At 54.1% G+C, this 137,060-nt stretch overlaps 3 long non-coding RNA genes across 10 annotated transcripts in view; 1 reads left to right on the forward strand and 2 right to left on the reverse strand.

The window, feature by feature from the left end:
* Window positions 1-57,756: 57,756 nt before the first annotated feature.
* Window positions 57,757-109,890, reverse strand: LOC127470998 (uncharacterized). Of its 6 annotated transcripts, none has more exons than XR_007904516.1 (3): window positions 109,782-109,890; window positions 102,947-103,126; window positions 57,757-57,783 (listed from the first exon to the last, which is right to left on the reverse strand). It is a non-coding gene; the product is annotated as an uncharacterized LOC127470998 (long non-coding RNA). The 6 variants fall into 6 exon arrangements; XR_007904517.1 differs by lacking the exon at window positions 57,757-57,783 and adding an exon at window positions 60,096-60,122; XR_007904518.1 differs by lacking the exon at window positions 57,757-57,783 and adding an exon at window positions 69,992-70,018.
* A 20,678-nt stretch (window positions 109,891-130,568) lies between these two features.
* Window positions 130,569-137,060, forward strand: part of LOC127470883 (uncharacterized) — a 15,635-nt gene continuing 9,143 nt past the window's right edge. The window contains exons 1-5 of the long non-coding RNA XR_007904441.1: window positions 130,569-132,596; window positions 133,298-133,379; window positions 134,944-135,075; window positions 135,618-135,729; window positions 136,430-136,511. This is a non-coding gene — a long non-coding RNA (uncharacterized LOC127470883). The remainder of the gene's footprint in view (window positions 132,597-133,297; window positions 133,380-134,943; window positions 135,076-135,617; window positions 135,730-136,429; window positions 136,512-137,060) is intronic.
* LOC127470884 (uncharacterized) overlaps window positions 132,854-137,060 on the reverse strand; it is a 6,678-nt gene continuing 2,471 nt past the window's right edge. Inside the window, exons 2-3 of one of the 3 annotated variants that reach the window (XR_007904443.1) lie at window positions 136,434-136,608; window positions 132,854-132,970 (exon numbers count right to left, since the gene is read on the reverse strand). This is a non-coding gene — a long non-coding RNA (uncharacterized LOC127470884). Of the gene's footprint in view, window positions 132,971-133,301; window positions 133,477-135,806; window positions 136,103-136,433; window positions 136,609-137,060 lie in introns of those variants that run through there. The other 2 variants (XR_007904444.1, XR_007904442.1) reach the window with 2 other exon arrangements.

Raw genomic sequence — 137,060 nt, forward strand, 5'->3', positions numbered from 1 at the left:
AGCCAAGCAAGCCTGCAACCTTTGGCTCCTGGGTGGATTTGGTGGGCCAGCCTGGGTACTCCATGGCAGCAAGAGCTTTCTGTCCTGGCCCCTTTGCTCTGGGAGGAATCTTCAAACATACAGAATTTGGGCCCTGGGATTGGCAGATAGAGCTGTATAAAGCCAGGTAACCTTCTTCCCAGCCAAGGTACCCTGCAACCTTTTGCTCTTGGGTCGATTTGGTGGGCCAGCCTGGGTACTCCATGGCAGCAAGAGCTTTCTGTCCTGGCCCCTTTGCTCTGGAAGGAATCTTCAAACGTACGCCATTGGGCCGTGGGACTGGCAGCTGGAGCTCTATAAAGCCAAGAGCCCTTCTCCCCAACCAAGCAAGCCTGCAACCTTTGGCTCTCTGGTGCATTTGGTGGGCCAGCCTGGGTACTCCATGGCAGCAAGAGCTTTCTCTCGTGGCCCCTTTGCTCTGGGAGGAATCTTCAAACGTACGGAATTTGGGCAGCCAAATTGGCAGCTAGAACTCTATAAAGCCAAGAGCCCTTCTCCCCAGCCAAGCAAGCCTGCAACCTTTGGTTCTCTGGTGCATTTGTTGGGCCAGCCTGGATACTCCATGGCAGCAAGAGCTTTCTGTCCTGACCCCTTTGCTCTGGGAGGAATCTTCAAACGTACGGAATTTGGGCAGTGGTATTGGCAGCTGGAGCTGTATAAAGCCAGGTGCCCTACTTCCCAGCCAAGGTAGCCTGAAAACTTGGGTTCTCTGGTGCATTTGTTGGGCCAGCCTGGATACTCCATGGCAGCAAGAGCTTTCTGTCCTGACCCCTTTGCTCTGGGCGGAATTTTCAAACGTACGCCATTTCGGCAGCAAGACTGGCAGTTAGAGCTGTATAAAGCCAGGTGCCCTTCTTCCCAGCCAAGGTAGCCTGCAACCTTTTGCTCTTGGGTCGATTTGGTGGGCCAGCCTGGGTACTCCATGGCAGCAAGAGCTTTCTGTCCTGGCCCCTTTGCTCTGGGAGGAATCTTCAAACGTACGGAATTTGGGCAGCAAGATTGGCAGCTGGAGCTGTATAAAGCCAAGAGTCCTTCTCCCCAGCCAAGCAAGCCTGCAACCTTTGGCTCTTGGGTGCATTTGGTGGGCCAGCCTGGGTACTCCATGGCAGCAAGAGCTTTCTGTCGTGACCCCTTTGCTCTGGAAGGAATCTTCAAACGTACACCATTGGGCAGTGGGACTGGCAGCTGGAGCTCTATATAGCCAAGAGCCCTTCTCCCCAGCCAAGCAAGCCTGCAACCTTTGGCTCTTGGGTGCATTTGGTGGGCCAGCCTGGGTACTCCATGGCAGCAAGAGCTTTCTGTCCGGACCTCTTTGCTCTGGGAGGAATCTTCAAACGTACGCCATTTGGGCAGTGGGATTGGCAGCTGGAGCTGTATAAAGCCAGGTGCCCTTCTTCCCAGCCAAGCAAGCCTGCAACCTTGGGTTGTCTGGTGCATTTTGTGGGCCAGCCTGGGTACTCCATGGCAGCAAGAGCTTTCTGTCCAGACCCCTTTGCTCTGGGCGGAATCATCAAACGTACGCCATTTGGGCAGTGGGACTGGCAGCTGGAGCTGTATAAAGCCAAGAGTCCTTCTCCCCAGCCAAGCAAGCCTGCAACCTTTGTTTCTTGGGTGGATTTGGTGGGCCAGCCTGGGTACTCCATGGCAGCAAGAGCTTTCTGTCCTGGCCCCTTTGCTCTGGGAGGAATCTTCAAACGTACGCCATTTGGGCAGCAAGATTGGCAGCTGGAGCTGTATAAAGCCAAGAGCCCTTCTCCCCAGCCAAGCAAGCCTGCAACCTTTGGCTCTCTGGTGCATTTGTTGGGCCAGCCTGGATACTCCATGGCAGCAAGAGCTTTCTGTCCTGACCTCTTTGCTCTGGGAGGAATCTTCAAACGTACGCCATTTGGGCAGTTGGATTGGCAGCTGGAGCTGTATTAAGCAGGGTGCCCTTCTTCCCAGCCAAGGTAGCCTGCAACCTTGGGTTCTCTGGTGCATTTTGTGGACCAGCCTGGGTACTCCATGGCAGCAAGAGCTTTCTGTCCAGACCCCTTTGCTCTGGAAGGAATCTTCAAACGTACGCCATTTGGGCAGTGGGACTGGCAGCTGGAGCTGTATAAAGCCAAGAGTCCTTCTCCCCAGCCAAGCAAGCCTGCAACCTTTGGCTCTTGGTTTGATTTGGTGGGCCAGCCTGGGTACTCCATGGCAGCAAGAGCTTTCTGTCCTGGCCCCTTTGCTCTGGAAGGAATCTTCAAACGTACACCATTGGGCAGTGGGACTGGCAGCTGGAGGTCTATAAAGCCAACAGCCCTTCTCCCCAGCCAAGCAAGCCTGCAACCTTTGACTCTCGGGTGGATTTGGTGGGCCAGCCTGGGTACTCCATGGCAGCAAGAGCTTTCTGTCCTGGCCCCTTTGCTCTGGAAAGAATCTTCAAACGTACCCCATTTGGTCAGCAAGTTTGGCAGCTGGAGCTGTATAAAGCCAGGTGCCCTTCTCCCCAGCCAAGCAAGGCTGCAACCTTTAGCTCTCTATGGTGCATTTGGTGGGCCAGCCTGGGTACTCCATGGCAGCAAGAGCTTTCTGTCCAGACCTCTTTGCTCTGGGAGGAATCTTCAAACGTACAGAATTTGGGCAGCAAGATTGGCAGCTGGAGCTGTATAAAGCCAAGAGCCCTTCTCCCCAGCCAAGCAAGCCTGCAACCTTTGGCTCTCTGGTGCATTTGTTGAGCCAGCCTGGATACTCCATGGCAGCAAGAGCTTTCTGTCCTGACCTCTTTGCTCTGGAAGCAATCTTCAAACGTACGCCATTTGGGCAGTGGGATTTGCAGCTGGAGCTGTATAAAGCCAGGTGCCCTTCTTCCCACCCAAGGTAGCCTGCAACCTTTTGCTCTTTGGTGCATTTTGTGGGCCAGCCTGGGTACTCCATGGCAGTAAGAGCTTTCTGTCCAGACCCCTTTGCTCTGGGCGGAATCTTCAAACGTACGGAATTTGGGCAGTGGGATTGGCAGCTGGGGCTCTCTAAAGCCAAGAGCCCTTCTCCCCAGCCAAGCAAGCCTGCAACCTTTGGTTCTTCGGTGGATTTGGTGGGCCAGCCTGGGTACTCCATGGCAGCAAGAGCTTTCTGTCCTGGCCCCTTTGCTCTGGGAGGAATCTTCAAACATACGCCATTTGGGCAGCAAGATTGGCAGCTGGAGCTCTATAAAGCCAAGAGCCCTTCTCCCCAGCCAAGCAAGCCTGCAACCTTTAGCTCTCTGGTGCATTTGGTGGGCCAGCCTGGGTACTCCATGGCGGGAAGACCTTTCTGTCCTGGCCCCTTTGCTCTGGGAGGAATCTTCAAACGTACGGAATTTGGGCAGTGGGATTGGCAGCTGGAGCTTTATAAAGCCAGGTGCCCTTCTTCCCAGCCAAGGTAGCCTGCAACCTTTTGCTCTTGGGTGGATTTGGTGGGCCAGCCTGGGTACTCCATGGCAGCAAGAGCTTTCTGTCCTGACGTCTTTGCCTTGGGAGGAATCTTCAAACGTACGGAATTTGGGCAGGAAGATTGGCAGCTGGAACTGTATAAAGACAAGAGCCCTTTTCCACAGCCAATCAAGCCTGCAACCTTTGGTTCTCTAATGCATTTGGTGGGCCAGCCTGGATACTCCATGGCAGCAAGAGCTTTCTGTCCTGACCCCTTTGCTTAGGGAGGAATGTTCAAATGTACGACATTTGGAACGTGGCAATGTCAGCTGGAGCTGTATAAAGCCAGGTGCCCTTCTTCCCAGCCAAGGTAGCCTGCAACCTTTTGCTTTTGGGTCGATTTGGTGGGCCAGCCTGGGTACTCCATGGCAGCAAGAGCTTTCTGTCCTGGCCCCTTTGCTCTGGAAGGAATCCTAAAACGTACGCCATTTGGGCAGCAAGATTGGCAGCTGGAGCTGTATAAAGCCAAGAGCCCTTCTCCCCAGCCAAGCAAGCCTGCAACCGTTGGCTCTTGGGTGCATTTGGTGGGCCAGCCTGGGTACTCCATGGCAGCAAGAGCTTTCTGTCCTGGCCCCTTTGCTCTGGGAGGAATCTTCAAACGTACGCCATTTGGGCAATGGGATTGGCAGCTGGAGCTCTATAAAGCCAAGAACCCTTCTCCGCAGCCAAGTAAGCCTGCAGCCTTTGGCTCTCTGGTGCATTTGGTGGACCAGCCTGGGTACTCCATGGCAGCAAGAGCTTTCTGTCCTGACCTCTTTACTGTGGGAGGAATCTTCAAACGTACGGAATTTGGGCAGGGGGATGGGCAGCTGGAGCTCTATAAAGCCAAGAGCCATTCTCCCCAGCCAAGCAAGCCTGCAACCTTTGGCTCCTGGGTGGATTTGGTGGGCCAGCCTGGGTACTCCATGGCAGCACGAGCTTTCTGTCCTGGCCCCTTTGCTCTGGGAGGAATCTTCAAACATACAGAATTTGGGCCGTGGGATTGGCAGATGGAGCTGTATAAAGCCAGGTTACCTTCTTCCCAGCCAAGGTAGCCTGCAACCTTTTGCTCTTGGGTCGATTTGGTGGGCCAGCCTGGGTACTCCATGGCAGCAAGAGCTTTCTGTCCTGGCCCCTTTGCTCTGGAAGGAATCTTCAAACGTACGCCATTGGGCCGTGGGACTGGCAGCTGGAGCTCTATAAAGCCAAGAGCCCTTCTCCCCAACCAAGCAAGCCTGCAACCTTTGGCTCTCTGGTGCATTTGGTGGGCCAGCCTGGGTACTCCATGGCAGCAAGAGCTTTCTCTCGTGGCCCCTTTGTTCTGGGAGGAATCTTCAAACGTACGGAATTTGGGCAGCCAAATTGGCAGCTAGAACTCTATAAAGCCAAGAGCCCTTCTCCCCAGCCAAGCAAGCCTGCAACCTTTGGTTCTCTGGTGCATTTGTTGGGCCAGCCTGGATACTCCATGGCAGCAAGAGCTTTCTGTCCTGACCCCTTTGCTCTGGGCGGAATTTTCAAACGTACGCCATTTCGGCAGCAAGACTGGCAGTTAGAGCTGTATAAAGCCAGGTGCCCTTCTTCCCAGCCAAGGTAGCCTGCAACCTTTTGCTCTTGGGTCGATTTGGTGGGCCAGCCTGGGTACTCCATGGCAGCAAGAGCTTTCTGTCCTGGCCCCTTTGCTCTGGGAGGAATCTTCAAACGTACGGAATTTGGGCAGCAAGATTGGCAGGTGGAACTGTATAAAGCCAAGAGCCCTTCTCCCCAGCCAAGCATGCCTGCAACCTTTAGCTCTCTGGTGCATTTGGTGGGCCAGCCTGGGTACTCCATGGCAGCAAGAGGTTTCTGTCCTGGCCCCTTTGCTTAGGGAGGAATCTTCAAACGTACGACATTTGGGACGTGGGAATGGCAGCTGGAGCTGTATAAAGCCAGGTGCCCTTCTCCCCAACCAAGCAAGCCTACAACCTTTGGCTCTCTGTTGCATTTGGTGGACCAGCCTGGGTACTCCATGGCAGCAAGAGCTTTCTGTCCTGGCCCCTTTGCTCTGGGAGGAATCTTCAAACGTACGCCATTTGGGCAGCAAGATTGGCAGCTGGAGCTGTATAAAGCCAAGAGCCCTTCTTCCCAGCCAAGCAAGCCTGCAACCTCTGGCTCTCTGGTGCATTTGGTGGGTCAGCCTGGGTACTCCATGGCAGCAAGAGCTTTCTGTCCTGACCTCTTTGCTCTGGGAGGAATCTTCAAACGTACAGAATTTGGGCAGCAAGATTGGCAGCTGGAGCTGTATAAAGCCAAGAGCCCTTCTCCCCAGCCAAGCAAGCCTGCAACCTTTGGCTCTCTGGTGCATTTGTTGGGCCAGCCTGGATACTCCATGGCAGCAAGAGCTTTCTGTCCTGACCTCTTTGCTCTGGAAGGAATCTTCAAACGTACGGAATTTGGGCAGTTGGATTGGCAGCTGGAGCTGTATAAAGCAGGGTGCCCTTCTTCCCAGCCAAGGTAGCCTGAAAACTTGGGTTCTCTGGTGCATTTTGTGGACCAGCCTGGGTACTCCATGGCAGCAAGAGCTTTCTGTCCTGGCCCCTTTGCTCTGGGAGGAATCTTCAAACGTACGCCATTTGGGCAGCAAGATTGGCAGCTGGAGCTGTATAAAGCCAAGAGCCCTTCTCCGCAGGCAAGCAAGCCTGCAACCTTTAGCTCTCTGGTGAATTTGGTGGGCCAGCCTGGGTACTCCATGGCAGCAAGAGGTTTCTGTCCTGACCTCTTTGCTCTGGGAGGAATCTTCAAACGTACGGAATTTGGGCAGTGGGATTGGCAGCTGGAGCTGCATAAACCAGGTGCCTTTCTCCCCAGCCAAGCAAGCCTGCAACCTTTGGTTCTCTGGTGCATTTGGTGGGCCAGCCTGGGTACTCCATGGCAGCAAGGGGTTTCTGTCCTGACCTCTTTGCTCTGGGAGGAGTCTTCAAACGTACAGAATTTGGGCAACAAGATTGGCAGCTGGAGTTGTATAAAGCCAAGAGCCATTTTTCCAGCCTAGGAAGCCTGCAAACTTTGGCTCTATGGTGCATTTGGTGGGCCAGCCTAAGTACTCCATGACAGCAAGGGGTTTCTGTCCTGGCCCCCTTACTCTGGGAGGAATCTTCAAACGTACGACATTTGGGCAGTGGGACTGGCAGCTGGAGCTGTATAAAGCAAAGAGCCCTTCTCCACAGCCAACCAAGCCTACAAACTTTGGCTCTTGGTTTGATTTGGTGGGCCAGCCTGGGTACTCCATGGCAGCAAGAGCTTTCTGTCCTGGCCCCTTTGCTCTGGGAGGAATCTTCAAACGTACGGAATTCGGGAAGTGGGACTGGCAACTGGAGCTGTATAAAGCCAACAGTCATTCTCCCCAGCCAAGCAAGCCTGCAACCTTTGGCTCTTGGGTGGATTTGGTGAGCCAGCCAGGGTACTCCATGGCAGCAAGAGCTTTCTGTCCTGACCTCTTTGCCCTGGGAGGAATCTTCAAATGTACGGAATTTGGGCAGCAAGATTGGCAGCTGGAGCTCTATAAAGCCAAGAGCCCTTCTCCCCAGCCAAGCAAGCCTGCAACCTTTGGCTCTTGGGTGTATTTGGTGGGCCAGCCTGGGTACTCCATGGCAGCAAGAGCTTTCTGTCCTGGCCCCTTTGCTCTGGGAGAAATCTTCAAACGTACGGAATTCGGGCAGTGGGATTGGCAGCTGGAGCTGTATAAAGCCAAGAGCCCTTCTCCCAGGCAAGCAAGCCTGCAACCTTTGGTTCTCTGGTGCATTTAGTGGGCCAGCCTAAGTACTCCATGGCAGCAAGAGCTTTCTGTCCTGACCTCTTTGCCCTGGGAGGAATCTTCAATCGTACGCCATTTGGGCAGCAAGATTGGTAGCTGGAGCTGTATAAAGCCAGGTGCCCTTCTTCCCAGGCAAGCAATCCTGCAACCTTGGATTCTCTGGTGCATTTTTTGGGCCAGCCTGGGTACTCCATGGCAGCAAGAGCTTTCTGTCCTGGCCCCTTTGCTCTGGGAGAAATCTTAAAACGTACGGAATTTGGGCAGCAAGATTGGCAACTGGAGCTGTATAAAGCCAAGAGCCCTTCTCCCCAGCCAAGCAAGCCTGCAAACTTTTGTTCTCTGGTGCATTTGGTGGGCCAGCCTGGGTACTCCATGGCAGCAAGAGCTTTCTGTCCTGGCCCCTTTGCTCTGGGAGGAATCTTCAAACGTACAGAATTTGGGCAGCAAGATTGGCAGCTGGAGCTGTATAAAGCCAAGAGCCCTTCTCCCCAGCCAAGCAAGCCTGCAAACTTTTGTTCTCTGGTGCATTTGGTGGGCCAGCCTGGGTACTCCATGGCAGCAAGAGCTTTCTGTCCTGGCCCCTTTGCTCTGGGAGGAATCTTCAAACGTACGGACTTTGGGCAGTGGGATTGGCAGCTGGAGCTCTATAAAGCCAAGAGCCCTTCTCCCCAGCCAAGCAAGCCTGCAACCTTTGGTTTTTCGGTGGATTTTATGGGCCAGCCTGGGTACTCCATGGCAGCAAGAGCTTTCTGTCCTGGCCCCTTTGCTCTGGGAGGAATCTTCAAACGTACGCCATTGGGGCAGCAAGATTGGCAGCTGGAGCTGTATAAAGCCAAGAGCCCTTCTCCCCAGCCAAGCAAGCCTGAAACCTTTGGTTCTCTGGTGCATTTGGTGGGCCAGCCTGGGTACTCCATGGCAGCAAGAGCTTTCTGTCCTGGCCCAATTGCTCTGGGAGAAATCTTCAAACGTACAGAATTAGGGCAGCAAGATGGGCAGCTGGAGCTGTATAAAGCAAAGGTCCCTTCTCCCCAGCGAAGCAAGCCTGCAACCCTTGGTTCTTGGGTGGATTTGTTGGGCCAGCCTGGATACTCCATGGCAGCAAGAGCTTTCTGTCCTGACCTCTTTGCTCTGGGAGTAATCTTCAAACGTACGGAATTTGGGCAGTGGGATTGGCAGCTGGAGCTGTATAAAGCCAGGTGCCCTTCTTCCCAGCCAAGGTAGCCTGCAACCTTTTGCTCTTGGGTCGATTTGGTGAGCCAGCCAGGGTACTCCATGGCAGCAAGAGCTTTCTGTCCTGGCCCCTTTGCTCTGGGAACAATCTTCAAACGTACGGAATTCGGGCAGTGGGATTGGCAGCTGGAGCTGTATAAAGCCAAGAGCCCTTCTCCCCAGCCAAGCAAGCCTGCAACCTTTGGTTCTCTGGTGCATTTAGTGGGCCAGCCTAAGTACTCCATGGCAGTAAGAGCTTTCTGTCCTCACCTCTTTGCTCTGGGAGGAGTCTTCAAACGTACGCAATTTTGGCAGTGGGATTGGCAGCTGGAGCTGTATAAAGCTAGGTGCCCTTCTTCCCAGCCATGCAAGCCTGCAGCCTTGGGTTCTCTGGTGCATTTTGTTGGCCAGCCTGGGTACTCCATGGCAGCAAGAGCTTTCTGTCCTGGCCCCTTTGCTCTGGGAGCAATCTTCAAACGTACGGTATTTGAGCAGTGGGATTGGCAGCTGGAACTGTATAAAACCAAGAGCCCTTCTTCCCAGCCAAGGTAGCCTGCAACCTTTTGCTCTTGGGTCGATTTGGTGGGCCAGCCTGGGTACTCCATGGCAGCAAGAGCTTTCTGTCCTGACCCCTTTGCTCTGGAAGGAATCTTCAAACGTACAGAATTTGGGCAGTGGGATTGGCAGCTGGAGCTGTATAAAGCCAGGAGCCCTTCTCCCCAGCCAAGCAAGCCTGCAACCTTTGGCTCTTGGGTCGATTTGGTGGGCCAGCCTGGGTACTCCATGGCAGCAAGAGCTTTCTGTCCTGGCCCCTTTGCTCTGGGAAGAATCTTCAAACGTACGCCATTTGGCAGCAAGATTGGCAGCTGGAGCTGTATAAAGCCAAGAGCCTTTCTCCCCAGCCAAGCAAGCCTGCAACCTTTGGTTTTTCGGTGGATTTTATGGGCCAGCCTGGGTACTCCATGGCAGCAAGAGCTTTCTGTCCTGGCCCCTTTGCTCTGGGAGGAATCTTCAAACGTACAGAATTTGGGCAGCAAGACTGGCAGGTGGAGCTGTATAAAGTCAAGAGCCCTTCTCCCCAGCCAAGCAAACCTGCAACCTTTGGTTCTTGGGTGGATTTGGTGGGCCAGCCTCGGTATTCCATGGCAGCAAGAGCTTTCTCTCCTGACCTCTTTGCTCTGGGAGGAATCTTCAAAAATACGAAATTTGGATAGTGGGATTGGCAGCTGGAGCTCTCTAAAGTCAGGAGCCCTTCTCCCCAGCCAAGCAAGCCTGCAACCCTTGGTTCTTGGGTGGATTTGGTGGGCCAGCCTGGATACTCCATGGCAGCAAGAGCTTTCTGTCCTGACCTCTTTGCTCTGGGAGGAATCTTCAAATGTACGCCATTTTGGCAGTGGGATTGGCAGCTGGGGCTCTCTAAAGCCAAGAGCCCTTCTCCCCAGCCAAGCAAGCCTGCAACCTTTGGTTCTTGGGTGGATTTGGTGGGCCAGCCTCGGTATTCCATGGCAGCAAGAGCTTTCTCTCCTGACCTCTTTGCTCTGGGAGGAATCTTCAAACATACGAAATTTGGATAGTGGGATTGGCAGCTGGAGCTCTCTAAAGCCAAGAGCCCTTCTCCCCAGCCAAGCAAGCCTGCAACCTTTGGTTCTCTGGTGCATTTGGTGAGCCAGCCTGGGTACTCCATGGCAGCAAGAGCTTTCTGTCCTGGCCCAATTGCTCTGGGAGAAATCTTCAAACGTACAGAATTAGGGCAGCAAGATTGGCAGCTGGAGCTGTATAAAGCAAAGGTCCCTTCTCCCCAGCCAAGCAAGCCTGCAACCTTTGGTTCTCTGGTGCATTTGGTGGACCAGCCTAAGTACACCATGGCAGCAAGAGCTTTCTGTCCTGACCTCTTTGCCCTGGAAGGAATCTTCAAACGTACGCCATTTGGGCCGTGGGATTGGCAGCTGGAGCTCTCTAAAGTCAAGAGCCCTTCTCCCCAGCCAAGCAAGCCTGCAACCCTTGGTTCTTGGGTGGATTTTGTGGGCCAACCTGGATACTCCATGGCAGCAAGAGCTTTCTGTCCTGACCTCTTTGCTCTGGGAGGAATCTTCAAATGTACGCCATTTTGGCAGTGGGATTGGCAGCTGGGGCTCTCTAAAGCCAAGAGCCCTTCTCCCCAGCCAAGCAAACCTGCAACCTTTGGCTCTTGGGTGGATTTGGTGGGCCAGCGTGGGTACTCCATGGCAGCAAGAGCTTTCTGTCCTGGCCCCTTTGCTCTGGGAGGAATCTTCAAACGTACGCCATTTGGGCAGCAAGATTGGCAGCTGGAGCTGTATAAAGCCAAGAGCCCTTCTCCCCAGCCAAGCAAGCCTGCAACCTTTGGCTCTCTGGTGCATTGGGTGGGCCAGCCTGGGTACTCCATGGCAGCAAGAGCTTTCTGTCGTGGCCCCTTTGCTCTGGGAGGAATCTTCAAACGTACGGAATTTGGGCAGTGGGATTGGCAGCTAGAGCTGTATAAAGCCAGGTGCCCTTCTTCCCAGCCAAGGTAGCCTGCAACCTTTTGCTCTTGGGTGGATTTGGTGGGCCAGCATGGGTACTCCATGGCAGCAAGAGCTTTCTGTCCTGGCCCCTTTGCTCTGGGAGTAATCTTCAAACGTACGGAATTCGGGCAGTGGGACTGGCAGCTGGAGCTGTATAAAGCAAAGGTCCCTTCTCCCCAGCCAAGCAAGCCTGCAACCTTTGGTTCTTCGGTGGATTTTGTGGGCCAGCCTGGATACTCCATGGCAGCAAGAGCTTTCTGTCCTGGCCCCTTTGCTGTGGGAGGAATCTTCAAACGTACGCCATTTGGGCAGCAAGATTGGCAGCTGGAGCTGTATAAAGCCAAGAGCCCTTCTCCCCAGCCAAGCAAGCCTGCAAACTTTAGCTCTCTGGTGCATTTGGTGGGCCAGCCTGGGTACTCCATGGCAGCAAGAGCTTTCTGTCCTGGCCCCTTTGCTCTGGGAGTAATCTTCAAACGTACGGAATTCGGGCAGTGGGATTGGCAGCTGGAGCTGTATAAAGCCAAGAGCCCTTCTCCCCAGCCAAGCAAGCCTGCAACCTTTGGTTCTCTGGTGCATTTAGTGGGCCAGCCTAAGTACTCCATGGCAGCAAGAGCTTTCTGTCCTGACCTCTTTGCCCTGGGAGGAATCTTCAAACGTACGCCATTTGGGCAGCAAGATTGGCAGCTGGAGCTGTATAAAGCCAGGTGCCCTTCTTCCCAGGCAAGCAATCCTGCAACCTGGGATTCTCTGGTGCATTTTTTGGGCCAGCCTGGGTACTCCATGGCAGCAAGAGCTTTCTGTCCTGGCCCCTTTGCTCTGGGAGGAATCTTCAAACGTACGGAATTTGGGCAGTGGGATTGGCAGGTGGAGCTGTATAAAGCATACGTCCCTTCTCACCAGCGAAGCAAGCCTGCAACCTTGGGCTCTTGGGTGCATTTAGTGGGCCAGCCTGGGTACTCCATGGCAGCAAGAGCTTTCTGTCCTGGCCCCTTTGCTCTGGGAGGAATCTTAAAACGTACGGAATTCGGGCAGTGGGATTGGCAGCTGGAGCTCTCTAAAGCCAAGAGCCCTTCTCCCCAGCCAAGCAAGCCTGCAACCTTTGGTTCTCTGGTGCATTTGGTGGGCCAGCCTGGGTACTCCATGGCAGCAAGAGCTTTCTGTCCTGGCCCAATTGCTCTGGGAGAAATCTTCAAACGTACAGAATTAGGGCAGCAAGATTGGCAGCTGGAGCTGTATAAAGCAAAGGTCCCTTCTCCCCAGCCAAGCAAGCCTGCAACCTTTGGTTCTCTGGTGCATTTGGTGGACCAGCCTAAGTACACCATGGCAGCAAGAGCTTTCTGTCCTGACCTCTTTGCCCTGGAAGGAATCTTCAAACGTACGCCATTTGGGCAGCAAGATTGGCAGCTGGAGCTCTATAAAGCCAGGAGCCCTTCTCCCCAGCCAAGCAAGCCTGCAACCCTTGGTTCTTGGGTGGATTTGGTGGGCCAGCCTGGATACTCCATGGCAGCAAGAGCTTTCTGTCCTGACCTCTTTGCTCTGGGAGGAATCTTCAAATGTACGCCATTTTGGCAGTGGGATTGGCAGCTGGGGCTCTCTAAAGCCAAGAGCCCTTCTCCCCAGCCAAGCAAACCTGCAACCTTTGGCTCTTGGGTGCATTTGGTGGGCCAGCCTGGGTACTCCATGGCAGCAAGAGCTTTCTGTCCTGGCCCCTTTGCTCTGGGAGGAATCTTCAAACGTACGCCATTTGGGCAGCAAGATTGGCAGCTGGGGCTCTCTAAAGCCAAGAGCCCTTCTTCCCAGCCAAGGTAGCCTGCAACCTTTTGCTCTTGGGTGGATTTGGTGGGCCAGCATGGGTACTCCATGGCAGCAAGAGCTTTCTGTCCTGGCCCCTTTGCTCTGGGAGTAATCTTCAAACGTACGGAATTCGGGCAGTGGGACTGGCAGCTGGAGCTGTATAAAGCAAAGGTCCCTTCTCCCCAGCGAAGCAAGCCTGCAACCTTTGGTTCTTCGGTGGATTTTGTGGGCCAGCCTGGGTACTACATGGCAGCAAGAGCTTTCTGTCCAGACCTCTTTGCTCTGGGAGGAATCTTCAAACGTACAGAATTAGGGCAGCAAGATTGGCAGCTGGAGCTGTATAAAGCCAAGAGCCCTTCTCCCCAGCCAAGCAAGCCTGCGAACTTTAGCTCTCTGGTGCATTTGGTGGGCCAACCTGGGTACTCCATGGCAGCAAGAGCTTTCTGTCCTGGCCCCTTTGCTCTGGGAGGAATCTTCAAACGTACGCCATTTGGGCAGCAAGATTGGCAGCTAGGGCTCTCTAAAGCCAAGAGCCCTTCTCCCCAGCCAAGCAAGCCTACAACCTTTGGCTCTTGGGTGGATTTGGTGGGCCAGCCTGGGTACTCCATGGCAGCAAGAGCTTTCTGTCCTGGCCCCTTTGCTGTGGGAGGAATCTTCAAATGTACGCCATTTGGGCAGCAAGATTGGCAGCTGGAGCTGTATAAAGCCAAGAGCCCTTCTCCCCAGCCAAGCAAGCCTGCAACCTTTGGTTCTCTGGTGCATTTGGTGGACCAGCCTGGGTACTCCATGGCAGCAAGAGCTTTCTGTCCTGGCCCCTTTGCTCTGGGACGAATCTTCAAACGTACGGAATTTGGGCAGTGGGATTGGCAGCTGGAGCTGTATAAAGCCAGGTAACCTTCTTCCCACCCAAGGTAGCCTGCAACCTTTTGCTCTTGGGTCGATTTGGATGGCCAGCCTGGGTACTCCATGGCAGCAAGAGCTTTCTGTCCTGGCCCCTTTGCTCTGGGAGGAATCTTCAAACGTACGCCATTTGGGTAGCAAGATTGGCAGCTGGAGCTGTATAAAGCCAAGAGCCCTTCTCCCCAGCCAGGCAAGCCTGCAACCTTTGGTTCTCTGGTGCATTTGGTGGGCCAGCCTAAGTACTGCATGGCAGCAAGAGCTTTCTGTCTAGACCCCTTTGCTCTGGGAGCAGTCTTCAAACGTAAGCCATTTGGGCAGTGGGATTGGCAGCTAGGGCTCTCTAAAGCCAAGAGCCCTTCTCCCCAGCCAAGCAAGCCTGCAACCTTTGGCTCTCTGGTGCATTTGGTGAGCCAGCCTGGGTACTCCATGTCAGCAAGGGCTTTCTGTCCTGACCCCTTTGCTCTGGAAGGAATCTTCAAACGTACGCCATTGGGCAGTGGGACTGGCAGCTGGAGCTCTCTAAAGCCAAGAGCCCTTCTCCCCATCCAAGCAATCCTGCAACCTTTGTTTCTTGGGTGGATTTGGTGGGCCAGCCTGGGTACTCCATGGCAGCAAGAGCTTTCTGTCCTGGCCCCTTTGCTCTGGGAGGAATCTTCAAACGTACGGAATTTGGGCAGTGGGATTTGCAGATGGAGCTGTATAAAGCCAGGTAACCTTCTTCCCACCCAAGGTAGCCTGCAACCTTTTGCTCTTGGGTCGATTTGGTGGGCCAGCCTGGGTACTCCATGGCAGCAAGAGCTTTCTGTCCTGGCCCCTTTGCTCTGGGAGGAATCTTCAAACGTACGCCATTGGGCAGTGGGACTGGCAGCTGGAGCTCTCTAAAGCCAAGAGCCCTTCTCCCCATCCAAGCAAGCCTGCAACCTTTGTTTCTTGGGTGGATTTGGTGGGCCAGCCTGGGTACTCCATGGCAGCAAGAGCTTTCTGTCCTGGCCCCTTTGCTCTGGGAGGAATCTTCAAACGTACGGAATTTGGGCAGTGGGATTTGCAGATGGAGCTGTATAAAGCCAGGTAACCTTCTTCCCACCCAAGGTAGCCTGCAACCTTTTGCTCTTGGGTCGATTTGGTGGGCCAGCCTGGGTACTCCATGGCAGCAAGAGCTTTCTGACCTGGCCCCTTTGCTCTGGGAGGAATCTTCAAACGTACGCAATTTGGGCAGCAAGATTGGCAGCTAGAGCTGTATAAAGCCAAGAGCCCTTCTCCCCAGCCAAGCAAGGTTGCAACCTTTGCTTCTTCGGTGGATTTTGTGGGCCAGCCTGGGTACTCCATGGCAGCAAGAGCTTTCTGTCCTGGCCCCTTTGCTGTGGGAGGAATCTTCAAATGTACAGAATTTGGGCTGCAAGACTGGCAGCTGGAGCTGTATAAAGCCAAGAGCCCTTCTCCCCAGCCAAGCAAACATGCAACCTTTGGTTCTTGGGTGAATTTGGTGGGCCAGCCTCGGTATTCCATGGCAGCAAGAGCTTTCTCTCCTGACCACTTTGCTCTGGGAGGAATCTTCAAACATACGAAATTTGGATAGTGGGATTGGCAGCTGGAGCTCTCTAAAGCCAAGAGCCCTTCTCCCCAGCCAAGCAAGCCTGCAACCTTTGGTTCTCTGGTGCATTTGGTGGGCCAGCCTGGGTACTCCATGGCAGCAAGAGCTTTCTGTCCTGGCCCAATTGCTCTGGGAGAAATCTTCAAACGTACAGAATTAGGGCAGCAAGATTGGCAGCTGGAGCTGTATAAAGCAAAGGTCCCTTCTCCCCAGCCAAGCAAGCCTGCAACCTTTGGTTCTCTGGTGCATTTGGTGGACCAGCCTAAGTACACCATGGCAGCAAGAGCTTTCTGTCCTGACCTCTTTGCCCTGGAAGGAATCTTCAAACGTACGCCATTTGGGCCGTGGGATTGGCAGCTGGAGCTCTCTAAAGTCAGGAGCCCTTCTCCCCAGCCAAGCAAGCCTGCAACCCTTGGTTCTTGGGTGGATTTGGTGGGCCAGCCTGGATACTCCATGGCAGCAAGAGCTTTCTGTCCTGACCTCTTTGCTCTGGGAGGAATCTTCAAATGTACGCCATTTTGGCAGTGGGATTGGCATCTGGGGCTCTCTAAAGCCAAGAGCCCTTCTCCCCAGCCAAGCAAACCTGCAACCTTTGGCTCTTGGGTGGATTTGGTGGGCCAGCCTGGGTACTCCATGGCAGCAAGAGCTTTCTGTCGTGGCCCCTTTGCTCTGGGAGGAATCTTCAAACGTACGGAATTTGGGCAGTGGGTTTGGCAGCTGGAGCTGTATAAAGCCAGGTTCCCTTCTTCCCAGCCAAGGTAGCCTGCAACCTTTTGCTCTTGGGTGGATTTGGTGGGCCAGCATGGGTACTCCATGGCAGCAAGAGCTTTCTGTCCTGGCCCCTTTGCTCTGGGAGTAATCTTCAAACGTACGGAATTCGGGCAGTGGGACTGGCAGCTGGAGCTGTATAAAGCAAAGGTCCCTTCTCCCCAGCGAAGCAAGCCTGCAACCTTTGGTTCTTCGGTGGATTTTGTGGGCCAGCCTGGGTACTCCATGGCAGCAAGAGCTTTCTGTCCTGACCCCTTTGCTGTGGGAGGAATCTTCAAACGTACAGAATTAGGGTAGCAAGATTGGCAGCTGGAGCTGTATAAAGCCAAGAGCCCTTCTCCCCAGCCAAGCAAGCCTACAAACTTTAGCTCTCTGGTGCATTTGGTGGGCCAGCCTGGGTACTCCATGGCAGCAAGAGCTTTCTGTCCTGGCCCCTTTGCTCTGGGAGGAATCTTCAAACGTACGCCATTTGGGCAGCAAGATTGGCAGCTGGGGCTCTCTAAAGCCAAGAGCCCTTCTCCCCAGCCAAGCAAGCCTACAACCTTTGGCTCTTGGGTGGATTTGGTGGGCCAGCCTGGGTACTCCATGGCAGCAAGAGCTTTCTGTCCTGGCCCCTTTGCTCTGGGAGGAATCTTCAAATGTACGCCATTTGGGCAGCAAGATTGGCAGCTGGAGCTGTATAAAGCCAAGAGCCCTTCTCCCCAGCCAAGCAAGCCTGCAACCTTTGGTTCTCTGGTGCATTTGGTGGGCCAGCCTGGGTACTCCATGGCAGCAAGAGCTTTCTGTCCTGGCCCCTTTGCTCTGGGAGGAATCTTCAAACGTACGGAATTTGGGCAGTGGGATTGGCAGCTGGAGCTGTATAAAGCCAGGTAACCTTCTTCCCACCCAAGGTAGCCTGCAACCTTATGCTCTTGGGTCGATTTGGATGGCCAGCCTGGGTACTCCATGGCAGCAAGAGCTTTCTGTCCTGGCCCCTTTGCTCTGGGAGGAATCTTCAAACGTACGCCATTGGGCAGTGGGACTGGCAGCTGGAGCTCTCTAAAGCCAAGAGCCCTTCTCCCCAGCCAACCAAGCCTGCAACCTTTGGCTCTTGGTTTGATTTGGTGGGCCAGCCTGGGTACTCCATGGCAGCAAGAGCTTTCTGTCCTGGCCCCTTTGCTCTGGGAGGAATCTTCAAACGTACGGAATTTGGGCAGAGGGATTTGCAGATGGAGCTCTATAAAGCCAGGTGCCCTACTTCCCAGCCAAGGTAGCCTGAAACCTTGGGTTCTCTGGTGCATTTGTTGGGCCAGCCTGGATACTCCATGGCAGCAAGAGCTTTCTGTCCTGACCCCTTTGCTCTGGGCGGAATTTTCAAACGTACGCCATTTCGGCAGCAAGACTGGCAGTTAGAGCTGTATAAAGCCAGGTGCCCTTCTCCCCAGCCAAGGTAGCCTGCAAACTTTTGCTCTTGGGTCGATTTGGTGGGCCAGCCTGGGTACTCCATGGCAGCAAGAGCTTTCTGTCCTGGCCCCTTTGCTCTGGAAGGAATCTTCAAACGTACGGAATTTGGGCAGCAAGATTGGCAGCTGGAGCTGTATAAAGCCAAGAGTCCTTCTCCCCAGCCAAGCAAGCCTGCAACCTTTGGCTCTTGGGTGCATTTGGTGGGCCAGCCTGGGTACTCCATGGCAGCAAGAGCTTTCTGTCCTGGCCCCTTTGCTCTGGAAGGAATCTTCAAAAGTACACCATTGGGCAGTGGGACTGGCAGCTGGAGCTCTATATAGCCAAGAGCCCTTCTCCCCAGCCAAGCAAGCCTGCAACCTTTGGCTCTTGGGTGCATTTGGTGGGCCAGCCTGGGTACTCCATGGCAGCAAGAGCTTTCTGTCCGGATCTCTTTGCTCTGGGAGGAATCTTCAAACGTCCGCCATTTGGGCAGTGGGATTGGCAGCTGGAGCTGTATAAAGCCAGGTGCCCTTCTTCCCATCCAAGCAAGCCTGCAACCTTGGGTTGTCTGGTGCATTTTGTGGGCCAGCCTGGGTACTCCATGGCAGCAAGAGCTTTCTGTCCAGACCCCTTTGCTCTGGGCGGAATCATCAAACGTACGCCATTTGGGCAGTGGGACTGGCAGCTGGAGCTGTATAAAGCCAAGAGTCCTTCTCCCCAGCCAAGCAAGCCTGCAACCTTTGTTTCTTGGGTGGATTTGGTGGGCCAGCCTGGGTACTCCATGGCAGCAAGAGCTTTCTGTCCTGGCCCCTTTGCTCTGGGAGGAATCTTCAAACGTACGCCATTTGGGCAGCAAGATTGGCAGCTGGAGCTGTATAAAGCCAAGAGCCCTTCTCCCAGGCCAAGCAAGCCTGCAACCTTTGGCTCTCTGGTGCATTTGTTGGGCCAGCCTGGATACTCCATGGCAGCAAGAGCTTTCTGTCCTGACCTCTTTGCTCTGGGAGGAATCTTCAAACGTACGCCATTTGGGCAGTTGGATTGGCAGCTGGAGCTGTATTAAGCAGGGTGCCCTTCTTCCCAGCCAAGGTAGCCTGCAACCTTGGGTTCTCTGGTGCATTTTGTGGACCAGCCTGGGTACTCCATGGCAGCAAGAGCTTTCTGTCCTGGCCCCTTTGCTCTGGAAGGAATCTTCAAACGTACGCCATTTGGGCAGTGGGACTGGCAGCTGGAGCTGTATAAAGCCAAGAGTCCTTCTCCCCAGCCAAGCAAGCCTGCAACCTTTGGCTCTTGGTTTGATTTGGTGGGCCAGCCTGGGTACTCCATGGCAGCAAGAGCTTTCTGTCCTGGCCCCTTTGCTCTGGGAGGAATCTTCAAACGTACGGAATTTGGGCAGCCAAATTGGCAGCTAGAACTCTATAAAGCCAAGAGCCCTTCTCCCCAGCCAAGCAAGCCTGCAACCTTTGGCTCTCTGGTGCATTTGTTGGGCCAGCCTGGATACTCCATGGCAGCAAGAGCTTTCTGTCCTGACCTCTTTGCTCTGGAAGGAATCTTCAAACGTACAGAATTTGGGCAGTTGGATTGGCAGCTGGAGCTGTATAAAGCAGGGTGCCCTTCTTCCCAGCCAAGGTAGCCTGCAACCTTGGGTTCTCTGGTGCATTTTGTGGACCAGCCTGGGTACTCCATGGCAGCAAGAGCTTTCTGTCCAGACCCCTTTGCTCTGGAAGGAATCTTCAAACGTACGCCATTTGGGCAGTGGGACTGGCAGCTGGAGCTGTATAAAGCCAAGAGTCCTTCTCCCCAGCCAAGCAAGCCTGCAACCTTTGGCTCTTGGTTTGATTTGGTGGGCCAGCCTGGGTACTCCATGGCAGCAAGAGCTTTCTGTCCTGGCCCCTTTGCTCTGGAAGGAATCTTCAAACGTACACCATTGGGCAGTGGGACTGGCAGCTGGAGGTCTATAAAGCCAACAGCCCTTCTCCCCAGCCAAGCAAGCCTGCAACCTTTGACTCTCGGGTGGATTTGGTGGGCCAGCCTGGGTACTCCATGGCAGCAAGAGCTTTCTGTCCTGGCCCCTTTGCTCTGGAAAGAATCTTCAAACGTACCCCATTTGGTCAGCAAGTTTGGCAGCTGGAGCTGTATAAAGCCAGGTGCCCTTCTCCCCAGCCAAGCAAGGCTGCAACCTTTAGCTCTCTATGGTGCATTTGGTGGGCCAGCCTGGGTACTCCATGGCAGCAAGAGCTTTCTGTCCAGACCTCTTTGCTCTGGGAGGAATCTTCAAACGTACAGAATTTGGGCAGCAAGATTGGCAGCTGGAGCTGTATAAAGCCAAGAGCCCTTCTCCCCAGCCAAGCAAGCCTGCAACCTTTGGCTCTCTGGTGCATTTGTTGAGCCAGCCTGGATACTCCATGGCAGCAAGAGCTTTCTGTCCTGACCTCTTTGCTCTGGAAGCAATCTTCAAACGTACGCCATTTGGGCAGTGGGATTTGCAGCTGGAGCTGTATAAAGCCAGGTGCCCTTCTTCCCACCCAAGGTAGCCTGCAACCTTTTGCTCTTTGGTGCATTTTGTGGGCCAGCCTGGGTACTCCATGGCAGTAAGAGCTTTCTGTCCAGACCCCTTTGCTCTGGGAGGAATCTTCAAACGTACGCCATTTGGGCAGTGGGATTGGCAGCTGGAGCTGTATAAAGCCAAGAGCCCTTCTCCCCAGCCAAGCAAGCCTGCAACCTTTGGTTCTTCGGTGGATTTGATGGGCCAGCCTGGGTACTCCATGGCAGCAAGAGCTTTCTGTCCTGGCCCCTTTGCTCTGGGAGGAATCTTCAAACATACGCCATTTGGGCAGCAAGATTGGCAGCTGGAGCTCTATAAAGCCAAGAGCCCTTCTCCCCAGCCAAGCAAGCCTGCAACCTTTAGCTCTCTGGTGCATTTGGTGGGCCAGCCTGGGTACTCCATGGCGGGAAGACCTTTCTGTCCTGGCCCCTTTGCTCTGGGAGGAATCTTCAAACGTACGGAATTTGGGCAGTGGGATTGGCAGCTGGAGCTTTATAAAGCCAGGTGCCCTTCTTCCCAGCCAAGGTAGCCTGCAACCTTTTGCTCTTGGGTGGATTTGGTGGGCCAGCCTGGGTACTCCATGGCAGCAAGAGCTTTCTGTCCTGACGTCTTTGCCTTGGGAGGAATCTTCAAACGTACGGAATTTGGGCAGGAAGATTGGCAGCTGGAACTGTATAAAGACAAGAGCCCTTTTCCACAGCCAATCAAGCCTGCAACCTTTGGTTCTCTAATGCATTTGGTGGGCCAGCCTGGATACTCCGTGGCAGCAAGAGCTTTCTGTCCTGACCCCTTTGCTTAGGGAGGAATGTTCAAATGTACGACATTTGGAACGTGGCAATGGCAGCTGGAGCTGTATAAAGCCAGGTGCCCTTCTTCCCAGCCAAGGTAGCCTGCAACCTTTTGCTTTTGGGTCGATTTGGTGGGCCAGCCTGGGTACTCCATGGCAGCAAGAGCTTTCTGTCCTGACCCCTTTGCTCTGGGAGGAATCCTCAAACGTACGCCATTTGGGCAGCAAGATTGGCAGCTGGAGCTGTATAAAGCCAAGAGCCCTTCTCCCCAGCCAAGCAAGCCTGCAACCTTTGGCTCTTGGGTGCATTTGGTGGGCCAGCCTGGGTACTCCATGGCAGCAAGAGCTTTCTGTCCTGGCCCCTTTGCTCTGGGAGGAATCTTCAAACGTACGCCATTTGGGCAATGGGATTGGCAGCTGGAGCTCTATAAAGCCAAGAACCCTTCTCCGCAGCCAAGTAAGCCTGCAGCCTTTGGCTCTCTGGTGCATTTGGTGGACCAGCCTGGGTACTCCATGGCAGCAAGAGCTTTCTGTCCTGACCTCTTTACTGTGGGAGGAATCTTCAAACGTACGGAATTTGGGCAGGGGGATGGGCAGCTGGAGCTCTATAAAGCCAAGAGCCCTTCTCCCCAGCCAAGCAAGCCTGCAACCTTTGGCTCCTGGGTGGATTTGGTGGGCCAGCCTGGGTACTCCATGGCAGCAAGAGCTTTCTGTCCTGGCCCCTTTGCTCTGGGAGGAATCTTCAAACATACAGAATTTGGGCCGTGGGATTGGCAGATAGAGCTGTATAAAGCCAGGTAACCTTCTTCCCAGCCAAGGTAGCCTGCAACCTTTTGCTCTTGGGTCGATTTGGTGGGCCAGCCTGGGTACTCCATGGCAGCAAGAGCTTTCTGTCCTGGCCCCTTTGCTCTGGGAGGAATCTTCAAACGTACGGAATTTGGGCAGCAAGATTGGCAGGTGGAACTGTATAAAGCCAAGAGCCCTTCTCCCCAGCCAAGCATGCCTGCAACCTTTAGCTCTCTGGTGCATTTGGTGGGCCAGCCTGGGTACTCCATGGCAGCAAGAGGTTTCTGTCCTGGCCCCTTTGCTTAGGGAGGAATCTTCAAACGTACGACATTTGGGACGTGGGAATGGCAGCTGGAGCTGTATAAAGCCAGGTGCCCTTCTCCCCAACCAAGCAAGCCTACAACCTTTGGCTCTCTGTTGCATTTGGTGGACCAGCCTGGGTACTCCATGGCAGCAAGAGCTTTCTGTCCTGGCCCCTTTGCTCTGGGAGGAATCTTCAAACGTACGCCATTTGGGCAGCAAGATTGGCAGCTGGAGGTGTATAAAGCCAAGAGCCCTTCTTCCCAGCCAAGCAAGCCTGCAACCTCTGGCTCTCTGGTGCATTTGGTGGGCCAGCCTGGGTACTCCATGGCAGCAAGAGCTTTCTGTCCTGACCTCTTTGCTCTGGGAGGAATCTTCAAACGTACAGAATTTGGGCAGCAAGATTGGCAGCTGGAGCTGTATAAAGCCAAGAGCCCTTCTCCCCAGCCAAGCAAGCCTGCAACCTTTGGCTCTCTGGTGCATTTGTTGGGCCAGCCTGGATACTCCATGGCAGCAAGAGCTTTCTGTCCTGACCTCTTTGCTCTGGAAGGAATCTTCAAACGTACGGAATTTGGGCAGTTGGATTGGCAGCTGGAGCTGTATAAAGCAGGGTGCCCTTCTTCCCAGCCAAGGTAGCCTGCAAACTTGGGTTCTCTGGTGCATTTTGTGGACCAGCCTGGGTACTCCATGGCAGCAAGAGCTTTCTGTCCTGGCCCCTTTGCTCTGGGAGGAATCTTCAAACGTACGCCATTTGGGCAGCAAGATTGGCAGCTGGAGCTGTATAAAGCCAAGAGCCCTTCTCCCCAGCCAAGCAAGCCTGCAACCTTTAGCTCTCTGGTGCATTTGGTGGGCCAGCCTGGGTACTCCATGGCAGCAAGAGCTTTCTGTCCTGACCTCTTTGCTCTGGGAGGAATCTTCAAACGTACGCCATTTGGGCAGTGGGATTGGCAGCTGGAGCTCTATAAAGCCAAGAGCCGTTCTCCCCAGCCAAGCACGCGTGCAACCTTTGGCTCTCTGGTGCATTTGGTGGGCCAGCCTGGGTACTCCATGGCAGCAAGAGGTTTCTGTCCTGGCCCCTTTGCTCTGGGAGGAATCTTCAAACGTACGCCATTTTGGCAGTGGGATTGGCAGCTGGAGCTGTATAAAGCCACGTACCCTTCTTCCCAGCCAAGGTAACGTGCAACCTTTTGCTCTTGGGTGGATTTGGGGGGCCAGCCTGGATACTCCATGGCAGCAAGAGCTTTCTGTCCAGACCTCTTCGCTCTGAGACGAATCTTCAAGCGTACGGAATTTGGGCAGCAAGATTGGCAGCTGGAGCTGTATAAAGCAGGGTGCCCTTCTTCCCAGCCAAAGTAGCCTGCAACCTTGGGTTCTCTGGTGCATTTTGTGGACCAGCCTGGGTACTCCATGGCAGCAAGAGCTTTCTGTCCAGACCCCTTTGCTCTGGAAGGAATCTTCAAACGTACGCCATTTGGGCAGTGGGACTGGCAGCTGGAGCTGTATAAAGCCAAGAGTCCTTCTCCCCAGCCAAGCAAGCCTGCGACCTTGGGTTCTCTGGTGCGTTTTGTGGGCCAGCCTGGGTACTCCATGGCAGCAAGAGCTTTCTGTCCTGGCCCCTTTGCTCTGGAAGGAATCTTCAAACGTACGCCATTGGGCAGTGGGACTGGCAGCTGGAGCTCTATAAAGCCAAGAGCCCTTCTCCCCAACCAAGCAAGCCTGCAACCTTTGGCTCTATGGTGCATTTGGTGGGCCAGCCTGGATACTCCATGGCAGCAAGAGCTTTCTGTCGTGGCCCCTTTGCTCTGGGAGGAATCTTCAAACGTACGCCATTTGGGCAGCCAAATTGGCAGCTAGAACTCTATAAAGCCAAGAGCCCTTCTCCCCAGCCAAGCAAGCCTGCAACCTTTGGTTCTCTGGTGCATTTGTTGGGCCAGCCTGGATACTCCATGGCAGCAAGAGCTTTCTGTCCTGACCTCTTTGCTCTGGAAGTAATCTTCAAACGTACGGAATTTGGGCAGTGGGATTGGCAGCTGGAGCTGTATAAACCCAGGTGCCCTTCTTACCAGCCAAGGTAGCCTGCAACCTTGGGTTCTCAGGTGCATTTTGTGGACCAGCCTGGGTACTCCATGGCAGCAAGAGCTTTCTGTCCAGACCCCTTTCCTCTGGGAGGAATCTTCAAACGTACGCCATTTGGGCAGTGGGACTGGCAGCTGGAGCTGTATAAAGCCAAGAGTCCTTCTCCCCAGCCAAGCAAGCCTGCAACCTTTGGCTCTTGGGTGCATTTGGTGGGCCAGCCTGGGTACTCCATGGCAGCAAGAGCTTTCTGTCCTGACCCCTTTGCTCTGGGAGGAATCTTCAAACGTACGGAATTTGGGCAGCAAGAATGGCAGCTGGAGCTGTATAAAGCCAAGAGCCCTTCTCCCCAGCCAAGAAAGCCTGCAACCTTTGGTTCTCTGGTGTATTTGGTGGGGCAGCCTAAGTACTCCATGGCAGTAAGAGCTTTCTGTCCTGACCTCTTTGCCCTGGGAGGAATCTTCAAACGTACGGAATTTGGGCAGTGGGATTGGCAGCTGGAGCTCTATAAAGCCAAGAGCCCTTCTCCCCAGCCAAGCAAGCCTGCAACCTTTGGCTCTTGGGTGCATTTGGTGGGCCAGCCTGGGTACTCCATGGCAGCAAGAGCTTTCTGTCCTGACCTCTTTGCTCTGGAAGGAATCTTCAAACGTACGCCATTTTGGCAGTGCGATTGGCAGCTGGAGCTCTATAAAGCCAGGTGCCCTTCTTCCCAGCCAAGCAAGCCTGCAACCTTGGGTTCTCTGGTGCATTTTGTGGGCCAGCCCGGGTACTCCATGGCAGCAAGAGCTTTCTGTCCGGACCTCTTTGCTCTGGGAGGAATCTTCAAACGTACGCCATTTGGGCAGTGGGATTGGCAGCTGGAGCTGTATAAAGCCAGGTGCCCTTCTTCCCAGCCAAGCAAGCCTGCAACCTTGGGTTGTCTGGTGCATTTTGTTGGCCAGCCTGGGTACTCCATGGCAGCAAGAGCTTTCTGTCCAGACCCCTTTGCTCTGGGCGGAATCATCAAACGTACGCCATTTGGGCAGTGGGACTGGCAGCTGGAGCTGTATAAAGCCAAGAGTCCTTCTCCCCAGCCAAGCAAGCCTGCAACCTTTGTTTCTTGGGTGGATTTGGTGGGCCAGCCTGGGTACTCCATGGCAGCAAGAGCTTTCTGTCCTGGCCCCTTTGCTCTGGGAGGAATCTTCAAACGTACGCCATTTGGGCAGTTGGATTGGCAGCTGGAGCTGTATAAAGCCAGGTGCCCTTCTTCCCAGCCAAGGTAGCCTGCAACCTTGGGTTCTCTGGTGCATTTTGTGGACCAGCCTGGGTACTCCATGGCAGCAAGAGCTTTCTGTCCTGGCCCCTTTGCTCTGGGAGGAATCTTCAAACGTACGGAATTTGGGCAGCCAAATTGGCAGCTAGAACTCTATAAAGCCAAGAGCCCTTCTCCCCAGCCAAGCAAGCCTGCAACCTTTGGCTCTCTGGTGCATTTGTTGGGCCAGCCTGGATACTCCATGGCAGCAAGAGCTTTCTGTCCTGACCTCTTTGCTCTGGAAGGAATCTTCAAACGTACGCCATTTGGGCAGTTGGATTGGCAGCTGGAGCTGTATAAAGCAGGGTGCCCTTCTTCCCAGCCAAGGTAGCCTGCAACCTTGGGTTCTCTGGTGCATTTTGTGGACCAGCCTGGGTACTCCATGGCAGCAAGAGCTTTCTGTCCAGACCCCTTTGCTCTGGAAGGAATCTTCAAACGTACGCCATTTGGGCAGTGGGACTGGCAGCTGGAGCTGTATAAAGCCAAGAGTCCTTCTCCCCAGCCAAGCAAGCCTGCAACCTTTGGCTCTTGGTTTGATTTGGTGGGCCAGCCTGGGTACTCCATGGCAGCAAGAGCTTTCTGTCCTGGCCCATTTGCTCTGGAAGGAATCTTCAAACGTACACCATTGGGCAGTGGGACTGGCAGCTGGAGGTCTATAAAGCCAACAGCCCTTCTCCCCAGCCAAGCAAGCCTGCAACCTTTGACTCTCGGGTGGATTTGGTGGGCCAGCCTGGGTACTCCATGGCAGCAAGAGCTTTCTGTCCTGGCCCCTTTGCTCTGGAAAGAATCTTCAAACGTACCCCATTTGGTCAGCAAGTTTGGCAGCTGGAGCTGTATAAAGCCAGGTGCCCTTCTCCCCAGCCAAGCAAGGCTGCAACCTTTAGCTCTCTATGGTGCATTTGGTGGGCCAGCCTGGGTACTCCATGGCAGCAAGAGCTTTCTGTCCAGACCTCTTTGCTCTGGGAGGAATCTTCAAACGTACAGAATTTGGGCAGCAAGAGTGGCAGCTGGAGCTGTATAAAGCCAAGAGCCCTTCTCCCCAGCCAAGCAAGCCTGCAACCTTTGGCTCTCTGGTGCATTTGTTGAGCCAGCCTGGATACTCCATGGCAGCAAGAGCTTTCTGTCCTGACCTCTTTGCTCTGGAAGCAATCTTCAAACGTACGCCATTTGGGCAGTGGGATTTGCAGCTGGAGCTGTATAAAGCCAGGTGCCCTTCTTCCCACCCAAGGTAGCCTGCAACCTTTTGCTCTTTGGTGCATTTTGTGGGCCAGCCTGGGTACTCCATGGCAGCAAGAGCTTTCTGTCCTGGCCCCTTTGCTCTGGAAGGAATCTTCAAACGTACGCCATTGGGCAGTGGGACTGGCAGCTGGAGCTCTATAAAGCCAAGAGCCCTTCTCCCCAACCAAGCAAGCCTGCAACCTTTGGCTCTATGGTGCATTTGGTGGGCCAGCCTGGATACTCCATGGCAGCAAGAGCTTTCTGTCCTGGCCCCTTTGCTCTGGGAGGAATCTTCAAACGTACGCCATTTGGGCAGCCAAATTGGCAGCTAGAACTCTATAAAGCCAAGAGCCCTTCTCCCCAGCCAAGCAAGCCTGCAACCTTTGGTTCTCTGGTGCATTTGTTGGGCCAGCCTGGATACTCCATGGCAGCAAGAGCTTTCTGTCCTGACCTCTTTGCTCTGGAAGTAATCTTCAAACGTACGGAATTTGAGCAGTGGGATTGGCAGCTGGAGCTGTATAAACCCAGGTGCCCTTCTTACCAGCCAAGGTAGCCTGCAACCTTGGGTTCTCAGGTGCATTTTGTGGACCAGCCTGGGTACTCCATGGCAGCAAGAGCTTTCTGTCCAGACCCCTTTCCTCTGGGAGGAATCTTCAAACGTACGCCATTTGGGCAGTGGGACTGGCAGCTGGAGCTGTATAAAGCCAAGAGTCCTTCTCCCCAGCCAAGCAAGCCTGCAACCTTTGGCTCTTGGGTGCATTTGGTGGGCCAGCCTGGGTACTCCATGGCGGGAAGACCTTTCTGTCCTGGCCCCTTTGCTCTGGGAGGAATCTTCAAACGTACGGAATTTGGGCAGTGGGATTGGCAGCTGGAGCTTTATAAAGCCAGGTGCCCTTCTTCCCAGCCAAGGTAGCCTGCAACCTTTTGCTCTTGGGTGGATTTGGTGGGCCAGCCTGGGTACTCCATGGCAGCAAGAGCTTTCTGTCCTGACGTCTTTGCCTTGGGAGGAATCTTCAAACGTACGGAATTTGGGCAGGAAGATTGGCAGCTGGAACTGTATAAAGACAAGAGCCCTTTTCCACAGCCAATCAAGCCTGCAACCTTTGGTTCTCTAATGCATTTGGTGGGCCAGCCTGGATACTCCATGGCAGCAAGAGCTTTCTGTCCTGACCCCTTTGCTTAGGGAGGAATGTTCAAATGTACGACATTTGGAACGTGGCAATGGCAGCTGGAGCTGTATAAAGCCAGGTGCCCTTCTTCCCAGCCAAGGTAGCCTGCAACCTTTTGCTTTTGGGTCGATTTGGTGGGCCAGCCTGGGTACTCCATGGCAGCAAGAGCTTTCTGTCCTGACCCCTTTGCTCTGGAAGGAATCCTCAAACGTACGCCATTTGGGCAGCAAGATTGGCAGCTGGAGCTGTATAAAGCCAAGAGCCCTTCTCCCCAGCCAAGCAAGCCTGCAACCTTTGGCTCTTGGGTGCATTTGGTGGGCCAGCCTGGGTACTCCATGGCAGCAAGAGCTTTCTGTCCTGGCCCCTTTGCTCTGGGAGGAATCTTCAAACGTACGGAATTTGGGCAGCCAAATTGGCAGCTAGAACTCTATAAAGCCAAGAGCCCTTCTCCCCAGCCAAGCAAGCCTGCAACCTTTGGTTCTCTGGTGCATTTGTTGGGCCAGCCTGGATACTCCATGGCAGCAAGAGCTTTCTGTCCTGACCTCTTTGCTCTGGAAGGAATCTTCAAACGTACGGAATTTGGGCAGTTGGATTGGCAGCTGGAGCTGTATAAAGCAGGGTGCCCTTCTTCCCAGCCAAGGTAGCCTGCAACCTTGGGTTCTCTGGTGCATTTTGTGGACCAGCCTGGGTACTCCATGGCAGCAAGAGCTTTCTGTCCTGGCCCCTTTGCTCTGGAAGGAATCTTCAAACGTACGCCATTTGGGCAGTGGGACTGGCAGCTGGAGCTGTATAAAGCCAAGAGTCCTTCTCCCCAGCCAAGCAAGCCTGCAACCTTTGGCTCTTGGTTTGATTTGGTGGGCCAGCCTGGGTACTCCATGGCAGCAAGAGCTTTCTGTCCTGGCCCCTTTGCTCTGGGAGGAATCTTCAAACGTACGGAATTTGGGCAGCCAAATTGGCAGCTAGAACTCTATAAAGCCAAGAGCCCTTCTCCCCAGCCAAGCAAGCCTGCAACCTTTGGCTCTCTGGTGCATTTGTTGGGCCAGCCTGGATACTCCATGGCAGCAAGAGCTTTCTGTCCTGACCTCTTTGCTCTGGAAGGAATCTTCAAACGTACGGAATTTGGGCAGTTGGATTGGCAGCTGGAGCTGTATAAAGCAGGGTGCCCTTCTTCCCAGCCAAGGTAGCCTGCAACCTTGGGTTCTCTGGTGCATTTTGTGGACCAGCCTGGGTACTCCATGGCAGCAAGAGCTTTCTGTCCTGACCCCTTTGCTCTGGAAGGAATCTTCAAACGTACGCCATTTGGGCAGTGGGACTGGCAGCTGGAGCTGTATAAAGCCAAGAGTCCTTCTCCCCAGCCAAGCAAGCCTGCAACCTTTGGCTCTTGGTTTGATTTGGTGGGCCAGCCTGGGTACTCCATGGCAGCAAGAGGTTTCTGTCCTGGCCCCTTTGCTCTGGAAGGAATCTTCAAACGTACACCATTGGGCAGTGGGACTGGCAGCTGGAGGTCTATAAAGCCAACAGCCCTTCTCCCCAGCCAAGCAAGCCTGCAACCTTTGACTCTCGGGTGCATTTGGTGGGCCAGCCTGGGTACTCCATGGCAGCAAGAGCTTTCTGTCCTGGCCCCTTTGCTCTGGAAGGAATCTTCAAACGTACCCCATTTGGTCAGCAAGTTTGGCAGCTGGAGCTGTATAAAGCCAAGAGCCCTTCTCCCCAACCAAGCAAGCCTGCAACCTTTGGCTCTCTGGTGCATTTGTTGAGCCAGCCTGGATACTCCATGGCAGCAAGAGCTTTCTGTCCTGACCTCTTTGCTCTGGAAGCAATCTTCAAACGTACGCCATTTGGGCAGTGGGATTTGCAGCTGGAGCTGTATAAAGCCAGGTGCCCTTCTTCCCACCCAAGGTAGCCTGAAACCTTTTGCTCTTTGGTGCATTTTGTGGCCCAGCCTGGGTACTCCATGGCAGTAAGAGCTTTCTGTCCAGACCCCTTTGCTCTGGGCGGAATCTTCAAACGTACGGAATTTGGGCAGTGGGATTGGCAGCTGGGGCTCTCTAAAGCCAAGAGCCCTTCTCCCCAGCCAAGCAAGCCTGCAACCTTTGGTTCTTCGGTGGATTTGGTGGGCCAGCCTGGGTACTCCATGGCAGCAAGAGCTTTCTGTCCTGGCCCCTTTGCTCTGGGAGGAATCTTCAAACATACGCCATTTGGGCAGCAAGATTGGCAGCCGGAGCTCTATAAAGCCAAGAGCCCTTCTCCCCAGCCAAGCAAGCCTGCAACCTTTAGCTCTCTGGTGCATTTGGTGGGCCAGCCTGGGTACTCCATGGCAGCAAGAGCTTTCTGTCCTGGCCCCTTTGCTCTGGGAGGAATCTTCAAACGTACGGAATTTGGGCAGTGGGATTGGCAGCTGGAGCTTTATAAAGCCAGGTGCCCTTCTTCCCAGCCAAGGTAGCCTGCAACCTTTTGCTCTTGGGTGGATTTGGTGGGCCAGCCTGGGTACTCCATGGCAGCAAGAGCTTTCTGTCCTGACGTCTTTGCCTTGGGAGGAATCTTCAAACGTACGGAATTTGGGCAGGAAGATTGGCAGCTGGAACTGTATAAAGACAAGAGCCCTTTTCCACAGCCAATCAAGCCTGCAACCTTTGGTTCTCTAATGCATTTGGTGGGCCAGCCTGGATACTCCATGGCAGCAAGAGCTTTCTGTCCTGACCCCTTTGCTTAGGGAGGAATGTTCAAATGTACGACATTTGGAACGTGGCAATGGCAGCTGGAGCTGTATAAAGCCAGGTGCCCTTCTTCCCAGCCAAGGTAGCCTGCAACCTTTTGCTTTTGGGTCGATTTGGTGGGCCAGCCTGGGTACTCCATGGCAGCAAGAGCTTTCTGTCCTGGCCCCTTTGCTCTGGAAGGAATCCTCAAACGTACGCCATTTGGGCAGCAAGATTGGCAGCTGGAGCTGTATAAAGCCAAGAGCCCTTCTCCCCAGCCAAGCAAGCCTGCAACCTTTGGCTCTTGGGTGCATTTGGTGGGCCAGCCTGGGTACTCCATGGCAGCAAGAGCTTTCTGTCCTGGCCCCTTTGCTCTGGGAGGAATCTTCAAACGTACGGAATTTGGGCAGCCAAATTGGCAGCTAGAACTCTATAAAGCCAAGAGCCCTTCTCCCCAGCCAAGCAAGCCTGCAACCTTTGGCTCTCTGGTGCATTTGTTGGGCCAGCCTGGATACTCCATGGCAGCAAGAGCTTTCTGTCCTGACCTCTTTGCTCTGGAAGTAATCTTCAAACGTACGGAATTTGGGCAGTTGGATTGGCAGCTGGAGCTGTATAAAGCACGGTGCCCTTCTTCCCAGCCAAGGTAGCCTGCAACCTTGGGTTCTCTGGTGCATTTTGTGGACCAGCCTGGGTACTCCATGGCAGCAAGAGCTTTCTGTCCAGACCCCTTTGCTCTGGAAGGAATCTTCAAACGTACGCCATTTGGGCAGTGGGACTGGCAGCTGGAGCTGTATAAAGCCAAGAGTCCTTCTCCCCAGCCAAGCAAGCCTGCAACCTTTGGCTCTTGGTTTGATTTGGTGGGCCAGCCTGGGTACTCCATGGCAGCAAGAGCTTTCTGTCCTGGCCCCTTTGCTCTGGAAGGAATCTTCAAACGTACACCATTGGGCAGTGGGACTGGCAGCTGGAGGTCTATAAAGCCAACAGCCCTTCTCCCCAGCCAAGCAAGCCTGCAACCTTTGACTCTCGGGTGGATTTGGTGGGCCAGCCTGGGTACTCCATGGCAGCAAGAGCTTTCTGTCCTGGCCCCTTTGCTCTGGAAAGAATCTTCAAACGTACGCCATTTGGTCAGCAAGTTTGGCAGCTGGAGCTGTATAAAGCCAGGTGCCCTTCTCCCCAACCAAGCAAGGCTGCAACCTTTAGCTCTCTATGGTGCATTTGGTGGGCCAGCCTGGGTACTCCATGGCAGCAAGAGCTTTCTGTCCAGACCTCTTTGCTCTGGGAGGAATCTTCAAACGTACAGAATTTGGGCAGCAAGAGTGGCAGCTGGAGCTGTATAAAGCCAAGAGCCCTTCTCCCCAGCCAAGCAAGCCTGCAACCTTTGGCTCTCTGGTGCATTTGTTGAGCCAGCCTGGATACTCCATGGCAGCAAGAGCTTTCTGTCCTGACCTCTTTGCTCTGGAAGCAATCTTCAAACGTACGCCATTTGGGTAGTGGGATTTGCAGCTGGAGCTGTATAAAGCCAGGTGCCCTTCTTCCCACCCAAGGTAGCCTGCAACCTTTTGCTCTTTGGTGCATTTTGTGGGCCAGCCTGGGTACTCCATGGCAGCAAGAGCTTTCTGTCCTGGCCCCTTTGCTCTGGGAGGAATCTTCAAACGTACGCCATTTGGGCAGCCAAATTGGCAGCTAGAACTCTATAAAGCCAAGAGTCCTTCTCCGCAGCCAAGCAAGCCTGCAACCTTTGGTTCTCTGGTGCATTTGTTGGGCCAGCCTGGATACTCCATGGCAGCAAGAGCTTTCTGTCCTGACCTCTTTGCTCTGGAAGTAATCTTCAAACGTACGGAATTTGGGCAGTGGGATTGGCAGCTGGAGCTGTATAAAGCCAGGTGCCCTTCTTACCAGCCAAGGTAGCCTGAACCTTGGGTTCTCAGGTGCATTTTGTGGACCAGCCTGGGTACTCCATGGCAGCAAGAGCTTTCTGTCCAGACCCCTTTGCTCTGGGAGGAATCTTCAAACGTACGCCATTTGGGCAGTGGGACTGGCAGCTGGAGCTGTATAAAGCCAAGAGTCCTTCTCCCCAGCCAAGCAAGCCTGCAACCTTTGGCTCTTGGGTGCATTTGGTGGGCCAGCCTAGGTACTCCATGGCAGCAAGAGCTTTCTGTCCTGGCCCCTTTGCTCTGGGAGGAATCTTCAAACGTACGCCATTTGGGCAGCAAGATTGGCAGCTGGAGCTGTATAAAGCCAAGAGCCCTTCTCCCCAGCCAAGCAAGCCTGCAACCTTTGGCTCTCTGGTGCATTTGTTGGGCCAGCCTGGATACTCCATGGCAGCAAGAGCTTTCTGTCCTGACCTCTTTGCTCTGGGAGGAATCTTCAAACGTACGCCATTTGGGCAGTTGGATTGGCAGCTGGAGCTGTATAAAGCCAGGTGCCCTTCTTCCCAGCCAAGGTAGCCTGCAACCTTGGGTTCTCTGGTGCATTTTGTGGACCAGCCTGGGTACTCCATGGCAGCAAGAGCTTTCTGTCCTGGCCCCTTTGCTCTGGAAGGAATCTTCAAACGTACGCCATTTGGGCAGTGGGACTGGCAGCTGGAGCTGTATAAAGCCAAGAGTCCTTCTCCCCAGCCAAGCAAGCCTGCAACCTTTGGCTCTTGGTTTGATTTGGTGGGCCAGCCTGGGTACTCCATGGCAGCAAGAGCTTTCTGTCCTGGCCCCTTTGCTCTGGGAGGAATCTTCAAACGTACGGAATTTGGGCAGCCAAATTGGCAGCTAGAACTCTATAAAGCCAAGAGCCCTTCTCCCCAGCCAAGCAAGCCTGCAACCTTTGGCTCTCTGGTGCATTTGTTGGGCCAGCCTGGATACTCCATGGCAGCAAGAGCTTTCTGTCCTGACCTCTTTGCTCTGGAAGGAATCTTCAAACGTACGGAATTTGGGCTGTTGGATTGGCAGCTGGAGCTGTATAAAGCAGGGTGCCCTTCTTCCCTGCCAAGGTAGCCTGCAACCTTGGGTTCTCTGGTGCATTTTGTGGACCAGCCTGGGTACTCCATGGCAGCAAGAGCTTTCTGTCCAGACCCCTTTGCTCTGGGCGGAATCTTCAAACGTACGCCATTTGGGCAGTGGGACTGGCAGCTGGAGCTGTATAAAGCCAAGAGTCCTTCTCCCCAGCCAAGCAAGCCTGCAACCTTTGGCTCTTGGTTTGATTTGGTGGGCCAGCCTGGGTACTCCATGGCAGCAAGAGCTTTCTGTCCTGGCCCCTTTGCTCTGGGAGGAATCTTCAAACGTACGGAATTTGGGCAGCCAAATTGGCAGCTAGAACTCTATAAAGCCAAGAGCCCTTCTCCCCAGCCAAGCAAGCCTGCAACCTTTGGCTCTCTGGTGCATTTGTTGGGCCAGCCTGGATACTCCATGGCAGCAAGAGCTTTCTGTCCTGACCTCTTTGCTCTGGAAGGAATCTTCAAACGTACGGAATTTGGGCAGTTGGATTGGCAGCTGGAGCTGTATAAAGCAGGGTGCCCTTCTTCCCTGCCAAGGTAGCCTGCAACCTTGGGTTCTCTGGTGCATTTTGTGGACCAGCCTGGGTACTCCATGGCAGCAAGAGCTTTCTGTCCAGACCCCTTTGCTCTGGAAGGAATCTTCAAACGTACGCCATTTGGGCAGTGGGACTGGCAGCTGGAGCTGTATAAAGCCAAGAGTCCTTCTCCCCAGCCAAGCAAGCCTGCAACCTTTGGCTCTTGGTTTGATTTGGTGGGCCAGCCTGGGTACTCCATGGCAGCAAGAGCTTTCTGTCCTGGCCCCTTTGCTCTGGAAGGAATCTTCAAACGTACACCATTGGGCAGTGGGACTGGCAGCTGGAGGTCTATAAAGCCAACAGCCCTTCTCCCCAGCCAAGCAAGCCTGCAACGTTTGACTCTCGGGTGGATTTGGTGGGCCAGCCTGGGTACTCCATGGCAGCAAGAGCTTTCTGTCCTGGCCCCTTTGCTCTGGAAAGAATCTTCAAACGTACCCCATTTGGTCAGCAAGTTTGGCAGCTGGAGCTGTATAAAGCCAGGTGCCCTTCTCCCCAGCCAAGCAAGGCTGCAACCTTTAGCTCTCTATGGTGCATTTGGTGGGCCAGCGTGGTTACTCCATGGCAGCAAGAGCTTTCTGTCCAGACCTCTTTGCTCTGGGAGGAATCTTCATACGTACAGAATTTGGGCAGCAAGAGTGGCAGCTGGAGCTGTATAAAGCCAAGAGCCCTTCTCCCCAGCCAAGCAGACCTGCAACCTTTGGCTCTCTGGTGCATTTGTTGAGCCAGCCTGGATACTCCATGGCAGCAAGAGCTTTCTGTCCTGACCTCTTTGCTCTGGAAGCAATCTTCAAACGTATGCCATTTGGGCAGTGGGATTTGCAGCTGGAGCTGTATAAAGCCAGGTGCCCTTCTTCCCACCCAAGGTAGCCTGCAACCTTTTGCTCTTTGGTGCATTTTGTGGGCCAGCCTGGGTACTCCATGGCAGCAAGAGCTTTCTGTCCTGGCCCCTTTGCTCTGGAAGGAATCTTCAAACGTACGCCATTGGGCAGTGGGACTGGCAGCTGGAGCTCTATAAAGCCAAGAGCCCTTCTCCCCAACCAAGCAAGCCTGCAACCTTTGGCTCTATGGTGCATTTGTTGGGCCAGCCTGGATACTCCATGGCAGCAAGAGCTTTCTGTCCTGGCCCCTTTGCTCTGGGAGGAATCTTCAAACGTACGCCATTTGGGCAGCCAAATTGGCAGCTAGAACTCTATAAAGCCAAGAGCCCTTCTCCCCAGCCAAGCAAGCCTGCAACCTTTGGTTCTCTGGTGCATTTGTTGGGCCAGCCTGGATACTCCATGGCAGCAAGAGCTTTCTGTCCTGACCTCTTTGCTCTGGAAGTAATCTTCAAACGTACGGAATTTGGGCAGTGGGATTGGCAGCTGGAGCTGTATAAAGCCAGGTGCCCTTCTTACCAGCCAAGGTAGCCTGCAACCTTGGGTTCTCAGGTGCATTTTGTGGACCAGCCTGGGTACTCCATGGCAGCAAGAGCTTTCTGTCCAGACCCCTTTCCTCTGGGAGGAATCTTCAAACGTACGCCATTTGGGCAGTGGGACTGGCAGCTGGAGCTGTATAAAGCCAAGAGTCCTTCTCCCCAGCCAAGCAAGCCTGCAACCTTTGACTCTTGGTTTGATTTGGTGGGCCAGCCTGGGTACTCCATGACAGCAAGAGCTTTCTGTCGTGGCCCCTTTGCTCTGGGAGGAATCTTCAAACGTACGGAATTTGGGCAGCAAGATTGGCAGCTGGAGCTGTATAAAGCCAAGAGCCCTTCTCCCCAGCCAAGAAAGCCTGCAAACTTTGGTTCTCTGGTGTATTTAATGGGGCAGCCTAAGTACTCCATGGCAGTAAGAGCTTTCTGTCCTGGCCTCTTTGCCCTGGGAGGAATCTTCAAACGTACGGAATTTGGGCAGTGGGATTGGCAGCTGGAGCTGTGTAAAGCCAGGTGCCCTTCTTCCCAGCCAAGCTAGCCTGCAACCTTGGGTTCTCTGGTGCATTTTGTGGACCAGCCTGGGTACTCCATGGCAGCAAGAGCTTTCTGTCCAGACCCCTTTGCTCTGGAAGGAATCTTCAAACGTACGCCATTTGGGCAGTGGGACTGGCAGCTGGAGCTCTATAAAGCCAGGTGCCCTTCTTCCCAGCCAAGCAAGCCTGCAACCTTGGGTTCTCTGGTGCATTTTGTGGGCCAGCCCGGGTACTCCATGGCAGCAAGAGCTTTCTGTCCGGACCTCTTTGCTCTGGGAGGAATCTTCAAACGTACGCCATTTGGGCAGTGGGATTGGCAGCTGGAGCTGTATAAAGCCAGGTGCCCTTCTTCCCAGCCAAGCAAGCCTGCAACCTTGGGTTGTCTGGTGCATTTGGTGGGCCAGCCTGGATACTCCATGGCAGCAAGAGCTTTCTGTCCTGGCCCCTTTGCTCTGGGCGGAATCATCAAACGTACGCCATTTGGGCAGTGGGACTGGCAGCTGGAGCTGTATAAAGCCAAGAGTCCTTCTCCCCAGCCAAGCAAGCCTGCAACCTTTGTTTCTTGGGTGGATTTGGTGGGCCAGCCTGGGTACTCCATGGCAGCAAGAGCTTTCTGTCCTGGCCCCTTTGCTCTGGGAGGAATATTCAAACGTACGCCATTTGGGCAGCAAGATTGGCAGCTGGAGCTGTATAAAGCCAAGAGCCCTTCTCCCCAGCCAAGCAAGCCTGCAACCTTTGGCTCTCTGGTGCATTTGTTGGGCCAGCCTGGATACTCCATGGCAGCAAGAGCTTTCTGTCCTGACCTCTTTGCTCTGGGAGGAATCTTCAAACGTACGCCATTTGGGCAGTTCGATTGGCAGCTGGAGCTGTATAAAGCCAGGTGCCCTTCTTCCCAGCCAAGGTAGCCTGCAACCTTGGGTTCTCTGGTGCATTTTGTGGACCAGCCTGGGTACTCCATGGCAGCAAGAGCTTTCTGTCCTGGCCCCTTTGCTCTGGAAGGAATCTTCAAACGTACGCCATTTGGGCAGTGGGACTGGCAGCTGGAGCTGTATAAAGCCAAGAGTCCTTCTCCCCAGCCAAGCAAGCCTGCAACCTTTGGCTCTTGGTTTGATTTGGTGGGCCAGCCTGGGTACTCCATGGCAGCAAGAGCTTTCTGTCCTGGCCCCTTTGCTCTGGGAGGAATCTTCAAACGTACGGAATTTGGGCAGCCAAATTGGCAGCTAGAACTCTATAAAGCCAAGAGCCCTTCTCCCCAGCCAAGCAAGCCTGCAACCTTTGGCTCTCTGGTGCATTTGTTGGGCCAGCCTGGATACTCCATGGCAGCAAGAGCTTTCTGTCCTGACCTCTTTGCTCTGGAAGGAATCTTCAAACGTACGGAATTTGGGCAGTTGGATTGGCAGCTGGAGCTGTATAAAGCAGGGTGCCCTTCTTCCCAGCCAAAGTAGCCTGCAACCTTGGGTTCTCTGGTGCATTTTGTGGACCAGCCTGGGTACTCCATGGCAGCAAGAGCTTTCTGTCCAGACCCCTTTGCTCTGGAAGGAATCTTCAAACGTACGCCATTTGGTCAGCAAGTTTTGCAGCTGGAGCTGTATAAAGCCAGGTGCCCTTCTCCCCAGCCAAGCAAGGCTGCAACCTTTAGCTCTCTATGGTGCATTTGGTGGGCCAGCCTGGGTACTTCATGGCAGCAAGAGCTTTCTGTCCTGACCTCTTTGCTCTGGAAGCAATCTTCAAACGTACGCCATTTGGGCAGTGGGATTTGTAGCTGGAGCTGTATAAAGCCAGGTGCCCTTCTTCCCACCCAAGGTAGCCTGCAACCTTTTGCTCTTTGGTGCATTTTGTGGGCCAGCCTGGATACTCCATGGCAGTAAGAGCTTTCTGTCCAGACCCCTTTGCTCTGGGCGGAATCTTCAAACGTACGGAATTTGGGCAGTGGGATTGGCAGCTGGGGCTCTCTAAAGCCAAGAGCCCTTCTCCCCAGCCAAGCAAGCCTGCAACCTTTGGTTCTTCGGTGGATTTGGTGGGCCAGCCTGGGTACTCCATGGCAGCAAGAGCTTTCTGTCCTGGCCCCTTTGCTCTGGGAGGAATCTTCAAACATACGCCATTTGGGCAGCAAGATTGGCAGCTGGAGCTCTATAAAGCCAAGAGCCCTTCTCCCCAGCCAAGCAAGCCTGCAACCTTTAGCTCTCTGGTGCATTTGGTGGGCCAGCCTGGGTACTCCATGGCGGGAAGACCTTTCTGTCCTGGCCCCTTTGCTCTGGGAGGAATCTTCAAACGTACGGAATTTGGGCAGTGGGATTGGCAGCTGGAGCTTTATAAAGCCAGGTGCCCTTCTTCCCAGCCAAGGTAGCCTGCAACCTTTTGCTCTTGGGTGGATTTGATGGGCCAGCCTGGGTACTCCATGGCAGCAAGAGCTTTCTGTCCTGACGTCTTTGCCTTGGGAGGAATCTTCAAACGTACGGAATTTGGGCAGGAAGATTGGCAGCTGGAACTGTATAAAGACAAGAGCCCTTTTCCACAGCCAATCAAGCCTGCAACCTTTGGTTCTCTAATGCATTTGGTGGGCCAGCCTGGATACTCCATGGCAGCAAGAGCTTTCTGTCCTGACCCCTTTGCTTAGGGAGGAATGTTCAAATGTACGACATTTGGAACGTGGCAATGGCAGCTGGAGCTGTGTAAAGCCAGGTGCCCTTTTTCCCAGCCAAGGTAGCCTGCAACCTTTTGCTTTTGGGTCGATTTGGTGGGCCAGCCTGGGTACTCCATGGCAGCAAGAGCTTTCTGTCCTGGCCCCTTTGCTCTGGAAGGAATCTTCAAACGTACGCCATTTGGGCAGCAAGATTGGCAGCTGGAGCTGTATAAAGCCAAGAGCCCTTCTCCCCAGCCAAGCAAGCCTGCAACCTTTGGCTCTTGGGTGCATTTGGTGGGCCAGCCTGGGTACTCCATGGCAGCAAGAGGTTTCTGTCCTGGCCCCTTTGCTCTGGGAGGAATCTTCAAACGTACGCCATTTGGGCAATGGGATTGGCAGCTGGAGCTCTATAAAGCCAAGAACCCTTCTCCGCAGCCAAGTAAGCCTGCAACCTTTGGCTCTCTGGTGCATTTGGTGGACCAGCCTGGGTACTCCATGGCAGCAAGAGCTTTCTGTCCTGACCTCTTTACTGTGGGAGGAATCTTCAAACGTACGGAATTTGGGCAGGGGGATGGGCAGCTGGAGCTCTATAAAGCCAAGAGCCATTCTCCCCAGCCAAGCAAGCCTGCAACCTTTGGCTCCTGGGTGGATTTGGTGGGCCAGCCTGGGTACTCCATGGCAGCAAGAGCTTTCTGTCCTGGCCCATTTGCTCTGGGAGGAATCTTCAAACATACAGAATTTGGGCCGTGGGATTGGCAGATGGAGCTGTATAAAGCCAGGTAACCTTCTTCCCAGCCAAGGTAGCCTGCAACCTTTTGCTCTTGGGTCGATTTGTTGGGCCAGCCTGGATACTCCATGGCAGCAAGAGCTTTCTGTCCTGACCTCTTTGCTCTGGAAGGAATCTTCAAGCGTACGGAATTTGGGCAGCAAGATTGGCAGCTGGAGCTGTATAAAGCAGGGTGCCCTTCTTCCCAGCCAAAGTAGCCTGCAACCTTGGGTTCTCTGGTGCATTTTGTGGACCAGCCTGGGTACTCCATGGCAGCAAGAGCTTTCTGTCCAGACCCCTTTGCTCTGGAAGGAATCTTCAAACGTACGCCATTTGGGCAGTGGGACTGGCAGCTGGAGCTGTATAAAGCCAAGAGTCCTTCTCCCCAGCCAAGCAAGCCTGCAACCTTTGGCTCTTGGTTTGATTTGGTGGGCCAGCCTGGGTACTCCATGGCAGCAAGAGCTTTCTGTCCTGGCCCCTTTGCTCTGGAAGGAATCTTCAAACGTACACCATTGGGCAGTGGGACTGGCAGCTGGAGGTCTATAAAGCCAACAGCCCTTCTTCCCAGCCAAGCAAGCCTGCAACCTTTGACTCTCGGGTGGATTTGGTGGGCCAGCCTGGGTACTCCATGGCAGCAAGAGCTTTCTGTCCTGGCCCCTTTGCTCTGGAAAGAATCTTCAAACGTACCCCATTTGGTCAGCAAGTTTGGCAGCTGGAGCTGTATAAAGCCAGGTGCCCTTCTCCCCAGCAAAGCAAGGCTGCAACCTTTAGCTCTCTATGGTGCATTTGGTGGGCCAGCCTGGGTACTCCATGGCAGCAAGAGCTTTCTGTCCTGACCTCTTTGCTCTGGGAGGAATCTTCAAACGTACGCCATTTGGGCAGCAAGATTGGCAGCTGGAGCTGTATAAAGCCAAGAGCCCTTCTCCCCAGCCAAGCAAGCCTGCAACCTTTGGCTCTCTGGTGCATTTGTTGAGCCAGCCTGGATACTCCATGGCAGCAAGAGCTTTCTGTCCTGACCTCTTTGCTCTGGAAGCAATCTTCAAACGTACGCCATTTGGGCAGTGGGATTGGTAGCTGGAGCTGTATAAAGCCAGGTGCCCTTCTTCCCACCCAAGGTAGCCTGCAACCTTTTGCTCTTTGGTGCATTTTGTGGGCCAGCCTGGGTACTCCATGGCAGTAAGAGCTTTCTGTCCAGACCCCTTTGCTCTGGGCGGAATCTTCAAACGTACGGAATTTGGGCAGTGGGATTGGCAGCTGGGGCTCTCTAAAGCCAAGAGCCCTTCTCCCCAGCCAAGCAAGCCTGCAACCTTTGGTTCTTCGGTGGATTTGGTGGGCCAGCCTGGGTACTCCATGGCAGCAAGAGCTTTCTGTCCTGGCCCCTTTGCTCTGGGAGGAATCTTCAAACGTACGCCATTTGGGCAGCAAGATTGGCAGCTGGAGCTCTATAAAGCCAAGAGCCCTTCTCCCCAGCCAAGCAAGCCTGCAACCTTTAGCGCTCTGGTGCATTTGGTGGGCCAGCCTGGGTACTCCATGGCGGGAAGACCTTTCTGTCCTGGCCCCTTTGCTCTGGGAGGAATCTTCAAACGTACGGAATTTGGGCAGTGGGATTGGCAGCTGGAGCTTTATAAAGCCAGGTGCCCTTCTTCCCAGCCAAGGTAGCCTGCAACCTTTTGCTCTTGGGTGGATTTGGTGGGCCAGCCTGGGTACTCCATGGCAGCAAGAGCTTTCTGTCCTGACGTCTTTGCCTTGGGAGGAATCTTCAAACGTACGGAATTTGGGCAGGAAGATTGGCAGCTGGAACTGTATAAAGACAAGAGCCCTTTTCCACAGCCAATCAAGCCTGCAACCTTTGGTTCTCTAATGCATTTGGTGGGCCAGCCTGGATACTCCATGGCAGCAAGAGCTTTCTGTCCTGACCCCTTTGCTTAGGGAGGAATGTTCAAATGTACGACATTTGGAACGTGGCAATGGCAGCTGGAGCTGTATAAAGCCAGGTGCCCTTTTTCCCAGCCAAGGTAGCCTGCAACCTTTTGCTTTTGGGTCGATTTGGTGGGCCAGCCTGGGTACTCCATGGCAGCAAGAGCTTTCTGTCCTGGCCCCTTTGCTCTGGAAGGAATCTTCAAACGTACGCCATTTGGGCAGCAAGATTGGCAGCTAGAACTCTATAAAGCCAAGAGCCCTTCTCCCCAGCCAAGCAAGCCTGCAACCTTTGGCTCTTGGGTGCATTTGGTGGGCCAGCCTGGGTACTCCATGGCAGCAAGAGCTTTCTGTCCTGGCCCCTTTGCTCTGGGAGGAATCTTCAAACGTACGCCTTTTGGGCAATGGGATTGGCAGCTGGAGCTCTATAAAGCCAAGAACCCTTCTCCGCAGCCAAGTAAGCCTGCAACCTTTGGCTCTCTGGTGCATTTGGTGGACCAGCCTGGGTACTCCATGGCAGCAAGAGCTTTCTGTCCTGACCTCTTTACTGTGGGAGGAATCTTCAAACGTACGGAATTTGGGCAGGGGGATGGGCAGCTGGAGCTCTATAAAGCCAAGAGCCATTCTCCCCAGCCAAGCAAGCCTGCAACCTTTGGCTCCTGGGTGGATTTGGTGGGCCAGCCTGGGTACTCCATGGCAGCAAGAGCTTTCTGTCCTGGCCCCTTTGCTCTGGGAGGAATCTTCAAACATACAGAATTTGGGCCGTGGGATTGGCAGATGGAGCTGTATAAAGCCAGGTAACCTTCTTCCCAGCCAAGGTAGCCTGCAACCTTTTGCTCTTGGGTCGATTTGGTGGGCCAGCCTGGGTACTCCATGGCAGCAAGAGCTTTCTGTCCTGGCCCCTTTGCTCTGGAAGGAATCTTCAAACGTACGCCATTGGGCCGTGGGACTGGCAGCGGGAGCTCTATAAAGCCAAGAGCCCTTCTCCCCAACCAAGCAAGCCTGCAACCTTTGGCTCTCTGGTGCATTTGGTGGGCCAGCCTGGATACTCCATGGCAGCAAGAGGTTTCTGTCCTGGCCCCTTTGCTCTGGGAGGAATCTTCAAACGTACGGAATTTGGGCAGCCAAATTGGCAGCTAGAACTCTATAAAGCCAAGAGCCCTTCTCCCCAGCCAAGCAGGCCTGCAACCTTTGGTTCTCTGGTGCATTTGTTGGGCCAGCCTGGATACTCCATGGCAGCAAGAGCTTTCTGTCCTGACCCCTTTGCTCTGGGAGGAATCTTCAAACGTACGGAATTTGGGCAGTGGTATTGGCAGCTGGAGCTGTATAAAGCCAGGTGCCCTACTTCCCAGCCAAGGTAGCCTGAAACCTTGGGTTCTCTGGTGCATTTGTTGGGCCAGCCTGGATACTCCATGGCAGCAAGAGCTTTCTGTCCTGACCCCTTTGCTCTGGGCGGAATTTTCAAACGTACGCCATTTGGGCAGCAAGACTGGCAGTTAGAGTTGTATAAAGCCAGGTGCCCTTCTTCCCAGCCAAGGTAGCCTGCAACCTTTTGCTCTTGGGTCGATTTGGTGGGCCAGCCTGGGTACTCCATGGCAGCAAGAGCTTTCTGTCCTGGCCCCTTTGCTTAGGGAGGAATCTTCAAACGTACGACATTTGGGACGTGGGAATGGCAGCTGGAGCTGTATAAAGCCAGGTGCCCTTCTCCCCAACCAAGCAAGCCTACAACCTTTGGCTCTCTGTTGCATTTGGTGGACCAGCCTGGGTACTCCATGGCAGCAAGAGCTTTCTGTCCTGGCCCCTTTGCTCTGGGAGGAATCTTCAAACGTACGCCATTTAGGCAGCAAGATTGGCAGCTGGAGCTGTATAAAGCCAAGAGCCCTTCTTCCCAGCCAAGCAAGCCTGCAACCTCTGGCTCTCTGGTGCATTTGGTGGGCCAGCCTGGGTACTCCATGGCAGCAAGAGCTTTCTGTCCTGACCTCTTTGCTCTGGAAGGAATCTTCAAACGTACGGAATTTGGGCAGTTGGATTGGCAGCTGGAGCTGTATAAAGCAGGGTGCCCTTCTTCCCAGCCAAGGTAGCCTGCAAACTTGGGTTCTCTGGTGCATTTTGTGGACCAGACTGGGTACTCCATGGCAGCAAGAGCTTTCTGTCCTGGCCCCTTTGCTCTGGGAGGAATCTTCAAACGTACGCCATTTGGGCAGCAAGATTGGCAGCTGGAGCTGTATAAAGCCAAGAGCCCTTCTCCCCAGCCAAGAAAGCCTGCAACCTTTGGCTCTTGGGTGCATTTGGTGGGCCAGCCTGGGTACTCCATTGCAGCAAGAGCTTTCTGTCCTGACCTCTTTGCTCTGGAAGGAATCTTCAAACGTACGCCATTTTGGCAGTGGGATTGGCAGCTGGAGCTCTATAAAGCCAGGTGCCCTTCTTCCCAGCCAAGCAAGCCTGCAACCTTGGGTTCTCTGGTGCATTTTGTGGGCCGGCCCGGGTACTACATGGCAGCAAGAGCTTTCTGTCCAGACCCCTTTGCTCTGGGCGGAATCATCAAACGTACGCCATTTGGGCAGTGGGACTGGCAGCTGGATCTGTATAAAGCCAAGAGTCCTTCTCCCCAGCCAAGCAAGCCTGCAACCTTTGGCTCTTGGGTGCATTTGGTGGGCCAGCCTGGGTACTCCATGGCAGCAAGAGCTTTCTGTCCTGACCTCTTTGCTCTGGGAGCAATCTTCAAACGTACAGAATTTGGGCAGCAAGATTGGCAGCTGGAGCTGTATAAAGCCAAGAGCCCTTCTCCCCAGCCAAGCAAGCCTGCAACCTTTGGCTCTCTGGTGCATTTGTTGGGCCAGCCTGGATACTCCATGGCAGCAAGAGCTTTCTGTCCTGACCTCTTTGCTCTGGAAGGAATCTTCAAACGTACGGAATTTGGGCAGTTGGATTGGCAGCTGGAGCTGTATAAAGCAGGGTGCCCTTCTTCCCAGCCAAGGTAGCCTGCAACCTTGGGTTCTCTGGTGCATTTTGTGGACCAGCCTGGGTACTCCATGCCAGCAAGAGCTTTCTGTCCAGACCCCTTTGCTCTGGAAGGAATCTTCAAACGTACGCCATTTGGGCAGTGGGACTGGCAGCTGGAGCTGTATAAAGCCAAGAGTCCTTCTCCCCAGCCAAGGAAGCCTGCAACCTTTGGCTCTTGGTTTGATTTGGTGGGCCAGCCTGGGTACTCCATGGCAGCAAGAGCTTTCTGTCCTGGCCCCTTTGCTCTGGGAGGAATTTTCAAACGTACGGAATTTGGGCAGCCAAATTGGCAGCTAGAACTCTATAAAGCCAAGAGCCCTTCTCCCCAGCCCAGCAAGCCTGCAACCTTTGGTTCTCTGGTGCATTTGTTGGGCCAGCCTGGATACTCCATGGCAGCAAGAGCTTTCTGTCCTGACCTCTTTACTCTGGGACGAATCTTCAAACGTACGCCATTGGGCAGTGGGATTGGCAGCTGGAGCTCTATAAAGCCAAGAGCCCTTCTTCCCAGCCAAGCAAGCCTGCAACCTTTGGCTCTCTGGCGCATTTGGTGGGCCAGCCTGGATACTCCATGGCAGCAAGAGCTTTCTGTCCTGGCCCCTTTGCTCTGGGAGGAATCTTCAAACGAAAGGAATTCGGGCAGTGGGACTGGCAGCTGGAGCTGTATAAAGCAAAGGTCCCTTCTCCCCAGCGAAGCAAGCCTGCAACCCTTGGTTCTTGGGTGGATTTGGTGGGCCAGCCTGGATACTCCATGGCAGCAAGAGCTTTCTGTCCTGACCTCTTTACTCTGGGACGAATCTTCAAACGTACGCCATTGGGCAGTGGGATTGGCAGCTGGAGCTCTATAAAGCCAAGAGCCCTTCTCCCCAGCCAAGCAAGCCTGCAACCTTTGGTTCTTGGGTGGATTTGGTGGGCCAGCCTGGGTACTCCATGGCAGCAAGAGCTTTCTGTCCTGGCCCCTTTGCTCTGGGAGGAATCTTCAAACGTACGGAATTTGGACAGTGGGATTGGCAGCTGGAGATTTATAAGGCCAGGTGCCCTTCATCCCAGCCAAGGTAGCCTGCAACCTTTTGCTCTTGGGTCAATTTGGTGGGCCAGCCTGGGTACTCCATGGCAGCAAGAGCTTTCTGTCTTGGCCCCTTTGCCCTGGGAGGAATCTTCAAACGTACGGAATTCGGGCTGTGGGACTGGCAGCTGGAGCTGTATAAAGCAAAGGTCCCTTCTCCCCAGCGAAGCAAGCCTGCTACCTTTGGTTCTTAGGTGGATTTGGTGGGCCAGCCTGGGTACTCGATGGCAGCAAGAGCTTTCTGTCCTGACCTCTTTGCTCTGGGAGGAATCTTCAAACGTACGACATTTGGGACGTGGGAATGGCAGGTGGAGCTGTATAAAGCCAGGTGCCCTTCTCCCCAGCCAAGCATTCCTGCAACCTTTAGCTCTCTGGTGCATTTGGTGGGCCAGCCTGGGTACTCCATGGCAGCAAGAGCTTTCTGTCCTGGCCCCTTTGCTCTGGGAGGAATCTTCAAACGTACGGAATTTGGGCAGCAAGATTGGCAGCTGGAGCTGTATAAAGCCAAGAGCCCTTCTCCCCAGCCAAGCAAGCCTGCAACCTTTGGCTCTCTGGTGCATTTGTTGAGCCAGCCTGGATACTCCATGGCAGCAAGAGCTTTCTGTCCTGACCTCTTTGCTCTGGAAGCAATCTTCAAACGTACGCCATTTGGGCAGTGGGATTTGCAGCTGGAGCTGTATAAAGCCAGGTGCCCTTCTTCCCACCCAAGGTAGCCTGCAACCTTTTGCTCTTTGGTGCATTTTGTGGGCCAGCCTGGGTACTCCATGGCAGTAAGAGCTTTCTGTCCAGACCCCTTTGCTCTGGGCGGAATCTTCAAACGTACGGAATTTGGGCAGTGGGATTGGCAGCTGGGGCTCTCTAAAGCCAAGAGCCCTTCTCCCCAGCCAAGCAAGCCTGCAACCTTTGGTTCTTCGGTGGATTTGGTGGGCCAGCCTGGGTACTCCATGGCAGCAAGAGCTTTCTGTCCTGGCCCCTTTGCTCTGGGAGGAATCTTCAAACGTACGGAATTTGGGCAGTGGGATTGGCAGCTGGAGCTTTATAAAGCCAGGTGCCCTTCTCCCCAGCCAAGGTAGCCTGCAACCTTTTGCTCTTGGGTGGATTTGGTGGGCCAGCCTGGGTACTCCATGGCAGCAAGAGCTTTCTGTCCTGACGTCTTTGCCTTGGGAGGAATCTTCAAACGTACGGAATTTGGGCAGGAAGATTGGCAGCTGGAACTGTATAAAGACAAGAGCCCTTTTCCACAGCCAATCAAGCCTGCAACCTTTGGTTCTCTAATGCATTTGGTGGGCCAGCCTGGATACTCCATGGCAGCAAGAGCTTTCTGTCCTGACCCCTTTGCTTAGGGAGGAATGTTCAAATGTACGACATTTGGAACGTGGCAATGGCAGCTGGAGCTGTATAAAGCCAGGTGCCCTTTTTCCCAGCCAAGGTAGCCTGCAACCTTTTGCTTTTGGGTCGATTTGGTGGGCCAGCCTGGGTACTCCATGGCAGCAAGAGCTTTCTGTCCTGGCCCCTTTGCTCTGGAAGGAATCTTCAAACGTACGCCATTTGGGCAGCAAGATTGGCAGCTGGAGCTGTATAAAGCCAAGAGCCCTTCTCCCCAGCCAAGCAAGCCTGCAACCTTTGGCTCTTGGGTGCATTTGGTGGGCCAGCCTGGGTACTCCATGGCAGCAAGAGGTTTCTGTCCTGGCCCCTTTGCTCTGGGAGGAATCTTCAAACGTACGCCATTTGGGCAATGGGATTGGCAGCTGGAGCTCTATAAAGCCAAGAACCCTTCTCCGCAGCCAAGTAAGCCTGCAACCTTTGGCTCTCTGGTGCATTTGGTGGACCAGCCTGGGTACTCCATGGCAGCAAGAGCTTTCTGTCCTGACCTCTTTACTGTGGGAGGAATCTTCAAACGTACGGAATTTGGGCAGGGGGATGGGCAGCTGGAGCTCTATAAAGCCAAGAGCCATTCTCCCCAGCCAAGCAAGCCTGCAACCTTTGGCTCCTGGGTGGATTTGGTGGGCCAGCCTGGGTACTCCATGGCAGCAAGAGCTTTCTGTCCTGGCCCCTTTGCTCTGGGAGGAATCTTCAAACATACAGAATTTGGGCCGTGGGATTGGCAGATGGAGCTGTATAAAGCCAGGTAACCTTCTTCCCAGCCAAGGTAGCCTGCAACCTTTTGCTCTTGGGTCGATTTGGTGGGCCAGCCTGGGTACTCCATGGCAGCAAGAGCTTTCTGTCCTGGCCCCTTTGCTCTGGAAGGAATCTTCAAACGTACGCCATTGGGCCGTGGGACTGGCAGCTGGAGCTCTATAAAGCCAAGAGCCCTTCTCCCCAACCAAGCAAGCCTGCAACCTTTGGCTCTCTGGTGCATTTGGTGGGCCAGCCTGGATACTCCATGGCAGCAAGAGGTTTCTGTCCTGGCCCCTTTGCTCTGGGAGGAATCTTCAAACGTACGGAATTTGGGCAGCCAAATTGGCAGCTAGAACTCTATAAAGCCAAGAGCCCTTCTCCCCAGCCAAGCAAGCCTGCAACCTTTGGTTCTCTGGTGCATTTGGTGGGCCAGCCTGGATACTCCATGGCAGCAAGAGCTTTCTGTCCTGACCCCTTTGCTCTGGGAGGAATCTTCAAACGTACGGAATTTGGGCAGTGGTATTGGCAGCTGGAGCTGTATAAAGCCAGGTGCCCTACTTCCCAGCCAAGGTAGCCTGAAACCTTGGGTTCTCTGGTGCATTTGTTGGGCCAGCCTGGATACTCCATGGCAGCAAGAGCTTTCTGTCCTGACCCCTTTGCTCTGGGCGGAATTTTTAAACGTACGCCATTTGGGCAGCAAGACTGGCAGTTAGAGCTGTATAAAGCCAGGTGCCCTTCTTCCCAGCCAAGGTAGCCTGCAACCTTTTGCTCTTGGGTCGATTTGGTGGGCCAGCCTGGGTACTCCATGGCAGCAAGAGCTTTCTGTCCTGGCCCCTTTGCTCTGGGAGGAATCTTCAAACGTACGACATTTGGGACGTGGGAATGGCAGCTGGAGCTGTATAAAGCCAGGTGCCCTTCTCCCCAGCCAAGCAAGCCTACAACCTTTGGCTCTCTGGTGCATTTGGTGGGCCAGCCTGGGTACTCCATGCCAGCAAGAGCTTTCTGTCCTGACCTCTTTGCTCTGGGAGGAATCTTCAAACGTACGCCATTTGGGCAGCAAGATTGGCAGCTGGAGCTGTATAAAGCCAAGAGCCCTTCTTCCCAGCCAAGCAAGCCTGCAACCTCTGGCTCTCTGGTGCATTTGCTGGGCCAGCCTGGGTACTCCATGGCAGCAAGAGCTTTCTGTCCTGACCTCTTTGCTCTGGGAGGAATCTTCAAACGTACGCCATTTGGGCAGTGGGATTGGCAGCTGGAGCTGTATAAAACCAGGTGCCCTTCTCCCCAGCCAAGGTAGCCTGCAACCTTTTGCTCTCAGGTCGATTTGGTGGGCAAGCCTGGGTACTCCATGGCAGCAAGAGCTTTCTGTCCTGGCCCCTTTGCTCTGGGAGGAATCTTCAAACGTACGGAATTTGGGCAGCAAGATTGGCAGCTGGAACTCTATAAGGCCAAGAGCCCTTCTCCCCAGCCAAGCAAGCCTGCAACCTTGGGTTCTCTGGTGCATTTGGTGGGCCAGCCTGGGTACTCCATGGCAGCAAGAGCTTTCTGTCCTGACCTCTTTGCTCTGGAAGTAATCTTCAAACGTACGGAATTTGGGCAGTGGGATTGGCAGCTGGAGCTGTATAAAGCCAGGTGCCCTTCTTCCCAGCCAAGCAAGCCTGCAACCTTGGGTTCTCAGGTGCATTTTGTGGACCAGCCTGGGTACTCCATGGCAGCAAGAGCTTTCTGTCCAGACCCCTTTCCTCTGGGAGGAATCTTCAAACGTACGCCATTTGGGCAGTGGGACTGGCAGCTGGAGCTGTATAAAGCCAAGAGTCCTTCTCCCCAGCCAAGCAAGCCTGCAACCTTTGGTTCTTGGGTGCATTTGGTGGGCCAGCCTGGGTACTCCATGGCAGCAAGAGGTTTCTGTCCTGGCCCCTTTGCTCTGAGACGAATCTTCAAACGTACGGAATTTGGGCAGCAAGATTGGCAGCTGGAGCTGTATAAAGCCAAGAGCCCTTCTCCCCAGCCAAGCAAGCCTGCAACCTTTGGTTCTCTGGTGTATTTGGTGGGGCAGCCTAAGTATTCCATGGCAGCAAGAGCTTTCTGTCCTGACCTCTTTGCCCTGGGAGGAATCTTCAAACGTACGGAATTTGGGCAGTGAGATTGGCAGCTGGAGCTCTATAAAGCCAAGAGCCTTTCTCCCCAGCCAAGCAAGCCTGCAACCTTTGGGTCTTGGGTGCATTTGGTGGGCCAGCCTGGGTACTCGATGGCAGCAAGAGCTTTCTGTCCTGACCTCTTTGCTCTGGAAGGAATCTTCAAACGTACGCCATTTGGGCAGTGGGACTGGCAGCTGGAGCTGTATAAAGCCAGGTGCCCTTCTTCCCAGCCAAGCAAGCCTGCAACCTTGGCTTCTCTGGTGCGTTTTGTGGGCCAGCCTGGGTACTCCATGGCAGCAAGAGCTTTCTGTCCTGGCCCCTTTGCTCTGGAAGGAATCTTCAAACGTACGCCATTGGGCAGTGGGACTGGCTGCTGGAGCTCTATAAAGCCAAGAGCCCTTCTCCCCAACCAAGCAAGCCTGCAACCTTTGGCTCTCTGGTGCATTTGGCGGGCCAGCCTGGATACTCCATGGCAGCAAGAGCTTTCTGTCCTGGCCCCTTTGCTCTTGGAGGAATCTTCAAACGTACGGAATTTGGGCAGCCAAATTGGCAGCTAGAACTCTATAAAGCCAAGAGCCCTTCTCCCCAGCCAAGCAAGCCTGCAACCTTTGGCTCTTGGGTGCATTTGTTGGGCCAGCCTGGGTACTCCATGGCAGCAAGAGCTTTCTGTCCTGACCTCTTTGCTCTGGAAGGAATCTTCAAACGTACGCCATTTTGGCAGTGGGATTGGCAACTGGAGCTCTATAAAGCCAGGTGCCCTTCTTCCCAGCCAAGCAAGCCTGCAACCTTGGGTTCTCTGGTGCATTTTGTGGGCCAGCCCGGGTACTCCATGGCAGCAAGAGCTTTCTGTCCAGACACCTTTGCTCTGGGCGGAATCATCAAACGTACGCCATTTGGGCAGTGGGACTGGCAGCTGGAGCTGTATAAAGCCAAGAGCCCTTCTCCCCAGCCAAGCAAGCCTGCAACCTTTGGTTCTCTGGTGTATTTGGTGGGGCAGCCTAAGTACTCCATGGCAGCAAGAGCTTTCTGTCCTGGCCCCTTTGCTCTGGGAGGAATCTTCAAACGTACGGAATTTGGGCAGCCAAATTGGCAGCTAGAACTCTATAAAGCCAAGAGCCCTTCTCCCCAGCCAAGCAAGCCTGCAACCTTTGGCTCTTGGGTGCATTTGTTGGGCCAGCCTGGATACTCCATGGCAGCAAGAGCTTTCTGTCCTGACCTCTTTGCTCTGGAAGGAATCTTCAAACGTACGGAATTTGGGCAGTTGGATTGGCAGCTGGAGCTGTATAAAGCAGGGTGCCCTTCTTCCCAGCCAAGGTAGCCTGCAACCTTGGGTTCTCTGGTGCATTTTGTGGACCAGCCTGGGTACTCCATGGCAGCAAGAGCTTTCTGTCCTGGCCCCTTTGCTCTGGAAGGAATCTTCAAACGTACGCCATTTGGGCAGCAAGATTGGCAGCTGGAGCTGTATAAAGCCAAGAGCCCTTCTCCCCAGCCATGCAAGCCTGCAACCTTTGGCTCTCTGGTGCATTTTGTGCGCAAGCCTGGGTACTCCATGGCAGCAAGAGCTTTCTGTCCAGACCCCTTTGCTCTGGAAGGAATCTTCAAACGTACACCATTTGGGCAGTGGGACTGGCAGCTGGAGCTGTATAAAGCCAAGAGTCCTTCTCCCCAGCCAAGCAAGCCTGCAACCTTTGGCTCTTGGTTTGATTTGGTGGGCCAGCCTGGGTACTCCATGGCAGCAAGAGCTTTCTGTCCTGGCCCCTTTGCTCTGGGAGGAATCTTCAAACGTACGGAATTTGGGCAGCCAAATTGGCAGCTAGAACTCTATAAAGCCAAGAGCCCTTCTCCCCAGCCAAGCAAGCCTGCAACCTTTGGTTCTCTGGTGCATTTGTTGGGCCAGCCTGGATACTCCATGGCAGCAAGAGCTTTCTGCCCTGACCTCTTTACTCTGGGAGGAATCTTCAAACGTACGCCATTGGGCAGTGGGACTGGCAGCTGGAGCTCTATAAAGCCAAGAGCCCTTCTTCCCAGCCAAGCAAGCCTGCAACCTTTTGCTCTTGGGTGCATTTGGTGGGCCAGCCTGGGTACTCCATGGCAGCAAGAGCTTTCTGTCGTGGCCCCTTTACTCTGGGAGGAATCTTCAAACGTAAGGAATTCAGGCAGTGGGACTGGCAGCTGGAGCTGTATAAAGCAAAGGTCCCTTCTCCCCAGCGAAGCAAGCCTGCAACCCTTGGTTCTTGGGTGGATTTGGTGGGCCAGCCTGGATACTCCATGGCAGCAAGAGGTTTCTGTCCTGGCCCCTTTGCTCTGGGAGGAATCTTCAAACGTACGGAATTTGGGCAGCCAAATTGGCAGCTAGAACTCTATAAAGCCAAGAGCCCTTCTCCCCAGCCAAGCAAGCCTGCAACCTTTGGTTCTCTGGTGCATTTGGTGGGCCAGCCTGGATACTCCATGGCAGCAAGAGCTTTCTGTCCTGACCCCTTTGCTCTGGGAGGAATCTTCAAACGTACGGAATTTGGGCAGTGGTATTGGCAGCTGGAGCTGTATAAAGCCAGGTGCCCTACTTCCCAGCCAAGGTAGCCTGAAACCTTGGGTTCTCTGGTGCATTTGTTGGGCCAGCCTGGATACTCCATGGCAGCAAGAGCTTTCTGTCCTGACCCCTTTGCTCTGGGCGGAATTTTTAAACGTACGCCATTTGGGCAGCAAGACTGGCAGTTAGAGCTGTATAAAGCCAGGTGCCCTTCTTCCCAGCCAAGGTAGCCTGCAACCTTTTGCTCTTGGGTCGATTTGGTGGGCCAGCCTGGGTACTCCATGGCAGCAAGAGCTTTCTGTCCTGGCCCCTTTGCTCTGGGAGGAATCTTCAAACGTACGACATTTGGGACGTGGGAATGGCAGCTGGAGCTGTATAAAGCCAGGTGCCCTTCTCCCCAGCCAAGCAAGCCTACAACCTTTGGCTCTCTGGTGCATTTGGTGGGCCAGCCTGGGTACTCCATGCCAGCAAGAGCTTTCTGTCCTGACCTCTTTGCTCTGGGAGGAATCTTCAAACGTACGCCATTTGGGCAGCAAGATTGGCAGCTGGAGCTGTATAAAGCCAAGAGCCCTTCTTCCCAGCCAAGCAAGCCTGCAACCTCTGGCTCTCTGGTGCATTTGCTGGGCCAGCCTGGGTACTCCATGGCAGCAAGAGCTTTCTGTCCTGACCTCTTTGCTCTGGGAGGAATCTTCAAACGTACGCCATTTGGGCAGTGGGATTGGCAGCTGGAGCTGTATAAAACCAGGTGCCCTTCTCCCCAGCCAAGGTAGCCTGCAACCTTTTGCTCTCAGGTCGATTTGGTGGGCAAGCCTGGGTACTCCATGGCAGCAAGAGCTTTCTGTCCTGGCCCCTTTGCTCTGGGAGGAATCTTCAAACGTACGGAATTTGGGCAGCAAGATTGGCAGCTGGAACTCTATAAGGCCAAGAGCCCTTCTCCCCAGCCAAGCAAGCCTGCAACCTTGGGTTCTCTGGTGCATTTGGTGGGCCAGCCTGGGTACTCCATGGCAGCAAGAGCTTTCTGTCCTGACCTCTTTGCTCTGGAAGTAATCTTCAAACGTACGGAATTTGGGCAGTGGGATTGGCAGCTGGAGCTGTATAAAGCCAGGTGCCCTTCTTCCCAGCCAAGCAAGCCTGCAACCTTGGGTTCTCAGGTGCATTTTGTGGACCAGCCTGGGTACTCCATGGCAGCAAGAGCTTTCTGTCCAGACCCCTTTCCTCTGGGAGGAATCTTCAAACGTACGCCATTTGGGCAGTGGGACTGGCAGCTGGAGCTGTATAAAGCCAAGAGTCCTTCTCCCCAGCCAAGCAAGCCTGCAACCTTTGGTTCTTGGGTGCATTTGGTGGGCCAGCCTGGGTACTCCATGGCAGCAAGAGCTTTCTGTCCTGGCCCCTTTGCTCTGAGACGAATCTTCAAACGTACGGAATTTGGGCAGCAAGATTGGCAGCTGGAGCTGTATAAAGCCAAGAGCCCTTCTCCCCAGCCAAGCAAGCCTGCAACCTTTGGTTCTCTGGTGTATTTGGTGGGGCAGCCTAAGTATTCCATGGCAGCAAGAGCTTTCTGTCCTGACCTCTTTGCCCTGGGAGGAATCTTCAAACGTACGGAATTTGGGCAGTGAGATTGGCAGCTGGAGCTCTATAAAGCCAAGAGCCTTTCTCCCCAGCCAAGCAAGCCTGCAACCTTTGGCTCTTGGGTGCATTTGGTGGGCCAGCCTGGGTACTCGATGGCAGCAAGAGCTTTCTGTCCTGACCTCTTTGCTCTGGAAGGAATCTTCAAACGTACGCCATTTGGGCAGTGGGACTGGCAGCTGGAGCTGTATAAAGCCAGGTGCCCTTCTTCCCAGCCAAGCAAGCCTGCAACCTTGGCTTCTCTGGTGCGTTTTGTGGGCCAGCCTGGGTACTCCATGGCAGCAAGAGCTTTCTGTCCTGGCCCCTTTGCTCTGGAAGGAATCTTCAAACGTACGCCATTGGGCAGTGGGACTGGCTGCTGGAGCTCTATAAAGCCAAGAGCCCTTCTCCCCAACCAAGCAAGCCTGCAACCTTTGGCTCTCTGGTGCATTTGGCGGGCCAGCCTGGATACTCCATGGCAGCAAGAGCTTTCTGTCCTGGCCCCTTTGCTCTGGGAGGAATCTTCAAACGTACGGAATTTGGGCAGCCAAATTGGCAGCTAGAACTCTATAAAGCCAAGAGCCCTTCTCCCCAGCCAAGCAAGCCTGCAACCTTTGGCTCTTGGGTGCATTTGGTGGGCCAGCCTGGGTACTCCATGGCAGCAAGAGCTTTCTGTCCTGACCTCTTTGCTCTGGAAGGAATCTTCAAACGTACGCCATTTTGGCAGTGGGATTGGCAACTGGAGCTCTATAAAGCCAGGTGCCCTTCTTCCCAGCCAAGCAAGCCTGCAACCTTGGGTTCTCTGGTGCATTTTGTGGGCCAGCCCGGGTACTCCATGGCAGCAAGAGCTTTCTGTCCAGACACCTTTGCTCTGGGCGGAATCATCAAACGTACGCCATTTGGGCAGTGGGACTGGCAGCTGGAGCTGTATAAAGCCAAGAGCCCTTCTCCCCAGCGAAGCAAGCCTGCAACCTTTGGTTCTCTGGTGTATTTGGTGGGGCAGCCTAAGTACTCCATGGCAGCAAGAGCTTTCTGTCCTGGCCCCTTTGCTCTGGGAGGAATCTTCAAACGTACGGAATTTGGGCAGCCAAATTGGCAGCTAGAACTCTATAAAGCCAAGAGCCCTTCTCCCCAGCCAAGCAAGCCTGCAACCTTTGGCTCTTGGGTGCATTTGTTGGGCCAGCCTGGATACTCCATGGCAGCAAGAGCTTTCTGTCCTGACCTCTTTGCTCTGGAAGGAATCTTCAAACGTACGGAATTTGGGCAGTTGGATTGGCAGCTGGAGCTGTATAAAGCAGGGTGCCCTTCTTCCCAGCCAAGGTAGCCTGCAACCTTGGGTTCTCTGGTGCATTTTGTGGACCAGCCTGGGTACTCCATGGCAGCAAGAGCTTTCTGTCCTGGCCCCTTTGCTCTGGAAGGAATCTTCAAACGTACGCCATTTGGGCAGTGGGATTGGCAGCTGGAGCTGTATAAAGCCAAGAGCCCTTCTCCCCAGCCATGCAAGCCTGCAACCTTTGGCTCTCTGGTGCATTTTGTGCGCAAGCCTGGGTACTCCATGGCAGCAAGAGCTTTCTGTCCAGACCCCTTTGCTCTGGAAGGAATCTTCAAACGTACACCATTTGGGCAGTGGGACTGGCAGCTGGAGCTGTATAAAGCCAAGAGTCCTTCTCCCCAGCCAAGCAAGCCTGCAACCTTTGGCTCTTGGTTTGATTTGGTGGGCCAGCCTGGGTACTCCATGGCAGCAAGAGCTTTCTGTCCTGGCCCCTTTGCTCTGGGAGGAATCTTCAAACGTACGGAATTTGGGCAGCCAAATTGGCAGCTAGAACTCTATAAAGCCAAGAGCCCTTCTCCCCAGCCAAGCAAGCCTGCAACCTTTGGTTCTCTGGTGCATTTGTTGGGCCAGCCTGGATACTCCATGGCAGCAAGAGCTTTCTGCCCTGACCTCTTTACTCTGGGAGGAATCTTCAAACGTACGCCATTGGGCAGTGGGACTGGCAGCTGGAGCTCTATAAAGCCAAGAGCCCTTCTTCCCAGCCAAGCAAGCCTGCAACCTTTTGCTCTTGGGTGCATTTGGTGGGCCAGCCTGGGTACTCCATGGCAGCAAGAGCTTTCTGTCGTGGCCCCTTTACTCTGGGAGGAATCTTCAAACGTAAGGAATTCAGGCAGTGGGACTGGCAGCTGGAGCTGTATAAAGCAAAGGTCCCTTCTCCCCAGCGAAGCAAGCCTGCAACCCTTGGTTCTTGGGTGGATTTGGTGGGCCAGCCTGGATACTCCATGGCAGCAAGAGCTTTCTGTCCTGACCTCTTTACTGTGGAAGGAATCTTCAAACGTACGCCATTTGGGCAGTGGGATTGGCAGCTGGGGCTCTCTAAAGCCAAGAGCCCTTCTCCCCAGCCAAGCAAGCCTGCAACCTTTGGTTCTTGGGTGGATTTGGTGGGCCAGCCTGGGTACTCCATGGCAGCAAGAGCTTTCTGTCCTGGCCCCTTTGCTCTGGAAGGAATCTTCAAACGTACGCCATTTGGGCAGTGGGATTGGCAGCTGGAGCTTTATAAGGCCAGGTGCCCTTCTTCCCAGCCAAGGTAGCCTGCAACCTTTTGCTCTTGGGTCGATTTGGTGGGCCAGCCTGGGTACTCCATGGCAGCAAGAGCTTTCTGTCCTGGCCCCTTTGCTCTGGGAGGAATCTTCAAACGTACGGAATTTGGGCAGCAAGATTGGCAGGTGGAACTGTATAAAGCCAAGAGCCCTTCTCCCCAGCCAAGCATGCCTGCAACCTTTAGCTCTCTGGTGCATTTGGTGGACCAGCCTGGGTACTCCATGGCAGCAAGAGCTTTCTGTCCTGGCCCTATTGCTTAGGGAGGAATCTTCAAACGTACGACATTTGGGACGTGGGAATGGCAGTTGGAGCTGTATAAAGCCAGGTGCCCTTCTCCCCAGCCAAGCAAGCCTACAACCTTTGGTTCTCTGGTGCATTTGGTGGGCCAGCCTGGGTACTCCATGGCAGCAAGAGCTTTCTGTCCTGGCCCCTTTGCTCTGGGAGGAATCTTCAAACGTACGCCATTTGGGCAGCAAGATTGGCAGCTGGAGCTGTATAAAGCCAAGAGCCCTTCTTCCCAGCCAAGCAAGCCTGCAACCTCTGGCTCTCTGGTGCATTTGGTGGGCCAGCCTGGGTACTCCATGGCAGCAAGAGCTTTCTGTCCTGACCTCTTTGCTCTGGGAGGAATCTTCAAACATACGCCATTTGGGCAGTGGGATTGGCAGCTGGAGCTGTATAAAGCCAGGTGCCCTTCTCCCCAGCCAAGGTAGCCTGCAACCTTTTGCTCTCGGGTCGATTTGGTGGGCAAGCCTGGGTACTCCATGGCAGCAAGAGCTTTCTGTCCTGGCCCCTTTGCTCTGGGAGTAATCTTCAAACGTACGGAATTTGGGCAGCAAGATTGGCAGCTGGAGCTCTATAAGGCCAAGAACCCTTCTCCCCAGCCAAGCAAGCCTGCAACCTTGGGCTCTCTGGTGCATTTGGTGGGCCAGCCTGGGTACTCCATGGCAGCAAGAGCTTTCTGTCCTGGCCCCTTTGCTCTGGGAGGAATCTTCAAACGTACGGAATTCGGGCAGTGGGATTGGCAGCTGGAGCTGTATAAAGCCAAGAGCCCTTCTCCCCAGCCAAGCAAGCCTGCAACCTTTGGTTCTCTGGTGTATTTGGTGGGGCAGCCTAAGTACTCCATGGCAGCAAGAGCTTTCTGTCCTGACCTCTTTGCTCTGGAAGGAATCTTCAAACGTACGGAATTTGGGCAGCAAGATTGGCTGCTAGAACTCTATAAAGCCAAGAGCCCTTCTCCCCAGCCAAGCAAGCCTGCAACCTTTGGTTCTCTGGTGCATTTGTTGGGCCAGCCTGGATACTCCATGGCAGCAAGAGCTTTCTGTCCTGACCTCTTTGCTCTGGAAGTAATCTTCAAACGTACGGAATTTGGGCAGTGGGATTGGCAGCTGGAGCTGTATAAAGCCAGGTGCCCTTCTTCCCAGCCAAGGTAGCCTGCAACCTTGGGTTCTCAGGTGCATTTTGTGGACCAGCCTGGGTACTCCATGGCAGCAAGAGCTTTCTGTCCAGACCCCTTTCCTCTGGGAGTAATCTTCAAACGTACGCCATTTGGGCAGTGGGACTGGCAGCTGGAGCTGTATAAAACCAAGAGTCCTTCTCCCCAGCCAAGCAAGCCTGCAACCTTTGGCTCTCTGGTGCATTTGGTGGGCCAGCCTGGGTACTCCATGGCAGCAAGAGCTTTCTGTCCTGGTCCCTTTGCTCTGAGACGAATCTTCAAACGTACGGAATTTGGGCAGCAAGATTGGCAGCTGGAGCTGTATAAACCCAAGAGCCCTTCTCCCCAGCCAAGCAAGCCTGCAACCTTTGGTTCTCTGGTGTATTTGGTGGGACAGCCTAAGTACTCCATGGCAGCAAGAGCTTTCTGCCCTGACCTCTTTACTCTGGGAGGAATCTTCAAACGTACGCCATTGGGCAGTGGGACTGGCAGCTGGAGCTCTATAAAGCCAAGAGCCCTTCTTCCCAGCCAAGCAAGCCTGCAACCTTTGGCTCTTGGGTGGATTTGGTGGGCCAGCCTGGGTACTCCATGGCAGCAAGAGCTTTCTGTCGTGGCCCCTTTGCTCTGGGAGGAATCTTCAAACGTAAGGAATTTGGGCAGTGGGACTGGCAGCTGGAGCTGTATAAAGCAAAGGTCCCTTCTCCCCAGCGAAGCAAGCCTGCAACCCTTGGTTCTTGGGTGGATTTGGTGGGCCAGCCTGGATACTCCATGGCAGCAAGAGCTTTCTGTCCTGACCTCTTTGCTCTGGAAGGAATCTTCAAACGTACGCCATTTGGGCAGCAAGATTGGCAGCTGGAGCTGTATAAAGCCAAGAGCCCTTCTCCCCAACCAAGCAAGCCTGCAACCTTGGGTTCTCTGGTGCATTTGGTGGGCCAGCCTGGGTACTCCATGGCAGCAAGAGCTTTCTGTCCTGGCCCCTTTGCTCTGGGAGGAATCTTCAAACGTACGGAATTTGGGCAGCCAAATTGGCAGCTAGAACTCTATAAAGCCAAGAGCCCTTCTCCCCAGCCAAGCAAGCCTGCAACCTTTGGTTCTCTGGTGCATTTGTTGGGCCAGCCTGGATACTCCATGGCAGCAAGAGCTTTCTGTCCTGACCTCTTTGCTCTGGAAGTAATCTTCAAACGTACGCCATTTTGGCAGTGGGATTGGCAGCTGGAGCTGTATAAAGCCAGGTGCCCTTCTCCCCAGCCAAGAAAGCCTGCAACATTGGGTTCTCTGGTGCATTTGGTGAGCCAGCCTGGGTACTCCATGGCAGCAAGAGCTTTCTGTCCTGGCCCCTTTGCTCTGGGAGGAATCTTCAAACGTACGGAATTTGGGCAGCAAGATTGGCAGGTGGAACTGTATAAAGCCAAGAGCCCTTCTCCCCAGCCAAGCATGCCTGCAACCTTTAGCTCTCTGGTGCATTTGGTGGGCCAGCCTGGGTACTCCATGGCAGCAAGAGCTTTCTGTCCTGGCCCCTTTGCTTAGGGAGGAATCTTCAAACGTACGACATTTGGGACGTGGGAATGGCAGCTGGAGCTGTATAAAGCCAGGTGCCCTTCTCCCCAGCCAAGCAAGCCTACAACCTTTGGTTCTCTGGTGCATTTGGTGGGCCAGCCTGGGTACTCCATGGCAGCAAGAGGTTTCTGTCCTGGCCCCTTTGCTCTGGGAGGAATCTTCAAACGTACGGAATTCGGGCAGTGGGATTGGCAGCTGGAGCTGTATAAAGCCAAGAGCCCTTCTCCCCAGCCAAGCAAGCCTGCAACCTTTGGTTCTCTGGTGTATTTGGTGGGGCAGCCTAAGTACTCCATGGCAGCAAGAGCTTTCTGTCCTGACCTCTTTGCTCTGGAAGGAATCTTCAAACGTACGCCATTTGGGCAGTGGGATTGGCAGCTGGAGCTGTATAAAGCCAAGAGCCCTTCTCCCCAACCAAGCAAGCCTGCAACCTTGGGTTCTCTGGTGCATTTGGTGGGCCAGCCTGGATACTCCATGGCAGCAAGAGCTTTCTGTCGTGGCCCCTTTGCTCTGGGAGGAATCTTCAAACGTACGGAATTTGGGCAGCCAAATTGGCAGCTAGAACTCTATAAAGCCAAGAGCCCTTCTCCCCAGCCAAACAAGCCTGCAACCTTTGGTTCTCTGGTGCATTTGTTGGGCCAGCCTGGATACTCCATGGCAGCAAGAGCTTTCTGTCCTGACCTCTTTGCTCAGGAAGTAATCTTCAAACGTACGGAATTTGGGCAGTGGGATTGGCAGCTGGAGCTGTATAAAGCCAGGTGCCCTTCTCCCCAGCCAAGGTAGCCTGCAACCTTGGGTTCTCAGGTGCATTTTGTGGACCAGCCTGGGTACTCCATGGCAGCAAGAGCTTTCTGTCCAGACCCCTTTCCTCTGGGAGGAATCTTCAAACGTACGCCATTTGGGCAGTGGGACTGGCAGCTGGAGCTGTATAAAGCCAAGAGTCCTTCTCCCCAGCCAAGCAAGCCTGCAACCTTTGGCTCTCTGGTGCATTTGGTGGGCCAGCCTGGGTACTCCATGGCAGCAAGAGCTTTCTGTCCTGGCCCCTTTGCTCTGAGACGAATCTTCAAAGGTACGGAATTTGGGCAGTGGGATTGGCAGCTGGAGCTGTATAAAGCCAAGAGCCCTTCTCCCCAGCCAAGCAAGCCTGCAACCTTTGGTTCTCTGGTGTATTTGGTGGGGCAGCCTAAGTACTCCATGGCAGCAAGAGCTTTCTGCCCTGACCTCTTTACTCTGGGAGGAATCTTCAAACGTACGCCATTGGGCAGTTGGACTGGCAGCTGGAGCTCTATAAAGCCAAGAGCCCTTCTTCCCAGCCAAGCAAGCCTGCAACCTTGGGCTCTTGGGTGGATTTGGTGGGCCAGCCTGGGTACTCCATGGCAGCAAGAGCTTTCTGTCGTGGCCCCTTTGCTCTGGGAGGAATCTTCAAACGTAAGGAATTCGGGCAGTGGGACTGGCAGCTGGTGCTGTATAAAGCAAAGGTCCCTTCTCCCCAGCGAAGCAAGCCTGCAACCCTTGGTTCTTGGGTGGATTTGGTGGGCCAGCCTGGATACTCCATGGCAGAAAGAGCTTTCTGTCCTGACCTCTTTACTCTGGGAGGAATCTTCAAACGTACGCCATTTTGGCAGTGGGATTGGCAGCCGGGGCTCTCTAAAGCCAAGAGCCCTTCTCCCCAGCCAAGCAAGCCTGCAACCTTTGTTTCTTGGGTGGATTTGGTGGGCCAGCCTGGGTATTCCATGGCAGCAAGAGGTTTCTGTCCTGGCCCCTTTGCTCTGGGAGGAATCTTAAAACATACGCCATTTAGGCAGCAAGATTGGCAGCTGGAGCTCTAAAAAAGCAAGAACCCTTCTCCCCAGCCAAGCAAGCCTGCAACCTTTAGCTCTCTGGTGCATTTGGTGGGCCAGCCTGGGTACTCCATGGCAGCAAGATCTTTCTGTCCTGGCCCCTTTGCTCTGGGCGGAATCATCAAACGTACACCATTTGGGCAGTGGGACTGGCAGCTGGAGCTGTATAAAGCCAAGAGTCCTTCTCCCCAGCCAAGCAAGCCTGCAACCTTTGGCTCTTGGGTGCATTTGGTGGGCCAGCCTGGGTACTCCATGGCAGCAAGAGCTTTCTGTCCTGGCCCCTTTGCTCTGGGAGGAATCTTCAAACGTACGCCATTTGGGCAGCAAGATTGGCAGCTGGAGCTGTATAAAGCCAAGAGCCCTTCTCCCCAGCCAAGCACGCGTGCAACCTTTAGCTCTCTGGTGCATTTGGTGGGCCAGCCTGGGTACTCCATGGCAGCAAGAGCTTTCTGTCCTGACCTCTTTGCTCTGGAAGGAATCTTCAAACGTACGGAATTTGGGCAGTTGGATTGGCAGCTGGAGCTGTATAAAGCAGGGTGCCCTTCTTCCCAGCCAAGGTAGCCTGCAACCTTGGGTTCTCTGGTGCATTTTGTGGACCAGCCTGGGTACTCCATGGCAGCAAGAGCTTTCTGTCCTGGCCCCTTTGCTCTGGAAGGAATCTTCAAACGTACGCCATTTGGGCAGCAAGATTGGCAGCTGGAGCTGTATAAAGCCAAGAGCCCTTCTCCCCAGCCAAGCAAGCCTGCAACCTTTGGCTCTCTGGTGCATTTTGTGGGCAAGCCTGGGTACTCCATGGCAGCAAGAGCTTTCTGTCCAGACCCCTTTGCTCTGGAAGGAATCTTCAAACGTACGCCATTTGGGCAGTGGGACTGGCAGCTGGAGCTGTATAAAGCCAAGAGTCCTTCTCCCCAGCCAAGCAAGCCTGCAACCTTTGGCTCTTGGTTTGATTTGGTGGGCCAGCCTGGGTACTCCATGGCAGCAAGAGCTTTCTGTCCTGGCCCCTTTGCTCTGGGAGGAATCTTTAAACGTACGGAATTTGGGCAGCCAAATTGGCAGCTAGAACTCTATAAAGCCAAGAGCCCTTCTCCCCAGCCAAGCAAGCCTGCAACCTTTGGTTCTCTGGTGCATTTGTTGGGCCAGCCTGGATACTCCATGACAGCAAGAGCTTTCTGCCCTGACCTCTTTACTCTGGGAGGAATCTTCAAACGTACGCCATTGGGCAATGGGACTGGCAGCTGGAACTCTATAAAGCCAAGAGCCCTTCTTCCCAGCCAAGCAAGCCTGCAACCTTTGGCTCTTGGGTGGATTTGGTGGGCCAGCCTGGGTACTACATGGCAGCAAGAGCTTTCTGTCGTGGCCCCTTTGCTCTGGGAGGAATCTTCAAACGTAAGGAATTCGGGCAGTGGGACTGGCAGCTGGAGCTGTATAAAGCAAAGGTCCCTTCTCCCCAGCCAAGCAAGCCTGCAACCTTTGGTTCTTGGGTGGATTTGGTGGGCCAGCCTGGGTACTCCATGGCAGCAAGAGCTTTCTGTCCTGGCCCCTTTGCTCTGGGAGGAATCTTCAAACATACGCCATTTGGGCAGCAAGATTGGCAGCTAGAACTCTATAAAGCCAAGAGCCCTTCTCCCCAGCCAAGCAAGCCTGCAACCTTTAGCTCTCTGGTGCATTTGGTGGGCCAGCCTGGGTACTCCATGGCAGCAAGAGCTTTCTGTCCTGGCCCCTTTGCTCTGGGAGCAATCTTCAAACGTACGGAATTTGGGCAGTGGGATTGGCAGCTGGAGCTTTATAAGGCCAGGTGCCCTTCTTCCCAGCCAAGGTAGCCTGCAACCTTTTGCTCTTGGGTCGATTTGGTGGGCCAGCCTGGGTACTCCATGGCAGCAAGAGCTTTCTGTCGTGGCCCCTTTGCTCTGGGAGGAATCTTCAAACGTACGGAATTCGGGCTGTGGGACTGGCAGCTGGAGCTGTATAAAGCAAAGGTCCCTTCTCCCCAGCGAAGCAAGCCTGCTACCTTTGGTTCTTGGGTGGATTTGGTGGGCCAGCCTGGGTACTCGATGGCAGCAAGAGCTTTCTGTCCTGACCTCTTTGCTCTGGAAGGAATCTTCAAACGTACGCCATTTGGGCAGTGGGATTGGCAGCTGGAGCTGTATAAAGCCAGGTGCCCTTCTTCCCAGCCAAGGTAGCCTGCAACCTTTTGCTCTTTGGTGCATTTTGTGGGCCAGCCTGGGTACTCCATGGCAGTAAGAGCTTTCTGTCCAGACCCCTTTGCTCTGGGAGGAATCTTCAAACGTACGGAATTTGGGCAGTGGGATTGGCAGCTGGGGCTCTCTAAAGCCAAGAGCCCTTCTCCCCAGCCAAGCAAACCTGCAACCTTTGGTTCTTCGGTGCATTTGGTGGGCCAGCCTGGGTACTCCATGGCAGCAAGAGGTTTCTGTCCTGGCCCCTTTGCTCTGGGAGGAATCTTCAAACGTACGCCATTTGGGCAGTGGGATTGGCAGCTGGAGCTGTATAAAGCCAGGTGCCCTTCTCCCCAGCCAAGGTAGCCTGCAACCTTTGGTTCTTGGGTATGTTTGGTCGGCCAGCCTGGGTACTCCATGGCAGCAAGAGCTTTCTGTCCTGGCCCCTTTGCTCTGGGAGGAATCTTCAAACATACGCCATTTGGGCAGCAAGATTGGCAGCTGGAGCTGTATAAAGCCAAGAGCCCTTCTCCGCAGCCAAGCAAGCCTGCAACCTTTGGTTCTCTGGTGCATTTGGTGGGCCAGCCTGGGTACTCCATGGCAGCAAGAGCTTTCTATCCTGACCTCTTTGCTCTGGGAGGAATCTTCAAACGTACGACATTTGGGACGTGGGAATGGCAGCTGGAGCTGTATAAAGCCAGGTGCCCTTCTCCCCAGCCAAGCAAGCCTACAACCTTTGGTTCTCTGGTGCATTTGGTGGGCCAGCCTGGGTACTCCATGGCAGCAAGAGCTTTCTGTCCTGGCCCCTTTGCTCTGGGAGGAATCTTCAAACGTACGCCATTTGGGCAGTGGGATTGGCAGCTGGAGCTGTATAAAGCCATGAGCCCTTCTTCCCAGCCAAGCAAGCCTGCAACCTCTGGCTCTCTGGTGCATTTGGTGGGCCAGCCTGGGTACTCCATGGCAGCAAGAGCTTTCTGTCCTGACCTCTTTGCTCTGGGAGGAATCTTCAAACGTACGCCATTTGGGCAGTGGGATTGGCAGCTGGAGCTGTATAAAGCCAGGTGCCCTTCTCCCCAGCCGAGGTAGCCTGCAACCTTTTGCTCTCGGGTCGATTTGCTGGGCAAGCCTGGGTACTCCATGGCAGCAAGAGCTTTCTGTCCTGACCTCTTTGCTCTGGGAGGAATCTTCAAACGTACGGAATTTGGGCAGCAAGATTGGCAGCTGGAGCTCTATAAGGCCAAGAGCCCTTCTCCCCAGCCAAGCAAGCCTGCAACCTTGGACTCTCTGGTGCATTTGGTGGGCCAGCCTGGGTACTCCATGGCAGCAAGAGCTTTCTGTCCTGACCCCTTTGCTCTGGGAGGAATCTTCAAACGTACGGAATTCGGGCAGTGGGATTGGCAGCTGGAGCTGTATAAAGCCAAGAGCCCTTCTCCCCAGCCAAGCAAGCCTGCAACCTTTGGTTCTCTGGTGTATTTGGTGGGGCAGCCTAAGTACTCCATGGCAGCAAGAGCTTTCTGTCCTGACCTCTTTGCTCTGGAAGGAATCTTCAAACGTACGCCATTTGGGCAGTGGGATTGGCAGCTGGAGCTGTATAAAGCCAAGAGCCCTTCTCCCCAACCAAGCAAGCCTGCAACCTTGGGTTCTCTGGTGCATTTGGTGGGCCAGCCTGGATACTCCATGGCAGCAAGAGCTTTCTGTCGTGGCCCCTTTGCTCTGGGAGGAATCTTCAAACGTACGGAATTTGGGCAGTGGGATTGGCAGCTGGAGCTTTATAAAGCCAGGTGCCCTTCTTCCCAGCCAAGGTAGCCTGCAACCTTTTGCTCTTGGGTCGATTTTGAGGGCCAGCCTGAGTACTCCATGGCAGCAAGAGGTTTCTGTCCTGGCCCCTTTGCTCTGGGAGGAATCTTCAAACGTACGGAATTTGGGCAGCCAAATTGGCAGCTAGAACTCTATAAAGCCAAGAGCCCTTCTCCCCAGCCAAGCAAGCCTGCAACCTTTGGTTCTGTGGTGCATTTGTTGGGCCAGCTTCGATACTCCATGGCAGCAAGAGCTTTCTGTCCTGACCTCTTTGCTCTGGAAGTAATCTTCAAACGTACGGAATTTGGGCAGTGGGATTGGCAGCTGGAGCTGTATAAAGCCAGGTGCCCTTCTTCCCAGCCAAGCAAGCCTGCAACCTTGGGTTCTCAGGTGCATTTTGTGGACCAGCCTGGGTACTCCATGGCAGCAAGAGCTTTCTGTCCAGACCTCTTTGCTCTGGGAGGAATCTTCAAACGTACGCCATTTGGGCAGTGGGACTGGCAGCTGGAGCTGTATAAAGCCAAGAGTCCTTCTCCCCAGCCAAGCAAGCCTGCAACCTTTGGTTCTTGGGTGCATTTGGTGGGCCAGCCTGGGTACTCCATGGCAGCAAGAGGTTTCTGTCCTGGCCCCTTTGCTCTGAGACGAATCTTCAAACGAACGGAATTTGGGCAGCAAGATTGGCAGCTGGAGCTGTATAAAGCCAAGAGCCCTTCTCCCCAGCCAAGCAAGCCTGCAACCTTTGGTTCTCTGGTGTATTTGGTGGGGCAGCCTAAGTATTCCATGGCAGCAAGAGCTTTCTGTCCTGACCTCTTTGCCCTGGGAGGAATCTTCAAACGTACGGAATTTGGGCAGTTGGATTGGCAGCTGGAGCTCTATAAAGCCAAGAGCCTTTCTCCCCAGCCAAGCAAGCCTGCAACCTTTGGCTCTTGGGTGCATTTGGTGGGCCAGCCTGGGTACTCGATGGCAGCAAGAGCTTTCTGTCCTGACCTCTTTGCTCTGGAAGGAATCTTCAAACGTACGCCATTTGGGCAGTGGGACTGGCAGCTGGAGCTGTATAAAGCCAGGTGCCCTTCTTCCCAGCCAAGCAAGCCTGCAACCTTGGCTTCTCTGGTGCGTTTTGTGGGCCAGCCTGGGTACTCCATGGCAGCAAGAGCTTTCTGTCCTGGCCCCTTTGCTCTGGAAGGAATCTTCAAACGTACGCCATTGGGCAGTGGGACTGGCTGCTGGAGCTCTATAAAGCCAAGAGCCCTTCTCCCCAACCAAGCAAGCCTGCAACCTTTGGCTCTCTGGTGCATTTGGCGGGCCAGCCTGGATACTCCATGGCAGCAAGAGCTTTCTGTCCTGGCCCCTTTGCTCTTGGAGGAATCTTCAAACGTACGGAATTTGGGCAGCCAAATTGGCAGCTAGAACTCTATAAAGCCAAGAGCCCTTCTCCCCAGCCAAGCAAGCCTGCAACCTTTGGCTCTTGGGTGCATTTGTTGGGCCAGCCTGGGTACTCCATGGCAGCAAGAGCTTTCTGTCCTGACCTCTTTGCTCTGGAAGCAATCTTCAAACGTACGGAATTTGGGCAGTGGGATTGGCAACTGGAGCTCTATAAAGCCAGGTGCCCTTCTTCCCAGCCAAGCAAGCCTGCAACCTTGGGTTCTCTGGTGCATTTTGTGGGCCAGCCCGGGTACTCCATGGCAGCAAGAGCTTTCTGTCCAGACACCTTTGCTCTGGGCGGAATCATCAAACGTACGCCATTTGGGCAGTGGGACTGGCAGCTGGAGCTGTATAAAGCCAAGAGCCCTTCTCCCCAGCCAAGCAAGCCTGCAACCTTTGGTTCTCTGGTGTATTTGGTGGGGCAGCCTAAGTACTCCATGGCAGCAAGAGCTTTCTGTCCTGGCCCCTTTGCTCTGGGAGGAATCTTCAAACGTACGGAATTTGGGCAGCCAAATTGGCAGCTAGAACTCTATAAAGCCAAGAGCCCTTCTCCCCAGCCAAGCAAGCCTGCAACCTTTGGCTCTTGGGTGCATTTGTTGGGCCAGCCTGGATACTCCATGGCAGCAAGAGCTTTCTGTCCTGGCCCCTTTGCTCTGGAAGGAATCTTCAAACGTACGCCATTTGGGCAGTGGGATTGGCAGCTGGAGCTGTATAAAGCCAAGAGCCCTTCTCCCCAGCCATGCAAGCCTGCAACCTTTGGCTCTCTGGTGCATTTTGTGCGCAAGCCTGGGTACTCCATGGCAGCAAGAGCTTTCTGTCCAGACCCCTTTGCTCTGGAAGGAATCTTCAAACGTACACCATTTGGGCAGTGGGACTGGCAGCTGGAGCTGTATAAAGCCAAGAGTCCTTCTCCCCAGCCAAGCAAGCCTGCAACCTTTGGCTCTTGGTTTGATTTGGTGGGCCAGCCTGGGTACTCCATGGCAGCAAGAGCTTTCTGTCCTGGCCCCTTTGCTCTGGGAGGAATCTTCAAACGTACGGAATTTGGGCAGCCAAATTGGCAGCTAGAACTCTATAAAGCCAAGAGCCCTTCTCCCCAGCCAAGCAAGCCTGCAACCTTTGGTTCTCTGGTGCATTTGTTGGGCCAGCCTGGATACTCCATGGCAGCAAGAGCTTTCTGCCCTGACCTCTTTACTCTGGGAGGAATCTTCAAACGTACGCCATTGGGCAGTGGGACTGGCAGCTGGAGCTCTATAAAGCCAAGAGCCCTTCTTCCCAGCCAAGCAAGCCTGCAACCTTTTGCTCTTGGGTGCATTTGGTGGGCCAGCCTGGGTACTCCATGGCAGCAAGAGCTTTCTGTCGTGGCCCCTTTACTCTGGGAGGAATCTTCAAACGTAAGGAATTCAGGCAGTGGGACTGGCAGCTGGAGCTGTATAAAGCAAAGGTCCCTTCTCCCCAGCGAAGCAAGCCTGCAACCCTTGGTTCTTGGGTGGATTTGGTGGGCCAGCCTGGATACTCCATGGCAGCAAGAGCTTTCTGTCCTGACCTCTTTACTGTGGAAGGAATCTTCAAACGTACGCCATTTGGGCAGTGGGATTGGCAGCTGGGGCTCTCTAAAGCCAAGAGCCCTTCTCCCCAGCCAAGCAAGCCTGCAACCTTTGGTTCTTGGGTGGATTTGGTGGGCCAGCCTGGGTACTCCATGGCAGCAAGAGCTTTCTGTCCTGGCCCCTTTGCTCTGGAAGGAATCTTCAAACGTACGGAATTTGGGCAGTGGGATTGGCAGCTGGAGCTTTATAAGGCCAGGTGCCCTTCTTCCCAGCCAAGGTAGCCTGCAACCTTTTGCTCTTGGGTCGATTTGGTGGGCCAGCCTGGGTACTCCATGGCAGCAAGAGCTTTCTGTCCTGGCCCCTTTGCTCTGGGAGGAATCTTCAAACGTACGGAATTTGGGCAGCAAGATTGGCAGGTGGAACTGTATAAAGCCAAGAGCCCTTCTCCCCAGCCAAGCATGCCTGCAACCTTTAGCTCTCTGGTGCATTTGGTGGACCAGCCTGGGTACTCCATGGCAGCAAGAGCTTTCTGTCCTGGCCCTATTGCTTAGGGAGGAATCTTCAAACGTACGACATTTGGGACGTGGGAATGGCAGTTGGAGCTGTATAAAGCCAGGTGCCCTTCTCCCCAGCCAAGCAAGCCTACAACCTTTGGTTCTCTGGTGCATTTGGTGGGCCAGCCTGGGTACTCCATGGCAGCAAGAGCTTTCTGTCCTGGCCCCTTTGCTCTGGGAGGAATCTTCAAACGTACGCCATTTGGGCAGCAAGATTGGCAGCTGGAGCTGTATAAAGCCAAGAGCCCTTCTTCCCAGCCAAGCAAGCCTGCAACCTCTGGCTCTCTGGTGCATTTGGTGGGCCAGCCTGGGTACTCCATGGCAGCAAGAGCTTTCTGTCCTGACCTCTTTGCTCTGGGAGGAATCTTCAAACATACGCCATTTGGGCAGTGGGATTGGCAGCTGGAGCTGTATAAAGCCAGGTGCCCTTCTCCCCAGCCAAGGTAGCCTGCAACCTTTTGCTCTCGGGTCGATTTGGTGGGCAAGCCTGGGTACTCCATGGCAGCAAGAGCTTTCTGTCCTGGCCCCTTTGCTCTGGGAGTAATCTTCAAACGTACGGAATTTGGGCAGCAAGATTGGCAGCTGGAGCTGTATAAGGCCAAGAACCCTTCTCCCCAGCCAAGCAAGCCTGCAACCTTGGGCTCTCTGGTGCATTTGGTGGGCCAGCCTGGGTACTCCATGGCAGCAAGAGCTTTCTGTCCTGGCCCCTTTGCTCTGGGAGGAATCTTCAAACGTACGGAATTCGGGCAGTGGGATTGGCAGCTGGAGCTGTATAAAGCCAAGAGCCCTTCTCCCCAGCCAAGCAAGCCTGCAACCTTTGGTTCTCTGGTGCATTTGGTGGGGCAGCCTAAGTACTCCATGGCAGCAAGAGCTTTCTGTCCTGACCTCTTTGCTCTGGAAGGAATCTTCAAACGTACGCCATTTGGGCAGTGGGATTGGCAGCTGGAACTGTATAAAGCCAAGAGCCCTTCTCCCCAACCAAGCAAGCCTGCAACCTTGGGTTCTCTGGTGCATTTGGTGGGCCAGCCTGGATACTCCATGGCAGCAAGAGCTTTCTGTCCTGGCCCCTTTGCTCTGGGAGGAATCTTCAAACGTACGGAATTTGGGCAGCAAGATTGGCAGCTAGAACTCTATAAAGCCAAGAGCCCTTCTCCCCAGCCAAGCAAGCCTGCAACCTTTGGTTCTCTGGTGCATTTGTTGGGCCAGCCTGGATACTCCATGGCAGCAAGAGCTTTCTGTCCTGACCTCTTTGCTCTGGAAGTAATCTTCAAACGTACGGAATTTGGGCAGTGGGATTGGCAGCTGGAGCTGTATAAAGCCAGGTGCCCTTCTTCCCAGCCAAGGTAGCCTGCAACCTTGGGTTCTCAGGTGCATTTTGTGGACCAGCCTGGGTACTCCATGGCAGCAAGAGCTTTCTGTCCAGACCCCTTTCCTCTGGGAGTAATCTTCAAACGTACGCCATTTGGGCAGTGGGACTGGCAGCTGGAGCTGTATAAAACCAAGAGTCCTTCTCCCCAGCCAAGCAAGCCTGCAACCTTTGGCTCTCTGGTGCATTTGGTGGGCCAGCCTGGGTACTCCATGGCAGCAAGAGCTTTCTGTCCTGGTCCCTTTGCTCTGAGACGAATCTTCAAACGTACGGAATTTGGGCAGCAAGATTGGCAGCTGGAGCTGTATAAACCCAAGAGCCCTTCTCCCCAGCCAAGCAAGCCTGCAACCTTTGGTTCTCTGGTGTATTTGGTGGGACAGCCTAAGTACTCCATGGCAGCAAGAGCTTTCTGCCCTGACCTCTTTACTCTGGGAGGAATCTTCAAACGTACGCCATTGGGCAGTGGGACTGGCAGCTGGAGCTCTATAAAGCCAAGAGCCCTTCTTCCCAGCCAAGCAAGCCTGCAACCTTTGGCTCTTGGGTGGATTTGGTGGGCCAGCCTGGGTACTCCATGGCAGCAAGAGCTTTCTGTCGTGGCCCCTTTGCTCTGGGAGGAATCTTCAAACGTAAGGAATTTGGGCAGTGGGACTGGCAGCTGGAGCTGTATAAAGCAAAGGTCCCTTCTCCCCAGCGAAGCAAGCCTGCAACCCTTGGTTCTTGGGTGGATTTGGTGGGCCAGCCTGGATACTCCATGGCAGCAAGAGCTTTCTGTCCTGACCTCTTTGCTCTGGAAGGAATCTTCAAACGTACGCCATTTGGGCAGTGGGATTGGCAGCTGGAGCTGTATAAAGCCAAGAGCCCTTCTCCCCAACCAAGCAAGCCTGCAACCTTGGGTTCTCTGGTGCATTTGGTGGGCCAGCCTGGGTACTCCATGGCAGCAAGAGCTTTCTGTCCTGGCCCCTTTGCTCTGGGAGGAATCTTCAAACGTACGGAATTTGGGCAGCCAAATTGGCAGCTAGAACTCTATAAAGCCAAGAGCCCTTCTCCCCAGCCAAGCAAGCCTGCAACCTTTGGTTCTCTGGTGCATTTGTTGGGCCAGCCTGGATACTCCATGGCAGCAAGAGCTTTCTGACCTGACCTCTTTGCTCTGGAAGTAATCTTCAAACGTACGCCATTTTGGCAGTGGGATTGGCAGCTGGAGCTGTATAAAGCCAGGTGCCCTTCTCCCCAGCCAAGAAAGCCTGCAACATTGGGTTCTCTGGTGCATTTGGTGAGCCAGCCTGGGTACTCCATGGCAGCAAGAGCTTTCTGTCCTGGCCCCTTTGCTCTGGGAGGAATCTTCAAACGTACGGAATTTGGGCAGCAAGATTGGCAGGTGGAACTGTATAAAGCCAAGAGCCCTTCTCCCCAGCCAAGCATGCCTGCAACCTTTAGCTCTCTGGTGCATTTGGTGGGCCAGCCTGGGTACTCCATGGCAGCAAGAGCTTTCTGTCCTGGCCCCTTTGCTTAGGGAGGAATCTTCAAACGTACGACATTTGGGACGTGGGAATGGCAGCTGGAGCTGTATAAAGCCAGGTGCCCTTCTCCCCAGCCAAGCAAGCCTACAACCTTTGGTTCTCTGGTGCATTTGGTGGGCCAGCCTGGGTACTCCATGGCAGCAAGAGGTTTCTGTCCTGGCCCCTTTGCTCTGGGAGGAATCTTCAAACGTACGCCATTTGGGCAGAAAGATTGGCAGCTGGAGCTGTATAAAGCCATGAGCCCTTCTTCCCAGCCAAGCAAGCCTGCAACCTCTGGCTCTCTGGTGCATTTGGTGGGCCAGCCTGGGTACTCCATGGCAGCAAGAGCTTTCTGTCCTGACCTCTTTGCTCTGGGAGGAATCTTCAAACGTACGCCATTTGGGCAGTGGGATTGGCAGCTGGAGCTGTATAAAGCCAGGTGCCCTTCTCCCCAGCCGAGGTAGCCTGCAACCTTTTGCTCTCGGGTCGATTTGCTGGGCAAGCCTGGGTACTCCATGGCAGCAAGAGCTTTCTGTCCTGACCTCTTTGCTCTGGGAGGAATCTTCAAACGTACGGAATTTGGGCAGCAAGATTGGCAGGTGGAACTCTATAAAGCCAAGAGCCCTTCTCCCCAGCCAAGCATGCCTGCAACCTTTAGCTCTCTGGTGCATTTGGTGGGCCAGCCTGGGTACTCCATGGCAGCAAGAGCTTTCTGTCCTGGCCCCTTTGCTTAGGGAGGAATCTTCAAACGTACGACATTTGGGACGTGGGAATGGCAGCTGGAGCTGTATAAAGCCAGGTGCCCTTCTCCCCAGCCAAGCAAGCCTACAACCTTTGGTTCTCTGGTGCATTTGGTGGGCCAGCCTGGGTACTCCATGGCAGCAAGAGGTTTCTGTCCTGGCCCCTTTGCTCTGGGAGGAATCTTCAAACGTACGGAATTCGGGCAGTGGGATTGGCAGCTGGAGCTGTATAAAGCCAAGAGCCCTTCTCCCCAGCCAAGCAAGCCTGCAACCTTTGGTTCTCTGGTGTATTTGGTGGGGCAGCCTAAGTACTCCATGGCAGCAAGAGCTTTCTGTCCTGACCTCTTTGCTCTGGAAGGAATCTTCAAACGTACGCCATTTGGGCAGTGGGATTGGCAGCTGGAGCTGTATAAAGCCAAGAGCCCTTCTCCCCAACCAAGCAAGCCTGCAACCTTGGGTTCTCTGGTGCATTTGGTGGGCCAGCCTGGATACTCCATGGCAGCAAGAGCTTTCTGTCGTGGCCCCTTTGCTCTGGGAGGAATCTTCAAACGTACGGAATTTGGGCAGCCAAATTGGCAGCTAGAACTCTATAAAGCCAAGAGCCCTTCTCCCCAGCCAAACAAGCCTGCAACCTTTGGTTCTCTGGTGCATTTGTTGGGCCAGCCTGGATACTCCATGGCAGCAAGAGCTTTCTGTCCTGACCTCTTTGCTCAGGAAGTAATCTTCAAACGTACGGAATTTGGGCAGTGGGATTGGCAGCTGGAGCTGTATAAAGCCAGGTGCCCTTCTCCCCAGCCAAGGTAGCCTGCAACCTTGGGTTCTCAGGTGCATTTTGTGGACCAGCCTGGGTACTCCATGGCAGCAAGAGCTTTCTGTCCAGACCCCTTTCCTCTGGGAGGAATCTTCAAACGTACGCCATTTGGGCAGTGGGACTGGCAGCTGGAGCTGTATAAAGCCAAGAGTCCTTCTCCCCAGCCAAGCAAGCCTGCAACCTTTGGCTCTCTGGTGCATTTGGTGGGCCAGCCTGGGTACTCCATGGCAGCAAGAGCTTTCTGTCCTGGCCCCTTTGCTCTGAGACGAATCTTCAAAGGTACGGAATTTGGGCAGCAAGATTGGCAGCTGGAGCTGTATAAAGCCAAGAGCCCTTCTCCCCAGCCAAGCAAGCCTGCAACCTTTGGTTCTCTGGTGTATTTGGTGGGCAGCCTAAGTACTCCATGGCAGCAAGAGCTTTCTGCCCTGACCTCTTTACTCTGGGAGGAATCTTCAAACGTACGCCATTGGGCAGTTGGACTGGCAGCTGGAGCTCTATAAAGCCAAGAGCCCTTCTTCCCAGCCAAGCAAGCCTGCAACCTTGGGCTCTTGGGTGGATTTGGTGGGCCAGCCTGGGTACTCCATGGCAGCAAGAGCTTTCTGTCGTGGCCCCTTTGCTCTGGGAGGAATCTTCAAACGTAAGGAATTCGGGCAGTGGGACTGGCAGCTGGAGCTGTATAAAGCAAAGGTCCCTTCTCCCCAGCGAAGCAAGCCTGCAACCCTTGGTTCTTGGGTGGATTTGGTGGGCCAGCCTGGATACTCCATGGCAGAAAGAGCTTTCTGTCCTGACCTCTTTACTCTGGGAGGAATCTTCAAACGTACGCCATTTTGGCAGTGGGATTGGCAGCCGGGGCTCTCTAAAGCCAAGAGCCCTTCTCCCCAGCCAAGCAAGCCTGCAACCTTTGTTTCTTGGGTGGATTTGGTGGGCCAGCCTGGGTATTCCATGGCAGCAAGAGGTTTCTGTCCTGGCCCCTTTGCTCTGGGAGGAATCTTAAAACATACGCCATTTAGGCAGCAAGATTGGCAGCTGGAGCTCTAAAAAAGCAAGAACCCTTCTCCCCAGCCAAGCAAGCCTGCAACCTTTAGCTCTCTGGTGCATTTGGTGGGCCAGCCTGGGTACTCCATGGCAGCAAGATCTTTCTGTCCTGGCCCCTTTGCTCTGGGCGGAATCATCAAACGTACACCATTTGGGCAGTGGGATTGGCAGCTGGAGCTTTATAAGGCCAGGTGCCCTTCTTCCCAGCCAAGGTAGCCTGCAACCTTTTGCTCTTGGGTCGATTTGGTGGGCCAGCCTGGGTACTCCATGGCAGCAAGAGCTTTCTGTCGTGGCCCCTTTGCTCTGGGAGGAATCTTCAAACGTACGGAATTCGGGCTGTGGGATTGGCAGCTGGAGCTGTATAAAGCAAAGGTCCCTTCTCCCCAGCGAAGCAAGCCTGCTACCTTTGGTTCTTGGGTGGATTTGGTGGGCCAGCCTGGGTACTCGATGGCAGCAAGAGCTTTCTGTCCTGACCTCTTTGCTCTGGAAGGAATCTTCAAACGTACGCCATTTGGGCAGTGGGATTGGCAGCTGGAGCTGTATAAAGCCAGGTGCCCTTCTTCCCAGCCAAGGTAGCCTGCAACCTTTTGCTCTTTGGTGCATTTTGTGGGCCAGCCTGGGTACTCCATGGCAGTAAGAGCTTTCTGTCCAGACCCCTTTGCTCTGGGAGGAATCTTCAAACGTACGGAATTTGGGCAGTGGGATTGGCAGCTGGGGCTCTCTAAAGCCAAGAGCCCTTCTCCCCAGCCAAGCAAACCTGCAACCTTTGGTTCTTCGGTGCATTTGGTGGGCCAGCCTGGGTACTCCATGGCAGCAAGAGGTTTCTGTCCTGGCCCCTTTGCTCTGGGAGGAATCTTCAAACGTACGCCATTTGGGCAGTGGGATTGGCAGCTGGAGCTGTATAAAGCCAGGTGCCCTTCTCCCCAGCCAAGGTAGCCTGCAACCTTTGGTTCTTGGGTAGATTTGGTCGGCCAGCCTGGGTACTCCATGGCAGCAAGAGCTTTCTGTCCTGGCCCCTTTGCTCTGGGAGGAATCTTCAAACGTACGCCATTTGGGCAGCAAGATTGGCAGCTGGAGCTGTATAAAGCCAAGAGCCCTTCTCCGCAGCCAAGCAAGCCTGCAACCTTTGGTTCTCTGGTGCATTTGGTGGGCCAGCCTGGGTACTCCATGGCAGCAAGAGCTTTCTGTCCTGACCTCTTTGCTCTGGGAGGAATCTTCAAACGTACGACATTTGGGACGTGGGAATGGCAGCTGGAGCTGTATAAAGCCAGGTGCCCTTCTCCCCAGCCAAGCAAGCCTACAACCTTTGGTTCTCTGGTGCATTTGGTGGGCCAGCCTGGGTACTCCATGGCAGCAAGAGCTTTCTGTCCTGGCCCCTTTGCTCTGGGAGGAATCTTCAAACGTACGCCATTTGGGCAGTGGGATTGGCAGCTGGAGCTGTATAAAGCCATGAGCCCTTCTTCCCAGCCAAGCAAGCCTGCAACCTCTGGCTCTCTGGTGCATTTGGTGGGCCAGCCTGGGTACTCCATGGCAGCAAGAGCTTTCTGTCCTGACCTCTTTGCTCTGGGAGGAATCTTCAAACGTACGGAATTTGGGCAGCAAGATTGGCAGCTGGAGCTCTATAAGGCCAAGAGCCCTTCTCCCCAGCCAAGCAAGCCTGCAACCTTGGACTCTCTGGTGCATTTGGTGGGCCAGCCTGGGTACTCCATGGCAGCAAGAGCTTTCTGTCCTGACCTCTTTGCTCTGGAAGGAATCTTCAAACGTACGCCATTTGGGCAGTGGGATTGGCAGCTGGAGCTGTATAAAGCCAAGAGCCCTTCTCCCCAACCAAGCAAGCCTGCAACCTTGGGTTCTCTGGTGCATTTGGTGGGCCAGCCTGGATACTCCATGGCAGCAAGAGCTTTCTGTCGTGGCCCCTTTGCTCTGGGAGGAATCTTCAAACGTACGGAATTTGGGCAGTGGGATTGGCAGCTGGAGCTTTATAAAGCCAGGTGCCCTTCTTCCCAGCCAAGGTAGCCTGCAACCTTTTGCTCTTGGGTCGATTTTGAGGGCCAGCCTGAGTACTCCATGGCAGCAAGAGGTTTCTGTCCTGGCCCCTTTGCTCTGGGAGGAATCTTCAAACGTACGGAATTTGGGCAGCCAAATTGGCAGCTAGAACTCTATAAAGCCAAGAGCCCTTCTCCCCAGCCAAGCAAGCCTGCAACCTTTGGTTCTGTGGTGCATTTGTTGGGCCAGCTTCGATACTCCATGGCAGCAAGAGCTTTCTGTCCTGACCTCTTTGCTCTGGAAGTAATCTTCAAACGTACGGAATTTGGGCAGTGGGATTGGCAGCTGGAGCTGTATAAAGCCAGGTGCCCTTCTTCCCAGCCAAGCAAGCCTGCAACCTTGGGTTCTCAGGTGCATTTGGTGGGCCAGCCTGGGTACTCCATGGCAGCAAGAGCTTTCTGTCCAGACCCCTTTCCTCTGGGAGGAATCTTCAAACGTACGCCATTTGGGCAGTGGGACTGGCAGCTGGAGCTGTATAAAGCCAAGAGTCCTTCTCCCCAGCCAAGCAAGCCTGCAACCTTTGGTTCTTGGGTGCATTTGGTGGGCCAGCCTGGGTACTCCATGGCAGCAAGAGGTTTCTGTCCTGGCCCCTTTGCTCTGAGACGAATCTTCAAACGTACGGAATTTGGGCAGCAAGATTGGCAGCTGGAGCTGTATAAAGCCAAGAGCCCTTCTCCCCAGCCAAGCAAGCCTGCAACCTTTGGTTCTCTGGTGTATTTGGTGGGGCAGCCTAAGTATTCCATGGCAGCAAGAGCTTTCTGTCCTGACCTCTTTGCCCTGGGAGGAATCTTCAAACGTACGGAATTTGGGCAGTGAGATTGGCAGCTGGAGCTCTATAAAGCCAAGAGCCTTTCTCCCCAGCCAAGCAAGCCTGCAACCTTTGGCTCTTGGGTGCATTTGGTGGGCCAGCCTGGGTACTCGATGGCAGCAAGAGCTTTCTGTCCTGACCTCTTTGCTCTGGAAGGAATCTTCAAACGTACGCCATTTGGGCAGTGGGACTGGCAGCTGGAGCTGTATAAAGCCAGGTGCCCTTCTTCCCAGCCAAGCAAGCCTGCAACCTTGGCTTCTCTGGTGCGTTTTGTGGGCCAGCCTGGGTACTCCATGGCAGCAAGAGCTTTCTGTCCTGGCCCCTTTGCTCTGGAAGGAATCTTCAAACGTACGCCATTGGGCAGTGGGACTGGCTGCTGGAGCTCTATAAAGCCAAGAGCCCTTCTCCCCAACCAAGCAAGCCTGCAACCTTTGGCTCTCTGGTGCATTTGGCGGGCCAGCCTGGATACTCCATGGCAGCAAGAGCTTTCTGTCCTGGCCCCTTTGCTCTTGGAGGAATCTTCAAACGTACGGAATTTGGGCAGCCAAATTGGCAGCTAGAACTCTATAAAGCCAAGAGCCCTTCTCCCCAGCCAAGCAAGCCTGCAACCTTTGGCTCTTGGGTGCATTTGTTGGGCCAGCCTGGGTACTCCATGGCAGCAAGAGCTTTCTGTCCTGACCTCTTTGCTCTGGAAGCAATCTTCAAACGTACGGAATTTGGGCAGTGGGATTGGCAACTGGAGCTCTATAAAGCCAGGTGCCCTTCTTCCCAGCCAAGCAAGCCTGCAACCTTGGGTTCTCTGGTGCATTTTGTGGGCCAGCCCGGGTACTCCATGGCAGCAAGAGCTTTCTGTCCAGACACCTTTGCTCTGGGCGGAATCATCAAACGTACGCCATTTGGGCAGTGGGACTGGCAGCTGGAGCTGTATAAAGCCAAGAGCCCTTCTCCCCAGCCAAGCAAGCCTGCAACCTTTGGTTCTCTGGTGTATTTGGTGGGGCAGCCTAAGTACTCCATGGCAGCAAGAGCTTTCTGTCCTGGCCCCTTTGCTCTGGGAGGAATCTTCAAACGTACGGAATTTGGGCAGCCAAATTGGCAGCTAGAACTCTATAAAGCCAAGAGCCCTTCTCCCCAGCCAAGGAAGCCTGCAACCTTTGGCTCTTGGGTGCATTTGTTGGGCCAGCCTGGATACTCCATGGCAGCAAGAGCTTTCTGTCCTGACCTCTTTGCTCTGGAAGGAATCTTCAAACGTACGGAATTTGGGCAGTTGGATTGGCAGCTGGAGCTGTATAAAGCAGGGTGCCCTTCTTCCCAGCCAAGGTAGCCTACAACCTTGGGTTCTCTGGTGCATTTTGTGGACCAGCCTGGGTACTCCATGGCAGCAAGAGCTTTCTGTCCTGGCCCCTTTGCTCTGGAAGGAATCTTCAAACGTACGCCATTTGGGCAGTGGGATTGGCAGCTGGAGCTGTATAAAGCCAAGAGCCCTTCTCCCCAGCCATGCAAGCCTGCAACCTTTGGCTCTCTGGTGCATTTTGTGCGCAAGCCTGGGTACTCCATGGCAGCAAGAGCTTTCTGTCCAGACCCCTTTGCTCTGGAAGGAATCTTCAAACGTACACCATTTGGGCAGTGGGACTGGCAGCTGGAGCTGTATAAAGCCAAGAGTCCTTCTCCCCAGCCAAGCAAGCCTGCAACCTTTGGCTCTTGGTTTGATTTGGTGGGCCAGCCTGGGTACTCCATGGCAGCAAGAGCTTTCTGTCCTGGCCCCTTTGCTCTGGGAGGAATCTTCAAACGTACGCCATTTGGGCAGCCAAATTGGCAGCTAGAACTCTATAAAGCCAAGAGCCCTTCTCCCCAGCCAAGCAAGCCTGCAACCTTTGGTTCTCTGGTGCATTTGTTGGGCCAGCCTGGATACTCCATGGCAGCAAGAGCTTTCTGCCCTGACCTCTTTACTCTGGGAGGAATCTTCAAACGTACGCCATTGGGCAGTGGGACTGGCAGCTGGAGCTCTATAAAGCCAAGAGCCCTTCTTCCCAGCCAAGCAAGCCTGCAACCTTTTGCTCTTGGGTGCATTTGGTGGGCCAGCCTGGGTACTCCATGGCAGCAAGAGCTTTCTGTCGTGGCCCCTTTACTCTGGGAGGAATCTTCAAACGTAAGGAATTCAGGCAGTGGGACTGGCAGCTGGAGCTGTATAAAGCAAAGGTCCCTTCTCCCCAGCGAAGCAAGCCTGCAACCCTTGGTTCTTGGGTGGATTTGGTGGGCCAGCCTGGATACTCCATGGCAGCAAGAGCTTTCTGTCCTGACCTCTTTACTGTGGAAGGAATCTTCAAACGTACGCCATTTGGGCAGTGGGATTGGCAGCTGGGGCTCTCTAAAGCCAAGAGCCCTTCTCCCCAGCCAAGCAAGCCTGCAACCTTTGGTTCTTGGGTGGATTTGGTGGGCCAGCCTGGGTACTCCATGGCAGCAAGAGCTTTCTGTCCTGGCCCCTTTGCTCTGGAAGGAATCTTCAAACGTACGGAATTTGGGCAGTGGGATTGGCAGCTGGAGCTTTATAAGGCCAGGTGCCCTTCTTCCCAGCCAAGGTAGCCTGCAACCTTTTGCTCTTGGGTCGATTTGGTGGGCCAGCCTGGGTACTCCATGGCAGCAAGAGCTTTCTGTCCTGGCCCCTTTGCTCTGGGAGGAATCTTCAAACGTACGGAATTTGGGCAGCAAGATTGGCAGGTGGAACTGTATAAAGCCAAGAGCCCTTCTCCCCAGCCAAGCATGCCTGCAACCTTTAGCTCTCTGGTGCATTTGGTGGACCAGCCTGGGTACTCCATGGCAGCAAGAGCTTTCTGTCCTGGCCCTATTGCTTAGGGAGGAATCTTCAAACGTACGACATTTGGGACGTGGGAATGGCAGTTGGAGCTGTATAAAGCCAGGTGCCCTTCTCCCCAGCCAAGAAAGCCTACAACCTTTGGTTCTCTGGTGCATTTGGTGGGCCAGCCTGGGTACTCCATGGCAGCAAGAGCTTTCTGTCCTGGCCCCTTTGCTCTGGGAGGAATCTTCAAACGTACGCCATTTGGGCAGCAAGATTGGCAGCTGGAGCTGTATAAAGCCAAGAGCCCTTCTTCCCAGCCAAGCAAGCCTGCAACCTCTGGCTCTCTGGTGCATTTGGTGGGCCAGCCTGGGTACTCCATGGCAGCAAGAGCTTTCTGTCCTGACCTCTTTGCTCTGGGAGGAATCTTCAAACATACGCCATTTGGGCAGTGGGATTGGCAGCTGGAGCTGTATAAAGCCAGGTGCCCTTCTCCCCAGCCAAGCAAGCCTGCAACCTTTTGCTCTCGGGTCGATTTGGTGGGCAAGCCTGGGTACTCCATGGCAGCAAGAGCTTTCTGTCCTGGCCCCTTTGCTCTGGGAAGAATCTTCAAACGTACGGAATTTGGGCAGCAAGATTGGCAGCTGGAGCTGTATAAGGCCAAGAACCCTTCTCCCCAGCCAAGCAAGCCTGCAACCTTGGGCTCTCTGGTGCATTTGGTGGGCCAGCCTGGGTACTCCATGGCAGCAAGAGCTTTCTGTCCTGGCCCCTTTGCTCTGGGAGGAATCTTCAAACGTACGGAATTCGGGCAGTGGGATTGGCAGCTGGAGCTGTATAAAGCCAAGAGCCCTTCTCCCCAGCCAAGCAAGCCTGCAACCTTTGGTTCTCTGGTGTATTTGGTGGGGCAGCCTAAGTACTCCATGGCAGCAAGAGCTTTCTGTCCTGACCTCTTTGCTCTGGAAGGAATCTTCAAACGTACGCCATTTGGGCAGTGGGATTGGCAGCTGGAGCTGTATAAAGCCAAGAGCCCTTCTCCCCAACCAAGCAAGCCTGCAACCTTGGGTTCTCTGGTGCATTTGGTGGGCCAGCCTGGATACTCCATGGCAGCAAGAGCTTTCTGTCCTGGCCCCTTTGCTCTGGGAGGAATCTTCAAACGTACGGAATTTGGGCAGCAAGATTGGCAGCTAGAACTCTATAAAGCCAAGAGCCCTTCTCCCCAGCCAAGCAAGCCTGCAACCTTTGGTTCTCTGGTGCATTTGTTGGGCCAGCCTGGATACTCCATGGCAGCAAGAGCTTTCTGTCCTGACCTCTTTGCTCTGGAAGTAATCTTCAAACGTACGGAATTTGGGCAGTGGGATTGGCAGCTGGAGCTGTATAAAGCCAGGTGCCCTTCTTCCCAGCCAAGGTAGCCTGCAACCTTGGGTTCTCAGGTGCATTTTGTGGACCAGCCTGGGTACTCCATGGCAGCAAGAGCTTTCTGTCCAGACCCCTTTCCTCTGGGAGTAATCTTCAAACGTACGCCATTTGGGCAGTGGGACTGGCAGCTGGAGCTGTATAAAACCAAGAGTCCTTCTCCCCAGCCAAGCAAGCCTGCAACCTTTGGCTCTCTGGTGCATTTGGTGGGCCAGCCTGGGTACTCCATGGCAGCAAGAGCTTTCTGTCCTGGTCCCTTTGCTCTGAGACGAATCTTCAAACGTACGGAATTTGGGCAGCAAGATTGGCAGCTGGAGCTGTATAAACCCAAGAGCCCTTCTCCCCAGCCAAGCAAGCCTGCAACCTTTGGTTCTCTGGTGTATTTGGTGGGACAGCCTAAGTACTCCATGGCAGCAAGAGCTTTCTGCCCTGACCTCTTTACTCTGGGAGGAATCTTCAAACGTACGCCATTGGGCAGTGGGACTGGCAGCTGGAGCTCTATAAAGCCAAGAGCCCTTCTTCCCAGCCAAGCAAGCCTGCAACCTTTGGCTCTTGGGTGGATTTGGTGGGCCAGCCTGGGTACTCCATGGCAGCAAGAGCTTTCTGTCGTGGCCCCTTTGCTCTGGGAGGAATCTTCAAACGTAAGGAATTTGGGCAGTGGGACTGGCAGCTGGAGCTGTATAAAGCAAAGGTCCCTTCTCCCCAGCGAAGCAAGCCTGCAACCCTTGGTTCTTGGGTGGATTTGGTGGGCCAGCCTGGATACTCCATGGCAGCAAGAGCTTTCTGTCCTGACCTCTTTGCTCTGGAAGGAATCTTCAAACGTACGCCATTTGGGCAGTGGGATTGGCAGCTGGAGCTGTATAAAGCCAAGAGCCCTTCTCCCCAACCAAGCAAGCCTGCAACCTTGGGTTCTCTGGTGCATTTGGTGGGCCAGCCTGGGTACTCCATGGCAGCAAGAGCTTTCTGTCCTGGCCCCTTTGCTTAGGGAGGAATCTTCAAACGTACGACATTTGGGACGTGGGAATGGCAGCTGGAGCTGTATAAAGCCAGGTGCCCTTCTCCCCAGCCAAGCAAGCCTACAACCTTTGGTTCTCTGGTGCATTTGGTGGGCCAGCCTGGGTACTCCATGGCAGCAAGAGGTTTCTGTCCTGGCCCCTTTGCTCTGGGAGGAATCTTCAAACGTACGCCATTTGGGCAGAAAGATTGGCAGCTGGAGCTGTATAAAGCCATGAGCCCTTCTTCCCAGCCAAGCAAGCCTGCAACCTCTGGCTCTCTGGTGCATTTGGTGGGCCAGCCTGGGTACTCCATGGCAGCAAGAGCTTTCTGTCCTGACCTCTTTGCTCTGGGAGGAATCTTCAAACGTACGCCATTTGGGCAGTGGGATTGGCAGCTGGAGCTGTATAAAGCCAGGTGCCCTTCTCCCCAGCCGAGGTAGCCTGCAACCTTTTGCTCTCGGGTCGATTTGCTGGGCAAGCCTGGGTACTCCATGGCAGCAAGAGCTTTCTGTCCTGACCTCTTTGCTCTGGGAGGAATCTTCAAACGTACGGAATTTGGGCAGCAAGATTGGCAGCTGGAGCTCTATAAGGCCAAGAGCCCTTCTCCCCAGCCAAGCAAGCCTGCAACCTTGGGCTCTCTGGTGCATTTGGTGGGCAAGCCTGGGTACTCCATGGCAGCAAGAGCTTTCTGTCCTGGCCCCTTTGCTCTGGGAGGAATCTTCAAACGTACGGAATTCGGGCAGTGGGATTGGCAGCTGGAGCTGTATAAAGCCAAGAGCCCTTCTCCCCAGCCAAGCAAGCCTGCAACCTTTGGTTCTCTGGTGTATTTGGTGGGGCAGCCTAAGTACTCCATGGCAGCAAGAGCTTTCTGTCCTGACCTCTTTGCTCTGGAAGGAATCTTCAAACGTACGCCATTTGGGCAGTGGGATTGGCAGCTGGAGCTGTATAAAGCCAAGAGCCCTTCTCCCCAACCAAGCAAGCCTGCAACTTTGGGTTCTCTGGTGCATTTGGTGGGCCAGCCTGGATACTCCATGGCAGCAAGAGCTTTCTGTCGTGGCCCCTTTGCTCTGGGAGGAATCTTCAAACGTACGCCATTTGGGCAGCCAAATTGGCAGCTAGAACTCTATAAAGCCAAGAGCCCTTCTCCCCAGCCAAGCAAGCCTGCAACCTTTGGTTCTCTGGTGCATTTGTTGGGCCAGCCTGGATACTCCATGGCAGCAAGAGCTTTCTGTCCTGACCTCTTTGCTCAGGAAGTAATCTTCAAACGTACGGAATTTGGGCAGTGGGATTGGCAGCTGGAGCTGTATAAAGCCAGGTGCCCTTCTCCCCAGCCAAGGTAGCCTGCAACCTTGGGTTCTCAGGTGCATTTTGTGGACCAGCCTGGGTACTCCATGGCAGCAAGAGCTTTCTGTCCAGACCCCTTTCCTCTGGGAGGAATCTTCAAACGTACGCCATTTGGGCAGTGGGACTGGCAGCTGGAGCTGTATAAAGCCAAGAGTCCTTCTCCCCAGCCAAGCAAGCCTGCAACCTTTGGCTCTCTGGTGCATTTGGTGGGCCAGCCTGGGTACTCCATGGCAGCAAGAGCTTTCTGTCCTGGCCCCTTTGCTCTGAGACGAATCTTCAAAGGTACGGAATTTGGGCAGCAAGATTGGCAGCTGGAGCTGTATAAAGCCAAGAGCCCTTCTCCCCAGCCAAGCAAGCCTGCAACCTTTGGTTCTCTGGTGTATTTGGTGGGGCAGCCTAAGTACTCCATGGCAGCAAGAGCTTTCTGCCCTGACCTCTTTACTCTGGGAGGAATCTTCAAACGTACGCCATTGGGCAGTTGGACTGGCAGCTGGAGCTCTATAAAGCCAAGAGCCCTTCTTCCCAGCCAAGTAAGCCTGCAACCTTGGGCTCTTGGGTGGATTTGGTGGGCCAGCCTGGGTACTCCATGGCAGCAAGAGCTTTCTGTCGTGGCCCCTTTGCTCTGGGAGGAATCTTCAAACGTAAGGAATTCGGGCAGTGGGACTGGCAGCTGGAGCTGTATAAAGCAAAGGTCCCTTCTCCCCAGCGAAGCAAGCCTGCAACCCTTGGTTCTTGGGTGGATTTGGTGGGCCAGCCTGGATACTCCATGGCAGAAAGAGCTTTCTGTCCTGACCTCTTTACTCTGGGAGGAATCTTCAAACGTACGCCATTTTGGCAGTGGGATTGGCAGCTGGGGCTCTCTAAAGCCAAGAGCCCTTCTCCCCAGCCAAGCAAGCCTGCAACCTTTGTTTCTTGGGTGGATTTGGTGGGCCAGCCTGGGTATTCCATGGCAGCAAGAGGTTTCTGTCCTGGCCCCTTTGCTCTGGGAGGAATCTTAAAACATACGCCATTTAGGCAGCAAGATTGGCAGCTGGAGCTCTAAAAAAGCAAGAACCCTTCTCCCCAGCCAAGCAAGCCTGCAACCTTTAGCTCTCTGGTGCATTTGGTGGGCCAGCCTGGGTACTCCATGGCAGCAAGATCTTTCTGTCCTGGCCCCTTTGCTCTGGGCGGAATCATCAAACGTACGCCATTTGGGCAGTGGGACTGGCAGCTGGAGCTGTATAAAGCCAAGAGTCCTTCTCCCCAGCCAAGCAAGCCTGCAACCTTTGGCTCTTGGGTGCATTTGGTGGGCCAGCCTGGGTACTCCATGGCAGCAAGAGCTTTCTGTCCTGGCCCCTTTGCTCTGGGAGGAATCTTCAAACGTACGGAATTTGGGCAGCAAGATTGGCAGCTGGAGCTGTATAAAGCCAAGAGCCCTTCTCCCCAGCCAAGCACGCGTGCAACCTTTAGCTCTCTGGTGCATTTGGTGGGCCAGCCTGGGTACTCCATGGCAGCAAGAGCTTTCTGTCCTGACCTCTTTGCTCTGGAAGGAATCTTCAAACGTACGGAATTTGGGCAGTTGGATTGGCAGCTGGAGCTGTATAAAGCAGGGTGCCCTTCTTCCCAGCCAAGGTAGCCTGCAACCTTGGGTTCTCTGGTGCATATTGTGGACCAGCCTGGGTACTCCATGGCAGCAAGAGCTTTCTGTCCTGGCCCCTTTGCTCTGGAAGGAATCTTCAAACGTACGCCATTTGGGCAGCAAGATTGGCAGCTGGAGCTGTATAAAGCCAAGAGCCCTTCTCCCCAGCCAAGCAAGCCTGCAACCTTTGGCTCTCTGGTGCATTTTGTGGGCAAGCCTGGGTACTCCATGGCAGCAAGAGCTTTCTGTCCAGACCCCTTTGCTCTGGGCGGAATCTTCAAACGTACGCCATTTGGGCAGTGGGACTGGCAGCTGGAGCTGTATAAAGCCAAGAGTCCTTCTCCCCAGCCAAGCAAGCCTGCAACCTTTGGCTCTTGGTTTGATTTGGTGGGCCAGCCTGGGTACTCCATGGCAGCAAGAGCTTTCTGTCCTGGCCCCTTTGCTCTGGGAGGAATCTTTAAACGTACGGAATTTGGGCAGCCAAATTGGCAGCTAGAACTCTATAAAGCCAAGAGCCCTTCTCCCCAGCCAAGCAAGCCTGCAACCTTTGGTTCTCTGGTGCATTTGTTGGGCCAGCCTGGATACTCCATGACAGCAAGAGCTTTCTGCCCTGACCTCTTTACTCTGGGAGGAATCTTCAAACGTACGCCATTGGGCAATGGGACTGGCAGCTGGAACTCTATAAAGCCAAGAGCCCTTCTTCCCAGCCAAGCAAGCCTGCAACCTTTGGCTCTTGGGTGGATTTGGTGGGCCAGCCTGGGTACTACATGGCAGCAAGAGCTTTCTGTCGTGGCCCCTTTGCTCTGGGAGGAATCTTCAAACGTAAGGAATTCGGGCAGTGGGACTGGCAGCTGGAGCTGTATAAAGCAAAGGTCCCTTCTCCCCAGCCAAGCAAGCCTGCAACCTTTGGTTCTTGGGTGGATTTGGTGGGCCAGCCTGGGTACTCCATGGCAGCAAGAGGTTTCTGTCCTGGCCCCTTTGCTCTGGGAGGAATCTTCAAACATACGCCATTTGGGCAGCAAGATTGGCATCTAGAACTCTATAAAGCCAAGAGCCCTTCTCCCCAGCCAAGCAAGCCTGCAACCTTTAGCTCTCTGGTGCATTTGGTGGGCCAGCCTGGGTACTCCATGGCAGCAAGAGCTTTCTGTCCTGGCCCCTTTACTCTGGGAGCAATCTTCAAACGTACGGAATTTGGGCAGTGGGATTGGCAGCTGGAGCTTTATAAGGCCAGGTGCCCTTCTTCCCAGCCAAGGTAGCCTGCAACCTTTTGCTCTTGGGTCGATTTAGTGGGCCAGCCTGGGTACTCCATGGCAGCAAGAGCTTTCTGTCGTGGCCCCTTTGCTCTGGGAGGAATCTTCAAACGTACGGAATTCGGGCTGTGGGACTGGCAGCTGGAGCTGTATAAAGCAAAGGTCCCTTCTCCCCAGCGAAGCAAGCCTGCTACCTTTGGTTCTTGGGTGGATTTGGTGGGCCAGCCTGGGTACTCGATGGCAGCAAGAGCTTTCTGTCCTGACCTCTTTGCTCTGGAAGGAATCTTCAAACGTACGCCATTTGGGCAGTGGGATTGGCAGCTGGAGCTCTATAAAGCCAGGTGCCCTTCTTCCCAGCCAAGGTAGCCTGCAACCTTTTGCTCTTTGGTGCATTTTGTGGGCCAGCCTGGGTACTCCATGGCAGTAAGAGCTTTCTGTCCAGACCCCTTTGCTCTGGGAGGAATCTTCAAACGTACGGAATTTGGGCAGTGGGATTGGCAGCTGGGGCTCTCTAAAGCCAAGAGCCCTTCTCCCCAGCCAAGCAAACCTGCAACCTTTGGTTCTTCGGTGCATTTGGTGGGCCAGCCTGGGTACTCCATGGCAGCAAGAGGTTTCTGTCCTGGCCCCTTTGCTCTGGGAGGAATCTTCAAACGTACGCCATTTGGGCAGTGGGATTGGCAGCTGGAGCTGTATAAAGCCAGGTGCCCTTCTCCCCAGCCAAGGTAGCCTGCAACCTTTGGTTCTTGGGTAGATTTGGTCGGCCAGCCTGGGTACTCCATGGCAGCAAGAGCTTTCTGTCCTGGCCCCTTTGCTCTGGGAGGAATCTTCAAACGTACGCCATTTGGGCAGCAAGATTGGCAGCTGGAGCTGTATAAAGCCAAGAGCCCTTCTCCGCAGCCAAGCAAGCCTGCAACCTTTGGTTCTCTGGTGCATTTGGTGGGCCAGCCTGGGTACTCCATGGCAGCAAGAGCTTTCTGTCCTGACCTCTTTGCTCTGGGAGGAATCTTCAAACGTACGCCATTTGGGCAGTGGGATTGGCAGCTGGAGCTCTATAAAGCCAAGAGCCCTTCTCCCCAGCCAAGCATGCCTGCAACCTTTAGCTCTCTGGTGCATTTGGTGGGCCAGCCTGGATACTCCATGGCAGCAAGAGGTTTCTGTCCTGGCCCCTTTGCTTAGGGAGGAATCTTCAAACGTACGACATTTGGGACGTGGGAATGGCAGCTGGAGCTGTATAAAGCCAGGTGCCCTTCTCCCCAGCCAAGCAAGCCTACAACCTTTGGTTCTCTGGTGCATTTGGTGGGCCAGCCTGGGTACTCCATGGCAGCAAGAGGTTTCTGTCCTGGCCCCTTTGCTCTGGGAGGAATCTTCAAACGTACGCCATTTGGGCAGTGGGATTGGCAGCTGGAGCTGTATAAAGCCATGAGCCCTTCTTCCCAGCCAAGCAAGCCTGCAACCTCTGGCTCTCTGGTGCATTTGGTGGGCCAGCCTGGGTACTCCATGGCAGCAAGAGCTTTCTGTCCTGACCTCTTTGCTCTGGGAGGAATCTTCAAACGTACGCCATTTGGGCAGTGGGATTGGCAGCTGGAGCTGTATAAAGCCAGGTGCCCTTCTCCCCAGCCGAGGTAGCCTGCAACCTTTTGCTCTCGGGTCGATTTGCTGGGCAAGCCTGGGTACTCCATGGCAGCAAGAGCTTTCTGTCCTGACCTCTTTGCTCTGGGAGGAATCTTCAAACGTACGGAATTTGGGCAGCAAGATTGGCAGCTGGAGCTCTATAAGGCCAAGAGCCCTTCTCCCCAGCCAAGCAAGCCTGCAACCTTGGACTCTCTGGTGCATTTGGTGGGCCAGCCTGGGTACTCCATGGCAGCAAGAGCTTTCTGTCCTGACCCCTTTGCTCTGGGAGGAATCTTCAAACGTACGGAATTCGGGCAGTGGGATTGGCAGCTGGAGCTGTATAAAGCCAAGAGCCCTTCTCCCCAGCCAAGCAAGCCTGCAACCTTTGGTTCTCTGGTGTATTTGGTGGGGCAGCCTAAGTACTCCATGGCAGCAAGAGCTTTCTGTCCTGACCTCTTTGCTCTGGAAGGAATCTTCAAACGTACGCCATTTGGGCAGTGGGATTGGCAGCTGGAGCTGTATAAAGCCAAGAGCCCTTCTCCCCAACCAAGCAAGCCTGCAACCTTGGGTTCTCTGGTGCATTTGGTGGGCCAGCCTGGATACTCCATGGCAGCAAGAGCTTTCTGTCGTGGCCCCTTTGCTCTGGGAGGAATCTTCAAACGTACGGAATTTGGGCAGTGGGATTGGCAGCTGGAGCTTTATAAAGCCAGGTGCCCTTCTTCCTAGCCAAGGTAGCCTGCAACCTTTTGCTCTTGGGTCGATTTTGAGGGCCAGCCTGAGTACTCCATGGCAGCAAGAGGTTTCTGTCCTGGCCCCTTTGCTCTGGGAGGAATCTTCAAACGTACGGAATTTGGGCAGCCAAATTGGCAGCTAGAACTCTATAAAGCCAAGAGCCCTTCTCCCCAGCCAAGCAAGCCTGCAACCTTTGGTTCTGTGGTGCATTTGTTGGGCCAGCTTCGATACTCCATGGCAGCAAGAGCTTTCTGTCCTGACCTCTTTGCTCTGGAAGTAATCTTCAAACGTACGGAATTTGGGCAGTGGGATTGGCAGCTGGAGCTGTATAAAGCCAGGTGCCCTTCTTCCCAGCCAAGGTAGCCTGCAACCTTGGGTTCTCAGGTGCATTTTGTGGACCAGCCTGGTTACTCCATGGCAGCAAGAGCTTTCTGTCCAGACCCCTTTCCTCTGGGAGGAATCTTCAAACGTACGCCATTTGGGCAGTGGGACTGGCAGCTGGAGCTGTATAAAGCCAAGAGTCCTTCTCCCCAGCCAAGCAAGCCTGCAACCTTGGGCTCTTGGTTTGATTTGGTGGGCCAGCCTGGGTACTCCATGGCAGCAAGAGCTTTCTGTCGTGGCCCCTTTGCTCTGGGAGGAATCTTCAAACATACGCCATTTAGGAAGCAAGATTGGCAGCTGGAGCTCTAAAAAAGCAAGAACCCTTCTCCCCAGCCAAGCAAGCCTGCAACCTTTAGCTCTCTGGTGCATTTGGTGGGCCAGCCTGGGTACTCCATGGCAGCAAGAGCTTTCTGTCCTGGCCCCTTTGCTCTGGGAGGAATCTTCAAACGTACGGAATTTGGGCAGTGGGATTGGCAGCTGGGGCTCTCTAAAGCCAAGAGCCCTTCTCCCCAGCCAAGCAAACCTGCAACCTTTGGTTCTTCGGTGCATTTGGTGGGCCAGCCTGGGTACTCCATGGCAGCAAGTGCTTTCTGTCCTGGCCCCTTTGCTCTGGGAGGAATCTTCAAACGTACGCCATTTGGGCAGTGGGATTGGCAGCTGGAGCTGTATAAAGCCAGGTGCCCTTCTCCCCAGCCAAGGTAGCCTGCAACCTTTGGTTCTTGGGTAGATTTGGTCGGCCAGCCTGGGTACTCCATGGCAGCAAGAGCTTTCTGTCCTGGCCCCTTTGCTCTGGGAGGAATCTTCAAACGTACGCCATTTGGGCAGCATGATTGGCAGCTGGAGCTGTATAAAGCCAAGAGCCCTTCTCCCCAGCCAAGCAAGCCTGCAACCTTTGGTTCTCTGGTGTATTTGGTGGGGCAGCCTAAGTACTCCATGGCAGCAAGAGCTTTCTGTCCTGACCTCTTTGCCCTGGGAGGAATATTCAAACGTACGGAATTTGGGCAGTGAGATTGGCAGCTGGAGCTCTATAAAGCCAACAGCCCTTCTCCCCAGCCAAGCAAGCCTGCAACCTTTGGCTCTTGGGTGCATTTGGTGGGCCAGCCTGGGTAATCCATGGCAGCAAGAGCTTTCTGTCCTGACCTCTTTGCTCTGGAAGGAATCTTCAAACGTACGCCATTTTGGCAGTGGGATTGGCAGCTGGAGCTGTATAAAGCCAGGTGCCCTTCTTCCCAGCCAAGCAAGCCTGCAACCTTGGGTTCTCTGGTGCATTTTGTGGGACAGCCCGGGTACTCCATGGCAGCAAGAGCTTTCTGTCCAGACCCCTTTGCTCTGGGCGGAATCATCAAACGTACGCCATTTGGGCAGTGGGACTGGCAGCTGGAGCTGTATAAAGCAAAGGTCCCTTCTCCCCAGCCAAGCAAGCCTGCAACCTTTGGTTCTTGGGTGGATTTGGTGGGCCAGCCTGGGTACTCCATGGCAGCAAGAGGTTTCTGTCCTGGCCCCTTTGCTCTGGGAGGAATCTTCAAACATACGCCATTTGGGCAGCAAGATTGGCAGCTAGAACTCTATAAAGCCAAGAGCCCTTCTCCCCAGCCAAGCAAGCCTGCAACCTTTAGCTCTCTGGTGCATTTGGTGGGCCAGCCAGGGTACTCCATGGCAGCAAGAGCTTTCTGTCCTGGCCCCTTTGCTCTGGGAGCAATCTTCAAACGTACGGAATTTGGGCAGTGGGATTGGCAGCTGGAGCTTTATAAGGCCAGGTGCCCTTCTTCCCAGCCAAGGTAGCCTGCAACCTTTTGCTCTTGGGTCGATTTGGTGGGCCAGCCTGGGTACTCCATGGCAGCAAGAGCTTTCTGTCCTGGCCCCTTTGCTCTGGGAGGAATCTTCAAACGTACGAAATTCGGGCTGTGGGACTGGCAGCTGGAGCTGTATAAAGCAAAGGTCCCTTCTCCCCAGCGAAGCAAGCCTGCTACCTTTGGTTCTTGGGTGGATTTGGTGGGCCAGCCTGGGTACTCCATGGCAGCAAGAGCTTTCTGTCCTGACCTCTTTGCTCTGGAAGGAATCTTCAAACGTACGCCATTTGGGCAGTGGGATTGGCAGCTGGAGCTGTATAAAGCCAGGTGCCCTTCTTCCCAGCCAAGGTAGCCTGCAACCTTTTGCTCTTTGGTGCATTTTGTGGGCCAGCCTGGGTACTCCATGGCAGTAAGAGCTTTCTGTCCAGACCCCTTTGCTCTGGGAGGAATCTTCAAACGTACGGAATTTGGGCAGTGGGATTGGCAGCTGGGGCTCTCTAAAGCCAAGAGCCCTTCTCCCCAGCCAAGCAAACCTGCAACCTTTGGTTCTTCGGTGCATTTGGTGGGCCAGCCTGGGTACTCCATGGCAGCAAGTGCTTTCTGTCCTGGCCCCTTTGCTCTGGGAGGAATCTTCAAACGTACGCCATTTGGGCAGTGGGATTGGCAGCTGGAGCTGTATAAAGCCAGGTGCCCTTCTCCCCAGCCAAGGTAGCCTGCAACCTTTGGTTCTTGGGTAGATTTGGTCGGCCAGCCTGGGTACTCCATGGCAGCAAGAGCTTTCTGTCCTGGCCCCTTTGCTCTGGGAGGAATCTTCAAACGTACGCCATTTGGGCAGCAAGATTGGCAGCTGGAGCTGTATAAAGCCAAGAGCCCTTCTCCGCAGCCAAGCAAGCCTGCAACCTTTGGTTCTCTGGTGCATTTGGTGGGCCAGCCTGGGTACTCCATGGCAGCAAGAGCTTTCTGTCCTGACCTCTTTGCTCTGGGAGGAATCTTCAAACGTACGCCATTTGGGCAGTGGGATTGGCAGCTGGAGCTCTATAAAGCCAAGAGCCCTTCTCCCCAGCCAAGCATGCCTGCAACCTTTAGCTCTCTGGTGCATTTGGTGGGCCAGCCTGGATACTCCATGGCAGCAAGAGGTTTCTGTCCTGGCCCCTTTGCTTAGGGAGGAATCTTCAAACGTACGACATTTGGGACGTGGGAATGGCAGCTGGAGCTGTATAAAGCCAGGTGCCCTTCTCCCCAGCCAAGCAAGCCTACAACCTTTGGTTCTCTGGTGCATTTGGTGGGCCAGCCTGGGTACTCCATGGCAGCAAGAGGTTTCTGTCCTGGCCCCTTTGCTCTGGGAGGAATCTTCAAACGTACGCCATTTGGGCAGTGGGATTGGCAGCTGGAGCTGTATAAAGCCATGAGCTCTTCTTCCCAGCCAAGCAAGCCTGCAACCTCTGGCTCTCTGGTGCATTTGGTGGGCCAGCCTGGGTACTCCATGGCAGCAAGAGCTTTCTGTCCTGACCTCTTTGCTCTGGGAGGAATCTTCAAACGTACGCCATTTGGGCAGTGGGATTGGCAGCTGGAGCTGTATAAAGCCAGGTGCCCTTCTCCCCAGCCGAGGTAGCCTGCAACCTTTTGCTCTCGGGTCGATTTGCTGGGCAAGCCTGGGTACTCCATGGCAGCAAGAGCTTTCTGTCCTGACCTCTTTGCTCTGGGAGGAATCTTCAAACGTACGGAATTTGGGCAGCAAGATTGGCAGCTGGAGCTCTATAAGGCCAAGAGCCCTTCTCCCCAGCCAAGCAAGCCTGCAACCTTGGACTCTCTGGTGCATTTGGTGGGCCAGCCTGGGTACTCCATGGCAGCAAGAGCTTTCTGTCCTGACCCCTTTGCTCTGGGAGGAATCTTCAAACGTACGGAATTCGGGCAGTGGGATTGGCAGCTGGAGCTGTATAAAGCCAAGAGCCCTTCTCCCCAGCCAAGCAAGCCTGCAACCTTTGGTTCTCTGGTGTATTTGGTGGGGCAGCCTAAGTACTCCATGGCAGCAAGAGCTTTCTGTCCTGACCTCTTTGCTCTGGAAGGAATCTTCAAACGTACGCCATTTGGGCAGTGGGATTGGCAGCTGGAGCTGTATAAAGCCAAGAGCCCTTCTCCCCAACCAAGCAAGCCTGCAACCTTGGGTTCTCTGGTGCATTTGGTGGGCCAGCCTGGATACTCCATGGCAGCAAGAGCTTTCTGTCGTGGCCCCTTTGCTCTGGGAGGAATCTTCAAACGTACGGAATTTGGGCAGTGGGATTGGCAGCTGGAGCTTTATAAAGCCAGGTGCCCTTCTTCCTAGCCAAGGTAGCCTGCAACCTTTTGCTCTTGGGTCGATTTTGAGGGCCAGCCTGAGTACTCCATGGCAGCAAGAGGTTTCTGTCCTGGCCCCTTTGCTCTGGGAGGAATCTTCAAACGTACGGAATTTGGGCAGCCAAATTGGCAGCTAGAACTCTATAAAGCCAAGAGCCCTTCTCCCCAGCCAAGCAAGCCTGCAACCTTTGGTTCTGTGGTGCATTTGTTGGGCCAGCTTCGATGCTCCATGGCAGCAAGAGCTTTCTGTCCTGACCTCTTTGCTCTGGAAGTAATCTTCAAACGTACGGAATTTGGGCAGTGGGATTGGCAGCTGGAGCTGTATAAAGCCAGGTGCCCTTCTTCCCAGCCAAGGTAGCCTGCAACCTTGGGTTCTCAGGTGCATTTTGTGGACCAGCCTGGTTACTCCATGGCAGCAAGAGCTTTCTGTCCAGACCCCTTTCCTCTGGGAGGAATCTTCAAACGTACGCCATTTGGGCAGTGGGACTGGCAGCTGGAGCTGTATAAAGCCAAGAGTCCTTCTCCCCAGCCAAGCAAGCCTGCAACCTTGGGCTCTTGGTTTGATTTGGTGGGCCAGCCTGGGTACTCCATGGCAGCAAGAGCTTTCTGTCGTGGCCCCTTTGCTCTGGGAGGAATCTTCAAACATACGCCATTTAGGAAGCAAGATTGGCAGCTGGAGCTCTAAAAAAGCAAGAACCCTTCTCCCCAGCCAAGCAAGCCTGCAACCTTTAGCTCTCTGGTGCATTTGGTGGGCCAGCCTGGGTACTCCATGGCAGCAAGAGCTTTCTGTCCTGGCCCCTTTGCTCTGGGAGGAATCTTCAAACGTACGGAATTTGGGCAGTGGGATTGGCAGCTGGAGCTTTATAAAGCCAGGTGCCCTTCTTCCCAGCCAAGCAAGCCTGCAACCTTTTGCTCTTGGGTCGATTTTGAGGGCCAGCCTGAGTACTCCATGGCAGCAAGAGGTTTCTGTCCTGGCCCCTTTGCTCTGGGAGGAATCTTCAAACGTACGGAATTTGGGCAGCCAAATTGGCAGCTAGAACTCTATAAAGCCAAGAGCCCTTCTCCCCAGCCAAGCAAGCCTGCAACCTTTGGTTCTGTGGTGCATTTGTTGGGCCAGCTTCGATACTCCATGGCAGCAAGAGCTTTCTGTCCTGACCTCTTTGCTCTGGAAGTAATCTTCAAACGTACGGAATTTGGGCAGTGGGATTGGCAGCTGGAGCTGTATAAAGCCAGGTGCCCTTCTTCCCAGCCAAGGTAGCCTGCAACCTTGGGTTCTCAGGTGCATTTTGTGGACCAGCCTGGTTACTCCATGGCAGCAAGAGCTTTCTGTCCAGACCCCTTTCCTCTGGGAGGAATCTTCAAACGTACAGAATTTGGGCAGTGGGACTGGCAGCTGGAGCTGTATAAAGCCAAGAGTCCTTCTCCCCAGCCAAGCAAGCCTGCAACCTTTGGCTCTTGGGTGCATTTGGTGGGCCAGCCTGGGTACTCCATGGCAGCAAGAGCTTTCTGTCGTGGCCCCTTTGCTCTGGGAGGAATCTTCAAACGTACGCCATTTGGGCAGCATGATTGGCAGCTGGAGCTGTATAAAGCCAAGAGCCCTTCTCCCCAGCCAAGCAAGCCTGCAACCTTTGGTTCTCTGGTGTATTTGGTGGGGCAGCCTAAGTACTCCATGGCAGCAAGAGCTTTCTGTCCTGACCTCTTTGCCCTGGGAGGAATATTCAAACGTACGGAATTTGGGCAGTGAGATTGGCAGCTGGAGCTCTATAAAGCCAAGAGCCCTTCTCCCCAGCCAAGCAAGCCTGCAACCTTTGGCTCTTGGGTGCATTTGGTGGGCCAGCCTGGGTAATCCATGGCAGCAAGAGCTTTCTGTCCTGACCTCTTTGCTCTGGGAGGAATCTTCAAACGTACGCCATTTGGTCAGTGGGATTGGCAGCTGGAGCTGTATAAAGCCAGGTGCCCTTCTTCCCAGCCAAGCAAGCCTGCAACCTTGGGTTCTCTGGTGCATTTTGTGGGCCAGCCCGGGTACTCCATGGCAGCAAGAGCTTTCTGTCCAGACCCCTTTGCTCTGGGCGGAATCATCAAACGTACGCCATTTGGGCAGTGGGACTGGCAGCTGGAGCTGTATAAAGCAAAGGTCCCTTCTCCCCAGCCAAGCAAGCCTGCAACCTTTGGTTCTTGGGTGGATTTGGTGGGCCAGCCTGGGTACTCCATGGCAGCAAGAGCTTTCTGTCCTGGCCCCTTTGCTCTGGGAGGAATCTTCAAACATACGCCATTTGGGCAGCAAGATTGGCAGCTAGAACTCTATAAAGCCAAGAGCCCTTCTCCCCAGCCAAGCAAGCCTGCAACCTTTAGCTCTCTGGTGCATTTGGTGGGCCAGCCTGGGTACTCCATGGCAGCAAGAGCTTTCTGTCCTGGCCCCTTTGCTCTGGGAGCAATCTTCAAACGTACGGAATTTGGGCAGTGGGATTGGCAGCTGGAGCTTTATAAGGCCAGGTGCCCTTCTCCCCAGCGAAGCAAGCCTGCTACCTTTGGTTTTTGGGTGGATTTGGTGGGCCAGCCTGGGTACTCCATGGCAGCAAGAGCTTTCTGTCCTGACCTCTTTGCTCTGGAAGGAATCTTCAAACGTACGCCATTTGGGCAGTGGGATTGGCAGCTGGAGCTGTATAAAGCCAGGTGCCCTTCTTCCCAGCCAAGGTAGCCTGCAACCTTTTGCTCTTTGGTGCATTTTGTGGGCCAGCCTGGGTACTCCATGGCAGTAAGAGCTTTCTGTCCAGACCCCTTTGCTCTGGGAGGAATCTTCAAACGTACGGAATTTGGGCAGTGGGATTGGCAGCTGGGGCTCTCTAAAGCCAAGAGCCCTTCTCCCCAGCCAAGCAAACCTGCAACCTTTGGTTCTTCGGTGCATTTGGTGGGCCAGCCTGGGTACTCCATGGCAGCAAGAGCTTTCTGTCCTGACCTCTTTGCTCTGGGAGGAATCTTCAAACGTACGCCATTTGGGCAGTGGGATTGGCAGCTGGAGCTCTATAAAGCCAAGAGCCCTTCTCCCCAGCCAAGCACGCGTGCAACCTTTGGCTCTCTGGTGCATTTGGTGGGCCAGCCTTGGTACTCCATGGCAGCAAGAGCTTTCTGTCCTGGCCCCTTTGCTCTGGGAGGAATCTTCAAACGTACGCCATTTTGGCAGTGGGATTGGCAGCTGGAGCTGTATAAAGCCACGTACTCTTCTTTCCAGCCAAGGTAACCTGCAACCTTTTGCTCTTGGGTGGATTTGGGGGGCCAGCCTGGATACTCCATGGCAGCAAGAGCTTTCTGTCCAGACCTCTTCGCTCTGAGACGAATCTTCAAACGTACGGAATTTGGGCAGCAAGATTGGCAGCTGGAGCTGTATAAAGCCAAGAGCCCTTCTCCCGAGCCAAAGAAGCCTACAACCTTTGGTTCTCTGGTGTATTTGGTGGGCCAGCCTAAGTACTCCATGGCAGCAAGAGCTTTCTGTCCTGACCTCTTTGCCCTGGGAGGAATCTTCAAAGGTACGGAATTTGGGCAGTGGGATTGGCAGCTGGAGCTCTATAAAGCCAGGTGCCCTTCTTCCCAGCCAAGGTAGCCTGCAACCTTTTGCTCTTTGGTGCATTTTGTGGGCCAGCCTGGGTACTCCATGGCAGTAAGAGCTTTCTGTCCAGACCCCTTTGCTCTGGGAGGAATCTTCAAACGTACGGAATTTGGGCAGTGGGATTGGCAGCTGGGGCTCTCTAAAGCCAAGAGCCCTTCTCCCCAGCCAAGCAAACCTGCAACCTTTGGTTCTTCGCTGCATTTGGTGGGCCAGCCTGGGTACTCCATGGCAGCAAGAGCTTTCTGTCCTGACCCCTTTGCTCTGGGAGGAATCTTCAAACGTACGCCATTTGGGCAGTGGGATTGGCAGCTGGAGCTCTATAAAGCCAAGAGCCCTTCTCCCCAGCCAAGCACGCGTGCAACCTTTGGCTCTCTGGTGCATTTGGTGGGCCAGCCTTGGTACTCCATGGCAGCAAGAGCTTTCTGTCCTGGCCCCTTTGCTCTGGGAGGAATCTTCAAACGTACGCCATTTTGGCAGTGGGATTGGCAGCTGGAGCTGTATAAAGCCACGTACTCTTCTTTCCAGCCAAGGTAACCTGCAACCTTTTGCTCTTGGGTGGATTTGGGGGGCCAGCCTGGGTACTCCATGGCAGCAAGAGCTTTCTGTCCAGACCTCTTCGCTCTGAGACGAATCTTCAAACGTACGGAATTTGGGCAGCAAGATTGGCAGCTGGAGCTGTATAAAGCCAAGAGCCCTTCTCCCGAGCCAAAGAAGCCTACAACCTTTGGTTCTCTGGTGTATTTGGTGGGCCAGCCTAAGTACTCCATGGCAGCAAGAGCTTTCTGTCCTGACCTCTTTGCCCTGGGAGGAATCTTCAAAGGTATGGAATTTGGGCAGTGGGATTGGCAGCTGGAGCTGTATAAAGCCAGGTGCCCTTCTTCCCAGCCAAGCAAGCCTGCAACCTTGGGTTCTCTGGTGCGTTTTGTGGGCCAGCCTGGGTACTCCATGGCAGCAAGAGCTTTCTGTCCTGGCCCCTTTGCTCTGGAAGGAATCTTCAAACGTACGCCATTGGGCTGTGGGACTGGCAGCTGGAGCTCTATAAAGCCAAGAGCCCTTCTCCCCAACCAAGCAAGCCTGCAACCTTTGGCTCTCTGGTGCATTTGGTGGGCCAGCCTGGATACTCCATGGCAGCAAGAGCTTTCTGTCCTGGCCCCTTTGCTCTGGGAGGAATCTTCAAACGTACGGAATTTGGGCAGCCAAATTGACAGCTAGAACTCTATAAAGCCAAGAGCCCTTCTCCCCAGCCAAGCAAGCCTGCAACCTTTGGTTCTCTGGTGCATTTGTTGGGCCAGCCTGGATACTCCATGGCAGCAAGAGCTTTCTGTCCTGACCTCTTTGCTCAGGAAGTAATCTTCAAACGTACGGAATTTGGGCAGTGGGATTGGCAACTGGAGCTGTATAAAGCCAGGTGCCCTTCTTCCCAGCCAAGGTAGCCTGCAACCTTGGGTTCTCAGGTGCATTTTGTGGACCAGCCTGGGTACTCCATGGCAGCAAGAGCTTTCTGTCCAGACCCCTTTCCTCTGGGAGGAACCTTCAAACGTACGCCATTTGGGCAGTGGGATTGGCAGCTGGAGCTCTATAAAGCCAAGAGCCCTTCTCCCCAGCCAAGCACGCGTGCAACCTTTGGTTCTCTGGTGCATTTGGTGGGCCAGCCTGGGTACTCCATGGCAGCAAGAGCTTTCTGTCCTGACCTCTTTGCTCTGGGAGCAATCTTCAAACGTACAGAATTTGGGCAGCAAGATTGGCAGCTGGAGCTGTATAAAGGCAAGAGCCCTTCTCCCCAGCCAAGCAAGCCTGCAACCTTTGGCTCTCTGGTGCATTTGTTGGGCCAGCCTGGATACTCCATGGCAGCAAGAGCTTTCTGTCCTGACCTCTTTGCTCTGGAAGGAATCTTCAAACGTACGGAATTTGGGCAGTTGGATTGGCAGCTGGAGCTGTATAAAGCAGGGTGCCCTTCTTCCCAGCCAAGGTAGCCTGCAACCTTGGGTTCTCTGGTGCATTTTGTGGACCAGCCTGGGTACTCCATGGCAGCAAGAGCTTTCTGTCCTGGCCCCTTTGCTCTGGAAGGAATCTTCAAACGTACGCCATTTGGGCAGCAAGATTGGCAGCTGGAGCTGTATAAAGCCAAGAGCCCTTCTCCCCAGCCATACAAGCCTGCAACCTTTGGCTCTCTGGTGCATTTTGTGGGCAAGCCTGGGTACTCCATGGCAGCAAGAGCTTTCTGTCCAGACCTCTTTGCTCTGGGCGGAATCTTCAAACGTACGCCATTTGGGCAGTGGGACTGGCAGCTGGAGCTGTATAAAGCCAAGAGTCCTTCTCCCCAGCCATACAAGCCTGCAACCTTTGGTTCTCTGGTGTATTTGGTGGGGCAGCCAAAGTACTCCATGGCAGCAAGAGCTTTCTGTCCTGACCTCTTTGCCCTGGGAGGAATCTTCAAACGTACGGAATTTGGGCAGTGAGATTGGCAGCTGGAGCTCTATAAAGCCAAGAGCCCTTCTCCCCAGCCAAGCAAGCCTGCAACCTTTGGCTCTTGGGTGCATTTGGTGGGCCAGCCTGGGTACTCCATGGCAGCAAGAGCTTTCTGTCCTGACCTCTTTGCTCTGGAAGGAATCTTCAAACGTACGCCATTTTGGCAGTGGGATTGGCAGCTGGAGCTCTATAAAGCCAGGTGCCCTTCTTCCCAGCCAAGCAAGCCTGCAACCTTGGGTTCTCTGGTGCATTTTGTGGGCCAGCCTGGGTACTCCATGGCAGCAAGAGCTTTCTGTCCAGACCCCTTTGCTCTGGGCGGAATCATCAAACGTACGCCATTTGGGCAGTGGGACTGGCAGCTGGAGCTGTATAAAGCCAGGTGCCCTTCTTCCCAGCCAAGCAAGCCTGCAACCTTGGCTTCTCTGGTGCGTTTTGTGGGCCAGCCTGGGTACTCCATGGCAGCAAGAGCTTTCTGTCCTGGCCCCTTTGCTCTGGAAGGAATCTTCAAACGTACGCCATTGGGCAGTGGGACTGGCTGCTGGAGCTGTATATAGCCAAGAGCTATTCTCCCCAACCAAGCAAGCCTGCAACCTTAGGCTCTCTGGTGCATTTGGTGGGCCAGCCTGGATACTCCATGGCAGCAAGAGCTTTCTGTCCTGGCCCCTTTGCTCTGGGAGGAATCTTCAAACGTACGGAATTTGGGCAGCCAAATTGGCAGCTGGAGCTGTATAAAGCCAAGAGCCCTTCTCCCCAGCCAAGCAAGCCTGCAACCTTTGGCTCTTGGGTGCATTTGGTGGGCCAGCCTGGGTACTCCATGGCAGCAAGAGCTTTCTGTCCTGACCTCTTTGCTCTGGAAGGAATCTTCAAACGTACGCCATTTGGGCAGTGGGATTGGCAGCTGGAGCTCTATAAAGCCAGGTGCCCTTCTTCCCAGCCAAGCAAGCCTGCAACCTTGGGTTCTCTGGTGCATTTTGTGGGCCAGCCTGGGTACTCCATGGCAGTAAGAGCTTTCTGTCCTGGCCCCTTTGCTCTGGGAGGAATCTTCAAACGTACGGAATTTGGGCAGCAAGATTGGCAGCTGGAGCTGTATAAAGCCAAGAGCCCTTCTCCCCAGCCAAGCAAGCCTGCAACCTTTAGCTCTCTGGTGCATTTGGTGGGCCAGCCTGGGTACTCCATGGCAGCAAGAGCTTTCTGTCCTGACCTCTTTGCTCTGGGAGGAATCTTCAAACGTACAGAACTTGGGCAGCAAGATTGGCAGCTGGAGCTGTATAAAGCCAAGAGCCCTTCTCCCCAGCCAAGCAAGCCTGCAACCTTTGGCTCTCTGGTGCAATTGTTGGGCCAGCCTGGATACTCCATGGCAGCAAGAGCTTTCTGTCCTGACCTCTTTGCTCTGGAAGGAATCTTCAAACGTACGGAATTTGGGCAGTTGGATTGGCAGCTGGAGCTGTATAAAGCAGGGTGCCCTTCTTCCCAGCCAAGGTAGCCTGCAACCTTGGGTTCTCTGGTGCATTTTGTGGACCAGACTGGGTACTCCATGGCAGCAAGAGCTTTCTGTCCTGGCCCCTTTGCTCTGGAAGGAATCTTCAAACGTACGCCATTTGGGCAGCAAGATTGGCAGCTGGAGCTGTATAAAGCCAAGAGCCCTTCTCCCCAGCCAAGCAGGCCTGCAACCTTTGGCTCTCTGGTGCATTTTGTGGGCAAGCCTGGGTACTCCATGGCAGCAAAAGCTTTCTGTCCAGACCCCTTTGCTCTGGAAGGAATCTTCAAACGTACGCCATTTGGGCAGTGGGACTGGCAGCTGGAGCTGTATAAAGCCAAGAGTCCTTCTCCCCAGCCAAGCAAGCCTGCAACCTTTGGCTCTTGGTTTGATTTGGTGGGCCAGCCTGGGTACTCCATGGCAGCAAGAGCTTTCTGTCGTGGCCCCTTTGCTCTTGGAGGAATCTTCAAACGTACAGAATTTGGGCAGCCAAATTGGCAGCTAGAACTCTATAAAGCCAAGAGCCCTTCTCCCCAGCCAAGCAAGCCTGCAACCTTTGTTTCTCTGGTGCATTTGTTGGGCCAGCCTGGATACTCCATGGCAGCAAGAGCTTTCTGCCCTGACCTCTTTACTCTGGGAGGAATCTTCAAACGTACGCCATTGGGCAGTGGGACTGGCAGCTGGAACTCTATAAAGCCAAGAGGCCTTCTTCCCAGCCAAGCAAGCCTGCAACCTTTGGCTCTTGGGTGGATTTGGTGGGCCAGCCTGGGTACTCCATGGCAGCAAGATCTTTCTGTCCTGACCTCTTTGCTCTGGGAGGAATCTTCAAACGTACGCCATTTTGGCAGTGGGTTTGGCAGCTGGAGCTGTATAAAGCCAAGAGCCCTTCCCCCCAGCCAAGCAAGCCTGCAACCTTTGGTTCTCTGGTGTATTTGGTGGGGCAGCCTAAGTACTCCATGGCAGCAAGAGCTTTCTGTCCTGACCTCTTTGCTCTGGAAGGAATCTTCAAACGTACGCCATTTTGGCAGTGGGATTGGCAGCTGGAGCTGTATAAAGCCAGGTGCCCTTCTTCCCAGCCAAGCAATCCTGCAACCTTGGGTTCTCTGGTGCGTTTTGTGGGCCAGCCTGGGTACTCCATGGCAGCAAGAGCTTTCTGTCGTGGCCCCTTTGCTCTGGAAGGAATCTTCAAACGTACGCCATTGGGCCGTGGGACTGACAGCTGGAGCTCTATAAAGCCAAGAGCCCTTCTACCCAACCAAGCAAGCCTGCAACCTTTGGCTCTCTGGTGCATTTGGTGGGCCAGCCTGGATACTCCATGGCAGCAAGAGCTTTCTGTTCTGGCCCCTTTGCTCTGGGAGGAATCTTCAAACGTACGGAATTTGGGCAGCCAAATTGGCAGCTAGAACTCTATAAAGCCAAGAGCCCTTCTCCCCAGCCAAGCAAGCCTGCAACCTTTGGTTCTCTGGTGCATTTGTTGGGCCAGCCTGGATACTCCATGGCAGCAAGAGCTTTCTGTCCTGACCTCTTTGCTCTGGAAGTAATCTTCAAACGTACGGAATTTGGGCAGTGGGATTGGCAGCTGGAGCTGTATAAAGCCAGGTGCCCTTCTTCCCAGCCAAGGTAGCCTGCAACCTTGGGTTCTCAGGTGCATTTTGTGGAAAAGCCTGGGTACTCCATGGCAGCAAGACCTTTCTGTCCAGACCCCTTTCCTCTGGGAGGAATCTTCAAACGTACGCCATTTGGGCAGTGGGACTGGCAGCTGGAGCTGTATAAAGCCAAGAGTCCTTCTCCGCAGCCAAGCAAGCCTGCAACCTTTGGCTCTCTGGTGCATTTGGTGGGCAAGCCTGGGTACTCCATGGCAGCAAGAGCTTTCTGTCCTGACCTGTTTGCTCTGGGAGGAATCTTCAAACGTACGCCATTTGGGCAGTGGGATTGGCAACTGGAGCTGTATAAAGCCAGGTGCCCTTCTTCCCAGCCAAGGTAGCCTGCAACCTTTTGCTCTTTGGTGCATTTTGTGGGCCAGCCTGGGTACTCCATGGCAGCAAGAGCTTTCTGTCCTGACCTCTTTGCTCTGGGAGGAATCTTCAAACGTACAGAATTTGGGCAGCAAGATTGGCAGCTGGAGCTGTATAAAGCCAGGTGCCCTTCTTCCCAGCCAAGCAATCCTGCAACCTTGGGTTCTCTGGTGCGTTTTGTGGGCCAGCCCGGGTACTCCATGGCAGCAAGAGGTTTCTGTCCTGGCCCCTTTGCTTAGGGAGGAATCTTCAAACGTACGACATTTGGGACGTGGGAATGGCAGCTGGAGCTGTATAAAGCCAGGTGCCCTTCTCCCCAGCCAAGCAAGCCTACAACCTTTGGCTCTCTGGTGCATTTGGTGGGCCAGCCTGGGTACTCCATGGCAGCAAGAGCTTTCTGTCCTGGCCCCTTTGCTCTGGGAGGAATCTTCAAACGTACGCCATTTGGGCAGCAAGATTGGCAGCTGGAGCTGTATAAAGCCAAGAGCCCTTCTTCCCAGCCAAGCAAGCCTGCAACCTTTGGCTCTCTGGTGCATTTGGTGGGCCAGCCTGGGTACTCCATGGCAGCAAGAGCTTTCTGTCCTGACCTCTTTGCTCTGGGAGGAATCTTCAAACGTACGCCATTTGGGCAGTGGGATTGGCAGCTGGAGCTGTATAAAGCCAGGTGCCCTTCTTCCCAGCCAAGGTAGCCTGCAACCTTTTGTTCTCGGGTCGATTTGGTGGGCAAGCCTGGGTACTCCATGGCAGCAAGAGCTTTCTGTCCTGGCCCCTTTGCTCTGGGAGGAATCTTCAAACGTACGTAATTTGGGCAGCAAGATTGGCAGCTGGAGCTCTATAAGGCCAAGAGCCCTTCTCCCCAGCCAAGCAAGCCTGCAACCTTGGGTTCTCTGGTGCATTTGGTGGGCCAGCCTGGGTACTCCATGGCAGCAAGAGCTTTCTGTCCTGGCCCCTTTGCTCTGGGAGGAATCTTCAAACGTACGGAATTTGGGCAGCCAAATTGGCAGCTAGAACTCTATAAAGCCAAGAGCCCTTCTCCCCAGCCAAGCAAGCCTGCAACCTTTGGTTCTCTGGTGCATTTGTTGGGCCAGCCTGGATACTCCATGGCAGCAAGAGCTTTCTGTCCTGACCTCTTTGCTCTGGAAGTAATCTTCAAACGTACGGAATTTGGGCAGTGGGATTGGCAGCTGGAGCTGTATAAAGCCAGGTGCCCTTCTTCCCAGCCAAGCAAGCCTGCAACCTTGGGTTCTCAGGTGCATTTTGTGGACCAGCCTGGGTACTCCATGGCAGCAAGAGCTTTCTGTCCAGACCCCTTTCCTCTGGGAGGAATCTTCAAACGTACGCCATTTGGGCAGTGGGACTGGCAGCTGGAGCTGTATAAAGCCAAGAGTCCTTCTCCCCAGCCAAGCAAGCCTGCAACCTTTGGTTCTTGGGTGCATTTGGTGGGCCAGCCTGGGTACTCCATGACAGCAAGAGCTTTCTGTCCTGGCCCCTTTGCTCTGAGACGAATCTTCAAACGTACGGAATTTGGGCAGCAAGATTGGCAGCTGGAGCTGTATAAAGCCAAGAGCCCTTCTCCCCAGCCAAGCAAGCCTGCAACCTTTGGTTCTCTGGTGTATTTTGTGGGGCAGCCTAAGTACTCCATGGCAGCAAGAGCTTTCTGTCCTGGCCCCTTTGCTCTGGAAGGAATCTTCAAACGTACGCCATTGGGCCGTGGGACTGGCAGCTGGAGCTCTATAAAGCCAAGAGCCCTTCTACCCAACCAAGCAAGCCTGCAACCTTTGGCTCTCTGGTGCATTTGGTGGGCCAGCCTGGATACTCCATGGCAGCAAGAGCTTTCTGTCCTGGCCCCTTTCTCTGGGAGGAATCTTCAAACGTACGGAATTTGGGCAGCCAAATTGGCAGCTAGAACTCTATAAAGCCAAGAGCCCTTCTCCCCAGCCAAGCAAGCCTGCAACCTTTGGTTCTCTGGTGCATTTGGTGGGCCAGCCTGGATACTCCATGGCAGCAAGAGCTTTCTGTCCTGACCTCTTTGCTCTGGAAGTAATCTTCAAACGTACGGAATTTGGGCAGTGGGATTGGCAGCTGGAGCTGTATAAAGCCAGGTGCCCTTCTTCACAGCCAAGGTAGCCTGCAACCTTGGGTTCTCAGGTGCATTTTGTGGAAAAGCCTGGATACTCCATGGCAGCAAGAGCTTTCTGTCCAGACCCCTTTGCTCTGGGAGGAATCTTCAAACGTACGCCATTTGGGCAGTGGGACTGGCAGCTGGAGCTGTATAAAGCCAAGAGTCCTTTCCCCAGCCAAGCAAGCCTGCAACCTTTGGCTCTCTGGTGCATTTGGTGGGCCAGCCTGGGTACTCCATGGCAGCAAGAGCTTTCTGTCCTGACCTCTTTGCTCTGGGAGGAATCTTCAAACGTACGCCATTTGGGCAGTGGGACTGGCAACTGGAGCTGTATAAAGCCAGGTGCTCTTCTTCCCAGCCAAGGTAGCCTGCAACCTTTTGCTCTTTGGTGCATTTTGTGGGCCAGCCTGGGTACTCCATGGCAGTAAGAGCTTTCTGTCCAGACCCCTTTGCTCTGGGCGGAATCTTCAAACGTACGGAATTTGGGCAGTGGGATTGGCAGCTGGGGCTCTCTAAAGCCAAGAGCCCTTCTTCCCAGCCAAGCAAGCCTGCAACCTTTGGTTCTTCGGTGGATTTGGTGGGCCAGCCTGGGTACTCCATGGCAGCAAGAGCTTTCTGTCCTGGCCCCTTTGCTCTGGGAGGAATCTTCAAACGTACGCCATTTGGGCAGTGGGATTGGCAGCTGGAGCTGTATAAAACCAGGTGCCCTTCTCCCCAGCCAAGGTAGCCTGCAACCTTTTGCTCTCGGGTCGATTTGGTGGGCAAGCCTGGGTACTCCATGGCAGCAAGAGCTTTCTGTCCTGGCCCCTTTGCTCTGGGAGGAATCTTCAAACGTACGGAATTTGGGCAGCAAGATTGGCAGCTGGAGCTCTATAAGGCCAAGAGCCCTTCTCCCCAGCCAAGCAAGCCTGCAACCTTGGGTTCTCTGGTGCATTTGGTGGGCCAGCCTGGGTACTCCATGGCAGCAAGAGCTTTCTGTCCTGACCTCTTTGCTCTGGAAGTAATCTTCAAACGTACGGAATTGGGGCAGTGGGATTGGCAGCTGGAGCTGTATAAAGCCAGGTGCCCTTCTTCCCAGCCAAGCAAGCCTGCAACCTTGGGTTCTCAGGTGCATTTTGTGGACCAGCCTGGGTACTCCATGGCAGCAAGAGCTTTCTGTCCAGACCCCTTTCCTCTGGGAGGAATCTTCAAACGTACGCCATTTGGGCAGTGGGACTGGCAGCTGGAGCTGTATAAAGCCAAGAGTCCTTCTCCCCAGCCAAGCAAGCCTGCAACCTTTGGTTCTTGGGTGCATTTGGTGGGCCAGCCTGGGTACTCCATGGCAGCAAGAGGTTTCTGTCCTGGCCCCTTTACTCTGAGAAGAATCTTCAAACGTACGGAATTTGGGCAGCAAGATTGGCAGCTGGAGCTGTATAAAGCCAAGAGCCCTTCTCCCCAGCCAAGCAAGCCTGCAACCTTTGGTTCTCTGGTGTATTTGGTGGGGCAGCCTAAGTATTCCATGGCAGCAAGAGCTTTCTGTCCTGACCTCTTTGCCCTGGGAGGAATCTTCAAACGTACGGAATTTGGGCAGTGAGATTGGCAGCTGGAGCTCTATGAAGCCAAGAGCCTTTGTCCCCAGCCAAGCAAGCCTGCAACCTTTGGCTCTTGGGTGCATTTGGTGGGCCAGCCTGGGTACTCCATGGCAGCAAGAGCTTTCTGTCCTGACCTCTTTGCTCTGGAAGGAATCTTCAAACGTACGCCATTTGGGCAGTGGGACTGGCAGCTGGAGCTGTATAAAGCCAGGTGCCCTTCTTCCCAGCCAAGCAAGCCTGCAACCTTGGCTTCTCTGGTGCGTTTTGTGGGCCAGCCTGGGTACTCCATGGCAGCAAGAGCTTTCTGTCCTGGCCCCTTTGCTCTGGAAGGAATCTTCAAACGTACGCCATTGGGCAGTGGGACTGGCTGCTGGAGCTCTATAAAGCCAAGAGCCCTTCTCCCCAACCAAGCAAGCCTGCAACCTTTGGCTCTCTGGTGCATTTGGCGGGCCAGCCTGGATACTCCATGGCAGCAAGAGCTTTCTGTCCTGGCCCCTTTGCTCTTGGACGAATCTTCAAACGTACGGAATTTGGGCAGCCAAATTGGCAGCTAGAACTCTATAAAGCCAAGAGCCCTTCTCCCCAGCCAAGCAAGCCTGCAACCTTTGGCTCTTGGGTGCATTTGTTGGGCCAGCCTGGGTACTCCATGGCAGCAAGAGCTTTCTGTCCTGACCTCTTTGCTCTGGAAGGAATCTTCAAACGTACGCCATTTTGACAGTGGGATTGGCAACTGGAGCTCTATAAAGCCAGGTGCCCTTCTTCCCAGCCAAGCAAGCCTGCAACCTTTGGTTCTCTGGTGTATTTGGTGGGGCAGCCTAAGTACTCCATGGCAGCAAGAGCTTTCTGTCCTGGCCCCTTTGCTCTGGGAGGAATCTTCAAACGTACGGAATTTGGGCAGCCAAATTGGCAGCTAGAACTCTATAAAGCCAAGAGCCCTTCTCCCCAGCCAAGCAAGCCTGCAACCTTTTGCTCTTGGGTGCATTTGTTGGGCCAGCCTGGATACTCCATGGCAGCAAGAGCTTTCTGTCCTGACCTCTTTGCTCTGGAAGGAATCTTCAAACGTACAGAATTTGGGCAGTTGGATTGGCAGCTGGAGCTGTATAAAGCAGGGTGCCCTTCTTCCCAGCCAAGTTAGCCTGCAACCTTGGGTTCTCTGGTGCATTTTGTGGGCCAGCCCGGGTACTCCATGGCAGCAAGAGCTTTCTGTCCTGGCCCCTTTGCTCTGGAAGGAATCTTCAAACGTACGCCATTTGGGCAGTGGGATTGGCAGCTGGAGCTGTATAAAGCCAAGAGCCCTTCTCCCCAGCCATGCAAGCCTGCAACCTTTGGCTCTCTGGTGCATTTGGTGGGCAAGCCTGGGTACTCCATGGCAGCAAGAGCTTTCTGTCCAGACCCCTTTGCTCTGGAAGGAATCTTCAAACGTACACCATTTGGGCAGTGGGACTGGAAGCTGGAGCTGTATAAAGCCAAGAGTCCTTCTCCCCAGCCAAGCAAGTCTGCAACCTTTGGCTCTTGGTTTGATTTGGTGGGCCAGCCTGGGTACTCCATGGCAGCAAGAGCTTTCTGTCCTGGCCCCTTTGCTCTGGGAGGAATCTTCAAACGTACGGAATTTGGGCAGTGGGATTGGCAGCTGGAGCTTTATAAGGCCAGGTGCCCTTCTTCCCAGCCAAGGTAGCCTGCAACCTTTTGCTCTTGGGTCGATTTGGTGGGCCAGCCTGGGTACTCCATGGCAGCAAGAGCTTTCTGTCCTGGCCCCTTTGCTCTGGGAGGAATCTTCAAACGTACGGAATTTGGGCAGCAAGATTGGCAGGTGGAACTGTATAAAGCCAAGAGCCCTTCTCCCCAGCCAAGCATGCCTGCAACCTTTAGCTCTCTGGTGCATTTGGTGGGCCAGCCTGGGTACTCCATGGCAGCAAGAGCTTTCTGTCCTGGCCCCTTTGCTCTGGGAGGAATCTTCAAACGTACGCCATTTGGGCAGCAAGATTGGCAGCTGGAGCTGTATAAAGCCAAGAGCCCTTCTTCCCAGCCAAGCAAGCCTGCAACCTCTGGCTCTCTGGTGCATTTGGTGGGCCAGCCTGGGTACTCCATGGCAGCAAGAGCTTTCTGTCCTGACCTCTTTGCTCTGGGAGGAATCTTCAAACATACGCCATTTGGGCAGTGGGATTGGCAGCTGGAGCTGTATAAAGCCAGGTGCCCTTCTCCCCAGCCAAGGTAGCCTGCAACCTTTTGCTCTCGGGTCGATTTGGTGGGCAAGCCTGGGTACTCCATGGCAGCAAGAGCTTTCTGTCCTGGCCCCTTTGCTCTGGGAGTAATCTTCAAACGTACGGAATTTGGGCAGCAAGATCGGCAGCTGGAGCTGTATAAGGCCAAGAGCCCTTCTCCCCAGCCAAGCAAGCCTGCAACCTTGGGCTCTCTGGTGCATTTGGTGGGCCAGCCTGGGTACTCCATGGCAGCAAGAGCTTTCTGTCCTGGCCCCTTTGCTCTGGGAGGAATCTTCAAACGTACGGAATTCGGGCAGTGGGATTGGCAGCTGGAGCTGTATAAAGCCAGGTGCCCTTCTCCCCAGCCAAGCAAGCCTGCAACCTTTGGTTCTCTGGTGTATTTGGTGGGGCAGCCTAAGTACTCCATGGCAGCAAGAGCTTTCTGTCCTGACCTCTTTGCTCTGGAAGGAATCTTCAAACGTACGCCATTTGGGCAGTGGGATTGGCAGCTGGAGCTGTATAAAGCCAAGAGCCCTTCTCCCCAACCAAGCAAGCCTGCAACCTTGGGTTCTCTGGTGCATTTGGTGGGCCAGCCTGGATACTCCATGGCAGCAAGAGCTTTCTGCCCTGGCCCCTTTGCTCTGGGAGGAATCTTCAAACGTACGGAATTTGGGCAGCCAAATTGGCAGATAGAACTCTATAAAGCCAAGAGCCCTTCTCCCCAGCCAAGCAAGCCTGCAACCTTTGGTTCTCTGGTGCATTTGTTGGGCCAGCCTGGATACTCCATGGCAGCAAGAGCTTTCTGTCCTGACCTCTTTGCTCTGGAAGTAATCTTCAAACGTACGCCATTTGGGCAGTGGGACTGGCAGCTGGAGCTGTATAAAGCCAAGAGTCCTTCTCCCCAGCCAAGCAAGCCTGCAACCTTTGGCTCTCTGGTGCATTTGGTGGGCCAGCCTGGGTACTCCATGGCAGCAAGAGCTTTCTGTCCTGGCCCCTTTGCTCTGAGACGAATCTTCAAACGTACGGAATTTGGGCAGCAAGATTGGCAGCTGGAGCTGTATAAACCCAAGAGCCCTTCTCCCCAGCCAAGCAAGCCTGCAACCTTTGGTTCTCTGGTGTATTTGGTGGGACAGCCTAAGTACTCCATGGCAGCAAGAGCTTTCTGCCCTGACCTCTTTACTCTGGGAGGAATCTTCAAACGTACGCCATTGGGCAGTGGGACTGGCAGCTGGAGCTCTATAAAGCCAAGAGCCCTTCTTCCCAGCCAAGCAAGCCTGCAACCTTTGGCTCTTGGGTGGATTTGGTGGGCCAGCCTGGGTACTCCATGGCAGCAAGAGCTTTCTGTCGTGGCCCCTTTGCTCTGGGAGGAATCTTCAAACGTAAGGAATTCGGGCAGTGGGACTGGCAGCTGGAGCTGTATAAAGCAAAGGTCCCTTCTCCCCAGCGAAGCAAGCCTGCAACCCTTGGTTCTTGGGTGGATTTGGTGGGCCAGCCTGGGTACTCCATGGCAGCAAGAGCTTTCTGTCCTGACCTCTTTGCTCTGGGAGGAATCTTCAAACGTACGCCATTTGGGCAGTGGGATTGGCAGCTGGAGCTGTATAAAGCCAGGTGCCCTTCTCCCCAGCCGAGGTAGCCTGCAACCTTTTGCTCTCGGGTCGATTTGCTGGGCAAGCCTGGGTACTCCATGGCAGCAAGAGCTTTCTGTCCTGGCCCCTTTGCTCTGGGAGGAATCTTCAAACGTACGGAATTTGGGCAGCCAAATTGGCAGCTAGAACTCTATAAAGCCAAGAGCCCTTCTCCCCAGCCAAGCAAGCCTGCAACCTTTGGTTCTCTGGTGCATTTGTTGGGCCAGCCTGGATACTCCATGGCAGCAAGAGCTTTCTGTCCTGACCTCTTTGCTCTGGAAGTAATCTTCAAACGTACGCCATTTTGGCAGTGGGATTGGCAGCTGGAGCTGTATAAAGCCAGGTGCCCTTCTCCCCAGCCAAGAAAGCCTGCAACATTGGGTTCTCTGGTGCATTTGGTGAGCCAGCCTGGGTACTCCATGGCAGCAAGAGCTTTCTGTCCTGGCCCCTTTGCTCTGGGAGGAATCTTCAAACGTACGCCATTTGGGCAGCAAGATTGGCAGGTGGAACTGTATAAAGACAAGAGCCCTTCTCCCCAGCCAAGCATGCCTGCAACCTTTAGCTCTCTGGTGCATTTGGTGGGCCAGCCTGGGTACTCCATGGCAGCAAGAGCTTTCTGTCCTGGCCCCTTTGCTTAGGGAGGAATCTTCAAACGTACGACATTTGGGACGTGGGAATGGCAGCTGGAGCTGTATAAAGCCAGGTGCCCTTCTCCCCAGCCAAGCAAGCCTACAACCTTTGGTTCTCTGGTGCATTTGGTGGGCCAGCCTGGGTACTCCATGGCAGCAAGAGGTTTCTGTCCTGGCCCCTTTGCTCTGGGAGGAATCTTCAAACGTACGCCATTTGGGCAGCAAGATTGGCAGCTGGAGCTGTATAAAGCCAGGTGCCCTTCTCCCCAGCCGAGGTAGCCTGCAACCTTTTGCTCTCGGGTCGATTTGCTGGGCAAGCCTGGGTACTCCATGGCAGCAAGAGCTTTCTGTCCTGACCTCTTTGCTCTGGGAGGAATCTTCAAACGTACGGAATTTGGGCAGCAAGATTGGCAGCTGGAGCTCTATAAGGCCAAGAGCCCTTCTCCCCAGCCAAGCAAGCCTGCAACCTTTGGTTCTCTGGTGCATTTGGTGGGCAAGCCTGGGTACTCCATGGCAGCAAGAGCTTTCTGTCCTGGCCCCTTTGCTCTGGGACGAATCTTCAAACGTACGCCATTTGGGCAGCAAGATTGGCAGCTGGAGCTGTATAAAGCCAAGAGCCCTTCTCCCCAGCCAAGCAAGCCTGCAACCTTTGGTTCTCTGGTGTATTTGGTGGGGCAGCCTAAGTACTCCATGGCAGCAAGAGCTTTCTGTCCTGACCTCTTTGCTCTGGAAGGAATCTTCAAACGTACGGAATTTGGGCAGTGGGATTGGCAGCTGGAGCTGTATAAAGCCAGGTGCCCTTCTTACCAGCCAAGGTAGCCTGCAACCTTGGGTTCTCAGGTGCATTTTGTGGACCAGCCTGGGTACTCCATGGCAGCAAGAGCTTTCTGTCCAGACCCCTTTCCTCTGGGAGGAATCTTCAAACGTACGCCATTTGGGCAGTGGGACTGGCAGCTGGAGCTGTATAAAGCCAAGAGTCCTTCTCCCCAGCCAAGCAAGCCTGCAACCTTTGGCTCTCTGGTGCATTTGGTGGGCCAGCCTGGGTACTCCATGGCAGCAAGAGCTTTCTGTCCTGGCCCCTTTGCTCTGAGACGAATCTTCAAAGGTACGGAATTTGGGCAGCAAGATTGGCAGCTGGAGCTGTATAAAGCCAAGAGCCCTTCTCCCCAGCCAAGCAAGCCTGCAACCTTTGGTTCTCTGGTGCATTTGGTGGGCCAGCCTGGGTACTCCATGGCAGCAAGAGCTTTCTGTCCTGGCCCCTTTGCTCTGAGACGAATCTTCAAAGGTACGGAATTTGGGCAGCAAGATTGGCAGCTGGAGCTGTATAAAGCCAAGAGCCCTTCTCCCCAGCCAAGCAAGCCTGCAACCTTTGGTTCTCTGGTGTATTTGGTGGGCCAGCCTAAGTACTCCATGGCAGCAAGAGCTTTCTGCCCTGACCTCTTTACTCTAGGAGGAATCTTCAAACGTACGCCATTGGGCAATGGGACTGGCAGCTGGAACTCTATAAAGCCAAGAGCCCTTCTTCCCAGCCAAGCAAGCCTGCAACCTTTGGCTCTTGGGTGGATTTGGTGGGCCAGCCTGGGTACTCCATGGCAGCAAGAGTTTTCTGTCGTGGCCCCTTTGCTCTGGGAGGAATCTTCAAACGTAAGGAATTCGGGCAGTGGGACTGGCAGCTGAAGCTGTATAAAGCAAAGGTCCCTTCTCCCCAGCCAAGCAAGCCTGCAACCTTTGGTTCTTGGGTGGATTTGGTGGGCCAGCCTGGGTACTCCATGGCAGCAAGAGGTTTCTGTCCTGGCCCCTTTGCTCTGGAAGGAATCTTCAAACATACGCCATTTGGGCAGCAAGATTGGCAGCTAGAACTCTATAAAGCCAAGAGCCCTTCTCCCCAGCCAAGCAAGCCTGCAACCTTTAGCTCTCTGGTGCATTTGGTGGGCCAGCCTGGGTACTCCATGGCAGCAAGAGCTTTCTGTCCTGGCCCCTTTGCTCTGGGAGCAATCTTCAAACGTACGGAATTTGGGCAGTGGGATTGGCAGCTGGAGCTTTATAAGGCCAGGTGCCCTTCTTCCCAGCCAAGGTAGCCTGCAACCTTTTGCTCTTGGGTCGATTTGGTGGGCCAGCCTGGGTACTCCATGGCAGCAAGAGCTTTCTGTCGTGGCCCCTTTGCTGTGGGAGGAATCTTCAAACGTACGGAATTCGGGCTGTGGGACTGGCAGCTGGAGCTGTATAAAGCAAAGGTCCCTTCTCCCCAGCGAAGCAAGCCTGCTACCTTTGGTTCTTGGGTGGATTTGGTGGGCCAGCCTGGGTACTCCATGGCAGCAAGAGCTTTCTGTCCTGACCTCTTTGCTCTGGAAGGAATCTTCAAACGTACGCCATTTGGGCAGTGGGATTGGCAGCTGGAGCTGTATAAAGCCAGGTGCCCTTCTTCCCAGCCAAGGTAGCCTGCAACCTTTTGCTCTTTGGTGCATTTTGTGGGCCAGCCTGGGTACTCCATGGCAGCAAGAGGTTTCTGTCCTGGCCCCTTTGCTCTGGGAGGAATCTTCAAACGTACGCCATTTGGGCAGTGGGATTGGCAGCTGGAGCTGTATAAAGCCAGGTGCCCTTCTCCCCAGCCAAGGTAGCCTGCAACCTTTGGTTCTTGGGTAGATTTGTTGGGCCAGCCTGGGTACTCCATGGCAGCAAGAGCTTTCTGTCCTGGCCCCTTTGCTCTGGGAGGAATCTTCAAACGTACGCCATTTTGGCAGCAAGATTGGCAGCTGGAGCTGTATAAAGCCAAGAGCCCTTCTCCGCAGCCAAGCAAGCCTGCAACCTTTGGCTCTCTGGTGCATTTGGTGGGCCAGCCTGGGTACTCCATGGCAGCAAGAGCTTTCTGTCCTGACCTCTTTGCTCTGGGAGGAATCTTCAAACGTACGCCATTTGGGCAGTGGGATTGGCAGCTGGAGCTCTATAAAGCCAAGAGCCCTTCTCCCCAGCCAAGCACGCGTGCAACCTTTGGCTCTCTGGTGCATTTGGTGGGCCAGCCTGGGTACTCCATGACAGCAAGAGGTTTCTGTCCTGGCCCCTTTGCTCTGGGAGGAATCTTCAAACGTACGCCATTTTGGCAGTGGGATTGGCAGCTGGAGCTGTATAAAGCCACGTACTCTTCTTTCCAGCCAAGGTAACCTGCAACCTTTTGCTCTTGGGTGGATTTGGGGGGCCAGCCTGGATACTCCATGGCAGCAAGAGCTTTCTGTCCAGACCTCTTCGCTCTGAGACGAATCTTCAAACGTACGGAATTTGGGCAGCAAGATTGGCAGCTGGAGCTGTATAAAGCCAAGAGTCCTTCTCCCCAGCCAAAGAAGCCTACAACCTTTGGTTCTCTGGTGTATTTGGTGGGCCAGCCTAAGTACTCCATGGCAGCAAGAGCTTTCTGTCCTGACCTCTTTGCCCTGGGAGGAATCTTCAAAGGTACGGAATTTGGGCAGTGGGATTGGCAGCTGGAGCTGTATAAAGCCAGGTGCCCTTCTTCCCAGCCAAGCAAGCCTGCAACCTTGGGTTCTCTGGTGCGTTTTGTGGGCCAGCCTGGGTACTCCATGGCAGCAAGAGCTTTCTGTCCTGGCCCCTTTGCTCTGGAAGGAATCTTCAAACGTACGCCATTGGGCTGTGGGACTGGCAGCTGGAGCTCTATAAAGCCAAGAGCCCTTCTCCCCAACCAAGCAAGCCTGCAACCTTTGGCTCTTGGGTGCATTTGGTGGGCCAGCCTGGGTACTCCATGGCAGCAAGAGCTTTCTGTCCTGACCTCTTTGCTCTGGAAGCAATCTTCAAACGTACGCCATTTTGGCAGTGGGATTGGCAGCTGGAGCTCTATAAAGCCAGGTGCCCTTCTTCCCAGCCAAGCAAGCCTGCAACCTTGGGTTCTCTGGTGCATTTGGTGGGCCAGCCCGGGTACTCCATGGCAGCAAGAGCTTTCTGTCCAGACCCCTTTGCTCTGGGCGGAATCATCAAACGTACGCCATTTGGGCAGTGGGACTGGCAGCTGGAGCTGTATAAAGCCAAGAGTCCTTCTCCCCAGCCAAGCAAGCCTGCAACCTTTGGCTCTTGGGTGCATTTGGCGGGCCAGCCTGGGTACTCCATGGCAGCAAGAGCTTTCTGTCCTGGCCCCTTTGCTCTGGGAGGAATCTTCAAACGTACGGAATTTGGGCAGCAAGATTGGCAGCTGGAGCTGTATAAAGCCAAGAGCCCTTCTCCCCAGCCAAGCACGCGTGCAACCTTTAGCTCTCTGGTGCATTTGGTGGGCCAGCCTGGGTACTCCATGGCAGCAAGAGCTTTCTGTCCTGACCTCTTTGCTCTGGGAGCAATCTTCAAACGTACAGAATTTGGGCAGCAAGATTGGCAGCTGGAGCTGTATAAAGGCAAGAGCCCTTCTCCCCAGCCAAGCAAGCCTGCAACCTTTGGCTCTCTGGTGCATTTGTTGGGCCAGCCTGGATACTCCATGGCAGCAAGAGCTTTCTGTCCTGACCTCTTTGCTCTGGAAGGAATCTTCAAACGTACGGAATTTGGGCAGTTGGATTGGCAGCTGGAGCTGTATAAAGCAGGGTGCCCTTCTTCCCAGCCAAGGTAGCCTGCAACCTTGGGTTCTCTGGTGCATTTTGTGGACCAGCCTGGGTACTCCATGGCAGCAAGAGCTTTCTGTCCTGGCCCCTTTGCTCTGGAAGGAATCTTCAAACGTACGCCATTTGGGCAGTGGGACTGGCAGCTGGAGCTCTATAAAGCCAAGAGCCCTTCTCCCCAGCCAAGCAAGCCTGTAACCTTTGGCTCTCTGGTGCATTTGTTGGGCCAGCCTGGATACTCCATGGCAGCAAGTGCTTTCTGTCCTGACCTCTTTGCTCTGGAAGGAATCTTCAAACGTACGGAATTTGGGCAGTTGGATTGGCAGCTGGAGCTGTATAAAGCAGGGTGCCCTTATTCCCAGCCAAGGTAGCCTGCAACCTTGGGTTCTCTGGTGCATTTTGTGGACCAGCCTGGGTACTCCATGGCAGCAAGAGCTTTCTGTCCAGACCCCTTTGCTCTGGAAGGAATCTTCAAACGTACGCCTTTTGGGCAGTGGGACTGGCAGCTGGAGCTGTATAAAGCCAAGAGTCCTTCTCCCCAGCCAAGCAAGCCTGTAACCTTTGGCTCTTGGTTTGATTTCGTGGGCCAGCCTGGGTACTCCATGGCAGCAAGAGCTTTCTGTCCTGGCCCCTTTGCTCTGGGACGAATCTTCAAACGTACGGAATTTGGGAAGCAAGATTGGCAGCTGGAGCTGTATAATGCCAAGAGCCCTTCTCCCCAGCCAAGCAAGCCTGCAACCTTTGGTTCTCTGGTGCATTTGGTGGGCCAGCCTGGGTACTCCATGGCAGCAAGAGCTTTCTGTCCTGACCTCTTTGCTCTGGGAGGAATCTTCAAACGTACGACATTTGGGACGTGGGAATGGCAGCTGGAGCTGTATAAAGCCAAGAGCCCTTCTCCCCAGCCAAGCACGCGTGCAACCTTTAGCTCTCTGGTGCATTTGGTGGGCCAGCCTGGGTACTCCATGGCAGCAAGAGCTTTCTGTCCTGACCTCTTTGCTCTGGGAGGAATCTTCAAACGTACGGAATTTGGGCAGCAAGATTGGCAGCTGGAGCTCTATAAAGCCAGGTGCCCTTCTTCCCAGCCAAGCAAGCCTGCAACCTTGGGTTCTCTGGTGCATTTGTTGGGCCAGCCTGGATACTCCATGGCAGCAAGAGCTTTCTGTCCTGACCTCTTTGCTCTGGAAGTAATCTTCAAACGTACGGAATTTGGGCAGTGGGATTGGCAGCTGGAGCTGTATAAAGCCAGGTGCCCTTCTTACCAGCCAAGGTAGCCTGCAACCTTGGGTTCTCAGGTGCATTTTGTGGACCAGCCTGGGTACCCCATGGCAGCAAGAGCTTTCTGTCCAGACCCCTTTCCTCTGGGAGGAATCTTCAAACGTACGCCATTTGGGCAGTGGGACTGGCAGCTGGAACTGTATAAAGCCAAGAGTCCTTCTCCCCAGCCAAGCAAGCCTGCAACCTTTGGCTCTTGGTTTGATTTGGTGGGCCAGCCTGGGTACTCCATGGCAGCAAGAGCTTTCTGTCCTGGCCCCTTTGCTCTGGGAGGAATCTTCAAACGTACGGAATTTATGCAGCCAAATTGGCAGCTAGAACTCTATAAAGCCAAGAGCCCTTCTCCCCAACCAAGCAAGCCTGCAACCTTTGGTTCTCTGGTGCATTTGTTGGGTCAGCCTGGATACTCCATGGCAGCAAGAGCTTTCTGTCCTGACCTCTTTGCTCTGGAAGGAATCTTCAAACGTACGGAATTTGGGCAGTTGGATTGGCAGCTGGAGCTGTATAAAGCAGGGTGCCCTTCTTCCCAGCCAAGGTAGCCTGCAACCTTGGGTTCTCTGGTGCATTTTGTGGACCAGACTGGGTACTCCATGGCAGCAAGAGCTTTCTGTCCTGACCTCTTTGCTCTGGGAGGAATCTTCAAACGTACGGAATTCGGGCTGTGGGACTGGCAGCTGGAGCTGTATAAAGCAAAGGTCCCTTCTCCCCAGCGAAGCAAGCCTGCTACCTTTGGTTCTTGGGTGGATTTGGTGGGCCAGCCTGGGTACTCCATGGCAGCAAGAGCTTTCTGTCCTGACCTCTTTGCTCTGGGAGGAATCTTCAAACTTACGAGATTTGGGACGTGGGAATGGCTTCTGGAGCTGTATAAAGCCAGGTGCCCTTCTCCCCAGCTAAGCAAGCCTACAACCTTTTGCTCTTGGGTGGATTTGGTGGGCCAGCCTGGGTACTCCATGGCAGCAAGAGCTTTCTGTCCTGGCCCCTTTGCTCTGGGAGGAATCTTCAAACGTACGCCATTTGGGCAGCAAGATTGGCAGGTGGAACTGTGTAAAGCCAAGAGCCCTTCTCCCCAGCCAAGCATTCCTGCAACCTTTAGCTCTCTGGTGCATTTGGTGGGCCAGCTTGGGTACTCCATGGCAGCAAGAGCTTTCTGTCCTGGCCCCTTTGCTCTGGGAGGAATCTTCAAACGTACGGAATTTGGGCAGCAAGATTGGCAGCTGGAGCTGTATAAAGCCAAGAGCCCTTCTTCCCAGCCAAGCATGCCTGCAACCTCTGGCTCTCTGGTGCATTTGGTGGGCCAGCCTGGGTAATCCATGGTAGCAAGATGTTTCTGTCCTGACCTCTTTGCTCTGGGAGGAATCTTCAAACGTACGCCATTTGGGCAGTTGGATTGGCAGCTGGAGCTGTATAAAGCCAGGTGCCCTTCTCCCCAGCCAAGGTAGCCTGCAACCTTTTGCTCTCGGGTCGATTTGGTGGGCAAGCCTGGGTACTCCATGGCAGCAAGAGCTTTCTGTCCTGGCCCCTTTGCTCTGGGAATAATCTTCAAACGTACGCCATTTGGGCAGCAAGATTGGCAGCTGGAGCTGTATAAAGCCAAGAGCCCTTCTCCCCAGCCAAGCACGCGTGCAACCTTTAGCTCTCTGGTGCATTTGGTGGGCCAGCCTGGGTACTCCATGGCAGCAAGAGCTTTCTGTCCTGACCTCTTTGCTCTGGGAGGAATCTTCAAACGTACGGAATTTGGGCAGCAAGATTGGCAGCTGGAGCTCTATAAAGCCAGATGCCCTTCTTCCCAGCCAAGCAAGCCTGCAACCTTGGGTTCTCTGGTGCATTTGGTGGGCCAGCCTGGATACTCCATGGCAGCAAGAGCTTTCTGTCCTGACCTCTTTGCTCTGGAAGTAATCTTCAAACGTACGGAATTTGGGCAGTGGGATTGGCAGCTGGAGCTGTATAAAGCCAGGTGCCCTTCTTCCCAGCCAAGGTAGCCTGCAACCTTGGGTTCTCTGGTGCATTTTGTGGACCAGCCTGGGTACCCCATGGCAGCAAGAGCTTTCTGTCCAGACCCCTTTCCTCTGGGAGGAATCTTCAAACGTACGCCATTTGGGCAGTGGGACTGGCAGCTGGAGCTGTATAAAGCCAAGAGTCCTTCTCCCCAGCCAAGCAAGCCTGTAACCTTTGGCTCTTGGTTTGATTTCGTGGGCCAGCCTGGGTACTCCATGGCAGCAAGAGCTTTCTGTCCTGGCCCCTTTGCTCTGGGACGAATCTTCAAACGTACGGAATTTGGGAAGCAAGATTGGCAGCTGGAGCTGTATAATGCCAAGAGCCCTTCTCCCCAGCCAAGCAAGCCTGCAACCTTTGGTTCTCTGGTGCATTTGGTGGGCCAGCCTGGGTACTCCATGGCAGCAAGAGCTTTCTGTCCTGACCTCTTTGCTCTGGGAGGAATCTTCAAACGTACGACATTTGGGACGTGGGAATGGCAGCTGGAGCTGTATAAAGCCAAGAGCCCTTCTCCCCAGCCAAGCACGCGTGCAACCTTTAGCTCTCTGGTGCATTTGGTGGGCCAGCCTGGGTACTCCATGGCAGCAAGAGCTTTCTGTCCTGACCTCTTTGCTCTGGGAGGAATCTTCAAACGTACGGAATTTGGGCAGCAAGATTGGCAGCTGGAGCTCTATAAAGCCAGGTGCCCTTCTTCCCAGCCAAGCAAGCCTGCAACCTTGGGTTCTCTGGTGCATTTGTTGGGCCAGCCTGGATACTCCATGGCAGCAAGAGCTTTCTGTCCTGACCTCTTTGCTCTGGAAGTAATCTTCAAACGTACGGAATTTGGGCAGTGGGATTGGCAGCTGGAGCTGTATAAAGCCAGGTGCCCTTCTTACCAGCCAAGGTAGCCTGCAACCTTGGGTTCTCAGGTGCATTTTGTGGACCAGCCTGGGTACCCCATGGCAGCAAGAGCTTTCTGTCCAGACCCCTTTCCTCTGGGAGGAATCTTCAAACGTACGCCATTTGGGCAGTGGGACTGGCAGCTGGAACTGTATAAAGCCAAGAGTCCTTCTCCCCAGCCAAGCAAGCCTGCAACCTTTGGCTCTTGGTTTGATTTGGTGGGCCAGCCTGGGTACTCCATGGCAGCAAGAGCTTTCTGTCCTGGCCCCTTTGCTCTGGGAGGAATCTTCAAACGTACGGAATTTATGCAGCCAAATTGGCAGCTAGAACTCTATAAAGCCAAGAGCCCTTCTCCCCAACCAAGCAAGCCTGCAACCTTTGGTTCTCTGGTGCATTTGTTGGGTCAGCCTGGATACTCCATGGCAGCAAGAGCTTTCTGTCCTGACCTCTTTGCTCTGGAAGGAATCTTCAAACGTACGGAATTTGGGCAGTTGGATTGGCAGCTGGAGCTGTATAAAGCAGGGTGCCCTTCTTCCCAGCCAAGGTAGCCTGCAACCTTGGGTTCTCTGGTGCATTTTGTGGACCAGACTGGGTACTCCATGGCAGCAAGAGCTTTCTGTCCTGACCTCTTTGCTCTGGGAGGAATCTTCAAACGTACGGAATTCGGGCTGTGGGACTGGCAGCTGGAGCTGTATAAAGCAAAGGTCCCTTCTCCCCAGCGAAGCAAGCCTGCTACCTTTGGTTCTTGGGTGGATTTGGTGGGCCAGCCTGGGTACTCCATGGCAGCAAGAGCTTTCTGTCCTGGCCCCTTTGCTCTGGGACGAATCTTCAAAGGTACGCCATTTGGGCAGCAAGATTGGCAGCTGGAGCTGTATAAAGCCAAGAGCCCTTCTCCCCAGCCAAGCAAGCCTGCAACCTTTGGTTCTCTGGTGCATTTGGTGGGCCAGCCTGGGTACTCCATGGCAGCAAGAGCTTTCTGTCCTGACCTCTTTGCTCTGGGAGGAATCTTCAAACTTACGAGATTTGGGACGTGGGAATGGCTTCTGGAGCTGTATAAAGCCAGGTGCCCTTCTCCCCAGCTAAGCAAGCCTACAACCTTTTGCTCTTGGGTGGATTTGGTGGGCCAGCCTGGGTACTCCATGGCAGCAAGAGCTTTCTGTCCTGGCCCCTTTGCTCTGGGAGGAATCTTCAAACGTACGCCATTTGGGCAGCAAGATTGGCAGGTGGAACTGTGTAAAGCCAAGAGCCCTTCTCCCCAGCCAAGCATTCCTGCAACCTTTAGCTCTCTGGTGCATTTGGTGGGCCAGCTTGGGTACTCCATGGCAGCAAGAGCTTTCTGTCCTGGCCCCTTTGCTCTGGGAGGAATCTTCAAACGTACGGAATTTGGGCAGCAAGATTGGCAGCTGGAGCTGTATAAAGCCAAGAGCCCTTCTTCCCAGCCAAGCATGCCTGCAACCTCTGGCTCTCTGGTGCATTTGGTGGGCCAGCCTGGGTAATCCATGGTAGCAAGATGTTTCTGTCCTGACCTCTTTGCTCTGGGAGGAATCTTCAAACGTACGCCATTTGGGCAGTTGGATTGGCAGCTGGAGCTGTATAAAGCCAGGTGCCCTTCTCCCCAGCCAAGGTAGCCTGCAACCTTTTGCTCTCGGGTCGATTTGGTGGGCAAGCCTGGGTACTCCATGGCAGCAAGAGCTTTCTGTCCTGGCCCCTTTGCTCTGGGAATAATCTTCAAACGTACGCCATTTGGGCAGCAAGATTGGCAGCTGGAGCTGTATAAAGCCAAGAGCCCTTCTCCCCAGCCAAGCACGCGTGCAACCTTTAGCTCTCTGGTGCATTTGGTGGGCCAGCCTGGGTACTCCATGGCAGCAAGAGCTTTCTGTCCTGACCTCTTTGCTCTGGGAGGAATCTTCAAACGTACGGAATTTGGGCAGCAAGATTGGCAGCTGGAGCTCTATAAAGCCAGATGCCCTTCTTCCCAGCCAAGCAAGCCTGCAACCTTGGGTTCTCTGGTGCATTTGGTGGGCCAGCCTGGATACTCCATGGCAGCAAGAGCTTTCTGTCCTGACCTCTTTGCTCTGGAAGGAATCTTCAAACGTACGGAATTTGGGCAGTTGGATTGGCAGCTGGAGCTGTATAAAGCCAGGTGCCCTTCTTCCCAGCCAAGGTAGCCTGCAACCTTGGGTTCTCTGGTGCATTTTGTGGACCAGCCTGGGTACCCCATGGCAGCAAGAGCTTTCTGTCCAGACCCCTTTCCTCTGGGAGGAATCTTCAAACGTACGCCATTTGGGCAGTGGGACTGGCAGCTGGAGCTGTATAAAGCCAAGAGTCCTTCTCCCCAGCCAAGCAAGCCTGCAACCTTTGGCTCTTGAGTGCATTTGGTGGGCCAGCCTGGGTACTCCATGGCAGCAAGAGCTTTCTGTCCTGGCCCCTTTGCTCTGGGAGGAATCTTCAAACGTACGCCATTTGGGCAGTGGGACTGGCAGCTGGAGCTGTATAAAGCCAAGAGTCCTTCTCCCCAGCCAAGCAAGCCTGCAACCTTTGGTTCTCTGGTGTATTTGGTGGGGCAGCCTAAGTACTCCATGGCAGTAAGAGCTTTCTGTCCTGACCTCTTTGCCCTGGGCGGAATCATCAAACGTACGGAATTTGGGCAGTGAGATTGGCAGCTGGAGCTCTATAAAGCCAAGAGCCCTTCTCCCCAGCCAAGCAAGCCTGCAACCTTTGGCTCTTGGGTGCATTTGGTGGGCCAGCCTGGGTACTCCATGGCAGCAAGAGCTTTCTGTCCTGACCTCTTTGCTCTGGAAGGAATCTTCAAACGTACGCCATTTTGGCAGTGGGATTGGCAGCTGGAGCTCTATAAAGCCAGGTGCCCTTCTTCCCAGCCAAGCAAGCCTGCAACCTTGGGTTCTCTGGTGCATTTTGTGGGCCAGCCCGGGTACTCCATGGCAGCAAGAGCTTTCTGTCCAGACCCCTTTGCTCTGGGCGGAATCATCAAACGTACGCGTTTTGGGCAGTGGGACTGGCAGCTGGAGCTGTATAAAGCCAAGAGTCCTTCTCCCCATCCAAGCAAGCCTGCAACCTTTGGCTCTTGGGTGCATTTGGCGGGCCAGCCTGGGTACTCCATGGCAGCAAGAGCTTTCTGTCGTGGCCCCTTTGCTCTGGGAGGAATCTTCAAACGTACGCCATTTGGGCAGCAAGATTGGCAGCTGGAGCTGTATAAAGCCAAGAGCCCTTCTCCCCAGCCAAGCACGCGTGCAACCTTTAGCTCACTGGTGCATTTGGTGGGCCAGCCTGGGTACTCCATGGCAGCAAGAGCTTTCTGTCCTGACCTCTTTGCTCTGGGAGGAATCTTCAAACGTACAGAATTTGGGCAGCAAGATTGGCAGCTGGAGCTGTATAAAGCCAAGAGCCCTTCTCCCCAGCCAAGCAAGCCTGCAACCTTTGGCTCTCTGGTGCATTTGTTGGGCCAGCCTGGATACTCCATGGCAGCAAGAGCTTTCTGTCCTGACCTCTTTGCTCTGGAAGGAATCTTCAAACGTACGGAATTTGGGCAGTTGGATTGGCAGCTGGAGCTGTATAAAGCAGGGTGCCCTTCTTCCCAGCCATGCAAGCCTGCAACCATTGGCTCTCTGGTGCATTTTGTGGGCAAGCCTGGATACTCCATGGCAGCAAGAGCTTTCTGTCCAGACCCCTTTGCTCTGGGCGGAATTTTCAAACGTACGCCATTTGGGCAGTGGGACTGGCAGCTGGAGCTGTATAAAGCCAGGTGCCCTTCTTCCCAGGCAAGCAAGCCTGCAACCTTGAGTTCTCTGGTGCGTTTTGTGGGCCAGCCTGGGTACTCCATGGCAGCAAGAGCTTTCTGTCCTGGCCCCTTTGCTCTGGGACGAATCTTCAAATGTACGCCATTGGGTAGTGGGACTGGCAGCTGAGGCTCTATAAAGCCAAGGGCCCTTCTCCCCAGCCAAGCAAGCCTGCAACCTTTGGCTCTTGGGTGCATTTGGTGGGCCAGCCTGGGTACTCCATGGCAGCAAGAGCTTTCTGTCCTGACCCCTTTGCTCTGGAAGGAATCTTCAAACGTACGCCATTTGGGCAGCAAGATTGGCAGCTGGAGCTCTATAAAACCAAGAGCCCTTCTCCCCAGCCAAGCAAGCCTGCAACCTTTGGCTCTCTGGTGCATTTGTTGGGCCAGCCTGGATACTCCATGGCAGCAAGAGCTTTCTGTCCTGACCTCTTTGCTCTGGAAGGAATCTTCAAACGTACGCCATTTGGGCAGTGGGATTGGCAGCTGGAGCTGTATAAAGCCAGGTGCCCTTCTTCCCAGCCAAGGTAGCCTGCAACCTTTTGCTCTTGGGTGGATTTGGTGGGCCAGCCTGGGTACTCCATGGCAGCAAGAGCTTTCTGTCCAGACCCATTTGCTCTGGGAGGAATCTTCAAACGTACACCATTTGGGCAGCAAGATTGGCAGCTGGAGCTGTATAAAGCCAGGTGCCCTTCTTCCCAGCCAAGCATTCCTGCAACCTTTGGCTCTTGGGTCGATTTGGTGGGCCAGCCTGAGTACTCCATGGCAGCAAGAGCTTTCTGTCCTGGCCCCTTTGCTCTAGATGGAATCTTCAAACGTACAGAATTTGGGCAGCAAGATTGGCAGCTGGAGCTGTATAAAGCCAAGAGCCCTTCTCCCCAGCCAAGCAAGCCTGCAACCTTTAACTCTCTGATGCATTTGGTGGGCCAGCCTGGGTACTCCATGGCAGCAAGAGCTTTCTGTCCTGGCCCCTTTGCTCTGGGAGGAATCTTCAAACGTACGGAATTTGGGCAGCAAAATTGACAGCTGGATCTGTATAAAGACAAGAGCCCTTCTCCCCAGCCAAACAAGCTTGCAACCTTTGGTTCTCTGGTGCATTTGGTGGGCCAGCCTGGGTACTCCATGGCAGCAAGAGCTTTCTGTCCTGACCTCTTTGCTCTGGGAGGAATCTTCAAACGTACGCCATTTGGGCAGTGGCACTGGTAGCTGGAGCTCTATAAAGCCAGGTGCTCTTCTTCCCAGCTAAGCAAGCCTACAACCTTTTGCTCTTGGGTGGATTTGGTGGGCCAGCCTGGGTACTCCATGGCAGCAAGAGCTTTCTGTCCTGGCCCCTTTGCTCTGGAAAGAATCTTCAAATGTACGGAATTTGGGCAGCAAGATTGGCCGCTGGAGCTGTATAAAGCCAGGTGCCCTTCTCCCCAGCCAAGCAAGCCTGCAACCTTTGGTTCTCTGGTGCATTTGGTGGGCCAGCCTGGGTACTCCACGGGCAGCAAGAGCTTTCTATCCTTGTCCCTTTCCTCTGGGGGAATCTTCGTCCGTACGCCATTTGGGCAGTGGGATGGGCAGCCAGGGCTTTCTGTGCTGGCACCTTTTTGCTGCGAGGGATCCTCATTTGTATCACGTTTGGGGGGGCGAACCTGCAATGTCGGGTGTGGCTGACCAAAGTGGGGCAAGTAGCCCTGTCTCCCACGACAGAAAGCTTCTTAAGTTTGGCTTTCAGGTGCAGTGTGTGGCACAGCCTGGGCACTCCGTGGGCAGCCAGGGCTTTCTGTGCTGGCACCTTTTCCCTTCGAAGAATCCTCATTTGTTTTGGTTTTGGGGGGGGGCGAGCCGGCAAAGGCGGGGTGGGGCTGACCAAAGGGGGGACAGCAGCCCTGTTTCCCTGGACAGAAAGGTTGTGAGCTTTGGCTTTCAGGTGCAGTGTGTGGCGCAGCCTGGGCACTCCGTGGGCAGCCAGATGTTTCTGTGCTGGCACTTTTTCCCTGCAAGGAATCCTCATTTGGATCGGGTTTGGGGCGGGCGCAGGGGTCATGAGGGAACACACTAAAAGCTTCGTCCAAAAATTAAAATAAGAAGAAAGAATCTCTGAGCTGTCCAGGTGAATTCCCTGATGGAGACAACCCCACTGCAGAGGAAAGGCATGTGCTGCTGCTTGGTCCTTGTGAAACCAAAGTTCCTGTTGGTGAATTCGAGAGGATTTTCTGATGGTGCTGAGACCTTAAATGCCAAATTTTAGCATCTGCTCCCACGAAGGAACCGTCACCTCCGTACATGCCCCGCTCACTCTCGAGGGGTCTTCGCTTCCATTTCCATGAAAGCTGTGTTGTATGTCACAGGAACGCAGCTGAAACCTGCTCTGAAAAGGCTGGAGAGACACGGGAAAAGGCCTGAAGAGGAGCAGCTCAATCCAAATTGGGTATTTCGTAGGAAAAGCCTGGGTGGGCGCTTCAGGGAACAGGTGTGGAGGCTGACCCAAAGCCCTCTGAGATCAGAGTCGGCCGTCAACAACGACCTTCCCCTCACAAATCCAAGGTCTCAGCTCCTGGTGGGACCCCTGATGGCCACCAGCCACAGCCAGCTTTGTCCCAGCTCCGGGAACACGGTGGCCACCAGCCTCTGGCCTGCTGATACACCTTTGTGTTTGTATTTTTATTTTGAATCAACAGCACTTTCAGCTACTTTTATTATTGTTTTTAATTCTCCTAAGTCTGTATTTGCTTTGGAGGAGAGAATGAAAACTTGGGATGAAATGAAGTGGATCAGGATGGTGGAACAAAAAGGAAAAAAGCAGAAAACATTTCAAATATTATTGAAGTGGGGTTTTTTTCCCCAGTAATATAAAACATGCAATTCCTTATAACATTATAGTATTTTACAGTTTTATGAAGCTTTCTATTATGAGTTTTATGGAAGCAAAAGATGAAGATGATGAGATATTTTAGCATTTATATTTTTCAAAATTAAATGTCTACTGAAAATAAAGTAACTTTATGCATTTCTGGGAGAGTTCATGTCCATTTTCGCTCCTCATGTGTCGAGTCTTGTCTGATTGAATTGAGATCTGAGGATCACTGTGGTGGGATGGGGGAGTGGCTGGAAATTTGGAAGCAGGCGTCATTGGTTGGCCTGGATTGCCAAGGAGCAGCATGGAGATGAGCCCACTGGTGCCAGGGGGCTCACCTCCTTCAGGAAGCAGGCGGTGGGTGCAGGGGAGATGCAGCAGGTGGAGACAATGGAAAGGAAGGTCCTGGTGGAGCCCAGGAGCACAGGCAGGGGCGCCTGGCTGTAGCTGCTGGCGTACTCGTACAGATACCTGCGGCAGGGGCGGGATGAGGAGAGCCGGCACACCGGCATCGGGAGCAGGAGCTGCGGGATTTAGGGGCGTTGGGGCTGCCCGGGGATGGGAGCCCTCTCCAGCTACCGGGAACGGCGAGTCCGCACTGCAGGACTTGAGCGACAGGGCCGAGGACTGCGGCAGGGACAAGTGGTTATGGCCACCCACGACACACTATCTCATCCCAGCCGTGGTTTGGGGTCCATCCCCCGCTTTTGGGTCGCGCCCCGGGGCTACAGTCCCGGCCGTGCCCAGCGGGGATCACCGCTCTGCCGTGCCGCGGCACAGCCCCGGCTCCCCCGGCCCGAGCGGGACCGTGTCCCGTTCCCTGGGGGGGTCCCAGCCCCGCTATGGCCGCAGCGGTCCCGATCCCAGCCCCAATCCCACCTCGCTCCTCCCGCCGCGGGGCCCCCACTCCCCACTCGCCTGCCGGGCGAGAGGCGGCACTGGCCGGGACCTGCAGCGGGCACGGGCGGGACCCGGCAACGAGCCCCGGGAACAAACCCCCGAGCACGGACCCCCGGGAACGAGCCCCTGGACTTAAGAGTAAGGGGTTTGAAATCCTCAAAAGCTCAGTGATGACAGAACAGTGTCACTGCCTTTATCAGCTCATCTCGAAATTCAACACGTCACAAGAAGCTGGGCAGAAATACCCATCTCAACAAAGATCTCCCAGAGCAGTTCGAATCCAAGTGTGCTTCGCTTCAGCTGTGCACAAGCCCCACTCCTGCTCACCTCCGTGCTGGGTTTGACAGAGTCTGACAGAACATTCCTTTGGGGAACGTGCTGGTTCCTGCTCACGAGGAGGCTGATCCATCAGACTTACTGCCTGAGGTACAAAACACTCTCCAGAGTAATCGCCCCAACAACTGGATCAGATAGAAACACATCCTTAGAAATAACAATTGCGATGCCAAGGTTTCGTGTTTTAAACTCTCTGTCTCTCCCTCCAGAGTTCTCCTGGCAATGTAGGGATGGTGTTTAAGAGCAGCATAAGGAGAAATGACAGTCCCTGTTCCACACTTTCCAGGATAGCAACACTGCCAAACTGAGCTTGTAACATAGACACTCTCAGGATAATTTGTATCTCTCATTAAATGCTAATTCTTCATTAGAAGAATCAGGACAGAGAGGCCGATTTAACACCTAGAGGGATTCGTGGGCTACAATGAGGACACTGAACACAAGCCTGGTGCTCCTGAAAAGGGCAGGTATTGACCTGACAAGTGCCTCAGATCGATCTGTGACAAGAAGTGGGAGGTGGAGTTGGTACCAGAGTCGCTGTCCCTTCACACACAGTTAGTCATTGGCCTGCAGAAAAGAAGGGGGTTCCTGCCTGCTGCTCTCTCCTGGCACTGCCCCGTTCCCTGGGAAAGTGCAGCTCTTGTCCCTGCAGTGTAAAGGTGGGGAAAAGGCAGCGAGAGAAAGGCAGCCCAGCTTGGGGGGTGAGCCTCCCTTCCTTCAGCTGCTGGGAAACGTGGCCGGGGGTCCCTCAGAGGCACTCCAGCTGAGGAGCTGCACCACTGCCAGAGGGACTTGGCAGTGACGGGGCAAGGGCAGCTCCTAAAATGCCCAGCTGGAGGAACGAGCCGCCCAGGCCTCCGCCCCGAGCCCCGTACAGGGCGTTTGGGCTGCTGGGGAATGGCCCAGCAGGGAGGTTCTGCTCCTGCCAGCCCAGCTGTTGCTTCCAACCGCAGAGGAGGGGAAGGTATTTTGTCAGGACAGTCGCTCATGGAATGGGTTGCCTGGGGAGGTTGTTGTATCCCCATCCGTGGAATGTTTCCAAACATGACTGGATCCCTCCCTGAGCAGCCCGGTGCGATCCCATTGGTGACTGTGGCCTGAGCAGGAGGTCAGACTTCGAGACCTTTAACTGTTTCTTCTGACCCAGATTCCTCTACCGTCCTGCAGCACTTCTGCCTTCTTACAGTCCATGAGACCTGTTGGTTCCACAGTCTGCAGAGAAGCTTCTTTGCCCAGCAGGCAGTCCTGGAATGCCCAGACATCCATGGCAGAGATTCCCAGAGCTGCCATGTGCCCCAGCTGTCCCTGAGCCCCAGCTTTGGCCTCGGCACTGAAACGCTGCCAGGACCCGTCCCTGCTGTGCAGGTCCGTGGGGCTGCAGGACACGGTGTCACACAGCACACACGGCCACTGGGTCCCGCCAGCTCCTGCAGCCTGTGCTTCCTGATTGCCGGGGATTTTAGGGGCCACCCGTCTCCGGGGATGGGCAGGGAAACAGAGATTTCCTGTGACTGGGAGCAACGCAGGGCCTTGCCAAGGCAAGAAAATGGCCCGGGGTTCAGGTGCCCGTGTGCAATTCCATGTGCAGGAGGTCTCCCCCAGCAGCAGGTTCCCGGCCCCAGTTCCCGATCTCCCGGAGCGGAGCGGGCGGGGCGGGGCCGCAGGGCCAGGCGGGCTGGGATTGGGCGGAGGCGCTCGAGTGCTGATTGGGCAGCGCTGCCGGCCCGCGGTATAAAGGGCCGGCGGGGCAGGTGGGGGCGGTTGTGTGTGAGGGCTGAGGGTGCGGCCCCGCTGCTGCCCGGGCTGCGGAGGGGAGAGCGCCTTGGCCGCTGGGTTTGTGCACCGGGGCAGCCGGGGGCGTTTAGGGGCGCGTTGTGCTGGGCAGCGGGGGCCGGGTAAAGCCCTTCCCTGCCGGGTGACCCTGGGGGAGCCGTGGCAGGACTGCGGGGCTGGTGCTCTCTGGGTGTCTCAAGTTTTGCTTTGCAATTCCAACCCCTTTCCCTGTGCAGGGAGGCAAAGACTGCTTCAGCTTGGTTTTTTTTGGTGCTGCATTAATGCTTTTTGCTCGTTCTGTGTCGATTTGCAGCCTGGCTCGTGGTTTCCCCTGGTGCTGGGGAGTGGAGGCGAGTTGTGCTTCCTGCCGGGAGAGAGAAGGGCCTTGGGAAGCTGCTCCATGAGCCACAGCTGTGCCGATCCCGGGAGTCTGTCCAGGTAAGAGCAGGGCTTCTACTGCCTGTGAGGAGCTGGGTTCTGCTGCTGAAACATGCCCATGCCTTGAAATGCAAGGACAGGCAGAAGCTGGGAGGGACCCTGAGCACATCTGAAAAGCCCTTGACTGTGGGCCAAGTGTCCAGGAGAAATGATTCCTTTTTTTGCAGGGAGGCAGTTTGTGAGGACAGGGGGGTTGCTGTGCTTTCCAGCACAAATACTCCCCTTGGATGTGCAGGATGGGGAAATGTTGGCCACGTGTGGGCTGGAGCAAAGGTGTGTGGGTGCCTGTGTGTGACAGCCGTGGGTGTGCTGGAAGGGGGTTCTGGTGCCATTGGAGCTGCCAGGGAGCCAAAAGGGGCACAGTTGTCTGAAAAAGGTGAAAGCTCTGTTGGCCTCTGTTGACACCTGCCCCAAGGGAGCTGCAAATTTTCCCCCTGGTTGCAGGCTTCCCAAAGCTCCCAGGAAAGGAAGTTTTAGATTCCAACTCCCCTTTCTGCTAAAGGTTTCCTTGCTCTCTCAGCAGGATGTCGAGTGCCACCATGTCCCCGAGGTCACCCTTTCTGCTGTTGGGAGAGCATGAGGTGGATGGAGAGGATCCCCAGCCATCTGCAGGCACAAGGGACTGGCACAACTGCGATTTTTCTCCAACTCTCTTAAGGTGGACTTTCAGGGTACCATGGGTAATGTGCCAGCTCTCCTGTTGGAGTGTTTGTCTTCTGCTATATTTGAACATAAGGGGTAAAACTAAAGTCAGGTGTGTTCTGGAGTATGTTACATTCATGCAAAGCTCCTTCCCTCTGTTTATTTTCTGTTCTAGAAAGCACAGTCTGGGGTTCCTGGGCAATTCCAGTTAAATGACTCCATGGAAATAATTTTGTACTGAAAGGAGAAAGGAACAGTCTGTTTGAGATAAGATGCCACTGATAAAAGCTTTATGTTTTTTCACTCAGTAAGCTCTCATAGTGTGTAGGAATGCTTGGATTCTAAACCTCTCCAACTGAGTCAGAGGCTTCTTTGAAGAGCTGATTTCAGGCAGCAGAATTGCCCCCCAGGAGGGACTCTGTGCCTGCTCTCCCGTGGCTCCAAGGGATCTCTGGCCCTTCACGCCGGCACCGAGATTTTCTCGGGAAGGGCCTCAGATCCCCGGACCAGTCTGGGACACAGGCAAGATCCCCCTGCATTTTGGGACCAAATTGGGCCCCCTGGAGGGACAGTGCTGTTGGTGCCCCCCGGGTTGGGGCACCCCGAGGACTCCAGCGCGCACCGAAAGGATTATTCGGGGAGATCCTCGGGGTGCCCGGCCCTGGGGAGCTCAAAGCAAGGTCCCTGCCATGGATTCAGGCATTGCTGAGAGTATCCCAGGTGTAGCTGTCCATGCTAGACATGGAGCTCTCTAATGGGCTGTAATTGGGTTCTAAAAGTGGTGCTCCAGCTGCAAAGAAGTGTGGGATTGGGATTAAGAAACGAGCAGTGAGGGTGCAATTGGCTGTTTTCTCTTGAATGTAATGGTAAGAGCTGCAGGAGTGCCAGGTGTGTGTTCCAGTCCCCAGCATTTGGTTTGCACATGTCCTGCTCAGACACAGGTCCAACTTGCTCAGTCCTTAACCCAATCGAGGGAGAGTTAAGGACTGGCAGTGTTAAGGTGATTGGTGTGACAGGGGTTAAACTGGGAAAACATTGGGGAATTCCTCAGTTTCCCTCTTTGCCAAACTCACCCAAACCTGTGCTAGGAAGAGATTGAGTAGAAAAGTTGAGGCAGCAATGAAATTGAAAACTGGGGATATTGAAACTGTAATTGCTGGAACTAAATGTGTCAAAGCAGCAGCTCTTGTTGTGCAGGGAATAACTCCTGTCAGCAGCAAGGTCCCGACTGAAGTGGCAGCTGCAGTGGTTCCTGTGGTGTGGGTCAGTGGAGTTCCAGGAGAGTGGAAGAGGGCAGAACCTGTAGGTATTACCCCTGATGTGGGATCTATATGGGTAAGGCAAAGCCAGTATCCTTTAAAATGAGAATGCCAGCTTGGATTGGTTGCAGTAACAGCTAAATTGGCTCATCCTGGTTTGCTTGTAGGACGTGAATGCAAGAACCTGCCAAGAAAAGTAATGGCCAAGATGATTGATGAGTGCAGGACCTGAGAGAACCACCTGGAATGACAATCTCGAGGAGTTTCCAGTATTGGATTTAAAAGATGGCCTTTGCTGCATCTCCTTGAGCAAGGAAAGCCAAGAAATCTTTGCCTTTGGAAGGAGAAAATCTGGAAAGGGGAAGGGAAGAAAATAAGCCACCTGACTCCTCCCTGAGCCCCAGACAGCCCATGAACTGCCTTCCTGGGAATGGTAGGATGGGGTGGACTCTGGATTGCTCCCTCTGGATGCGTGGTAAAACTGTTATGCCAACTTTTCCAACAGGCTGTAAGCATTTGCTGCCTTGGCTCGATGGTGCAAGGGCAGCCTTTAAGCAGCTAAAGCATTCCCTGAGGAGAGCTCTGGGTCTGCCAGATCTCTCAGAACTGTTGGAAGCATCTTTGGTGGGGAGGGCAAACAAAGGACAAGGTGTGCAGTGACCCCCCAACAAGGAACTTTGAGTTAATGGCATCCCTGCAAGTGAACTTTGTGGGCTGTTCCCCCTGTAGGGCAGGTGATAGTCCCAGCTACAGTGATGGGAAAAATGGGTAAAAGAGAGCCCCAAAAGCTGGAAATCCTCCTGGAGGCTCTTGGCAAAGAGAGTTTCCTGAGTTGCCCCTGAAAGAAGGATAGTGACAGCTTTTGAGTGCTAGTAGATGCTTTTAATAGATAGCCTTGAGTGTGTCCTTGTTGCACCAGTAGGCCTTGTCCAAGTCCCCATATTCCAGGAGATCTACATATTAAAGTTTCAAATGCTCTTCCTAACCCTTTGTTGGCTTGAGGCTCTCCCCTCAGGAACTGCAGGAACTCCTGGTGCCGCCTGGGCCGATGGATTGGACGCCCCAGCCCCTCCGTTCCTGCCCAGCCACTGGGGCCGTGTCCAGTGGTGGCACTGCCAGCCCTGCAGGTGAAGTGGGAAGGGCCTTTCCAGGTCTTGTGGGTCACATTTATAGCAGGTAAAGTTGCAGAAAAAGGACCTGGGGTCTGTTATTCCTGAGTTAGGAAAGCTCCTTTTGGTTGGTGAGCAGAACAAAGTGGATCCTTCAGAGTTCCCATCCGTGTTTGTGTCTCAGCCTGTGTTAGGATTCAGGGCTGTAGCTGTTGTTGTCACTGAGGAAGTCAAACTCTGCTTTAAATCATAAGACACTGGTCTAATGGCCAAGTGTCAGGAAAAAAGTGGGAATGATATGTGAGTGTTGAGATGTAACAAGAGCTAATCCTTTTTGCAGTGGGATGGAGCCTGGAAACTGCACAGAGCTGAGCCAAGGGATTTAAAGGGACCTGTAAGGAATTGGCTATAGAACATGACTTGCCTAGGCCCTGAGAAAATCTGAGATAGGGAAGGTACAGTGTCTTAGTGCCTGCTAGTTGGTTGGTAAACAGGCTGTTGTGATTAGCAAAACAAAGGCAACTGAGAGCCACATGTGTCAACATAAGAAAGGACTAAGAGGGGGAATCAACATTTAAGCCAGAGCCAATAATGAGCTTAGCTTTTGCAATATGTATGAGCTAATTATAAAGCATATATTAAGCTGTTAGCAATGATCAATAAACGAAGGTTGCTGATTCTCATATTAAATGTGTCACTTTCTTCCCTCGTCGTGACAGGGACCAACCAAGGGAGGTGGAGAAAGAAGGAAGAAGGGAAGTGAGGCAGCAGCCAAGCAGCACCAAGTGCCTGTGTAAGCAGGTGAGTTATCTTGAAATTCCTAAGGCAGGCACTGAGGACTTTGAGGGCTCCAGACAGAGCAGAGCTGCGAAGGCCCTCGGTGAAGCCCCTTGGAAACCTTCTAATGGTAGGTGTGTCTGGTAGTAAGTATTGGAAAATGCCCTGAATGTGGAACAGGAATGTAGAGAACAAAAATGAATCCTCCTGTAATGCTGCCATATCAGCTGCAGTGGAGATAGCTCTGTGTGCCCTTTGGGAGCTGATTGCCAGGGCACCTGGCGGGGTGGAATGATTCAAGAGCATAGGAATGAAAGGTTGCCTGGCTTCTAAACCTCTCCAACTGAGTCAGAGGCTTCTTTGAAGAGCTGATTTCAGGCAGCAGAATTGCCCCCCAGGAGGGACTCTGTGCCTGCTCTCCCGTGGCTCCAAGGGATCTCTGGCCCTTCACGCCGGCACCGAGATTTTCTCGGGAAGGGCCTCAGATCTCCGGACCAGTCTGGGACACAGGCAAGATCCCCCTGCATTTTGGGACCAAATTGGCCCCTGGAGGGACAGTGCTGTTGGTGCCCCCCGGGTTGGGGCACCCCGAGGACTCCAGCGCGCACCGAAAGGATTATTTGGGGAGATCCTCGGGGTGCCCGGCCCTGGGGAGCTCAAAGCAAGGTCCCTGCCATGGATTCAGGCATTGCTGAGAGTATCCCAGGGGTCCCTGTCCCTGCTAGACAGGGAGCTCTCTAATGGGCTGTAATTGGGTTCTAAAAGTGGTGCTCCAACTGCAAAGGAAGTGTGGGATTGGGATTAAGAAATGAGCAGTGATGGTCCAATTGGCTGTTTTCTCTTGAATGTAATGGTAAGAGCTGCAGGAGTGCCAGGTGTGTGTTCCAGTCCCCAGCATTTGGTTTGCACATGTCCTGCTCAGACACAGGTCCAAGTTCCTCAGTCCTTAACCCAATCGAGGGAGAGTTAAGGGCTGGCAGTGTTAAGGTGACTGGTGTGACAGGGGTTAAACTGGGAAAACATTGGGGAATTCCTAAGTTTGTCTGTTTGCCAAACTCGCCCAAACCTGTGCTAGGAAGAGATTGAGTAGAAAAGTTGAGGCAGAAATGAAATTAAAAACTGGGGATATTGAAACTGTAATTGCTGAAACTAAATGTGTCAAAGCAGCAGCTCTTGTTGTGCAGGGAATAACTCCTGTCAGCAGCAAGGTCCCCACTGAAGTGGCAGCTGCAGTTGTTCCTGTGGTGTGGGCCAGTGGAGTTCCAGGAGAGTGGAAGAGGGCAGAACCTGTAGGTATTACCCCTGATGTGGGATCTATATGGGTAAAGCAAACCCAGTGTCCTTCAAAATCAGAATTCCTGCTTGGATTGGTTGCAGTAACAGCTAAATTGGCTCATCCTGGTTTGCTTGTAGGACGTGAATGCAAGAACCTACCAAGGAACCAATGGCCAAGATGATTGATGAGTGCAGGACCTGAGAGAACCACCTGGAATGACAATCTCAAGGAGTTTCCAGTATTGGATTTAAAACATGGCCTTTGCCGCATCTCCTTGAGCAAGGAAAGCCAAGAAACCTTTGCCTTTGGAAGGAGAAAATCTGGAAAGGGGAAAGGAAGAAGAGAAGCCACCTGACTTCTCCCTGAGCCCCAGACAGCCCATGAACTGCCTTCCTGGGAATGGTAGGATGGGGTGGACTCTGGATTGCTCCCTCTGGATGTGTGGTAAGACTTCTATACCAGCTTTTAAGAACAGCCTGTAAGCATTTGCTGCCTTGGCTAGATGGTGCAAGGGTAGCCTTTAAGCAGCTAAAGCATTCCCTGAGGAGAGCTCTGGATCTGCCAGATCTCTCAGAACTGTTGGAAGCATCTTTTTTGGGGAGGGCAAACAAAGGACAAGGTGTGCAGTGACCCCCCCGACAAGGGACTTTGAGTTAATGGCATCCCTGCAAGTGAACTTTGTGGGCTGTTCCCCCTGTAGGGCAGGTGATAGTCCCCACTACAGTGATGGGAAAAATGGGTAAAAGAGAGCCCCAAAAGCTGGAAATCCTCCTGGAGGCTCTTGGCCAACAGAGTTTCCTGAGTTGCCCCTGAAAGAAGGATAGTGACAGCTTTTGAGTGCTGGTAAATCCTTTTAATAGATAGCCTTGAGTGTGTCCTTGTTGCACCAGTAGACCTTGTCCAAGTCCCCATATTCCAGGAGATATACCTATTAAAGTTTAAAATGATCTCCATAATCCTTTGTTGGCTTGAGGCTCTCCCCTCAGGAACTGCAGGAACTCCTGGTGCCGCCTGGGCCGATGGATTGGACGCCCCAGCCCCTCCGTTCCTGCCCAGCCACTGGGGCCGTGTCCAGTGGTGGCACTGCCAGCCCTGCAGGTGAAGTGGGAAGGGCCTTTCCAGGTCTTGTGGGTCACACCTATAGCAACTAAAGTTGCAGAAAAAGGACCTGGGGTCTGTTATTCCTGAATTTGGAAAGCTCCTTTTGATTGGTGAGCAGAACAAAGTGGATCCTTCAGAGTTCCCATCCGTGTTTGTGTCTCAGCCTGTGTTAGGATTCAGGGCTGTAGCTGTTGTTGTCACTGAGGAGTCAAACTCTGCTTTAAATCATGAGACACTGGCCTAATGGCCAAGTGTCAGGAAAAAAGTGGGAATGATATGTGAGTGTTGAGATGTAACAAGAGCTAATCCTTTTTGCAGTGGGATGGAGCCTGGAAACTGCACAGAGCTGAGCCAAGGGATTTAAAGGGACCTGTAAGGAATTGGCTATAGAACATGACTTGCCTAGGCCCTGAGAAAATCTGAGATAGGGAAGCTGCAGTGTCTTTGTGCCTGCTAGTTGGTTGGTAAACAGGTTGTTGTGATTAGCAAAACAAAGGCAACTGAGAGCCACCTGTGTCAACATAAGAAAGGACTAAGAGGCGGAATCAACATTTAAGCCAGAGCCAATAATGAGCTTAGCTTTTGCAATATGTATGAGCTAATTATAAAGCATATATTAAGCTGTTAGCAATGATCAATAAACGAAGGTTGCTGATTCTCATATTAAATGTGTCACTTTCTTCCCTCGTCGTGACAGGGACCAACCAAGGGAGGTGAAGAAAGAAGGAAGAAGGGAAGTGAGGCAGCAGCCAAGCAGGACCAAGTGCCTGTGTAAGCAGGTGAGTTATCTTGAAATTCCTAAGGCAGGCACTGAGGACTTTGAGGGCTCCAGACAGAGCAGAGCTGCGAAGGCCCTCGGTGAAGCCCCTTGGAAACCTTCTAATGGTAGGTGTGTCTGGTAGTAAGTATTGGAAAATGCCCTGAATGTGGAACAGGAATGTAGAGAACAAAAATGAATCCTCCTGTAATGCTGCCATATCAGCTGCAGTGGAGATAGCTCTGTGTGCCCTTTGGGAGCTGATTGCCAGGGCACCTGGCGGGGTGGAATGATTCAAGAGCATAGGAATGAAAGGTTGCCTGGCTTCTAAACCTCTCCAACTGAGTCAGAGGCTTCTTTGAAGAGCTGATTTCAGGCAGCAGAATTGCCCCCCAGGAGGGACTCTGTGCCTGCTCTCCCGTGGCTCCAAGGGATCTCTGGCCCTTCATGCCGGCACCGAGATTTTCTCGGGAAGGGCCTCAGATCCCCGGACCAGTCTGGGACACAGGCAAGATCCCCCTGCATTTTGGGACCAAATTGGGCCCCCTGGAGGGACAGTGCTGTTGGTGCC

The sequence above is a fragment of the Manacus candei genome, unplaced genomic scaffold (genome assembly GCF_025592945.1).
Source record: "Manacus candei isolate 608988 ecotype Guabito, Panama unplaced genomic scaffold, ASM2559294v1 h1tg000023l, whole genome shotgun sequence".
Classification (NCBI taxonomy): Eukaryota; Metazoa; Chordata; class Aves; order Passeriformes; family Pipridae; genus Manacus; species Manacus candei.